At 36.5% G+C, this 144,179-nt stretch overlaps 1 protein-coding gene, 2 non-coding genes and 1 pseudogene across 6 annotated transcripts; all 4 read right to left on the bottom strand.

Moving 5' to 3' along the window:
- Nucleotides 1–638: 638 nt before the first annotated feature.
- On the bottom strand, nt 639–1,799 carry LOC105421698 (cytochrome P450 86B1 pseudogene; annotated as a pseudogene).
- A 26,854-nt stretch (nt 1,800–28,653) lies between these two features.
- Nucleotides 28,654–37,590, bottom strand: LOC18423827 (cytochrome P450 86B1). Its single transcript, XR_016053983.1, has 4 exons — nt 35,965–37,590; nt 35,187–35,859; nt 35,007–35,047; nt 28,654–29,744 (listed from the first exon to the last, which is right to left on the bottom strand). It is a non-coding gene; the product is annotated as a cytochrome P450 86B1 (transcript).
- Nucleotides 37,591–56,280: 18,690 nt separating this feature from the next.
- On the bottom strand, nt 56,281–57,771 carry LOC18423828 (cytochrome P450 86B1). Its single transcript, XR_016053981.1, has one exon. It is a non-coding gene; the product is annotated as a cytochrome P450 86B1 (transcript).
- Nucleotides 57,772–87,928: 30,157 nt separating this feature from the next.
- LOC18423830 (thioredoxin domain-containing protein 9 homolog) lies at nt 87,929–140,537 on the bottom strand. 4 transcript variants are annotated; one of them, XM_088865130.1, is made up of 5 exons: nt 140,323–140,537; nt 127,411–127,568; nt 127,050–127,325; nt 88,430–88,588; nt 87,929–88,340 (listed from the first exon to the last, which is right to left on the bottom strand). In XM_088865130.1, the coding sequence occupies exons 2-5, from the start codon at nt 127,438–127,440 to the stop codon at nt 88,158–88,160; spliced, it is 648 nt and encodes a 215-aa protein (XP_088721256.1). In that variant the 5' UTR covers nt 127,441–127,568; nt 140,323–140,537; the 3' UTR covers nt 87,929–88,157. The 4 variants fall into 4 exon arrangements, with proteins under 4 accessions (XP_088721256.1, XP_088721255.1, XP_006828490.1 ...); XM_088865129.1 differs by lacking the exon at nt 140,323–140,537 and adding an exon at nt 129,127–129,292; XM_006828427.4 differs by lacking the exon at nt 140,323–140,537 and adding an exon at nt 129,127–129,292 and having other exon boundaries at nt 127,411–127,471.
- Nucleotides 140,538–144,179: the final 3,642 nt, after the last annotated feature.

Raw genomic sequence — 144,179 nt, 5'->3', positions numbered from 1 at the left:
GGTTCTTTTCATGCCCAAATATCCTAAAATTCAAGATATATGAACATGGGAAAAAATATATTTTAAGTCTTGAAAATAGTGTAGATGAATTTTCAAGATTATCAAATGCTCATAGACCTATTAGATGTACTTTATTTTTGAAGCTTTAAATTTTATATTTAAAAATAAAAATAAATTTCCAGTCCATCACAATGATTTTTAATACTTAAATAAAGTCTTTGGACATTATTTCAAGGTGCGCCTTATTGGATTGTTGACACCTTAGTATTATAAATCATTGTGATGGAGGCAAGTTACTTTTACTCATGGAAGCAGGTTATTTTTACTCATGGGAGGGATATAGGAAAAGCTTACAAGAATGCTCAAAACCGCCATCCAGCAAACAAAATCTACTTTTAGATTTTCACACTCTGTCCAGAGTAATAATAGAAAAAGATGACAATATTTATTAATTTAGGATGAAAAAATCTTACAAATTTTTCCATGCGAGATGACAATATTTAAAAACTCACAATTTTTTCAATGGGAAGGTTTTATATTTTGACATCCATACTGGCCTAAGACATTTTTAGGAAGTCTTAAAGAAGACCCGACCCGGAATAATCGAGTATCCAGCTATACACATTACCCATTACACATTACACATTTATAATTTTCGCCGGAAAATGCAAATTTCCGGCCACCCTTTCCTTGACCCTCATTTTGAGCCCATTCTTCATCATCAAGATCACCGTCGGCTTCGGCAAAACCTCATGCCCTTCCACCACCTGCAACTCAAAGGAGGGTAGCACCGCCGCCGCCACACACTTCATCTGCACATACGCCACCTCCTTGCCCAAACAAGTCCTCGGCCCTCCATTAAAGGCCAGGTATCTGAAACCACTCTCCGGTATAAACTTTCCGTCTTGTCCGAGCCACCTCTCTGGCTTAAACTCAAGGCAGTCGTTGCCCCATATCCAGTGCATCCTCCCCATGGCATAGATGTTGTACAGGAGCATATTGCCTGGTTTCACTGTCGTGCCATCAGGCAATATGTCCTCCTTCACCACACCTTTGTGGTCTAATGGCACGGATGGGTACAGACGCAGGGTCTCCGATAAGGCGGCATGGAGATAGTGGAGCTCGCGTAGGTCCTCAGTGCCCTTCTCCTTGAGCTCCACCAAGATCTTGGCCTCGACCTCAGGGTGTGTACTGACGAGCCAGAAGAACCATGCAAGGGCCGCCCCCGTGGTGTCCCGTCCCGCTATCAGGAAGTTCACTGCTACGTCTCTCAAGTAGTTGTCGGTCTTGGCGGACACATCAGTCGTGTAAATTGACAGCAAGTCGCCACCGTTGCCGCCGCTGCGCTCGAGCCTCTTTTGGGCAACTTGGTTGGCCACAAATTCATCCAAGGTGTGTACGCCCCGTGCAAGCAGCGGCTCCATGCCGAGCCCCAGCCAGCGCATCACCTTCCACCATTTGTGTGGCAAGACATGCCTTGCCACGACCGCCTGCTGCGCTTCATCCATGGCCGTCACAAATGGAACTTGTGGGAGCTCCGGTGCCAGGCACCCCACTGCCTCCCCGAACACTGCTGCGCATGCTGCATCCATCGTGTAGCGCATTGTCAAGTCCTGCAGGTCGATCACCGCACCGTCTACCGCTGCTTTCCTGAGTATGGGAACCAAGCGATCGGATGAGAGCTGGTGACTGGTTTTATTGACAAAATCTCGAAAGGCCTTGGAGTGGACGTGAGCGTTGGCGGTGCGCCGCTGAGCCTGCCACTCGTCGCCATCGGTGTTGAAAATGCCGTCGCCCATAAGCTCGTGAAACATTTCATGGAAGTCGGGGCCCTTGGGGAAGTTGGAGAAGCGGGTCTTGAGGATGTACTCCACGTTGCAGGGGTCACAGGTGAGGACGACGCGCATGCCGGTGAAGATCGGGCCACGAAAGGCAATGGTGCCCCCGGCGGCACGGAGGATGGTGGTGCCCCATTCGTGGGTGCGGGGAAAGTTGATGATCATGGAGGGGAGCTCGCGGAGGAGGGGCCAGCTTATGAGGTGTTTGTGGCGGTGGCGAATGTAGTGGAGGAGGAGGAAAAAGAGGACGGCCACTAAGCCCTCGGCCCACCCCAGACCGAGCCTTGTGTTCCATTTGGTTTCTTCCATGGTTTTTCTGAGAGGTTTTGCTTGGTGAACAAGAAGCTTTTTTATATATAGGGAGGGAAAAGGGTAGCACAGTTGAGAAGGAAGAGGAGATGGTTAGAGTTTTGTTAAGATGGATTTAAATTAGAATGGATAATCTTTGAATAAGGATAAGAAATTGGAGATGTCCAAAAATAGAAGCTTATAGGACAGGATGATAAAACAGGATGAGATCTTTCCAAAAACAAAAATTAAGAAGGGAATATTCTTTATTTTTAAATTTTATTTTTTAACCAATCTTAAGTTTTAAAAAAATATCTTCCTATCGTCTTTTTTTTAAACCCAAGCCCTTCTCCCTCTTCATTTATATACTCCAAACTTCTCTTTTTTCTACTGCGTATTTTACTCTCTCTCTTATAGTTTTTATCCAAACACCTCACTCCCTCTCCTCTCGGTAACCTCTCACCACCAAGCATCTCTTTCATCCATTGTTTATCGAAACACCTCTATATCCTCCGATAACCTCTCACCAACCAACACCTCTCTCTCGATGTGTTTATCCAAACACCTCTCTTTATCTCTTTATACTTAGTATATTAGGAAGAGAGAGAGTGAGAAAAGAGATAGGAAAATGTGAAAAGAGAGAGAGAGGAGAGAGAGTGAGGGGTCAGAGATGGGAAAGATGGAGAGAGAGAAGAGGGTGGAGAGAGCGAAAGAGGGAATTTTGGAAGGATAACTTTTAGAAAAAACATGTATTTTTAGATTTATTTGGCCTAAAAAAAGTTTAAAATAGCTCAGAGGTTAGAAGAAATAAAATCTACAATTTTTATGTCCAAGATATCTTTTAAAACCTCGAGTCAATTGTAAAATATTGAGATATTTTATCAAAAAATAATTTAAAACTATGTTAGAAAAAATAGAGAGTTTGAAAAACCAAAGCAACTACAATAATTTCTTAGGAATTCTTTGAGAAAGCGTTAGCACCACTACGAGGGCCTCAGTAGGTCGGATAGAGATAGTCTCCGTTCCACACTTTGGGGGCTTAGGGGTCAATTGTTTTTTTTAAGAAGAGGGGCGGTGAAAAATGGAGCTCTCCCAAGAGCAAACCAAATGTTTAAATATATATTATATATTTAAGAGATGAGGTCTTCTTCTTTCTTTCTTTTTTATTTTTTTATTTTTAATGTTGACATGTGTCCTTTTCTTTTTCAAAATTACACTATAATTTCTTAATATTTCTTTATTTTGATTTTCTTTTTTTAAAATTTTTTTCCAACTCTCTTCTATTAATTACTATTAATAAATATCTCTCTTTCTCTCATTACTCTTAATATTGTTTGTCATTCTCCACTATTATTTACATACTTAACAGGAGAAAGTTTATATAAAGATGCAACCATATAATGTAGAACTACTGATACATGTATTAAGTTCTTATTAATACAATACATTTATTAAGTTCTTGAGATAACTACTTACCTTCATTGAAATTTATTTTCTTATATTATATAAATTTAATAATAATAAAATATCAAATAATATAATAAAGTATATAATTAAAAATATCTATCCAAAGTATAATTTTGCAATTATTAGAACTTCCTATTAAGTATTATAGTACTGTTCATCTAATGAATGATACTATTATAAGTAACATTTTATATTCTCTTAATTCTTATAATTTAACAGTTATAGTAGACATAAATATTATTAACAATATTAATAATGCAATTGTAATATTGTAACAAATACTTGAATCATTGATGAAAATTATGAATATGTGAAGTTATATACGTATAATTATGTAATTATATTTGAATCATTATTTTAATCATAGATATATCAATAGAATAAAATTTTGAAGAGAAAAAAGCAGTTGACTTGACCTATTTATTACGCGTATCAATTGAAGTATTTCGAACCAAAGAATTAGCGAATTTCTTATAAGGGAATTAAATACCATGATTCAATTTAATTATAACCACAATAATATTACTATGTTAAGTATTTACATGTTACTTCAAAACAATACCCAAATAATTTACTCATTTTGTAAAACAAATGAAAAAGAGGCAGTCGAATTTTCTCGGTCTCCGTTTTATTTCTCATAATAATATTCCAATAAATATCTTATTCTATGTGTAACATTTGAGACTTGCCAATATTTGAAAAATCGACGATTGGGATTGAGGTTGTTCGATTGGATTGGGAAACAATGGCAACCGAACATGTTCTTGGTTGGAACCAGGAATCGAACGAGTTTCCATGGAACCACCCACTTCTGTTAGGGATGCACGGTTCTGAGTCCACAGTTTCACATGTAGAAATGCTGACCGCGTAATAATTTATTTTTGAAATAGAATTTGGTCCTAATTTTTAGGGAATGTATAATCTTTAACATGTAGATTATTAACTCGTGACAATAAATAAATTTTAAAAACTAGAAATGATATTTTTTGGAAAAAATATTTCAAATATTGATTTTACTTATTTTTTTGGAGAACAATTATTTATGGGACCCGGTTTTGGTGGATGGTGTAGATCTCCAAGCACTCATAGTAACAACTGTGGTTTTGGACGCACCAAACAAATTTTCATTTTTTATTGTTGTTTTTTCTATTTTTATTTTGCAATTTTTTTTTTATTGATGGATTCTCTTATTGGAACATCACCCGAATCGCTAATCTAGACCAGTTTCCCAAATGGCCAATTCACCCAATGTTCGGGGTTTTAAAACAACGAGATTTGCAAAGCAGGTGTAAGAAACTCATTAGATCACCTTGTTTTGACATTTTATTATTACGAATTTTCTACTCTTTACTTTTTCAATTTTTTTTTTTTTTTTTAATGATTGATTCTCACCAGGTAGAATTAGTTTGAATCACCGATTTGAACCGGTCTTCTGGGTGGCCTATTCACTCGACCGATTCGGGTTTTAAAACAATGAGACTTGCAAAGCAGATGCATCTAACTAGTTAAAATAATGGTACAAGATAACATGAAAATAATACTCCACGATGATAATTAAGGATGGTCATAGATAGTGCGACCAACATGGATCAATGTCATGCTTGATGTGTTCCACGTTCACTCAATTATGGTCTATCATCTTAATGGTCCAAAGCCACAATAGGGATAAAAGTTTCTCATGATCCTTAGACCAAGTTTAATAGTTTCTCTCCCAATTTCTTTGAAACTTGAAACTAAGGTCCCAGAAGTTGCAAACCCTTGTTTGTAATTTATACGGTCCCACTTCAATTGAACTTCCTCCGGGGAGGTTTGCTCTTCCATTCTGTCTTGGATCATGGTCATTAGGTAAAGGCAATCCTTGGCATTTTGTTTATGAGGTTTTCGAGCCACAGGGTTTTGAGTGAACTCATGCTCATATGTATTTTTTCTATAAAGTAGATAATTTGGTCCCTTTGTGTCTTCATATTATCAATTTTTACTGGTATTGCTGGAATTGCTTCCTCCTTTTATGGGTTATGTGACCCTAAGTGGGCAACATCTCACCAAGACCTGGAAGATGAAGGTGGGTTTAGTCTTGTTTCTTTAGCCTCGCGTCAAACACCTTGACTATTGAGGATGTCTCGGGCCATGCAGACCTACTGGACCACACGGCTCGATTGAATTACAGATGAGTTCGCTATACTTAACTCTGAGTGTGGGATTATGGACCTACTAGAACTCGATCTCGACTAACCTAAAACAGGATAGGCCTATGGAACTAAGCCATAAGGTCTTGTAGGTCTAGTCATTCCTAGGAAGTCTAGATGATGCAGTAGACCTAGTATCTGAGTCACCACAAACTATGGACATAACTTACAAGACTATGCACAAAAATCCTACAAAAATCTTTTTTTGAATGCTATCCCTTTTTTTTGCTTTTATATATCTGTCTAAAAAGCAAGATAAAGATGCTTTAAAGGATAAATTTACTTTTTTTTGGAGCGAATAAAAGATGCTTAAAGATGATTTAGGCAAGAAAAATCTTAAGCTTATCCATATAAAGAAATTAAAAGAAGGGAGAAGATTTAAACATATAAGATCAAGTTCTAATTTAAACAGATAAAGTAAAGAATATACAAGAAGGGGATAAAAACAAAGAAAGCAAGAAATTAAAGCTTGATTATCTCGGATTAGAATAAGGCTAAATCAAGAGATAAAAAATTTAAACCTATTCTATTTTGAGATAAAGAGGAAATAAGAAAAGGAATTTTGAAATCCTAATCTACTTATCTTTTTATTTTTATTTCATTTGGAAAACAAAAGGGACTTAAAGGAAACTATATATATATATATATATATATATATATATATATATATATATATATATATATATATATATATATATATATATATATATATATATATATATATATATATATATATATATATATTTCTTTTTTTTTTTTTAGCAAAAACTATATATATTTTGAAACAAAGAGGTTTCTTGAAAAAAGGTCTTCTTTTTTTAGATAAATGAAATCAATTTTTATTTTTATTTATTTTCTGAAAATGAAAAGGCCTAATTTTTTTTTTCTTTTGTATTTTTTTTTTAAGGCGAGAAGACCTTAGGATATAATATTTTTCTTAAAGAAAAAGGCATTTTCTCTGGGAAAGAAAAATTGCCACTTTTTATTTCTTTGTTTTTTTTTTAAAAAAGGCAAGAAGGCCATAGAATGCAATTTATTTTTTTAGATAAAATAGATTTTTTTCAAGAAAAAATTCAGAAAATTCGAATTTTGGGATTGTACACCGTGGTTCCTCTCACAATTTTTCTGAAGGAAGGAAAACGGAAATAAAGATGATGAAGAGAAAGCAAGTGCAAAGAAATGGATTTTTTTTTTAAAAATAAAAAGGCCTTAAAATATCTCCTTTTCTGTTTTTTAAAGAAAGTTTGTTTTTTATTCATTATTTATTTATTTATTAAAGAAGATAAAAGATGCATTTTATAAAGAAGCAATTTTTTTTAAAAGATAATTTTTGAAAAAGAAAAGATGTTCCTAAAGAAAATAAAAGATGCTTGTAAAGAAGATAAAAAATGTTCTAAAAAAGATAAAGGATGTTCTAAAGAAGATAAATATGATTTTAAAAAATGTATAGAATTTTCTAAATAGGATAAAAATAATTCTAAAGAATGATTTGAAAGGCGATCTAAAAAATGATCTAAGAGATCTAAAAGATCATAAAGATTGAGAGAAAAAAGATCATAATTTTTTTATGGAGAAAAAAAAACTAAGATTTAAAAAAGAGAAGATAGAATCTAATAAGAGGAAATCTTTTCAAATCTACCATGCTTTTCTTCCTTCTATTTTGCTGAAAAATAAATATGAAGAAAAAAGAAGAAGCTTTTTTAAGTCTAAATTACGGGTCTGAAGCATAAGGACCCTACGGTGGATGTCAAACTATTTACGTTTCCGATATGTGTCGATCTTTGGGTGAGATTTGTTCAAATTTTTGCAAAACTGAGCTATTTTTTAAAAAGTAGATAATGTAGGGTCGCTTGAATAATAGGCTTAAAAAAATTTAGATCTATACAGATTCCTTCTTTTTCTAAGTCCACTGGTAGTGCCAGCTCCAAATTTGTATTTTGACATAAAAACACATATAAAACTAAATCTAATAATCATTTTAGAAATAAAATAAAACAAGTAATTTAAATAAAAAAAAATTAAATTAAGCACATAAATAAATACTTAGCTCTAGGAACCTGAAACTTGGAGTTTCCGCTTGGATCAGGCCGTTCTTTTGATTTATACCACCATCTCCTTTTTAGATGATTTATGCTTGCTGAAATAAGTAGATCTAATGTTCTTTGACCTAGAACTAGGGTTTCTAAGGATGGAAAAAACTTGAGAATTTTAGGTTGGGCGTACCTAAGCTTTTCTGGAATTTGGAGAAGTTTTCCTTAGATTTCTAAGGGTTTTAGGGTTTCCTAAGGTAAAATCCGAATTTTGGGATTTTTTTGGAATTTTCTTAGGGTTTTAGGACTTCCTAAGGTAAAATTTCAAATTTTGGGATAATCTGAAATTTTCTAAGGGTTTTATTACTTCCTAAGGTAAAATCCAAATTTTGGTATTTTTTGAAATTTTTTGGGATTTTTCCTAAATATTTTGGAATTTTCTAGGTCCTTTTCCTAATTTTGGGGTATTTTTCCTAATTTAGGATTTCTAAGGATTTTTGAATCTTTTTCTAATTTTTTCTCTTCTCTGAGAGGGGGTATTTATAAACTTCAAGTGGGGAATTTCTTAGTTCAATTATGATTAGGTTTGTTTGTTTGTTTGTTTTTTTTTTTCTCCAGATTTTTTGTATTTATTTTGGATTTATCTAAAAAGGCGTTTTTTGAGTCATCGGACCGCGTCCACGATTTGATACTTGTAGGGTCGCGTTGGGACCAAATTGTTCTTTTCTGGAACAATTACCCCTGGGCTTTAACTTTCGAATCGTAAGTCCGATTTTGTTGAATTGAGATATTTTTGTGTCGTGTATGAGGCTATGACTTTAGGGTATCGGTTTTAAGGTTTCTGAGTGTCTTATTAGTGTTTGGGTTAGTTTTCTAGGTTGACAAGACTTATCTCATGGGATAAACGTCTTCAATTGGATTTGGTGAGCCATTTCAGCTCACATCACCTAGGAGTTCTTTGACTTATAAGATGATTGATGAAAAAGCTGTATGAGGACCTTTGATGCGTCAATCACAGTGGAGGGCTTGCTCTGACTGCTCTGGGCCGATTTTGAAACTGACTTCACTCTCTTTTGAGGATCAGACCTTTTGACTTTCATTTTTCATTTTCTTTGCTGGGTTTCAGGACAGTTTTCTCCTACCCTTGTTTTTTTCTTGAGTCTTTTCTTCTTTTTCAATTTTTTTTCGTTTTTTTTCTTCCTTTTTATTTCAGTGAGTGTGAACCCACTAGCCGTCTTCTTTTTCTTCATTTTTCTGGGATTTGTTTGGAATTTTTTTTTTTAGGATCGTTAAACATACATGAGATCAATACATTTTTTTTTTGGAGTCTGAGTTGCCAAAGCCTTTGCTTGAGATCTTCAGGATGCAGAATCATCGAGTACTTTTGATATTTCAATCTTGGCTCTTTGTGATACAACTCAAGATAAAGTTTTTCTTAAAGTTTTTGAGCAAGCTAGTGTCTTGGATAATGTTGGATATTGACCCTGAGTGTACAAAATCCCATTGGACTTTCATTTTTGTTCCTCCATTACTTACCTTTTGAAGTTCAGATAATTGAGGTTCTTCAGATTTATTTGGACTGATGCCTTTACAGTACATTGCTTTCTGACACCATTCTGACTTGGGAGGAGAAGAATTTCTGGAGATTTTGGAGGAGAGAAGAAAAAGATCAAAAGTTCTTTTTTTATTAACGCCCCGGGGTCCCTTTCAAGTGTTTAGCCCGATTGCCTTTTTTCAACGCTCGAGGTTCTTTTCGTATTTTCGGCCCATTGGATTTTTTTTTTCTATTTTCTTTTTTTTGCTTTTCATTTTTTTTCTTTCGCCCCTAGGGTCTCTTTCGGGTGTTTAGCTCGGTGGTCTTTTTTCTAACGCTCGGGATTCTTTTTTTATTTTATTTATTTATTTATTTTATCTTGGCAGAATTCCTTTTCTTTTTTCTTTTTGCTTTTTGAAGAATATGAAGAGAGAGGAGGAGAAAAGGAAGAATCAGTGGTATTTTTTTCTTCCTTTTGGAAATTTGTCTTAGAAAACGGATAAGAATTCGATCATCTTTTCTTCTTCTAGGTAGCAAGGAGGTCCTTATCTTGGTTATTCTTAGATTTTCCTTGCCTTTGATTGGTATTCGATACTTCCTTGACGTTGGTTGTCGAATTCTTTCCTCGTTGAATCGCTTCACTCGAGCCTTACTCTTCATATTCAGATTCACTCTCAACTTCTTAGTCGTTCTCTTGGTTGGCTAAGATCATTTTTTCTTTTTCTCCTTCTCTCTCTCTCTCTTTATCTCTCTCTCTCTCTCTCTCTCTCTTTTTAATTTTTTGTCCCAACTCTTTCGGCTTTTTAATGTCATGGAGTAGGATGCCAAAGCAGAGAGAAGATGACCCACTTGGCTTATTTGAGAGAGAGGAGCAAGTGATCGCCCAACGCTTTTTTAATAACCTTTTTCATTTGCAAACTCATGTTGCTCTTGGGGAGTATATCACATCGAGGCATGTTGGGGGTCGTGGAATAAGGAGTGGGCCTCACCGATTACCCCTGCTCTATTCTCATTATTGGATGGAGGTGCCCCTACCAAGTGGTTTGATGGAGCTGCCGTTGTAGGGTCTTTTTCATTGGATGATATCTTGGATGGGATTACCTCTATAACATTTTCATCATATAGGATGATCCCTATTGAGCTGGTAGGCGGTATTGCCCATATTGGATCTTCTTTTTCTTGTTGAATGTGGGGTGCCTCGAGTAGTAGAGTCGTGTCCTTGCCCCTATCTTTTTCTTAAGGTTCTTCATCCCAGATAGGCGGGTTTTTTAGGAAATCTTGTAATAGCAGTCCGGGTGATCCACTTATGATTTCTAGGGGTTCTAACTCTCGCAGATGCGGAGTCTTCAAGAATGGATAAGTCAGAACTTTTTTCTTCTTTTGGATTATTGTTTGATCGACTTTAGAGGACAGTCAGATTGACTGCTTTAAGCTTAACTCTTTATCATAAATTGGTGGGTTTGCTAAGAAGTCAGGTGTAGGTGGGTAGGTGGGCCCCTTAGGATTTCTGGAAGTCTCATTTCTTTCATCTATTCTTGAGAGGATGAACCTTCTTTTGGTTCACCTTAGGGGATAGTTCAACTGAATCTTCTAGGATTGACTTTTTTGTTTCTTCTTGGATTGCACTTTACTTTCGAGATTGAGGCATTCTTCACTAATGTAGTCTTAGGAATCCCTAGCTTTAATATCTCGATTGAGCTCATAGATGACTTAAGCCTCATGCGCGTCACCCATTATACTTATTTGAAAGATGAGATTGATTAGGTCTTATTTTTTGTGGTGACATATATCACAGGGATGTCTTGAACTTTCTGTGAGCTCGTATCTTCAATTGAAATCAAGATTTTTTTTTGAATTTTCCTCAGTTTTTGAGTTTCAGAACTCTAATTATGGTTATTTTCCCCATTTGGATTATTTTCCCTTGCTCCGTAGTCTAGGACAAGGGTGTCATGAGTCTTTTGCAAGTTAGCTCCTTCCACTTCAATTGGAACTTCTTGTGGGGAAGTTTGCTCTTTCATTCTCTCTTGGATCATGGTCTTCGAGCTAAGGCAATATATGGAATTTTGTTTGTGAGATTCCCCAACCACATGGTTTTGAGTGAGCTCAGGCTCGTCTAATATTTTTTTCATAGGCTGGATAGTTTGGTCCCTTTGTATCTTCATATTCTCAACCTTTGTTAACTGGAGGGATGGTCAATGTCAGTCAAATTGATTTGAGATCCGGGAAAAGTTTTAGCCACTCATACAAACACCAAAGCAACCAAGACTCTTGAAATACCCAGGTACGCCACTAATGCCATACCTAAATCCTCCATCCAATCCACACCCCTCCTCAAATACCTTGGACCACCATTAGTTCCATACAAAAACTCGTCTTCGACTTTCCTTATAAACCCTCGATATTCTAAAGTCACACCAGCCCCGATTCTACCTCCACCTGTCCCGGCTGTGCAACGAAGCTAGCCGATACCCATTCCAACCAACCCATCTGACCAACCTACACTTACCCCGGCTGTGCAATCAAGCCACTCTATTCAACCCATCCCGACTATGTAATCTAGCCAGTCCACACCTGCTCAACCTACCCCGACTGTGCAATTAAGCCAACCCACACTCACAGACAATCCTCTTAAACCTGTTCCACAACCTCCCATACCATCAAAGCTAGTGGCGAACCCAGAAGTCCATGAACCAAATGATGACAAAATTAAGTATGATGTGGTTGGACACCTAGGGAGACTTCCTGCTCTATTGAGTGTCTATGACACTCTCATGCTGTCTGGTGGTTACCACATGGCTCTCATACAAGCTCTCTCATGTCCTAAAGTATACGAGATAGAAGTTGAGAGGATTGAAGTGGATCTAGCAATCATTAACAACTGAATGGTTGTCACTTTCTCTGACGACGACCTTCAGTTGGGAGGGAAGTTCCACAATCGACCCCTCTTCGTGACTAGTGAGTTGCATGCCCATCCTATTAGCCGAACAATGCTCGATGGAGGTTTTGCAGTAAACCTCATCCCAAAAAGAATTCTCACTCGCATAGGGTTGGGGCCTAGAGATCTCATGCCAACAAACATCACGGTCTAGGGGTTCAATTAGTCAAGGGAGAAGCCGACTGGCACTTTCCGTCTCCGTCTCAAAATTAGTGACTTGAATGACTATGCCCAATTCCATGTGATTGAGATGGATACCTCGTATAACATCTTGATTGGTCGTCCCTAGATGCATGATCAAGGGGTGGTTCCATCCACTCTGCACTAGTGCTTCAAGTACAGCCGGGAGGGAGACAATACATGGTCTATCCTTTCTAAAGACCTTTCCCCATTGCTAAAACTCATTATGCAGATGCAAAGTACTACTTTGCCAACCTAGAGTCACCTCAAGAGCCAGTGATGCCAACAGGAGCTGATCCCATGAAGAAGGTGGAGGGGTCTTCTCATGATGATGCAGAGGATGTTGGAAGGACGCTCCTCAGCATGCTCCAAGTCGAGGGGAGGAATGGCAAGATACTCCCTCTGATTTTGATTCATGCAAATGTTCCCTACTTTCCCTTGGAGGAGCCACCCGAATACCATGAGGGGCAAACCTCATCCCCCATTCTCCTGACTCCAGGGTCACACCTAGTGATGACTGAGCCGGATCCTGCTGCAAAGCATGAGGAAGTCATGGACATTGACACTTTGACACCCATGGTCACTTACACGTGGGATTACCAAAAAGTCCTGCATATCCCCATCCCCCTCCTAAAGGCAGAAGCATCAAAACAGACCATTGAGGCTAACCAAGCCGACCACATGGCCTTGCGCTTCCCAACCTCTTTAAGATGGGAGGACAGCGCTTACCTTACTCAAAGGTTAGGTTACATGCACAATTCACAAAAGGTCTTGCACATTCCGGACTACTTGCCAAAAAGGGATTTGATTTACCCTGTTACAATTGGGGCTCCCTCATCACCAGCTCAAGCTTCTAGTAACGTTCCTCTTCCTCAGCTCGTACATTTAGATCAAGCCACTATTGCTGATCTAAGTCAGCAAACTCAATAACTTCTTGGTCAATTGGAGATTAGAAAAGGGAAAACTAAGGTAGAAGAGGTCCCCTTGAAATTTATAGCTTCGAAACCATTGTTGAGGTTCGTTTCAGAAACCCAAAATCCTGAGGTGCTTGGGGCCACTAAAGGACTGTCCTACAAAGATGCTAAGGTGCTGCCAGAATGGGGTCTCTATAATCACCAAGCCCATCAAATCATGAAGAAGATGGATTATGAGCCCACGACCAATCAAGGACTAAAAGACAGCAAATGAATGATTGCTCCATTCAAAACCATTGAGGCAACTGCTGCTGAACACGACGTGAGAAAAGGGATCGGATATGCCAAAATCTCTCACCCTTCTTCCCAGCAGTATGAATTCTGTCATACAATTAGTATGGTGGCCCTTCCTGATGCATCACCTCCATCTTCTGAACCTTCACCCCCATCCCCTCACTTCATGAACCTCCCCCCTCTCAAGATGATCTTCACTAGGCTACCCAAGCTCCTCAAGACCCTTCCCCCTCATCTTCTAAACCTTTTCCCTTTGACCCAAGTCTTCATCGACCCATCCAAACTTCCCAAGATTCATCCCTCTTGTCTTCTGATCTCCCTCTTCTTGATACCAACCCTTCTCAGGTTATACGAGAAGTTGAGATAGATGCTATGTCTCGCATTACTGAGACTCCAATTGAAGTAGGAATGGCAAGGGAGTCAACAACTCTTCGCTAGGGGATGGAAGCATTCGAAGTTAAGGAAGGGCCCTCTCCCTCTGATAGTTGATGAAGTAGGGGTCGAAGAAGCCCCTGAAATATTGGAAGACGGCGGACAGGCCACAACTGATGAGTTAGAAGAGATAAATTTGGGTGATGACACCGACCCAAGGCCAACCCTCATTTCAGCCATCATGTCACTGGAAGAAAAAAAAGGAGTATGCCATCTTCTTGCGAGGGAGTCAAGACGTCTTCGCTTGGCACTATCATGAGATGCTCGATCTCGACCCTCAGCTTGCAGTTCATCGGTTTGGTATTGACTCATCCTTTAAGCCCGTGAATCAGAAATCCAAGAGGTTTTGATCTGACCTTGAAATTCAATTGATGCTGAGGTAAGCAGGCTCAAGGGAGCTGGCTTCATGCGAGAAGTCAAATACCCGAAGTGGTTGGCCAATAACATACCAGTCAAGAAGAAAAATGGGCGAATCCAGGTCTGCATCGAATTTTGCGACTTGAATGCTACATGCCCAAAAGATGACATTCCACTTCCCTTCACCGAGATGCTCATTGATTCCACGACTCATTGTCAAGTGTTTTCCTTCATGGATGGGTATTCGGGATACAATCAGATAAGGATGGCACCCAAAGATGAGGAGGCTACTGCTTTCTTGACTCCCAAAGGGGTTTTCTGTTACACAATGATGTCCTTCGGATTAAAGAATACAAGTGCCACATACCAGTGGGCCATGACTACAGTCTTGGATGATATGTTGCATAAAGAGGTAGAATGTTATGTTGACAACTTGATGGTGAAATTGGGAGAGAGGGGGGCCCACATTCAAGACCTTGAACAGGTGTTTAAGCAGCTTCGTCTTCATCAGCTCAAGATGAATCCCCTGAAGTGTGCCTTCGGTGTGCGATCGGGGAAGTTCCTAGGTTTCATTGTCAGGTATAGAGAGTTGGAGATTGAGCCCATTAAGATCAAAGCAATTCAAGAGATGCAACCACCAATTAATCTTCGAGAGCTTAGGTCTCTTCAAAGCAAACTTGCCTACATCTAGAGTTCATTGTTAATCTCTCAGGATGTTGTAGACCCTTTACACGCCTGTTGAGAAATGATGTACGCTTCGAGTGGGATGAGGCATGCCAATTAGCCTTGGAGGACATCAATACTTATTTTCTGACCCCCCCGATGCTCTCTACTCCTGTGCCTGGGAAGCCTCTCATATTATATGTGATCGCTCTCGACGAGTCACTTGGTGCACTCCTTGTGCATCATAATGAAGAAGGGAAGGAAACTGCTTTGTATTACCTCAGTCGCGGGATGCAAGGGGTTGAGAAGAATTACTCCCCGATCGAGAAGATGTGCCTAGCCTTAATCTTCGCGATCCAACAGCTCTATCATTATTTGCTTGCCCACGAAGTCCAACTCATTTCACGGGCTGATCCAATTAATTTACTTATGTCACGCCCTTGCTTATTAGGGTGCTTGGCGAAGTAGTCACTGCTATTGATGGAATTTGAAATCACCTATGTGCCAAAGAAAGCCATCAAAGGTTAAGCTTTGGCTGAATTTTTAGCTGTGCACCCCCTGCCGTCAGATTTCCCTGTTGTCAAGTGACCTCCATGATGAAAAGGTATTCTATGTAGAATAACCATATGATTGGGAGATGTACTTTGACGGAGCCTTTCAATCAAAACGAGGGGCGCTGTGTGGTGTTCTCTACCCCTCAAGATGGCATTATCCCCTTGTCCTTCTCCCTTACAAAGATCGGCTCGCATAATGAGGTGGAATACAAAACACTCATAATAGGCTTTGAGATTTCCATTGACCTGAACTTAAGGTGATTAGCCATTTTTGGCAATTTCGAGTTGGTGATACGGTAGCTTAAGGGAATCTATGATGTGAAAAAAGACAGTCTTAAGCCATGTCATGACACGGCTAAGACCTTGATGGCGCGACTCAATGATTTCTCTCTGGGGCACGTGCCTCCTAGATTTAATTCGCAAGTTGATGCCCTTTCCAAGCTCGATGCGACCATGTAGGTCCACTCGAGAGAACCTATGCCTATATGGGTGGCGGAATGGAGACATATTGAGTGTATTGAGGAAGTTGATGCTGATGATGAGAAGGTCCTCTTTTCGGAGTGCCTAACTTACCTGTTCGGAGCACTTCTCGCTGCTACAGATGCCATTAAAGCTAAGAAAGACATCGAGCAAGCCTCAGTCCCTGAGCCTAATGAACAAAAGGTGGAATTCTTTGACCCATTGTGCACAGAGGTTGAGCAGAATGAAGATTGGAGGGAGCCCATAATCAATTTCGTCAAGCATGGTCAGGTTCCAGACGATCGTATTAGGTGCAACAATATATGAAGAATGTCCACAAAGTAAACTCTACTCGAAGGCGATGTCCTCTTTCGATGCTCTTTTGAGGGCATCCTCCTTAGATGTATCGACATGAGAGAATCGGGGCAAGTGCTTGAGGAGGTGCACACTGGGATTTATGGACTCCATCAATCCAGTCCCTGTTGGGTTTATGTGGCCTTTAAAGGCCTTATGAGTGTGCATTGAAATACTTTTATTATAGTGAAACATAAACTCAGTGGGACTGTTGTCCCTTGAGGGCCATACTAAGTGAATGATGTTTGCTTATACCGGACTATGCTTATCGATCTAAGCCAGTCGGTTGGAAAACCCAAAGTACCTGGGCATAAAGAATTAACTAATGAGGGTTTTGGGTTAGCTCTTGATGAGGTCGGAGCTTATGCCTAGATGAGAGAGCTGAGGGTCTGTGAGACCTTTATGTGTGATGGTAGGCCTACTGAGACGGGGGCAAAAACCTCATCCATGTTCTATCACACGGTATGCATATTGATAGATCGTTCGGGAAAGCCAGATATCTACCTTTGGGTGAAGCGTATGCATGTGCGAGAGATACCTTGCATCAGGTCGTGGTGACCTTGACTCGTCTCTAGGGGAGAACCTGTAATCCACAGACTGAGATTGCGACCCCTTGATTCATCGACCTAACTTTGGTGACTCACTAATGAGCCCCCACTTGGACTGTGGGTCACGAAAAATACTAGGTTGGTTCGATAAAGCTAGTGTGGTCTGTAATCCACAGTTGAAGGTGGATTATCCCATTATTATATATTGAATTCCTAAAACCATATAGATCATTTTCCCATCATATTAATTTAATTATGTTCATTTTATTATTGAAGTAATTTTAGTTTTATTATTTGAATTTTTATGAATCTCTCAAAATTTTAATTATGATTTTTGGACTTACAAAAATACAGTTATTGATTTTACAAAGTTGTAAAAATTCAAATATATATTAATTCGTTTTATTTAATTTTAAAAAAAAATTTATAAAATTTTTAAGGGGGGCCCAAAGTGCACATGGGCCCACCATGTGGCATGTGGGTGGGGGCCCACATGTGTCACAAAGGGGTGGCACGCCCCACCCTTTTGGATTCTCTTTAATTGCTTTGTGTTCTAAGACTTTAGGTTAAGGTAAGTTTGATTTGTGGCAAGTGGTCAAATCTTGGAAGGGAAATATTTACCATGGCTTCATTTGTTTATAGCAAGTTTGCTTCAAAGGGATATGGTCAATTTGAATAGATAGTAAAATATTGACCTTATCTTATTTATATTTGGTAGTATTTATTTACTTGATAATATTTGACATATTCTTATAGAATATATGACATGGATCCTGCAATTTTATGGAATTCATGATATTTATTTTATTTAAATATATTGATAGGAAAATGGTTTAAGGAAAAGAGGATAATGGTTCAAGCACCTTCCATAATGTTGATGGCCCATCTATGGAATGGATGACTTAGATCCCTCACCCCACAAGTTACCTTAATCAACGATCTAGATTCAATCTCAAGAAAGAGGCAAAGTATGAGAAGATCCTAAGAAACGCTAAACCTAAATATCCACTATAAATAGGGGTGCTCTCCCCCCCAATCTCTACATACAACCTCTCTCTCTCTCTCCCATAACCTCACTCTCCCATAACATCTCTCTCACTTCTCTCTCTCCTAAAGGGACAAGCCCCACTCTCTCTCCTCCATATTTCTCTATAATTTTCTCTCTCCAAAACCTTAGGTAGTACTCTCTCTCCTCTTTAGACCTAAGTTAATTTTAAGGATTGGAAAAATTAGAGGGGGGCTTAAGTTAATTTTGGGGGTTAAGGTTTAGCAGAGATTTTAAGGGGTGGTTACCTAATTTGGCCGAAATCAGCTATCCCGGTTTGAGATTGAAGCTAAACCATAGATCCCGCTCCATTGGATGTGGTGACTCGGTGTGGGGTGTAAAAGGCACCTTTTCTTTTATTTGTTTGTTCTTTTATTTTATATTCTCAAGCACAATATTATGTTGTATGAATGATATCAAGAAGTTGAGATTTATTTTATTAATGTATTATTTATTTTTGGAATTTCTATTGTTTGTAATACGACCATCTGTGAGTGATCTTGTCGACAAAATTATAAGGGGTGATTATTATTAAAAAATAATAATTATATTTCCCCGACAGAAGATCACATAGGTTTTTCTTTCATTGGTATCGAAGAAAGTTTTACTTGATTGCCATTAGGAGTCTTTTCTTATTTTTGCTTGAGAATAGAAATATATGGCTGCTCGTACCTTCTTCTAAATAATCCTGAAAACCGAAAGGTTTGATGGGACAAACTTTGCTTCATGGAAAACAAAAATCAAATTAGTGCTCTATGAAGAAGACTTGCATGAGGTACTCTTTGAGGAATGACCTCGTCGTCCAACTAACGATTTATCTCAAATAATCAAAGATGAATACGCCAATTGGAAGAGAAGGAACTTGAGATACAAATACATTCTTTTATGTGCCCTGACTGACTCGTATGCTTCTGAGTATGAGTCAATCTATACTGCAAATGAGATTTTTGATAAACTTGAAATAGAGTATGTTGAACTCTCTTTCATGAAGCAAACTATAGCTATGAGAAGGTACAATGATTTAAAAATGGTAAAAGGTACCAAGTTTGCAGATCATGTGCACGTGTTTCGTGCACTAGTCAGAGATTTAGAAGATACAGGCATGACGCCTAATAAATCTATGCAAGTGATTCATTTAATGAATTCTCTTCCTAATTCATGGGAGACTTTCAGATCTTCTATCTTTGCTAGAAGAACGACACCAAAATTGGAGGAACTCATCACGACCATCAAATCTGAAGAAGAAATGAGGAGTTCAAGGCAAACCCCAAGGGATGCTGTACATATGGTAAAATCTCAACCATCTTTTAAATTTAAGAAAAGAAATGGAAGAAATACTTTTGAGAAGAAAAGATATTTCAAAATAAGAGATTTTAGAAATAAGGGCGCAAAGAGAGAGATTCGAACTTGTTTTATTTGCAAGAAGGTAGGCCACATAGTCAATAGTTGTCGGTTCAACAAATCTGGTGGAACTAACAAGGAATTGGCATATGTGGTTTTCGAATCCATGCTAGCTAACCCCAAGGGAGCTTCTTAGTGTCTTGACTTGGGGGCTATGACCCATGTTACAAATACTAAGGAATGTTACCGTTCTTTCACTCTCATGGGGCCAGGACAGCAACATATTTATATGGGAGGAAATCATAAGACTGATGTATTTGGAATTGGAGATTTTGAGCTAAAACTGAAGAGTGGGAGCACATTGATCCTAAAGCAAGCACTTTATGCTCCTGATATGATGAAGTGCTTGGTTTCAGTTCCTAAGATGTCTATAGCTAGATTCATAACCACTTTCATTAGGGAAAAAGTGGTGGTCAAGAAGGGAAAATATGTGATCATGATTGGACGATTTGTAAACGGGATATTTACTATTGAAATAAAAGAGAACGTTGCTTATGTCTCGTCCCGTAATGAATTAGACGTTACCATATGGCATATAAGGTTAGGACATATTAATATAAAACGAATGGAAAGATTAAAAAGGGTTGGGATTCTTCAAAATTATAAGGGAGATTTATCGAAAGTGTGCGAGTCTTGTGTGCAAGGAAAACTAATAAGGAAAAATACCACCAGGGAAAAAGGAGCTACTAGTATATTGGAAATTATTCATAGTGACATATGTGGACCTATGAATGTGACCACCAAAATAGAAAAAAGATATTTTATCTCTTTTATAGATGAACACTCACGATATGGCCATGTGTACCTTATTCATGCGAAATCAGAAGCCCTAAAAAAATTCAAAGAATATAAGGCCCAGGTAGAGAATAAAACCAACCTGAAAATTAAAGTTCTTAGAATCGATAGATGGGGGGATATTCATTTGAACTTTTCAAAGAATTGTGCATTGAAAATGAGATCATCCATCAGTACACCATGTCTTATACTCCTGAACAAAATGGTGTAACTGAGAGAAGGAATATGACCTTAGTAGAAATGGTAAGGAGTATGATGGGGCATACAAATCTCTTATTGGAGTTTTGGGGAGAAGCAGTATTAACGGCATGTTATATCCTTAACCGGACTCCCACAAAAGCTGCCCCACTTACTCCTCACGAAATTTTCACAGGTCGTACTCCCTCTCTTGAACACTAGAAAGTTTGGGGTTGCTCAGCCTATGTCAATATCCCACATCAAAATAGAACCAAATTGCAACCTAAAACTGTCAAATCTATTTTCATTGGTTACCCAGATCATGGTAAGGGGTATCAATTCTACAATCTTGAAACATGTACGGTTATTGAAAGCCACGATTCCCACTTCTTTGAGGAAGAGTTCCTTGAAACATGGGTGAGTAGAAAACAAGTCAACTTTTATGAAGAGGCCAAAAACAAGGATGTAGTTCGAGACCCTGAACCTGAAACTTCTAAACCAACCCAACCTGTTCCTGAACTCCCTAAAGAAAGTGAACATTTACCTGAACCACGACAAAGTAAACGAGTCAGTAGACCACCTCTTTACCTAGAACATTTTGTCTACCTTGGAGAACATTTTGATAAGGTTGAGATCCAGATTCCGAACCTAGAACTCACCATGAAGCCTTGACCTGTCCTGAAAAGGAATTCTGGGTAAAAGCCATGAAGGATGAGTGTGCTTCCATTAACCAAAACCATATATGGAAATTAGTACCTGTACCTCAAAAATGTAAGGCCATTGGTTGTAAGTGGATTTTCAAGAAAAAGTTGAACTCTGAAGGGAAAATAGAAAAATACAAAGCAAGGTTGGTTGCAAAGGGTTTCACCTTGAAAGAAGGGATAGATTATGAGAAAACTTTTTCCCCTATTGCCAAATTTCCATCCATCCAAATCCTTATAGCTATAGCAACCCATTTTGACTTTGAGGTTCATCAAATGGATGTCAAAACAACCTTTCTAAATGGTGATTTAGAAGAAAAAATTTAAATGACCCAACCTGAGAGATTTGAGGAGAAAGGGAAAAAGAACTTCGTATGCAAACTTAATAAATCCGGTTATGGCCTGAAACAAGCATCGCGACAGTGGTATATAAAATTCCAAGAGACCCTTGGTCTTGCAAGGTTCTCCACAAATAATGAGGATTATTGCATATATCAATGTGGAAGTGATGTGGTCTTTATTGTGGATGATATGCTAATTGTTAGTAGTTCAATTGCCCTAGTAGTAGAGATGCAAAATTTCCTTGCACAACACTTCGATATGAAGGATCTTAGGGAAGCTTCATATGTGTTGCGCATTAAGATAATAAGAAATAGGAGAGAGAAGACTATCCAACTTTCCCAGGCAACCTACTGTAAGAGGATTCTGAAAAAGTTTGACGTGAGTATATGTAAGCCCATGTCTACCCCAATTGATAAAAAGATGAAGCTTAATAATAAGATGTATCCTACCGAAGACATGGATATAAGAGCTATGGAGAGAGTGTCACACAGGATCACAGTTGGGTCCCTTATGTATGTCATAACGGGTACAAGGCCTGACTTATCCTTCGTCATGAGTCTGGTGAGCCGTTTCTAAAGTAATCCAAGAGATGAGCATTGGAAAGCTATAAAAAGAATTCTCAGATATTTAAAGGGGACCATGAACTATGCGCTCACATATAAGGGGGGAGCTGAAATAGCAATAGAGGGATATTCAGATACAAGCTATCTCACGGATCCAGATGATGAGAAGTCTACATCTGGGTATGTTTTTATGCTTGGAGGGGGTGCGGTTTCTTGGAACTCAAAGAAATAAGATATTGTTGAATTGTCTACCATGGAATCCGAGTATGTGACATGTTGTCTAATAGCCAAGGAGGCCGTGTGCATTAAGAAATTTCTTAATCCACTTAATTTTCACCCTGTATGTTGTGAGGCGGTATAAATTTTCTTCGATAACACTGCGACTATTTGTGTCTCTAAGGAGCCTCGGTTTCATAAGAACTCCAAGCATATTAAGCCTTATTTTTATCACTTGAGAAATAAGGTGAGATTCAAAGAGACCAAGATCAGCTATATATCTACAAATTTCATGATTGCAGACCCTCTGACTAAGGGAGGTGTCCCTAATGTTGTTGTAAGACATGTGAGAGAGTTAGGGATGAGAGAAAGTGAGGAAGAGAGAATGTATGGCCTTCAAAGGCCAAGTGGGAGATGTTGGGTTTATGTGACCTTTAAAGGCCTTATGAGTGTGTATTGAAATACTTTTATTATAGTGAAAGGTAAACTCAATGGGAGTCTAGTCCTTTGAGGACCATACTAAGCAAATGATATTTGCTTATACTGAACTGTGCTTATCAATCTAGGCTAGTCGGTAGAAAAACCAAAGGTACCTATGCATAAAGAATTAACCGAGGAGGGTTTTGAGTTAGCCCTTGATGAGGTCGGAGCTTATGCCTAGATGAGAGAGCCGAGAGATTATGTGCCCTTGTGTGTGATGGTAGGACTACGGAGACGGGCGCCAAAACCTCATCCATGTTCCATTACACGGTATGTATATTAATAGATCGTTCGGGAAAGCCAGATATCCACCTTTGGGTGAAGCGCATACATGTGCGAGAGATACCCCTATACGCCATACAGCTATGGTTGCATCAGGTCGTGGTGACCTTGACTCTTCTCTAAGGGAGAACTTGTAATCCATAGACTGAGATTGTGACCCCTTGATTCATCGACCTAACTTTGGTGACTCGCTAATGAGCCCTCGCTTGGACTGTGGGTCATGAGAAATACTAGGTCGGTTCGATAAAGCAAGTGTGGTCTGTAGTCCACAGTTGAAGGTGGAGTACCCCATTATTACAGATTGAATTTCTAAAACCATATGGATCATTTTCCCATCATATTAATTTAATTATGTTCATTTTATTATTGAAATGATTTTAGTTTTATTATTTGAATTTTTATGAATCTCTCAATATTTTGATTATGATTTTTGGACTTATAAAAATACAGTTATTGATTTTACAAAATTGTAAAAATTCAAATATGTATTAATTTGTTTCATTTAATTTTAAATTTCTTTTTATAAAAATTCTATGGGGGGCCACATGTGCCACAAAGGGGTGGCATGCCCCACCCTTTTGGATTCTCTTTAATTGCTTTGTGTTCTAAGACTTTAGATTAAGGTAAGTTTGATTTGTGGCATGTGGTCAAATCTTGGAAGGAAAATATTGACCATGGCTTTATTTGTTTTATAAAAAGTTTGCTTTAATGGGATATGGTCAATTTGAATAGATAGTAAAATATTGACCTTATCTTATTTATATTTGGTAGTATTTATTTATTTGACAATATTTGACATATCCTTATGGAATGTGACATGGATCCTGCAATTTTATGGAATGCATGATATTTATTTTATTTAAATATATTGATAGAAAAATAGTTTAAGAAAATGGGGATAATGGTTCAAGCACCTTCCAAAATGATGATGGCCCCATCTATGGAATGGATGGCTCAGATCTCTCACCCCACATGTCACCTTAATCAACGATCTAGATTCAATCTCATGAAAGAGGCAAAGTATAAGAAGATTCTAAAAAACCCTAAACCTAAATATCCACCATAAATAGGGGTGCTCTCCCCCTAATATCTACATACAACCTCTCTCTCTCTCTCTCTCCCATGACCTCTCTCTCACCTCTCTCTCTCCTAGAGGGGCACGCCCCACTCTTTCTCCTCCATATTTCTCAATAATTTTCTCTCTCCAAAACCTTAGGTAGTACTCTTTCTCCTCTCTAGACCTAAGTTAATATTAAGGATTGGGAAAATTAGAGGGGGGCCTAAGTTAATTTTGGGGGTAAGGTTAGTAGAGATTTTAAAGGGTGGTAACCTAGTTTGGCCGAAATTAGCTATCCCAATTCGAGATTGAAGCTAGACCACAGATCCCTCGCCATTGGATGTGGTGACTCTGTGTGGGGTATAAAAAGTCCGGTTGAGGTAACCTCCGATATCTTTTCTTTTATTTGTTTGTTCTTTTATTTTATATTGTCAAGCACAGTATTAGGTTGCATGAATGGCATCAAGTGGTTGTGATTTATTTTTTTGATGTGTTATTTATTTTTGGAATTTCTATTGTTTATAATAAGACCATCTGTGAGTGATCTTGTTGCCAAAATTATAAGGGGTGATTATTATTAAAAAAAAAAACAAAAAATTGCATTTCCACAGCAAAAGATCACATAGGTCTTTCTTTCATCCCCAAGCTCTATGAACGGGTCTGAAGGCTAGGGTATTACTGGCCATCCATCGTCGCGGATTCTCTGGCCAATGCCAAGAAATGCTAAGGTGTCAAATGCACGCAAACTTCATTTATCGAGCTCCAGAACCTCTTCACCCCACAATGGCGTCATGGCCCTTCTCACTAAGATATCAAATAAAAGCAAAGAAGGACGGTATCAAAGAAACAAAGATAAAAATGAGGATATTACCAAAAGGGAAATGGTAAGAATATCTGCCTTGACTAAGATTGGGAAGCGGTGTAATGGAATCACTTCGAAATTTGAAATTAATGTGTGGATTTGTGATGGCCGGTGAGCAAGAGAGAGAAACAGTAGGGCCAGTGGGAGGATGCTCTACCACAAAGTTGAGAAGGAAAAGGTGACCAAAACTAAAGGGTAGGGGCACAGCCAAGTTATGGCTGTAAAACCGACCAGGTTCATTGTATTCCTCCATTTTAGAAACGAAAGTATCTGATTCCAAACGTCCCTCTAAATTCAGCTGAGCAGCCCCTATAAATACATGTAACAGTAGTTGCCTCTCAGCAGCCTATCTGATATGCATTGGGAGACCCCTAGAGTTCCCTCAACCCCTTCAGCGATGTGCTCTCTTCTATACAAAAGAGAGAGAGAGAGAGAGAGAGAGAGAGAGAGAGAGAGAGTTTATGCTGGTGTTTTGGAGAGAGAGAAAGAGAGAGTTTACGCTGAAGTGTTTGGGGGAACTCCTGGAGCCACTCAATAGTCTTGGCATCGTGGTAAGTATTTCGTGGTTAGTTGTTTTGGGTTTGCTTTCCTAAACAAGTAGGGAAAATGGTTTGGCTTTCAGTTAGGGTTGGTCAACGTAGGTTCCATTGTTTATTAATACTTTACACCAGCGTTTTAAAAAACGCCGAGTCGAACCGGACTCGCCCGGTTCGACTCGGAAATAGTGAAAAAGGAACCGGATCGCCCCGAAAATCGGAAATCGTCCGGTTCTAGAGAGAACCGGACGATTCTGTACAGTGAATCGCCGATTCACTGTACGGAATGGGCGAGTCCGAACAGTGAATCGGCGATTCCGTACGGAATTTTTTTTTTTTTTTTTTTTTTTTTTTTTTTTTTTTGTGGTAATCCATGATAGATTTTTTTTGTAATCCATGATCAAATTTTTTGGTTTTTTGTAACCCATAATAGAATTTTTTGTAATCCATGATCGAAATGTTTGTTTTCTTTTCTTGTAATCCATGATCGATTTTTTTGTTTTTTTTTTTTTTTTTGTAACCCATGATAGAATTTTTTGTAATCCATGATCGAATGTTTTGTAATATATGATCGAAATGTTTGTTTTTTTTTTGTAATCCATGATTGAAATGTTTGTTTGTTTTTTTTTAATCCATGATTGAATTTTTTGTTTTTTGCTTTTTTTGTAACCCATGATAGAGTTTTTTGTAATCCATGATTGAATTTTTTGTAATCCATGATCGAACTATTTTTTTCTTTTTTTGTAATCCACGATTGAATTTTTTGTTTTTTTTGTTTGTTTTTTTTTGTAATCCATGATCGAATTTTATGTAATCCATGATCGAATTTTATGTAATCCATGATTGAATTTTTTGAAAATTTGTGATTTTTTTTGTTTAATCCATGATCGAATTTTTTTTTGTAATCCATGATAGAATTTTTTGAAAATTTGTGATTTTTTTTTTAATCCATGATAGATTTTTTTGAAAATTTGTTTTTTTTTTTTTTTAATCCATATTATTCAAAGAGAAAACGAGAGAGATGATGATTCCGAGGCCACCCTATCCCAACCATATTATTCACATATCGAGTCCCAACAGCAACAGTGTAGGGATGAGCACGAAATACTGTAAATTAAATGCTGAACGGGCGGTTCATGCAGGGAAAGAACATATCAATATTTGCATATTCATTCAAAAACATGAAAATTCTTAATGGAGTACCCTCATTTTTTATTGAATTCCTAAAAACCAATATTTATAATGAATTTTAATAATTTTTTCGGATTTTTTTGAAGCTTTATTCTGACCGATTCACCCGATTCCGATCCGGATCGCCGATTCACCGATCCGGATCGCCGATTCGCCGATCCGGATCGGTTTTTGAAAAGCCCGATCCGGGTCACCGATCCGGTTTTTAAACCATTGCTTTACACAAACTTGTTGATGGAGGAAATGAATATCCAGAAAAATCTACATTTGGACTGGAAAAAAGATGTGTATTAGATCATAGTCAGATTTTCTGTTGCGCGTAAGTGATGCTACGTCAGGTCTTTATGTTTCTAATTTTTTTTATTTCAATTTTATCACCAGGTTGAAAGTTTTCGACCAATATTTTAAAAAATTTGGATTTTGTTTATATAAATAATGTAAAGTTTGAACCCTCTTCATTTATACTGCCCTATTCTGGGTGGTCCGAAAGTCACACTTGAGAAGCGGGCCAGGGTACTCGAGCTGGAACGTTTGCTTAGCCCGAGTTGGGGGTGCAACGTGAGGATATTAAAAACATATAAAATATTCTAAAAACAATTATTTGAGATTTGTTTTTTTATATTTTCTATCATTTTAAAAGAAATGAAAATTGTTTTAACCGTAAATACTTATTTTTACAATACTCCATCTTTGTTGGATTATTTTAAAAGTACCCACACTCACAAGATGATTTTCTAAAATCCAGTTTTTTAACTACTTGTTTAACCTCATGTTGATGTGTTTTGCTTAATATTAATTTAAACATACATTTCTTTTCTTTTTCTATTTTTTTTGACATTTTTTTATTTTTTAACCATTTTTTTGTTGTGATAGTACTGTAAACTACTTGGGCTGAGTTACTCAAACTCGATCTGAGTGCTCGGATTGGGCATGCCCGAGTAGTAGTTTCCAACACTAGTTTGTATCAGATGTCCACCTGATAATAAAGTACACTTCTAAATTTTGGCGGAAGATGCAGTTGTAGTGTTAGAAATCTACAATAGCTTGTAAATTCATTTCAACCCTAATTACAAAATTTAAAATTCTAAAAAATTTACAAATCAAGAAAATTTATAAACATTTAAAAATCTTGAAAGTACACTATCTAGATAACTTGTTACAAGACACGCTACTTTTTAGACTTAAAATTTCTTCTTTTTTTTTTTTAACTTTATATTCATACGTCTCGATGCGAAGATCATGGGTTTTTCAAATTCGAAACGCTCCTTTGGATTTTTGAAGTGTAATAATAAAGTTGCAAGCTAACGTAAACTTTTTGCAAATGGAAAACTCGAAAAAAGTGGAAGGTTTTCAGCTAGTTGAAAAAAGGGAAAATATCTCTATAGACCCCATTTTCAACTTTCATTTCTCCATTGACCTAAGGTTGCGAAACTTATCTTACTACATAGAAATTCACTCTAATATATCTCCTAACCCCCTGAACATATTTTATTCATTTTTTACTAATTTTTTATGACCTAAACATATTTAAAAAAGACCTTTTTTTAAAACCCCTCTCTCTTGACATTATTCCGTTTTACTCTCCCCCGATCAACCTCCCAAATCCCTCTCTCTCTCTCTATCTCCCCCAACTCTTTAGACTCAGGAACCTAAAGTTGGGAGCTCGAGCAGGGCTTCCAAGAGCTCTTATTTGTGGGGACGAGCTCTTATTTATCATCATCTCCACTCCTCTCTTGAAACCCTCTCCCTGAGCTCGAAACTCTCTCCCCTCCTCTTTTGAAAGCTTCCCTCCAATATGACCGGAAATTTCACCCATCTCCGCTATCTCAACCTCTCTTTTAATGCACTGTCTGGAGAGATTCCTACCAGTCTAGCCCAGGCACCGGAGCTCACATCCCTCTTCCTCAACAACAACTTCTCTTGCAATTTACCTAATGGCTTTGGCTCCAATTCTTCCATAGCTACTTAGTTGTTGGATTTTTCTTAGAATTTGAATGGGACTTTTGCCTGAAGACCTGGGTGGCAATATACAGTACCTTAACCTTTCATGGAACCACTTTTCCAGTGAGATTTCAGCAAGTTTGGATCAAAATCCATAATCTTTTTTCGGAAATCCAGGCCTTTGCGGTAGGGCGCTGAAGAATCTTTGATATGCACCTGCAACTCTCTCCAATTCACCCCCCAATTCAACAACTTCACCACCTGCCATTGCAGCAATTCCTAACACTCTTGGGGCTTAGCTCCTATTGCAACCACTGTAACCAACAAAAATGGCTCAACAGTTGTGACTAGAAACCAGAGCAATAACAAAGGGTTGAAACCAGGGGCCATTGCCGCAATTGTGGTTTGAGCATTTGCAAGTCAAGGGCTTCTGGCAATAGTAATCCTTGACAACTACAAGGTCAAGAATCAAAAGGATGAAGTTAAAAATGGGATAAGTTGACTAGGGAGAGAGTTTCGAGAGAGAGGCGTGAAGACGATGACAGGGGAGTGGAGGTACTTTGTAGCAAACAAGCTTTCTTCTCAATAAAAGAGGTGGATTAGGGCTTAACAGTTGATGGCAGGTGGAGGAGAGAGACGGCGGGTGGAGGAGAGAGGATGATAGAGAGAGATAGCGGGTGGAGGAGAGAAAGAGAGAGGGTTATTAGAGAGAGAAAGAGAGATGGAGCTGTTGAACATGGACATTCTAGAGAGAGAAACACACGAGAAGAGAGATTGACAACGTGAGGACAGAGAGAGTTAGAAAAAAGATGTTTTTTTATTTTTTTAATTTTGTTGGGTTAAAAGTTGGAATAAAATAAATAACGTTATTTAGGGGGTTAGATGATAGGTTTTGAAATTTTGGGTTTCGGAAGAAATGAAATATGAAAATGGGGTCTCTCGAGATATTTCATCTGCACAAAGGCCACCTCCTTTTCAAGGCAGGTCCTCGGCCCTCCATTGAAGGGCAGAAATTTGAAACCGCTCTCTGATCTGAGCTTTCCATCTTCTCCAAGCCACCTCTCTGGCTTAAATCTGCAGTCTTCTCCCCATATCCACTTGTTGAAGGATTCACGATCAACCCTGCAATTTCCTAATTTATTGGGGTTGTTTTATTTGTTACTATTCTTTTGGGATGTTTGGGATCACAAGATCCCTATTAATTTGGGGAGTTTCCTTCGGACTCGTTCTTTAGTTTTTGTGTATAAATACATTGTAAAGTCTGCTGCAAAGATACAGTAAGAAAAGGGAGTAGAGAGTTGATACTTGTGGATAGGCAAGCTCTGACGAACCATGTTAAAATCTAAGTGCCTTCTTCTTCTTCCTTTCTCACATTTATTTTCAGGGTATCAGAGCAACGAGATCTTGACCTTGAACATCGATAGGACCTCCGATCCGTACAAACAGAGAGAGAGAGACCATGGCTGAAGTCACACCACCAGAAGTGAAGATATTCTCGCTTTCTTCTCACGGTGCACAAATCTCTTTCTTCTCTCTCAAATTTGTATTAGCATTTTCAGGACCTCGAGCCCTAAGCAACATGACATGTTTTGACCAAGGTTGTTTGCTTATCTGAAATTGGGGTTTTATTGATATATTTGTGGAAAGTCGAAAGTCTTGGGGTTTGCTCTGTGTCAGTGTTTGGTTGCTACTTCTTTTAAAAGTTAGAGATTAGTCTCGATCAAGGGTTTTGTTGTTTCGTTTGAAGTAGTAGGGTTTCTCATCGTTGTTCTGGTGGCTGGGTGCTTATGCTCATAATGAGCTTGGGTTCGAATCCTCTACCCTGATGACGCCTCTAAATGTGCAACCCTCTCTTTCTCTCTCTACAAAATCGCGATCTCTCTTTCCAAATATATGTGTTTTTTTCCCTTTCCATTTTTTTTTGGCGCTGTATTTTCCTTGCAGAACTGGTGGTTGTGTTCATCAGTTTTTTTAATCTGAAATTTAGATTTGGTGGGGGTGTTATTCTTTGTTATTTTGCTGGAATCTCTTTTTTTATCGTCACATTTATCATCTTCAGTCAGATCATTTTTTCTTATGGCTAATAAGGATAGTAACTCTAAATTTTCTACACATGATTTTGAGTCCAACACTAGTATTAAACTAACTACTACCCCGCTCAATGGACTCAATTATATTGCCTGGTCAATGGCTGTATCTCCGGCCTTGAGTGGAAAGTCTATGTTTGGGCATGTAACTAGAAAGATAAAGGAGCCTAAATCTGATGATCCTACATTTGAAGATTGGCAAGCCAAAGTTCAAATGGTTATGTCTTGGATTTTGAATTCCATGCAACTTGCAATTGTTGAAATATTCACCCACTCAGACACAGCTGAACAATTATGGGAATCTATTAGGTCTGTATATGGTAACCAAAATAATACATCTCGCATATATCAATTGAAGCAAGAAATATCCCAAGTTAAACAGGAAAAGTTAGTAACTGAGTTAGTTGCCAGTCTCAAACCAATGTGGGATGAGATGGCCACTTATACTACTGCCACTACTGGCTTGGCCGTCATCCAAAAACGTGTTGAACATGACCAAGTTTTTTAGTTTCTTGTTGCTTTAAAACCTGAATATGAGAGCTTTAGAAGTCAAATATTAATATCAACTGAACTCCCTAGTTTCACAAGGGTTTACTCTACTGTCTTAAGAGAGGAAACTAGGAAGAAGGTAATGAATCCTGAAAAAAATAATATTGAGGTGATTGAGAAATCTGCCTTTGTTGCAAATAATGAGAAGTTTGAAACAAGAAGTCTATTAATAATGAAACAAGAGGAGGAAGTAGTTTTCGTGGACGTGGTAGAGGGCGTCGAGATGGAGGAAGGAACACCTTTAAATGTGATCATTGCAAAGCTCTTGGTCATATAAAAGACCGATGTTGGCTTTTACATCCTCACTTGAGACCTTCAAAGGGTATAGGAGGTGAAAGAATTGGCTCCCAAGCATCCACAACTGATTCACAAATTACTCTGAAAAAATTGCTCAATTTTTCCAGCAGTATGGTAAGAGTGGCAATATCTCCTCACATGACTCTCCCCAAGAAACAAGCAATTCCTCACCTTACTCTCCCCAAGAAACAAGCAATTCCTCACCTTACTCTTTTCATTCCCATTCACATATCCATTCTTGGGTTATTGATTCAGGGGCTACTGATCATATGCCTAATAATCTCAAGTGCTTAACCAGTTACGAGAAATCTTCTAGTAAGCTTCCCGTATCAATAACCAATGGTTCAATTATTCTGGTTCACGACTTCGAAAAATCTAAAATTGTCTCTAACTTTCATGATTATGAAGTATTGTTTCTACCATCATTCCTTCAAATTTGTTATCTGCGAGCAAGATAACCAAAGATCTAAACTGCAATATTCTTTTCCCTCCTTACAATGTTGTCTTTCAGGATGGGGCCATAGGGAGGAAGATTGGTGAAGGGAGAATTTCAAATGGATTATATATCATTGATCAAGAAAATAAAGCTTTGATGTCTAAGTATTTCAGTAGCAAGTTGTGGCATGCTAAAGTTGGTCACCCTTCTGTTCATACTTTACGAATTTTGAGTCCTAATCTTAGTATTGATTTTCATGGGTGTGATACTCGTCAATTTTTTAAATAGACCAAACTTCCTTTTTAGAAGTCTAAGCATGATTGTGATGGGCCCTTTCAGTTAGTTCACTCAGGTGTTTGGGGACTTGCCCCTATTGATTCTTATTCTGAGCATAGATATTTCATTGATGATTGGTCACAAGCAACTTCGATATATCTTTTAAAATCAAAAGAAGAGGTCTTTCATACCTTTAAGGAATTTAATGATCTTGTGTCCAATCAGTATAATGCCAAGATTAAAAAATTTTGATCGGATAATGGCACTGAGTATGTTAATAAAAAATTTTCACTAGTCTTAGCATCATACATCAGACCTCATTTGTCGGGACCCCTCAGCAAAATGGGGTTGCTAAAAAGAAAAATAGGCACATTCTTGAGGTTGCTAGGTTCTTAATGTTTGAGAAAAATCTTCCAAAGAGATTTTGGTCTGAAGCTGTCTTGACTACCTGTTACCTTATTAATAGACTTCCTAGTAAGGTTCTCCATGATAAATCCCCTCTTAAAGTTTTAAATAAAAGGAAGATTAACATCTCTCACCGGCCTGTTTTTGGGTGTGTTTGTTTTTCTCATATTCTTGATCATAAGCGTGACAAACTTGATTCCCGAGCTAATAAGTGTATTTTTGTTGGATATTCCTCCACAAAAAAGGGTACAAATGTTATAGTCCAATACAAAAATAATTGTTTGTTTTCAGAAATGTTCAATTTTTTGAGGATGAATCCGATTTTCAACACAACTCTGAATTATCTTAAAATATGGCTCAGGGGGAGTATCCTCTTCAAGTTTCTGTTAGTCAAAACAATAGTTCTTATGAAAGAAATCTCGAAAATCAAGAAAATTGGGAGAATTGGAATATTGGCAATGACAATGAGAATGAAGCTGGCAACGACAGTGACACTCCAAGAGGTAATAACCCCATGGCCCATCCTCCCGATCCTTCCCTTCGTAAGTCATCTCGTGTTACTCACCCTTCTTCAAGATTGTAGGACTTTTTTACTTATCATGCTGCTTCTCATCCTACTCAAAATCAAATTTGCTACAAAATATTTCTTCAAAGTACTATGCTTTCTTGAGTTATATTTCGAATAATGTTGAACCCAATAATTTTAATGATGCTTACTCTCAACCTGTCTAGAGGAAGCCATGGAGGTTGAGCTATCGGCCCTTGATAAAACCATACTTGGGATATAGTTCGTTTACCTAAAGGAAAAAAGGCCGTTGGTTGTAAATGTGTTTTCAAAATTAAATACAATAGTGATGGTACCATTTAGAGATATAAGGCAAGACTTGTTGCCAAAGATTTATCCAAACATATGATGTGGATTATAAGGAAACCTTTGCCCATGTTGCGAAGATGGGTACTATTCAGGTTCTTCTTTCCATTGCTGTAAATTGTGGATGGTCTTTGTGGCAAAGGTATGTTAAAAATGCATTCCTTCATGGAGACCTTGAGGAAGAAGTGTACATGAACATTCCTCCAGGTCATTCTAAAGAAGGAAATCGTGAACATACCTGTAGACTTAAAAAGGCTTTATATGGACTCAAACAATCTCCGAGAGCGTGGTATGCAAAGCTGAGTACTACCCTATTAAGTATAGCATTTTAAAAGGGCTCTGCTGACTCTTCCTTATTCAGTAAGAATGGAAAAATGGAATTGTTTTTGTCCTTGTTTATGTTAATGATATTGTAATAACTGGTAACGACAACAAAGGAATCTCAAAGCTAAAAAGATATTTTCAAAGCAAATTTGATATTAAAGATTTAGGACAACTCAAGTACTTTCTTGGAATTGAGGTTGCATACTCCAAAAAAGGAATTTTTATATCTCAAAGAAAGTATGTTTTGGATCTCTTAAAAGATATTGGCAAACTTAAGGTCAAACCTCTTGATATTCCAGTCGACTTGAATAATAAACATACTTTTGATGAAGGGGAACCTCTTGAAAATATTGTTAGATTTCAAAGACTTGTTGGGAAACTAATCTATTTGACTGTTTCTAGGCCAGATATCACTTATGTTAGCCTAGTTAATCAATTTATGCATGCCCCAAAAACTAGTCATATGATTGCTATTAAAAGAATCCTTCAGTATCTAAAATCCAGCCCTGGAAGAGGAATGTGGCTAAAATGTAATAATCACATTGATATTGTTGGATATTCTGATGCTGATTGGGCTGGATGCCCAAATGATCGAAGGTCTACTACTGGGTTCTGTACAATGGTTGGTGGAAGCCTTGTCATTTGGAAAAGTAAGAAGCAAAGTGTGGACGCTAGATCAAGCGCAGAAGCCAAATATAGAGCCATGGCTGCAACTGCAAGTGAACTTGTTTGGTTTAAGTTTCTCCTTCAGGACCTTGGGTTTCAAGTGAAATTGCCAATGAAAATATTTTGTGAGAATCGAGCTGTCATTCATATTGCTTCACATCATGTATTTCATGAAAGGACTAAACACATTGAGGTAGACTGTCACTTTGTCCGTAATAAGGTTCAAGCTGAAATTATTAACACTTCATTTGTTTAAAGTAAAGACTAGTTAGCAAATATTTTTACCAATGCAATTTCAAAGACTAGTTTTTTACAAGCTTTGAGCAAGTTGGCCCAACTTGAGGGGGAGTGTTGAAGGATTCATGGTCAGCCCTGCAGTGTTCTAATTTATTGGGGTTGTATTATTTGTTCCTATTCTTTTGGGATGTTTGGGACCAAAAAATCCCTATTAATTCGGGGAGTTTCCTTCTGACTTGTTCTTTAGTATTTGTGTATAAATACATTGTAAAGTCTTCTGCAAAGATACAATAAGCAAAGGGAGTAAAGAATTAATACTCGTGGATGTAAGCAAGCTTTGTCGAGCCACGTTAAAATCTGAGTGCCTTCTTCTTCTTCTTCTCTTCTCACATTTATTTTAACCACTCCATCCTTACCATGGGGTAGATATTGTATACGATTATTGTCCCTGGTTCCACAGTGGTGTTGTCCTGTAAAACATCCTTTTCTCGAACTCCCTTGTGGTCTAATGGTAGCGAGGGGTAGAGATGTAGAGTCTTGGATTAGGCGGCGTGGAGGTAGTGGAGCTCGCTCAGGTCCTCGGTACCCTTCTCCTTAAGCTCATCTAAGAACTTGGCCTCAACCTCATGGTGCCTGCTCACGAGCCAAAAGAACCAGGTTAGGGCTGCCCCCGTTGTGTCCCCCTATGTTATCAAGAAGTTCACTGCAACGTCTCTCAGGTATTTGTTAACAGTCCCGAACACATCGCCCTTTGCAAAGATCAAAAGCAGGTCTCCGCAACCGCTACCTCTGCCTCGTGCACTCATCACCTGACGTGCCACAAACTCATCCATGGTGTGCACGCCCTGGGCTAGTCGAGATTCCATGCCAAGTACCAGTCGACGCATCAGCTTCCACCACATGTGCGGCAGGACGTGCCTCACCACAACCGCCTCCATGACCTCATCTGCAGCCTGGGCAAAGCGTACGAGTGGGAGCTCAGGCACAAGGCAGCCGATAGCCTCATTGAACAAGGCCGCACAGGTCGCGTCCACCATGTATCGCATCATGAGGTATTGCAAGTCGACTACCGCCCCCTCTTCAGCAGATCTGTGAAGTATAGGCACCAAGTTGATGAAGGTGAGCTCACGACTCTTTTTCTCAAAAATTGTTCAAAAGGATTTCGAGTGGACATGAGCATTTGCGGTGCGCCACTGAGCCTGCCACTCATCGGCATCGATGTTGAAGATGTCGTCGCCCATGAGCTCCCAGAAAATGTCTTGGAAGTCTGGGCCTTTGGAGAAGTTGGAGAAGCGGGTCTCGAGGATGTACTCCACGTTGCAGGGGTCGCAGGTGAGAACGAGACGCTTTCTGGTGAGGAGGGGACCACAAGCAGTGAAGGTGCCGCCGACGGCATTGTGGACCTCAGCCAACAGCATTGTGGACCTCAGCCAACGGCATTGTGGCGCTGCCTCATGTAGTGGAGCAGGAGGAAGCAGAGGCCGGCAAGTAAGACCTCCGCCCACCCCACGCCGCACAGAACCACCTTCGTCCATGGCTTTGGCAGAGCAACAAATGAGACCGCCTGTTTCTTTCAATGCTGTCGCATTGATTATGCCGGATTTTGTCTTCATTTCTTTCTGTTTCCGAGGAATGGAGTGGCATGAATGGTGACGTCAAGCAACACTGCATCTCAACATCACTTCCTATTACTGAATTGGGAAACAAACAACAAAGAAAAGGAAAATTGTTTCTAGAGGGCTTGATCGCATGTGTTCCATAAAAACAATGGAAACTAATGCTCCAAATGTTTTCTTCCTAAAATTACTATTTTAAATTTTAATTTTAATTTCATTTTATTTTTTCATGTTCATGATCTCCATGTTAGAGATTATGTGTCCTTAAAAATTAAGTTCAAAAATTTGTCTCAAAATTAAATTTATTAATATGCCCGTATGTTTACTATGCGAGCTTGGAACCCACATATGAGACACTAGAGTCTTGATAGTTTAGAGAGAGAACTAAATAAAATCGAGTAGAGAGAGAGTTTAGCCCACTGGTGAACCACTTTATATAGAGCCCCACAAGGTAGTTGTGCATATTTACTGTAGCAGTAGTTATATGCACCACCAACAACAACAAATTACATGTAGCCCCATAACTAACTCACTTGATGGTTGTGTAAAGTGCACCCACACGCACACCCGCTTACATGCACCTTCTATCTCCTTTGTATTAAGAGTATTTAACATGAGAATACGTGCTCTTAAATACAGCTCAAGAAACTCTCTCCTCTTCAATGTGGGACTCAAACCCACATCTTTCTTTCTCTACGGAACAAATTAGGAAAGAACAATATAACAATAGTCCAAGAAATTTAGGAAGAAAGAAATTTAGGAAAGAATAGTAAACCGTATTGTTGTTTTGAAGTACTCTTAAGCTTTTTTCAAACAAAAAATACTAACACTATTTATCTTTTTTTGATCACGAGGTCACAATCAGTATAGAAAAAATTGAACTGGAACAGTTAACTGGACATGGGCCCAACAGTTCAACTAGCCAACAGGTAAATCTAATCGGACAAGTCCCAATAGTAAAAAAAGTGTTAAAAAAATAAAAAATAAAAAATAAATCTAATAAAATATGAAAGGTATATTTAAAAAATGATTAAACAAAGCACATCCAAATGAAGTTCAAAATTAATGAAAAATGGATTTTAAAAAATCGATTTGTGCCCAAGTGTATTTTTAAAAAATTTCAGAAAAGGTGGGAAAATGTAAAAATAAGTATAAATGGCCAAAAAAATTTCAATCTTTTCCATAATGATAAAAAATATAAAAAAAAATATTACAAATAAAATCCCTTATTTTTTGGGATAGTTATATTTTTAAAAAATTATTTTTGTTTAAAAAAATGCCTGACCAGTCACCAAAACTGGCCAAAACTAGAACTAGCTAGTGACTGGTTTCGATCTAACCAGGTAGTTATCGGTTAGAACACCAAATTTTCTTTCAATGGTCACAATCACTCCTAGTCATTAGATGTCAAATTAGATCTTATAGCCACATTATATGATAAATGTTTTTTTTCTAAACTTTGAGTTTAGTCAATGACATGCTCACATCCATTCTATTTGAGATATAAAGGATAGGAGGGATTGTGACCTCTGTGTGCTACAAGTAAATAGTTTCTTTGTATACTTTTTCAATACAAAAATACCTTTTAGAAGATAAGCGTCTGGGAAAGAGCAAGGGTATTTTCATAAAAATCTATTAACACCTCATTTTAGCATTAAAATTATTTTTTTTTGTTTTCTGTGTGTTTTATTGTCATAAAATCGAATAACATTAAAAGTACAATAATGGAGATCAAAACTCATTTTTATAAATATTGAAATAGCTCACTTAAGTCCCGTATTTTTATAGTTATGTTGTATTTTAATTATATTATTGTTTCTATATATCCTATTATGCTTAAATTTTAGGCATCCATACATCCCACCATAACATAGTTACAAAAAATATGAAAATACAATTAAATGAAATAAAGATGAACAAAATACCCCACAAATTGTAAAATCTTAGGGGCATTTTGGTTATTTTATCTATTTTAAAATATTTTTTAGTACCTTTTTAGGAATTTAATAAGTATCAATTCCCCAAGTTTGAGCTCAATCTGATATGTAGAAGGGGAAATAAAACTAAAATACTATGTACACTCCTAAAATTTGGAGTTGAGTGTAAAATATAAAATATATTAGACTATTTTTAAATTTGATAAAAAATGAGATTTTTGTCAAAATTTTCCAGATATTTTGATAAATATCGACACCCTTATTTACAGTGCTCTATCTCACAAGTTTTCTATTTCACTCCCTTAGACTTCGGCTTACCTAGTGGAAGTAGTGTTTTTTAAAACTTGGATAGGTGGAGCAAATCATTCACCCTTTGATCCATGTTAGATCGTTGGATTGCCGATCCAAATCAGGTCTGGATCGATTCGAATTGGTGATTCAGAAAATATTTAAAAACAAATGAAATAAAACAAAAATTGAAATAAAGTTTATCGGGTGGGTATTTAGAGGGACCTAAGAAAATATTTAGGTAAACCGAGCTAGACCCATACGATCTTGGAATCAATTTGGTCTTGACCTATTCCTATCCAGTTCAGCGATCAAAATCAGAAATCAACGGATTTTAGAAAGTTGAGTGGGAGACACTAACTCGCACTTCGAAAGAAAAGTGGTGACTTATTAGAACACTAACTCGCACTTCGCTCCAAAAGTGGTGACTTGCAGCCATCTTTAACTACCCAAAAGAATGCGTTTTGATTTCACTTGGTTGGAAAAATATAGTATATTCCAACTTCCAAGCGACAACAATGGATGTGGTTTATCAACACAGTGGTGTGGGATGGAGAGCAATTCAATTAATCATGTATTTGTTCCCCTCCTTCACTTCTGAATCCACTATGTTAGTAAAAATTAATGGAGCACGGATGAAACCAAATTCGAGGTCAAAGAGGGGTGATGCCGTTAGGCTGGTGATCGCAGAGTCCGAATTTTAATTAAGAACTATCCAATAGAGAGAATGGTCATTTTCTAGAAGCTCTGTAATTTGCCGTGTATTTTATGTGTCTTCTTCTCTTTGGCTTCCCATATTTATAAGGAGAAAATGGGCCAACGTTCATCTTTCTCCAACGGGTATCTTAGAATCTCAGGGATACTCATCCAACTCATTCATATGAACATTGAAAAAGGGATTTATAAAATAAATAATTATTACACTTTTATGAATGGATAAGTATAATGAAACATGGGATTCCTCCCATAGAATTAATGAAGCCTATAATTGTAGGCAAGACCACGTGAGGCCTCATGACCATACGTGTCAACACCTCTGATTTGGCTATGACGGCTGAGCCTAATAATAAGTCACAGGCATACTCTCACTTTTGAGTATGACCTTTAAGGCAATATCTTTTCATGAGGTTTTTCTCACACTTTCACGGATATGTATCTCATAACAAATGTCCATCATGGGGATTTTCACTTAATGCAGATTTGTTACTCATTAAAACTGACTAACTTAATCATTTTTAAGTCCCATTAAGCTAATGTACCTTAGAATTTTTTTTACTGCTTTCCAATAAGTTATGCCTGAATTATTTTGATATCTACTAACAAGCCATACGACATGGCTCAAACTATGGTCATGTATATCTTACTGCATATACCAAGCTACCAATAGCTTGTGCATAGAGAACGTTAGATTTTTCTTGTTCTTCTACTAAACAATCCTTCCTAGATAACTTTGCTCCCTTTTCAACACGAGTAGAAAATGGTTTACAATTTTTCGTTTGAAATGTTTTGAAAACATAGTCAAGATATATCTCTTGGCTCAAGCACAACATTTTTTATTTTCTATCTCTAGTTATTTTTATCCCTGGGACATAAGATATTTATATCATATCTTTCATTTCAAACTGAGAAGAAAGCCATGACTTAGTTTTATCAATAATTTCTAAGTTATTTTTAGCTAATAAGATATCATCGACATATAATGAGAGCATTGTGAATTTAGTCTCACTCTTCAAGACATACACACCATGATCCAATCTATTTACGTCATATCCCATCTATAGGATGGCATCATGAAATGTCAAGTGTCGTTGTCTAGAATATTGTTTTAAACCATATAAAGACTTATTTAATTTATATAATTTATTTTTTTGGCCTTTAATTATGAAGCCCTCAGGTTGCTTCATGTTAATGGTTTCTTTTAGTTCACCATTCAAGAATGTAGTCTTGACCATTTGGTAAAGTTCTAAGTCATAATATGCAACAATTACCAAAATTATTCTAATGGATATAAACATTACAACTGGGGAATACGTGTCGACATAGTCGACTCCCTTTATTTGGGTAAAACCCTTGGCTACTAACGTAGTTTTAAATTTATCAATTGATCTATCAGATTTTAACTTCTTTTTAAGTACCCATTTATAACCGATAGGTTTTCTATCTGATGGTAAATTACATAGACCCCAAACTTTATTTTTCTCAATAGAATCTAATTCTTCTCTCATGGCATTAAGTCATTCTTGAGATTTTGTGAATTCATAACATCATTGAAGTCAAAGGGGTCATGGATTTCATCTAAGTCAATAAGGTTGTCTACCTCCTCACTCATATAGACATAGAAATCACCAAGGTATGATGGAGGAGCTCTAGACCTCTTTTGATCATTTAACATTGGTTGTGTGGGTACTTCAACATCATTATGTTGATCAAGGTTATTCATATCCAATGTAGGCAGTAGTTCTAAGTCATTTATGATATTAAGTGGACTATCATTATCCACTACATGGAGGTTTTCTTCAATAAAATCTTCAAGGAACTCACCATTTATGCTTTCAATGAGGCATTTATCTTTATGATAAAATCGATATCCCTTTGAACTTTCGATGTATCCTAGAAAATTACAAAGTAGAGTTTTGTTTTCTAAATTATTTTTATGCTGATATGGAATTAAGTCATGTGCAGTCAACCCCACTTATTTAAGTTGGTTAGATCAGGTTTCCTGCCTATCCATAATTCATAAAGGGTAGAATTTATTGCCTTAGTTGAAACCCTATTAAAAATATATATGGATGTGCTTATTTCTTCTCCCTAAAAGGTCTTGGGTACACTTGCATGAGTCATCATGGATCTAGTCATTTTTTAGAGGGTTCTATTACACATTTCAGCTATTCCATTTTGTTGTAGCATATAAGGCATAATGTTATGTCTTTTAATACCATATTCTTGGCAATAAATATTGAAAGCTTCAATTGTCCATTCACATTCCCTATCAGTTCTAAGAACTTTGATGTTCCTACTCAATTGGTTTTCTACTTATCTTTCATATATTTTAAATTTTTTTAAAGCCTCTGATTTATGGTTGATTAAATAAACATATCCAAATCTAGAAAACTCATTAATAAAAGTGATATAGTATGACATCCCTCAATGAGTTTTAACATTGAGAGGCTCACGACCACATTCAATAACTCATTAGCTCTTTCCCCTTTATTGAATAATTTCCTAGTCATTTTTTCTAACATGCAATGCTGACAGGTTGGAAATTCCACGTTATTTAGATTTGGAATAAAACCTTTCTTTATTAACCTATTTATTTTGTCTTTTCATATGTAGCCAAGCTAAAGATGCCAAGTATATGCATCAACAACCAATACACAATCAACATAACCAAAATAAGTTGATCAAAAAAAATTTATTATCATCTTTCTCATTTACATGTAGAATGAATAAGGTGTGGTTATCAACCAAGTGTCCCCAAACAGAAATTTGTTCACACTTTCCAATTGATAATTTCAATGATCGGAAGAGGACTTCAAAGCCTTTTTAATGAGCAAGGAGATAGATACAATATTTTGCTTCATACAAGGGATAAAATATGCATCGGTTAATACAAGTTCTATTGCCCTTACACACAATCTACAAGTTCCAACACCTACTACATTAGAATAGGTGTTGTTCCTCATGTACATGCATTTCTCTTCAGCTTCTATTTCTTTGAAGTCTTCAAAGAGGCTTTTTGAGCTTGCAATATGCAAATTAGCATCTGAGTCTACCCACCACCCTTTGATATTGTGGTTTGCTAGCAGGCATTCAAAAACCACACAAACAACTTCACGCCTCTTGCTTCCATTTCGGCTATTCTTTGGATTTTATGGGTAGCTGTTCTTTAAGTGACCTAGCTGACCACATAAGAAGCATTTTGGCGGTCATTGTTTAGTTTCGTGGTTGTAGGGCTTGGTTCCTCTATTTTTTAGCCTATTGTTCTTCGTATTAAACTTCTCTTGAAATATTTGGTTGTTAAGCTTGGATTGGCTAGATTTGGGAGGTCCTTAAGCAAACATGAGCTCACTCCTTTTATCTGTGTCATGTGTTATTGCTCTAAGGCTAATTGCATAGGTAGGTCCACTAATATAAGAGATTTGGTATTCAACCTAAGTGCAATTATTAACATCCTCCGTAAAAGTGGAATGCTATTTAAGATTGTGGAAACTTGCATGCGCTCGGAGACTTCACTCTCAGCAATGGCTAAGTCCTTAGCCATAACAAACATCTTGTTTGCATGTTCCACTACATTATCAACCTCCTTCATTTTAAATGAGTTGTATTGCTGTAATAGCAATTGGAGGTATGTTTCAGAGGTTGAATCATATTTTATTTTTATTGCATCCAGCATTTTCTTAGATTTTTCATGATGTTTGAAAACCTTAATAAAGTCATATCACATAAAAGTTAACATTGATATTTTTGCTATGATGAGGTCATCTTTTAAAAAAAATTCCATCTTTTCTTTTTCTTCTTCAGTTGGTTTATCACCAACTACTGATGGATCATCTTTTAGTACATATATGATTCTATCTTGGATGAGGAAATATTTTATCTTCCTCTTCCAAATGCCAAAATAGGTTCCATTCAATTTTTCAACTCTAGAAAATTCAGCCATTATAATTCTACTAGCCATTTGATAAGTTATGTGTGAGCAACCTAATACTTTCTAAGTTCTAAAGAAGCTAAACAAGTCACCAAAAACATTTATTATGTAGTCAATATATATATACAGAAAGATGCCTTAAAAAAATTAAGACATAGGCAATCTCCCAATAACACTATTCAAGAATGCCGATTTCACATCTATTTTTTAAAAAATCTATTTATTTTGGGTTGTAAGAGAAATAATTAATCTAATAGTTTTCAATCAGGTAACTAGAGCAAATACCTCTTCATACTCTATTCTGGGTCTTTGCTTGCACCCTTTAGCAACTAACCTTGCTTTATACCATTCAATATCCTCATTAGCATTTCTCTATCTTGTAAATCCATTTCACACCAATGGTTTTGTGCTTTAGGAAATGTTATAAGCTCCCATATGTCATTTCTCTCAATTGCTTCAATGTCTTCATCCATGGCCTTTTTCCACACTTTGCCTTTACATGCTTCATCAAAACAAATAGGATCCAAATTTGTATAAAGACAAAGCAATGTGAGATCTTCATTTTCAACATCAAGCCTACGAGTAATTGAATAAGCTTTTTGAAGGTTTTTTGTTTTCATGGGCCGATGAGATGAACTACTTGCTAAAGAAGTAGATTGGCCACTAGACGAGCAATCATGAATAGGACTCAAATAATCTTCTTGATGCTTAACTTCTCCCATATCTTCCACTACATCAACCTCAATAGTTTTCTTTTTTTTATTATTTTTCCAATCCTATACTCCATTTTCATCATTTATTACATCTCTACCCATGAATACATTTTAAAGTATGGGCTTGTATAACTTATAAACCTTTTTGTTTTCTCCATAGCTTATGAGTACACATTTTCTCTTTCGTCATCAACTTTTTCCCTTTTCTCTTTGGGAATTTTAGCGAAACACACACACCCAAATATTCTTAGGTGCTCTACAATTGGCTTGTAGGTGCTCCAAGCCTCTTCGCATGTCTTATACCACAAACCTTTTATGGAACACCTATTCAATGAATATACTGCACAAGCAACGGCCTCGGCCCAAAATTTCTTTGGTATTTCTTTTTCTTTTAACGTGCATCTTTCCATATTCAAAATGGTTCTATTTTTTCTTTCTGCTACACCATTTTGTTGTAGAGTGTGGGATGTGGTCATTTGGTTGCAAATTTCATATTCTGCAAAAATTTTTTGGAAAGCATTAGAATTGTATTCTCCACCTCTATCCAATCTTATCACTTTAATTTGAAAACCACTTTGTTTTTCAAAAAAAGCTTTGAATTCCTTAAATACTTCAAAAACTTCCGATTTTTCTTTAAGAAAATAAACCCATCTTTTGCTACTATAATCATCAATAAAGGTTAGAAAATAACGACTTTTCCCAAGTGAGATGGGTTCAAGTAGTCCACACACATCCATATGCATGAGTTCAAGAGGCTTTTATGTTTTTCTTGATTTTCCACTCTTGAAGTATTCTTGATGTTGTTTTCCTACAATGCACCCTTCACATACACCATCGGGTTGCCTTATCCTTGGCGAACCATTCACTATTTTTGCTTTTGACAACAATTTCAAGCCACTAAAATTAAGATGCCCAACGATAATGTTATAACATGAATTATCATTCAAAATAGATTTGAGGCATTTCACATTTTCACTTTTAATATTCATTGGAAACATTCTATTCTTAATCATAATCACTTTGGCAATCAAATTGTTTCTTTGGTCCCTCAAGTAAAGGTCACCATTTTTCATAAATATATTATAGCATTTTTTTCTAATAATTTCCCCACACTCAAAATGTTATTTTTCATGTCCGGCACATAATATATATCGAAATAAATTGATGACCACCATTTTTCATTTGAAATCAAAATTTTACCTTTGCCTTTTATCTCTCTCTTTCATAAGTCTCCAAATGTTACATGTCTATGACTTAATTCATTCATCTCCAAAAACAACTCATTTCTACCACACGTGGTTGCTTGCACCGGTTTCAAGATACCAAGTATCCATTTGATTCTCATTATAAGCTAATAATTAAGTTGGTTCTTCTTCATCATTTTTCTTTTCAACAAAAAATAGTTCTTTCAAATACATCATTTTGAGAACGGTATCTCCACTCGGAACTATATTAGCCATATTTTTTGTAATTATAGCATTGCATAGTATATTGTCCATACCTTAAATGATTATATGGCCTTGAAAAATTACCTCTTTCTCATCCTCTTTGAGCTTGTGGGTTTTGGTCTCTCTCCTCCATTGTTAAAGTTGTCTCTTCCACGTCCTCTCTTTCCATTGCCATGACCACTTTGGCATCTCCCTCCAGGAGATTCTTCATTCTCTTCTGTCATTGTAAGTTTTATTTGTAGTGTATGCTCCAAGGAGGTTTGAGTTTTTTTTTTTTTTTTGCAATCTTTGTTCATGGACTTGTAAGGATCCCATCAGTTGATCTATAGTCATAGCCTCTAAATCTTTTGTTTCCTCAATGGCTACAACAATGTGCTCATACTTACGATCTAGTGACCGTAGTATTTTCTCCATTACTCTAATATCATTTATATTTTTTCCATTTCTTCTCAATTGGTTTACAACAACCAAGACCCTTGAGAAATATTCCGAAATATTTTCAGATTCATTCATGTACAATGTCTCAAACTCGGTCCTAAGAGTTTGAAAGCATACTTTTTGACCTTTTCAACTCCTTTGAAAGAATTTTGAAGTATCTCCCATACCTTTTTTGAATTTGCAGCGGAAGAAACTTTCTCAAAAGTGCACTCATTAATTCCTTGATAATGAGGGCTTTCTTGTCCAACCTTCTCAACTCCTTTAGCACACTTTCTTGACTTTGATCCAAAGCAGCTTCTTCTTGAGGGTTGTCGATTCTACATACCCTTTTTCAACAAAATCTCAAGCATCTTGAGACCCCAATGATGATTTCATTTGAATACTCCAATTATCATAATTGTCTTTGGTGAGAAGGGGAATTTGTGGTTGGATCAAAGGTCATTCTTAAGCACTTTGGGCTCTGATACCACTTGTTAAGAGTAGGGAGGAAGATGACTTACTTTATGAATTTGTACATATGGACACAAAAAAAATCAAATCAACACAATTTCTTCACTCTTCTCATACAAAAACATAGTACATGGATATATAGATCACTTAGGACCTTTCTAGACTCTTTCTACACCATTATAGTGAAGTTTTCCCTCTCATAACATACACTCTATTTGCTTGGACAAAATTACAAAAATATATAAGAAAGTTCTAGATTTCACTCGCTCCAAATTCAAACTTGAATGCATTGCATGCTTTGGACTTCTCTCTCTCAATCTTGGAATTGTGACCTTGAAAATCTATACAATTCTTAGTACAATCATTTCAAAATTGTCCTTCAAATAAGTTTTTCAAAATGTCCCTTATATTTGAATGTAATGCCCAAAATACCCTTAACAAAAATCGAGCTTATGTCCAACTTTTCTTCAATCTAAATAAATGCCTTTAGAACTTAGATTCATGCCAATTCAAAATGATTTTCAGTATCAGTTATCATTTTTCTTTCGTGCAATAATGGAATTCGGATGATTAATTTTTGTACATCAAAATGAAAGATCTATTGGGTTTATGTGGCCTTTAAAGGCCTTAAGAGTGCTTGTAAAATGAAATGATATAGTGGAACCTGAACTTAGTGGAAGCGTGGTCCCTCGTGGCTCATAGTAAGGAAACAATGTTTGCAGATACCGGACTGTACTTGATGATCTAGGCCAGTCGGTTGGGAAAAACCCATGTTACTTAGGCATGAAGAACAAACTGATGAGGGTTTATGGGTTAGACCTTGATGACGTCGGAGAACATGCCCGGATGAGTGAGCCGAGGGACTGTGTGTGTGATGATAGCCTAATGAGACGGGGGCCAAAACCTCATCCATGTTCCATCACACGGCATGCATATTGATAGATCATTCAAGAAAGCCAGATATCCACCTTTAGGTGAAGCGTATGCATGTGTGAGAGATACCCCTATGCGCCATAGAGCTGTAGTTGCATCAGGTCGTGGTGACTTGACTCGTCTCTAGGGGAGGACCCGTAATCCACAAACTAAGATTGCGACCCATTGATTCATCGACCTAACTTTGCTAACCCGCTAGTGAGCCCCTGCTTGGACTGTGTGTCATGGGAAACACTGGGTCGGTTAGATAAAGCTAGTGTAGTTTGTAGTCCACAGTTGAAGGTGGAGTACCCCGTTAGTACATATTGGATTCCTAAAACCATATAGATCATTTTCCTATCATATTAATTTAATTGCCTTCATTTTATTATTGAAATGATTTTAGTTTTATTATTTGAATTTTTATGAATCTCTCAATATTTTATTTGTGATTTTTGGACTTATAAAAAATACAGTTATTGTTCTTACGAAGTTATAAAAATTCAAATATATATTTTAAATTATTTTATTCAATTTTAAAAATATTTTTTTTCCATGGGGGGCCATAGAGTACATGGACCCACCATGTGGCATGTGGGTGGGGGCCCACATGTGCCACAAAAGGGTGGCACACCTCACCCTCTTTGGATTCTCTTGTTTCTTATATCTTTTCTCTTTAATGAGTTTAGATGAAGCTTGGGAATAAGATATTAGAAATCTATTGACCTTTGTGGTCAAGAAATATACCCACGGTTAAGAATTATTGAAATATTTCTACAGCGAAAAGGCATTCTGCATAATGAGTATTCTAAGCTATTTTGGAGTAGTGATATGAAGAACATAATGACATATTTTCCTATTATATACTCAATGATATTTTGTGTTTTTAAGAGAATGATTTACCTGCAAAATTTCAGTAAGAGATCCTATAGGAATTGAGAGTTATAGAATCATCAATGAAGGGTATCAGTTTTAACCATGCAAAATCCAGGAACAGACCATTGAGCTTCATGATTTTTCCTACCAATCATATGATTTTATTTCTTGCTGAAATTTTATTACCACTCACAAAATTGAGTCTAATTTCAAGAAAAAAAACTTTTCATCAAGAAATTCCTTGTGGTTTGAAAGATATGATCAATTATTGAAGGGTGAGCAAGTGTTGTTTTCTACAACAAAAACTATTTCCATGACTTGAAAGCCATGATTTTATTTCTATACTTAACAGAATGTTTTATAGTCCACACTAAATTTTGAGGCTTCCATTCTGAGTCTATTTTCTAATAAAATTTATTTGAAAGAGAAATATCTATGGGAAGAGAGGAATAAAAATTTTGGATTGAAGAGAGGTCTTCCTGAATTTTCTGCAATTTGGTATGTTATTCATTGAAGACATGAGCATCTATATTTATCAAGCCTACTTAACAGAGTGATATAAGGCTTATGAAAATATATATGTTACTATTACGTGTGCAATTTCAACCAAAATTGGTTTGAAAGAGAAACCTCATGATGATAGAGAGAAAAAACAAATTTACTATATAGTGTTCATCCTTAAATTTTGCAGTATGATTTATTTTGTGACGTGAATGTCACTTATTTATTTCTCTGAAGGAAAGTATTACTTGGGACTCAAACTATGATGTTATGATTTGGTTTTGAGTCTAATTTTCAACACAAAATATTTCAAGAAGATATTATTTAATAATTGAGAGAAACAATTTTTTATTGAGAGGTGCTCAATCTGATTTCCTGCTGAGACAATTGCATTGTGACCTAAATGTCACTGAAACGAAGACTCACTATATGGTATGATTTAGGAATGGAACTGATCATTATTTTATATTTTTTAGTGTATTTCAATACTCAAAAGGATTCAGAGATAAACGTATTATGAGTTGACAGATATCATATTTTTATCATGGGATGCTCATGTTCCATGCTGCAGTAAATTAAAAGATGTGGCATGTTAAAGCACATCATTGAATTCCCAATTATAGAGACATTTAAGACTCATTTTGAAAGGCTTTATAGTGTGCTATGAGTATGGTTCATTATAATAAAACTTCAGAGAGAGGTAATACAGAGTTGATAAGATATGACACTCTATGTGAAGAGTATTCGATCTAAAAATAGCAGAAAGAAGAAGAAATACAATACCTATAAAAGTATCTTTGTTTCTTCGAAATCAGTGGGAGAATCGAAATTATGATATTCGAAATAATGGGATGAAGAAGATTTTTTTTCACGGTGTAAGACATAAGAATCCAAGTGCCGAAGAGATTGACACTTCATGACATGTGAAACCAAAGACCAATATATTCTCCATCAGTTGCGTGCACTTCCAAGATCACAAAAGCTTGTCAAACTAGTAAAAGCGATGAATCAAGAAAGCCCAGGTACCACACTACATGGTTTTGAGGTATGAAATATATCCAATAGTATATGCTAAGGTCATATAGGGAAAGATGATTCAATAACGTTATTTAATGTGTTTTGATTATATTTTAGCTAATTGTTTTATGAATATATATAAAGTGTATGAACATTAAATGATAAGTGCTAAAAATTTGAAAGTATCAGTTTTGAATACCTTGTGTTTTTGTGTCTCCTTGTATTTGAATATGAACTACTTAAGGTAGTGATACACATGGAGATGTGATTTGATCAAAGGCTTTAAGCCCTAAGGATGAAACACAAGAGATGGGTGTGGCTCATTCAAATATATAAGCACAAAGCGAGTGTTCTGATGGAACTTGGTCTTAGTGACCATCCTCTCAATAATTTTTATAATATGATGTGTTGCATGTGATGATGATCTCTTGATAAATTCTCCATAATTGCCAAAAAGGAAGTATTTTGTCAAAGCTTTAATAGACATTATTTAGTCGTGCTTTATTTTGGATAAAATTATAAGATGATATGTATAATTTGTTTTTGTGGCCATGAACTTGACTTGGTAGGAAATTAAAGGTGAATGCGGTAAAATGATTATGAAGGCTAAGCATGTATTTTAAAATTAAATTGGATAATTTAAAAAAAGCCTAAGTCTATGAATATGGTTTTGAGAAAACCACATAGTCTTGCAAGGTCCATTAAGTCTTTATGAAAGTCATTTTAAACTGTCATACTAATATATAACTATTGCTTGTGGATGCATATATATATATATATATACCAAGTCAATTTTTTTTTATTAAAAAGAAAAACATTGTGTCTTGAAGGTATTTATAAAAGTGGGAGAAAAAACTATCATGTTTTCTAGTTATTTAGAATCCTCGATTACCTAAGACTTTGAACTATAGGGAATGTTGTAGGAATGCCATCATGCTGAGCTTCCCTGACACATATTGTGTTGATTAGATAACTTAGTTTGTATGAATTTACTACCAAAGATGTCTGGTGTGGTTGAACCTTTGTGGTTCATGAAGGTTTTTACATATTGTGAAACCAATGGGTATTGAATTATATATTGCATGAGACTTGATATGCGACCTCATGATATATGCATAAGAATGTTGAGAATGTACATGTTGTATGTGTAATAATTGAGTGGGAGCTGCTATAGTCCCACGTTTTTTTTTAGCTGCTTGGATTTTTAGATATACAGGTATAAGCTATCTCACAGATCCAGATGATGCGAAGTCTACATCTGGATATGTGTTCATGCTTGGAGGGGGTGCAGTTTCTTGGAAATCAAAGAAATAGAATGTGACAAAATTGTCCACCATGAAGGCAGAGTACGTGGCGTGCTGTTTGGTGATCGATGAGGCTGTATAGATTAAGAAATTTCTTAATCGACTTGACTTTCACCTCGTGCGTTGTGAGGCAATAAGAATTTTCTGCAACAGCACGGTGACGATATGCGTGTCAAAGGAGTCACGATTCCATAAGAACTCTAAGCATATAAAACCATGTTTTTATCACCTGAGGAATGAGGTAAGATTGAGAAAGATCAAGATCCAAATAAACTAAATATTCTAGTGGGAGCACCTGCTAGTATTTGGCATGCCAAATGGAACAACCGACTATAAGGTTGTTCACCTATGGAACCCAAATGTTTGGTGTTAGTTGTATAACTACAAAAGGAAACAACTTATTTGAAGAACTCTTTTGAGCCCATGAACATACGACCCCATGCGATGAGGGTACGTGTTGGTCTTTTGCGACAACAGGTCCATGATTTCGCGATGCGATGTGAAAAATGAGCTACGGCCATTTTTGGGATGAGATCCGAGCAGCAAAGAGAAAAATGTGTTGCCTCTATAAATCTTTTTGTGAAAGGATTGATGGTGAAAGCCATGATTAATGTATTGAGAGAATAAGTAAAAATTCTTGAGAGAGATTGTAATTAGGAGATAGAGATAAGAATGAGAGAAAGTGAGAAAGAGAGAATGTAAAGCCTTCAAAGGCCAAGTGGAAGATGTTGAGTTTATGTAGCCTTTGAAAGCCTTATGAGTGCTTGTAAAATGAAATGATATAGTGGAACATGAACTCAGTGAAAGTGTGGTCCCTTGTAGGCCATACTAAGCAAACGATGTTTGCAGATACCGGACTGTGCTTGACGATCTAAGCCAGTCGGTTGGGAAAAACCCATGTTACCTAGGCATGAAGAACAAACCGATGAGGGTTTATGGGTTAGCCCTTGATGACGTCAGACAATATGCCCGAATGAGTAAGCCGAGGGACTGTGTGACCCTTGTGTGTGATGATAGCCTACTGAGACGGGGGCCAAAACCTCATTCATGTTCCATCACACGGCATGCATATTGATAGATCATTCAAGAAAGCCAGATATCCACCTTTAGGTGAAGCGTATGCATGTACGAGAGATACCCCTATGCGTCAAAGAGTTGTGGTCACATCAGGTCGTGGTGACCTTGACTCGTCTTTAGGGGAGGACCTGTAATCCACAGACTGGGATTGCGACCCCTTGATTCATCGATCTGACTTTGCTGACCCGCTAATGAGCCCCTGCTTGGACTGTGGGTCATGGGAAATACTGGGTCTGTTCGATAAAGCTAGTGTGGTATGTAGTCCACAGTTGAAGATGGAGTATCCCGTTATTACATATTAGATTCCTAAAACTATATGGATCATTTTCCCATCATATTAATTTAATTGCATTCATTTTATTATTGAAATGGTTTTAGTTTTATTATTTGAATTTTATGAAGCTCTCAATATTTTATTTATGATTTTTGGACTTATAAAAATACAGTTATTGTTCTTACAAAGTTATAAAAATTCAAATATATATATTTTAAATTCTTTTATTCAATTTTTAAAATAAAGTTTTTTTTTCATGGGGGGCCATAGTACACATGGGCCCACCATGTGGCATGTGGGTGGGGGCCCACATGTGCCACAAAAGGGTGACATGCCCCACCCTCTTTGGATTCTCTTGTTTGCTTTTAAGAGAAAATTAGATTGATTTGTGGTATGTGGTCAATTTTGGAAGGGATATATTGACCATGGCTATATCTATTTTGTATTAAGTTTGTTTTAAAGAGATCTGGTCAATTTGAATTGATATGGATCTTATCTTATTTATATTTTGTAGTATTTATCTACTTGATATTATTTGACATATCCTTATGGAATATGTGACATGGATCGTGCAATTTTATAAGAATCCATAATATTTATTTTCTTTAAATATATTGATGGGAAAACGGTTTAAGAAAGGGGATAATGGGTCATGCACCTTTCATAATATTGATGGCCCATCTATGGAATGGATGGCTCAGATCTCTCACCCCACAAGTCACCCTTGATCGACGGTTTATGTTCAATCTCACAAGAAAAGGCAAGTCAAAGAAAACCCTAAGAAACCCTAATCTTATTCAAAGCCTATAAAAAAAGATTGTCTCTACCAAAAAAAACCTCTATACCTTATCTCTTGAACTTAATTCCCATCTTTCTCTCTCATATCCCAAAAAAGGGTTACGCACCACTCTCTCTAATGTATGATCTCTTTCTCACACATTGTGAAAGAGCCTAAGGGTTGTGGTTATGGAGTTCTTCTCTTCTATCTCTCAAATATGGATTTATGACTAAGAGTTTTAGGGTTTAACAAAAAGAGAATCCATCTTTCTCAAACTAAGTTGATAAGAGAATTCATCTAGGGTTTGAGTTTGTGATCAAAGGGGTTCATGTTCCATTGATGTGGCTTGGCCGACATTTGCTTTCTCGGTTCGAGATTGAAGCTAGACCGTTGATCTCGCGTCATCAGATGGGGGTGACTCGGTGTGGGGTGTAATAAGCCCAGTTGAGACCACCTGTAAGTGATCTTTTGCCAAAAGAAAGGGGTGGAAAAAAAATAAAAAATAAAAAATGTATTTCACAGTAAAAATCACATAGGTCTTTCTTTCAAGATCATGATGTTGATTAAGGAAAATTAGTTATACATTTTCTCAAATAAAAGCAAGAAGAAAAAGAAGGAAGGATATCAAACAAACAAAGAGAAAAAGTGAGGATATTACCAAAAGAGAAATGGTAAGAATATCTGCCTGCACTAAGATTGGGAAGTGGTGTAATGGAATCACTTCGAAATTTGAATGTAATATATGGAAATGTGATCGCCGGTGAGCAAGGGAGAGAAACAGTAGGGCCAGTGGGAGGATGCTCTACCACAAAGTTGAGAACGAAAAGGTGATCAAAACTAAAGGGTAGGGGCACAGCCGTAACTTGGCTGGAAAACCGACCAGGTTCATTGTATTCCTCCATTTTAGCAACGAAAGTATCTGATTCCAAACGACCATCTAAATTCAGCTGAGCAGCCCTATAAATACATGTAACAGTAGTTGCCTCTCAGCAGCCTATCTGATATGCATTGGGAGACCCCTAGAGTTCCCTCAACCCCTTCAGCGATGTGCTCTCTCCTATACAAGAGAGAGAGAGAGTTTATGCTGGTGTTTTGGAGAGAGAGTTTACGCTGAAGTGTTTGGGGGAACTCCTGGAGTCACTCAATAGTCTTGGCATCGTGGTAAGTTTTTGTTGGTAAGTTGTTTTTGGTTTGTTTTCCTAAACAGGTAGGAAAATGAGTCGGCTTTCGGTTTATGGTTGGTCAAACGTAGGTTCCATTGTTTATTAATACTTTACCCAAACTGGTTGATGGTTGATGGAGGAAATGAATATCCGAAAGAAAATATATATATATATATATATATATATTGAGGCTCGGGTGACGGTGGTAGCATCCCACACCCAGTTACCACATCTATTCTTACAGTTAATATCCCCAATTTAACACCTTCAGAATGTAACTCTTCAGTCTATTGAAACTCTGCGGTCTATTGAAAAACTCGGTAGGGGCCAGTCTTTCTCACTAAATTACCAAAAAAAAAAATTTCTAAAAAAATCTACTTTTGGAATGGAACTGCATAGTCATATTTTGTGTTGTGCATAAGTGATGCTACGTCAGGCCTTTTATTTCTAAGTTTTTATTTTAATTTTGTCACCAGGTCAAAGATATTGGTCGAAAATTTTCAAAATTTTGGATTTTGTTTATATAAATAATGTTAAGTTTGAACCCTCTCCGGTTATACTACCCTATTCTGGGTGATCCGAAAGTCACACTTGAGAAGTGGGCCAAGTCACTCGATCTGGAGCCCTTTCTTAGCTCGAGGGTGTGCAACTTGATGATATTAAAACATATAAAATACTTTTAAAAAATTTATTTGAGTTATGTTTAGTTATGTTTTCTATCGTTTCAAAAAAAATGAAAATTGTTTTGACCATAAATACTTATTTTTACAATATTCCATCTCTTTTGAATTATTTTGAAAATATCCATACTCACAACTTGATTTTCTAAAATCTAGTTTTTTAACTACTTGTTCAACCTCATTTTGATTTGTTTTGCTTAATCTTACTTTAAACACACATTTTTTTTCTTCTTTTTTCTTTTTTTTGTTTAACTATTTTTTTGTTGCTTTAGTACTCGACACTACTTGGGCAGAGTTACTCAAACACGATATGAGAACTCAGATTGGGCATGCCCAAGTAGTAGTTTCCAACACTAGTTTGTATAAGATGTCCACCTTATACTAAAATATGGGTGTGGTTCTCTAAAATTACAACCTTAAACAATTCAATTAAGGTGGATCTCCAAAGTTGATCATAACATATAATTTTGGTGTAAGAAATTATTAGTATTATTTGAAAATCTATTTTCATATCTAATTATAAAATTTATCTAATTATAAAATTTTAAACTCCAAAAATGGTTAAAATCAAGTAGATATATAAACATATGAAAATCTTGAAAATAGACGGTCTAAATAATGTGTTATAAGATGCACTATTTTCAGGACTCAAAAATCTTCTTTTTTTTGTCACATTCATACATCTCTATGTCAAGATGATCAACTGGAGGGTTTTTCAATATTAAAACAACCTTATGGATTTCTAAGGTACATCTGTAATTCTACATTTTAAGGTTGCAACCTTATATGAACTTTTTCCCTAAAATATACTTCTAAATTTTGGCGGAAGATGCAGTTTTAGTGTTAGAAATCTTATAATGGCTTGTAAATTCATTTCAACTCTAATTATGAAATTTAAAATTCTAAAATATTTATAAATCAAGTAAATTTATAAACATTTAAAAATCTTGAAAGTAAACTATCTAGATAACTGATTACGAGACACTATTTTTTAGACTTAAATTATTATTTTTTACTTTATTTATTTATTTTTAACTTTATATCTACGCTCGAGGCCAAGATGGGTTTTTCAAAATCCAAACTCTCCTTTGGATTTTTGAAGTGTAATAATAAAGCTGCAGGCTTACATAAACTTTCTCAAAATGGAAAACACGGAGAGAGTGGAAGGTTTTCAGCCAGTTGAAAAAACCAAAAAAAAAGAAAAAAAAGACAAGAACTTAGGTTGGACCACTGAGAATATAGCACGCGGGACTGGAGACACCCGACTCTTTTCCAGAAAAACACTAAAAACAGGAAACAACAATCACCAAACATCCCTTAGCCATAACATTTGCATCACGTGGACAGGAGGAGGAAATCATTTCTCTCTACATTCACCGCCGGAATCAGCCTAAACTCGCCGGAAAATAGGTTTTCCTGCAACTCCCGGCAGCCTTTCCCTGACTCTCATTTTGAGGCCATCTTTCATGACCAGTATCACTGAAGGCTTCATCGAGACCCTGTGGCCTGCCACCACCTCCAGTCGAAACGAGCTTAGCACCGCGGCCGCAGCGCACTTCATCTGCACAAAGGCCACCTCCTTTCCCAGGCAGGTCCTCGGGCCTCCATTGAAGGCCAGAAATTTGAAACCGCTCTCTGCTCTGAGCTTTCCGTCTTCTCCAACCCACCTCTCTGGCTTAAATCTGAGGCAGTCTTCTCCCCATATCCACTCCATCCTTCCCATGGCGTAGATACTGTACACGATCACTGTCCCTGGTTCCACAGTGGTGCCGTCCGGTAAAACATCCTTTTCTCGAACTCCCTTGTGGTCTAATGGCAGCGAGGGGTAGAGACGTAGAGTCTCGGATAAGGCGGCGTGGAGGTAGTGGAGCTCGCTCAGGTCCTTGGTGCCCTTCTCCTTGAGCTCGGCTAAGATCTTGGCCTCGACCTCAGGGTGCCTGCTCACGAGCCAGAAGAACCAAGCCAGGGCTGCTCCCGTTGTGTCCCTCCCTGCTATCAAGAAGTTCACTGCGACGTCTCTCAAGTATTTGTTATCAGTCCCAGACACATCGCCCGTCGCAAAGATCGACAGCAGGTCTCCACCACCACTACCTCTGCCTCTTGCACTCACCACCTGACGTGCCACAAACTCATCCATGGTGCGCACGCCCTTGGCTAGTCGGGATTCCATGCCGAGGCCCAGCAGGCGCATCAGCTTCCACCACATGTGCGGCAGGACGTGCCTCACCACAACCGCCTCCATGACCTCATCCGCAGCCTGGGCAAAGGGCACGAGTGGGAGCTCAGGCGCAAGGTAGCCGATAGCCTCACCGAACAGGGCCGCACAGGTCGCGTCCACCGTGTATCTCATGATGAGGTCCTGCAAGTCGATTGCCGCCCCCTCTTCAGCTGCTCTGCCTAGTATAGGCACCAAGTTGATGAAGGCGAGCTCACGACTCTTTTTCTCAAAGAATGTTCGAAAGGCTTTCGAGCGGACATGAGCATTTGCGGTGCGCCGCTGAGCCTGCCACTCGTCGCCATCGGTGTTGAAGATGCCGTCACCCATGAGCTCCCGGAAAATGTCTTGAAAGTCCGGGCCTTTGGGGAAGTTGGAGAAGCGGGTCTTGAGGATGTACTCCACGTTGCAGGGGTCGCAGGTGAGAACGAGACGCATTCCGGTGAGGATGGGACCGCGGGCGGTGAAGGTGCCGCCGACGGCACCGTGGACATCAGCAGTCCAGTCCTGGATGCGGGGGAGGTTGATAAGGAGGGCGGGGAGGTCGCGGAGGAGGGGCCAAGTGATGAAAGGCTTGTAGTGGAGCACGAGGAAACAGAGGACGGCAAGTAAGACCTCCGCCCACCCCACGCCGCACAGAACCACCAGCCTTCCACCGTGGTCCATCGCTTTGGCGGAGCAGCGAGCAAGTGAGACCTCCTGCTTCTTTTAATGCCGTTGCATTGATAATGCCCATTTTTGTCCTCATTTTTTTCTGTTTACGAGGAATGGGGTGGCACGACTGGTGACGTCAAGCAACATTGCATCTCAACATCACTTCCTATTACTGAATTGCAAAACAAACAATAAAGACAAGGAAAATTGTTTCATGGGGGCTTGACCTCATGTGTTCCATTTGAAAACAATGGAAACTAATGCTCCAAATGTTTTTTTACTAAAATTTTTATTATTTTTATTATTTTTTCATGTTCATGATTTCCCCTGTTAGAGATTACGTGTTTTTAAAAATCAAGTTTAGAACGTCATCTCAAAAATAAATTTATTAATGAGCCCACATTTATGCATATGTAAAGTTGGCCACAGAAACTGAGTCTTAAAGAAAAAACAAAAAAAATGAGAAACCTTTTTTTTTTTCTCCTATTTCTAAGAAGGCTAAATGGCTGACTTTACCCTTCGACCAATAAATTCAGTAATTTTACCATAAGGTCTGAATCAGTGTAGGAAAAATCGAACCGGAGTGGTGAACTGACATGGAGTCAAAAGCAGTTCGCCTGGCCTAACTAGTGAACTTGCCAGTTCAACCTACCTAATAAGTCCCAAACGGTCAAAAAATGTTAAAAGAATAAAAAATATATAAAAAAAAAAAAATAGAATATGAAAAATATATTTAAAGCATCTTTAAACAAAGCACATCCAAATGAAGTTGAAAATTAATGAAAAAATAGATTTTAAAGAATCAATTATAACTAGAGATATTTTTGAAATTTTCTAAAAAAAAATGAAAAAATGTAAAAATATGTAATAATAGCCAAAACAATTTCCAATATTTTCCAAAATGATGAAAAACATTAAAAAATGTATTACAAACAAAATCTCTTTTTGTTTTGAGATTTTTAATAAGATTGTTTGAATTTTTTTTAAAATACCAACCGATTCACCAAAACTGGCCACCAACCGGGGGGCAGTTATGAATTGAACTGCTTGATTTTTCCTATAATGGTCTATGCATCCTCTATCGGAATTAGGGCAAGCCCTAACATCGCCCTGGTCTTGTAGGTCTGCGTCAAAAGGGTTGGATAGGGCTAGCTTGGGTGGCCCTCGGGACCACATTTCGTGGCCCACAACGTAGCTTTTTAATATCTAGGTTGCCTAGCCCATTATCAACATTAGTTTATGTTAGAAACTATATTTCTATGTATTTGGGCCTTAAGCCCCCATCGAAGATTAGACATCCTAATCCTATCAAGAGATATATACCCATACATATGCATATTCATACTGATATGAATCAGTACGATCCATATCCATACGTTAACACCCTCCCTCAAACTCAAGATGCTTTGACACAAAGCATCTAGAGTTTGAACAATAAGTTGTATAAACGAATGAGTTGGATCTTCAGGTCTTCAGGTTAGTTACATAAACGAACGAGTTGGATCTTTAGGTCTTCAGGTCTTCAGCTCATCGCGTGACCGATTAAAACAGTGGTCACCATGTTCAAATTGCTTGAACAACGGCAAACCTCAAGAGCATAGGGCCTCAAGAACATCCTGGATCAAGTAACAAAAGTTCAATCAACAGCAGACAAACCGGCATTCGAAACATACTAGATCGAGTAACTGAAAACTCAATCATCAAACGAGATCCAATAACGAAAAACTCAATCATCAGATGGGATCAAGTAACGAAAAATTCTATCATTAGACAGGATCGAGTAACAAAAAACCTGATCATCAGACAGGATCGAGTAAACTCGATCATCACACATGATGGAGTAACAGAAAACTTCATCATCTAATGGGATTGAGTAATGAAAAACTCAATCATTAAACATAATCAAGTAAGGAAAAAGTTTATTATCAACTAGGATCTAGAACTTCGATCATCAAATTTGAGACACTTGAAAGAGCCAATAGAAATAAGCAGATCAACAAGCACAGTTGGACCTTAAATTCGAAGTTAAGAACAGTAAGATCCAAAATAGATATGACATCATAGGGTAGCATGTCACTAATGGTTTATCTTTTTGATGCCAGATGAACATAGAGGTGCAATCAGATTCAACTGTCACATGTACTTATATTTGCACTTACTCCAAAGGTCTGTCATGTAAATATTGGTGCACCGTCACTTTTGCAAAGAGGGTAATAAAAAGTTCTTCCAACAAAATCATTTCAAAGTGCGTGACTTTTACGAGTAGTATTCAACCACTAAAAAAGGCAAGGGAAGGGAACCTATAGACTATTCAAGAGATATTGCACTGATTAGAAAGAAAAGCAAGGGAATGAGTAAAGAACAATTTTTAGAGAGAAAAATAGAGAAGGAATGTCCAAGAACGGGGTGAGGTGCTACACTCAGATGCTTCACTCTCGCTCCCCAAAATACCCGGGCAGCATCCTCCGAATCACAACATAGCACCCGAACTCTCCACCAAATCTGGTTGCGCCCGCTCACACCACCGCCTTCTGCCGGGAAAAGCCTCTCGACCACTAGTTGCTGCTCCATCAACCACCCCTGCCACCCCACCATACACGACCTCTGCAGCATAGGCTGAACCATACACGACTTGTGTATCATAGAGTGGGCCTGTATACCGAGAACAGGGGATGTGTGTCCAAAAACTGAGCCTCGAAGAGCGTGTCCCAAAATTGGGCCTCAAAGAGCGTTCTCTCTTTGCTTGTTTCGGCATAAAAGAAGGAAACTCATCTTCGTGTTTTCTCTTCTCAAGATATATGTATCCATACGTATCCATACTAGTATGCATCAGTACGATACGTATCCATATCCATATGTTAACAGTTTAGTATGAATGACTCGCGTGATTTTGTCATTAACCTTGCATTAAAATTTTATGATGTCCATTTTATCTTTATGTTTAATTTACGTTAATTCTTTTTCATTCTTGACACAGCTTTTTAATTTTCTTTTTTTCAATATATGAAAGCTTTTGAATAATGAAAAATCCTACAAATAAAAAGCCATTTGGTAAAAAACGAAATGGAGAATAAAACCCCCTTTCTTGTGCTTCTCATTTTGCAATTCATTGGGGGTATAATTGATATTTTACAAAAGATGATTATAGATATGTTTTTCTTTTAAAGTCTGTTTGGTACTTTGGATTCAGATTTAAAGGAGTCACTATTCCTGAAACGTGTTTGGTTCGCTTAGAATTGACATTTTCATTGGAATTGGAATTTTTGTGATATTCCGGAATGCTCAATTCTACCAAAATTGATGGAATTGAAAGATTCATGGAAATGACCCATTTTGCCGCTGAAGAACAAAAAAAATATTTAAATATTAGAGAGAGAAACTATATTAAATTTTGGAGAGAGAAAATATATTAAAATATTAGAGAGAGAAACTGCATCAAATTTTAGAGAGAAAGCATACAAAATATTTAAGAGAGAAAATATACAAACGTTTTTAGAGAGAAAATATATAATTTTTTTTAGAAAGATAAATTATCTTAAATTTTTAGAAAGATAAACTATCTCAAATTTAAAATTTTAAATAAACCAAATTAAAATTTTAGGGAGAGAAACTATCTCAAATATTAAGTTTTAGAGAGCAAATATATTAAAATTTTAGATAGAGAAACTACATTAAATTTTAGAGAGATGAACTACTTACAACATTTTAGAGAGAAGTACCTCAAAACATTTATAAAGAGAAATTATCTCAAATTTTAAGTTTAATAGAGAGAGCATACTAAAATTTTAGATATTAGAAATTATATCAAATTTTAGATAGAGAAACTACCTGAAAATTTGTAGAGAGAAAAACTATCTCAAGGTCTAACTTTTTAAGAGAGAAAATATCTTAAGATTATAGAGAGATAAACTCTATCAAATTTTAGATAGAGAAAGTACAAATTTTTTTTAGAAAGATAAACTATTTAAAACTTTTAAGATAGAGAAACTATCTAAAATTTTAAGTTTTAGAAAGAGAGAGAGAGAGAGAGAGGAGAGAGAGAGAGAGAGAGAGAGAGAGTTTATTCAAATTTTACAAAAAAAAACTACTTGAAAATTTTAGAGAGGGAAAATTTCTCAAATTTTTAGTTTTAGAGACAATATCTTAAAACTTTAAAGAGAGAAATTATATCAGATTTTAGATAGAGAAAGTACCTAAAATTTTTAAAGAGAAAAACTATTTAAAAAAATTTATATAGATAAAGTATCTCAAATTTTAAATTTTAGAGAGAAAAACTATCATAAAATTTAGGTTTTAGAGAGAGAATGCACCTTAAAATTTTAGAGAAACTATATCAAATTTTAGAGTGAGAAAGTACCTATTTTTTTTAGAGAGAGAAACTATCTTAAAATTTTTAGAAATAAACTATCTCAAATTTTAAGTTTTAGAGAGGGAAAGTGCTTTAAAATTTTAGAGAGAGAAACTATATTATATTTTAGAGAGAGAAATTACTTGAAATTTTTTAGAGAGAGAAACTATTTAAAAAAATTATTGTGAGAAACTATCCTAAATTTTAGAGAGAGAAAGTATCTCAAAATTTTACAAAGTACAACTTTATCAAATTTTAGAGAGAGAAAATATATATAATTTTATAGAGAGAAACTATCTCAAAATTTTTAGAGAGATAGACTATTTCAAATTTTATGGTTTTGAAAGAGAGTGTATTAAAATTTTAGAAAAAAAATTGGAGAGAGAAATTATCTCAAAAATTTTAGAGAGAGAAAAAAAGGATTTGCATATCCAAAAAAAATAATATTTCATGCAATCCAAACAAGGAATTTACATGTATTTGATTTCTACCGGATGTTCTCCAAACGATATACGTCAGATTCCAGAAAATATCAATTTCAGTAAATCTCAATTCGAGGATCGACTTTTCTCCGATTAAAAAAATCCAGGGATCCCTTTAAGAGTGTTAAAGTCGACTCTTTGCATTTATCAAGTACGTTGGATCTCATTTCAAATAATTTATGCTTTAGCGAGAGTATTAGAATTTTTTTTTTGTTGATAATGGCAAAAGTATCGGTTCTAATAATAGCTAAAAGAGAGACGGCTAAAAGAGAGACGGGACTATATACTATGAGACTATTCGTTGGAAGGGAGTTAGGTGCGTAAAATGAGGCGGAAAAAGGTATGATTTCAAAAATTTAGATCTCAACCTTCTTGTTTTTACACACGCACGAGCGCTATCTCAGGACGATATTTGCCCTCCTTCGATGTGCATAAGAAGGACAATTCGTCTTCAAGATACAGGAAAATAGATAGATTTTTTACAATACTTCTAAGCTATATGCACCTGAGCTTGGAACCCACACATGAGACATTGGAGTCTTGATAGTTTAAAGAGTTGAAAGAGGTAAAATCGAGTAGAGAGAGAATTTAGCCCACTGGTTTGCTCATTAGAAGTGCAGAGAATGATCTATTAAGAGAGATGCAACTATTGAGAGAGATGCAAGGATCGTAAAAAGTGGTCTATTGAGAGAAATGCAAGGATTATAAAAAGTCTTTATCTCTTATGGCGAAAAAACCACTTTATATAGAGCCACAAGGCAGCTATATATTTACTGAAGCGTATTTACTATAGTGGTGGTAACATGCACCACCAACAGTTACAAGTTACATACAACCTCTTAACTCACTTGATGGGTATGTAAAGTGCGACATCAAATGCCCACACTTTCTCACAATATGTGCGTCCATGTCTCACGCTTCACATGCTCCGCACATGCACCTTCTATCTCCTTTATATTAAGAGTATATAGCATGGGAATACATGCTCTTAAATACAACTCAAGAAACTCTCTTCTTCAATGTGAGACTCAAACCCACATCTTGCTTTCTCCTCATAACAACTTAAGAAAGAACATTTAAACTATAGTCAAAGCAAATTAGGAAAGAATAATAAACCATATTATTGTTTTGAAATACATTTAAGCACTTTTCAAACCAAAAATACTAACACTACTTATCTTTTTCTTTTTTTTAATCATGAGGTCACAATGTAGAAAAAATCGAACTGGAACAGTTAACTGGACATGGGCCCGGCGGTTCAACTAGCCAACCGGTAAATCTAATCGAACAAGCCCCGACAATCAAAAAAGTGTTAAGAAAATAAAAAATATATAAAATAAATCTAATAAAATATGAAAGGTATATTTAAAAAATGATTAAACAAAGCACATCCAAATGAAGTTGAAAATTAATGAAAAATGGATTTTAAAAAATTGATTTGTGACCAGGTATATTTTTAAAATTTTCTAAAAAGGTGAAAAAATGTAAAAATAAATATTAATGGCCAAAAAATTTCCAATCTTTTCCATAATGATAAAAAATATAAAAAATACATTACAAATAAAATCCCTTATTTTTTGGGATATTTATATTTTTAAAAAAATTATTAATTTTTTTAAAAAATACCTTGCCAGTCACAAAAACTGGCCAAAACTAGAACTAATTAGTGGCTGCTTTCGATCTAACCAGGTAGTTACCGGTTAGAATGCCCAATTTTTCCTCCAATGGTCACAATCACTCCTAGTTATTAGTTGTCAAATTAGTAGCTATAATATACGATAAATGTTTTTTTTTTTTTTATCTTTGAGTTTATTGAATGACATGCTCACAACCTTTCTATTTGAGATATAAAAGATAAGAGTTATCGTGACTTCTGTGTGCTAAACGTAAATAGTCCTTTTATATACTTTTTCCGTACAAAAATACACTTTAGGAGGTAAGACGTATGGGAAAGACCAAAGGTATTTTGGTAAAAATCTATTAATTTTTTGTTTTTTAGGTGTTTTATTGTCATAACATCGAATAACATTAAAAGTACAATAATGGAGATCAAAACTCATTTTTATAAATATTGTAATATTGAAAGTGACCTATTAAAGTTGTCCAATGAGGACTCTAGAACGGACTAGAGATAAATATTTTTATTTAAAACTATAAATTTAGAAAAAAAAATAAAAACTATTACGTCAGCAGCAAGAGACCAAGTAGCCGGTACCAAAAATGAAGCGGTCAACGATCATTACGGGATTGAACCTTTATGGTGCAATGTGGTTTGTGGCAGTTACTGCAGTCGCCTAAGTTAAGTCAATCATGCACTTGCCTTAATCCCATATTGTTCCATCTTTGGGATAGATTTTACATCTAGAATTGGACGCATTGCTAACTTTGACCATACAAGAGAAAATGGCGCTTAAAGCGTAAAAACAGATTATTTATTTTATAAAATAGTTAAATGATGAGTGAAAAAAAAGGTAAAAAATCAAATTTATTTTTGATAATTAATTTTTATATAGTGAAATTTAAGAAAAGGCCCATTTTATTATCAAAATTAAAAATCGTCCTATAGATTTTATATTTCATGCTCAAATCCCACTTTTGGAAGTGGATATTGTATTTTAATATTTTTTCTCTTCTAGGGACATGATACTTGTCGCCACCTCACATTTATAAAAAAATAACAAATAATATATTAAAATAAATATAATAATCAAAGTATCCCTAAAATTTTGAAATTTGTAGGTGCACTTTGGTCCTTATTATTTAATTTAATTATATTATTTTTAAATTTTTAAAATAGTCTTATGTATATGTTACACTTAAGTCCCATATTTTTATAGTTATATTGTATTTTAATTCTATTATTGTTTCTATATATCCTATTATGCTTAAATTTTGGGCATCCATACATCCGACCATAACTTGTTACAAAAAATAAGAAAAATATAATTAAATTAAATAAAGATGAACAAAATACCCTACAAATTATAAAATCTTAGGGGCATTTTGGTTATTTTATCTATTTTAAAATATTTTTTAATACCTTTTATGAATTTTCTGTGGTAATAAATATCAATTCCCCAAGTTTGAGCTCAATCTGATACGTAAAAAGGAAAATAAAACTAAAATATTATGTACACTCTTAAAAGATAGAGTTGAGTGTAAAATAGAAAGTATATTAAATTATTTTTAAATTTGATAAAAAATGAGATTTTTTTCAAAATTTTCCCTATATTTTGATAAATATCGACACCCTTATTAACGGTGCTCTATCTCAGAAGTTTTCTATTTCACTCCATTAGACTTTGGCTTACTTAGTGGGAGTAGTGTTTTTTAAAACCTAGATCGGTAGAGCAAATCATTCAACCTTTGATCCCTATTAGATCGCTGGATTGGCGATCCAAATCGGGTTTGGATCGGTTCTAATTGGTGATTCAAAAAATATTTTAAAACAAATGAAATAAAACAAAATCTGAAAAATAAAGCAAAATTTGAAATAAAGTTTATTGAGTGGGGATTTAGAGGGGACCAAAGAAAATATTGGGGAAACCAAGCTGGACCCATACTATCCTGGAATTACTTTGGTCTTGACCTATTCCTATCCAATTCAGCGATCCAAATAAAAAACCAAACGGATTTTAGAACCTTGAGTGGGAGACACTAACTCGAAAGAAAAGTGGTGACTTATTAAAACACCAAGTCGCACTTCATTCGAAAAGTGTGACTTACACCTTTTTTTAAGGGGAAAGGTTTCTATACTTCCCCTACAGCATAGAAGATCTATGATTTCCCTACCATCCAGCCATCCAATTTTGATCAAGAGAGCCACTCTCCGTTTGATCTTAGATCCGATGTCTCAAAGTATTTTATTTTTATTTATTTTTATACAAATTGTATGGATATAAAATTTGGTGTGTGCCATATTCTCATTGAGGCGCACCTATAAAAAATATTAAAAATAAATTATTGATAAAATATAATGACCAAAATACCCCTTGAAATTTTCAAAGGTATTTTGGTTATTTTATTTTATTGGAAATAATGTTTTTATATTTTTCGCTAGTGCAAGTTTAATAAAGGATCGGACGTCCAAAATTTGGTGTCAAAATAGTTTATAGAAAAAAAATTAAACATAAAATAATGTAGAGACGTGACATAGTGATTGTGGCAATCTTAGCCCTCCATTCAGAATGGACGGTTGGATAAGGGGAAGTACATAAGGTTTATGCTGTAAGGGAAGCACAAAAAGCTTGCCTGAAATGAATGCATTTTGATTTCACTTGGTTAGGAATATAGTATATTCCAACTTCCAAGTGACAATAAGGACTGTGGTTTATCAACGCAGTGGTGTGGGAGGGAGAGTAATTAATCATGTATCTACTCCCCTCCTTCACTTCTGAATCCACGATATTAGTAAAAATTCATAGAACGCAGATGAAATCAAACTCGAGATCAGAGAGGGGAGCCTATAATTGTAGGTAAGACCACGTGAGGTCTCATAGCCATACATGTCAACATCTTCCAATTGGCTATGACGGTTGAGCATAATAATAAGTTACATCCATACTCCCACTTTGAGTATGACCTTTAAGACAATATATGAGGGCCCACACTTTTCGGCATTAAGTAGGGATGTTGTCGTGTGTGTAAGCCGACGTGCATCTAAGCCACCATGCGTGTAGTGATACCGCCGTGTGTGCAAGAGATTTCACCGTGCGTATAAGCCGTCATGCTTGCAAGTGATACCGTCGTGTGTGCAAGGGATGTCGCCTTGCATGTAAGCCGTCGTGTGCATAAGTGATACCGCCATGTGTGCAGGGGATGTTGTCGTACGTGCAAGTGATACCACCGTGTGTATATACGTGACGAGGATACCGTCATGCGCATACCGCCATGGGTGTCACAGCCATGCACAAGACCATTGTGTGCGTCACCACCGTGTGTGTCACAGCCGTGCACGTCACTACTGTGCGTAACACCGCCACATGCGTCACTACTATGCGTGACACTGTTGTGCGTGTCACTGTCGTGCGCAACACCACCGTGCACATCACTACCATGCGCGACACCGCCATGCGCATTACTGCCTTAGGCGACACTGCCGTGCGCGTTGCTGCCGAGAGTGAATGTATAGGGCCATCCAGGGAACTTCTATGGGTGTCATGTGGCACATGTTCATCACTTGTATGCCACTGTAAGCCACCTGGATGCCACTAGATGCCACGTTGTACCCCTTGCATGCCACATGCATGCTGCCTCCCCCTCTTTGCTTATATAACCCCCTTCACACCCCTCTCAAGAGTTTTTGCTCTCTCTCTCACGACCTTCCTTTCAAAAACTTAGAATCTTAGGCTTGGCCATCCTTAGAAGATTGGCATTTAAGGGGAGCCTGTGTGGGGAACTCGGAGTTCTTTTGGATACAAGTAAGTAGATCTACCATCCATGATTTGTTTAATTGCTTAGTATGAAATCTAAGTATGCATGTGAGTGTAATTGTAAATATGGGGTGGATGTATGTTACTGAAATTATGCTAGATTGTGCCCTATTTTTCCAGAACTGTGACTCTTAATGGTGTGATAGTTTGAATCTTGAAGACACCTATGTTGGTTATAAAATTTAGTGGGAAGATACCCCTGTGAATCTATTTTAAGATGGAAAAGACTTTGTATTAATGCCTATTTTGGTTGGGAAGTTATCAGTCATTCTTTGCAGTATGCCAAAACTTTGAACTGAATTTCTAACAAACCTTGCATGTTTTTAATTGGAACTGTTCACTAACCAATATGTCTCTGATTGAGACCAAAACACTTTTAAATAAAATGCAAATGAGTCTATTTTCAAAATAGTTTTTGAACTATGACCAAATTCTCTATGGATTAGAAGTTATGCCCAATTTTCTAAGAGACTATCACATTGAAATTCCTGCTATTTTCTAGGACTATTATATGATTTTATGTGGAATTGTTTACTAAATAATATATCTCTGATTGAGGCCAAACTACTTTTAAATGAAATATGAGTGAATCTATTTTCAAAAGGGTTTCAGAACTATAACCAAATTCTTCGTGGATTGGAAGTTATGCCCAATTCTTTAAGAGACAGTCATACTGAAATTCCTGCTATTTTCTAAGACTGTTATATGCTTTTATGTGGAACTGTTCACTGATCAATATGTCTCTGATTGGGGCGAAACCCCTTTTAAATGGAATATGAGTGATCTACTTTCAAAATGGTTTTGGAATCATGACCAAAGTATTTGTGGATTGGAAGTTATACCTAGATCTCTAAGAGACTGTCACACTGAAATTCTTGCTATTTTTCAGGACTGTTATATGATTTTATGTGGAACTGTTCACTAATCAATATGTCATTGATTGAGGCTAAACCACTTTTAAATGAAAGATGAGTGAGTCTATTTTCAAAAAAAATTTGGAACGATGATGAAATTTCTTATGGATTGGTAGCTATGCCCATTTGTCTAAGGGACTATCATACTGAAGTTTCTGCTCTCTTGTGAATTATTGTACTAAGACATGCTTATGAATTATTGACTATGCATGGTTGAAATAAGACATGCCCATGAAATAGTTAATGCTTATCAAATGGTGAATATTTATGAGATATTGAATATGTATGGTTGTAATAAGACATGCTTATGAAATGATGAATATGCATGGTTGTAGTTAGACATGATTATGAAATGGTGAATGTTTATGAATTGAATATGCAAGGTTGTAGTAAGACATGCTAATGAAATGGTGAATGTTTATGAAATGTTGAATATGCATGGTTGTAATAAGGCATACTTATGAAATGGTGAATGTTTATGAAATGTTCAATATGCATGGTTGTAATAAGACATGCTTATGAAATGGTGGATGTTCATGAAATGGTGAATGCCTATGTGATAGTGAATGTGCAAGGTTGTCATCAGACATGCCTCATATGTGATATGAAGCACTATGCAATGGGTCATCTATTAGTAGTACGATATGGTATAATAAGAATGTGATATAAGGCACTACGTAATGGGTCATCTGTTGGTAGTGTAGTGTAATGTAATGTGATATGATAAGAAAGTTGTGCTTATAGTTGAGATCTTTCCTTGACTACCCATGATAAGATGAGACTTAGAATGTGAATGTAAATATTTGGGTGGGTCGCGCCCCCCAAATCTATATGGCCACTACGCATTGGTTCACCCAATGGTAGAGTAATGCTTTCTCGACATAAGGGCATAAGGAGATGATCATGTCTTGCAAAGCCTCTGCCTGTCAAAAGCTCCAAAGCGTGCTAGGGACTATGTGTGTGTGTGAAGACATTACAAAATGGGTCATCCATTTTTCATTGTATTCCCTCCTGAAAAATGGTAAAAGTCTTAAGCAATGGAATTGGCTTGGCCTGATTGACAGGGCTTCTACTTCGGGAGTATGCGACATTAGGATTGCATATAGTTCATACATGTTTGTCTAAATTTAATGATCTATTATTTTAATGGAAAAGATTTGATAGACTGTTAGCTCATGGGATATCTAATATCTGATTTGTGCTTACTTCACCATTAAAGAAATCACTCACGACACACTGCTAATGAAATTGAGATACATGATTCCATGTTGAAACCTGCATGAATCTTGGAGACGATTGTAAATAACAGTGTACAGACAGGAATGCATGGCACTTTGATCTACTTACTGGGCTTCATAGCTCATTCTTTTGACTTTCTTGAATGTAGAGTGATAGGTCGCGGATCGAAGACCGACAGTTGGGTGATCGCGACTGGTGGTTGAAGACCCGCACTTGACGAAGAACTTCCTTTTGATTTTAAATGTTAGATGGAAGTTGGCCATATAGCGGTTTTGTTGTGAAGCTATGTATTTTTGTTGTTGGGCCTTTGGCGCCTTGGACAATTTGTAATACTCTGGAAATTGTATATTTTGGTTTTTGTTTCTCCAACTGTGTATGGTTGAGTTTGGAATTTGGCTTTCTTTCGTGGTTTTCTTTGATTTCGTCTTAAAAAACAAAATAGGGGCGGGGCTATGACACTATATCTTGTCATGAGGTTTTTCTCACGCTTTCACGAATATGCCTCCCATAACAAATGTCCAACATGTGGATTTTCACACTAATGCGGATTTGTCACTCATGAAAACTGACTAACTTAAAAAAATTTAAGTCTCATTAAGCTAATGTACCTTAGAATTCTTTTTACTGCTTTCCAATGAGCTATGTCGGAATTATTTTAATATCTACTAATAAGTCCTACGGCATAGCTCAAACTATGGTCTTGTATATCTTGCTGCATATACCAAGCTATCAATAGCTTATGCATAGGGAATGTTAGGCTTTTCTTGTTCTTATGCTGGACAATCCTTCTTAGACAACTTTGCTCCCTTTCAATAGGAGTAGACAATGGTTTACAATTTTTCATTTTAAATCTTTTAAGAACGGAGTCAAGATATCTCTCTTGACTCAAGCACAACATTTTTTATTTTCTATCTTTAGTTATTTTATGCCTGGGACATAAGATTCTTCTCTCATATCTTTCATCTCAAACCGAAAAGAAAGCCATGACTTAGTCTTATCAATCATTTATAAGTCATTTCCAACTAATAAGCTATCATCTACATATAATGAAAGTATTGTGAATTTACTCCCACTCTTCAAGACATACACACAGTCCAATCTATTTACTTCACATCCCGTCTGTAGGATGGTATCATGAAATGTTAAGTACCATTATCTTGAAGATTGTTATAAACCATATAACGACTTATTTAATTTATATACTTTATTTTCTTGGCCTTTAATTATGAAGCCCTCAGGTTGCTTCATGGAGATATTGTTTTTAGTTCACCATTCAAGAATGCAAGCTTATATCCATATGGTAAAGTTCTACGTTATAATATGAAACGAATGCCAAATTTATTCTAATAGATATAAACGTTACAACAGGGGAATAAGTGTCGACATAGTCGACTCCCTTTCTTTGGGTAAAACCATTGGCTACTAACGTAGCTTTAAATTTATCAATATATCTATCAGACTTTAACTCCTTTTTAAGTACCCATTTAGAACTTATGAGTTTTCTATCTAAAGGTAAATCACATAGATCTCAAACTTTATTTTTTTCAATAGAATCTAATTCTTCTCTCATGGCATTAAGTCATTCTTGAGATTTTGTGACTTCATAGCATTATTGAAGTCAAAATGGTAATGGATTTCATCTAAGTCAATAAGGTTGTCTACCTTCTCACTCATATAGACATAAAAATCATCAATGTATGATAGAGGAGCTCTGGACCTCTTTTGACCATTGAACATTTGGTGTGTGGGTACTTCAACATCATTATGTTGATCAAGGTTATTCGTATCCAATATAGGTAATGGTTATAAGTCATCTATGATATTAAGTGGATTATCATTATCCACTACATAGAGGTTTTTCTTCAATAAAATCTTCTAAGAACTCAGCATCTCTGTTTTTAACGAGTCCTTTATCTTTATGATAAAATCGATATCTGTTTGAACCTTCGAGGTATCTTATAAAATTACAAATTAGATTTTTGTTTTCTAACTTATTTCTATGCTGATATGGAATTAGGACATGTGCAGTCGACCCCACTTATTTAAGTTGGTTAGATTAGATTTTCTACGTGTCCATAATTCATAAGGGGTAAAATCTATTGCTTTAGTTGGAACCCTATTAAAAATATACATGGATGTGCTTATTCCTTTTCCCTGAAAGGTCTTAGGTAGACTAGCATGAGTCATCATGGATCTAGTCATTTCTAAGAGGGTTCTATTATGCCTTTCAGTTATTCCATTTTTTTGTGGCATAGTGGTATGCCTTTTAATACCATATTCTTAACAATAAGTATGAAAATATTTTGATGTGTATTCACCTCCCCTATCAGTTCTAAGAACGTTGATGTTCTTACTCAATTGGTTTTCTACTTCCTTTTTATATATTTTAAAAAAATTTAAAGCTTCTGATTTATGGTGGATTAGATAAACATATCCAAATCTAAAAAAATCATCAATAAAAGTGATGAAGTATGACATCCCTCTATGAGTTTTAACAATGAGGGGTCCACAAATGTCTAAGTAGACCACATTCAATAATTCATTAGCTCTCTCCCCTTTATTGAATAATTTCATAATCATTTTTCTTTACAAGCAGTACTGACAAATTGGAAATTCCACGTTATTTAGATTTAAAATAAGACATTTCTTCATTGACCTATTTATTTTGTCTTTTCCTAAGTGACCAAGCCTAAGATACCAAGTATATGCATCAACAACCATTACACAATCCATATAACCAAAATAAGTTGAAACTTTATTATCATCTTTCTCATTTATATGAAGAATGAATAAGTTGTGGTCATCAACCAAGTGTTTCCAAACAAAATTTGTTTATGCTTTTCGATTGATACTTTCAATGATCGGAAGTGGACTTCAAAGTCCTTTCTAATGAGCAGGAGATAGATACAATATTTCGCTACAAAAAAGGGACAAAATATATATAAGTTAATATAAGGTCTATTGCCCTTACATACAACCTACAAGTTCCTACACCTAATATATTAGAATATGTGTTGTTCCCTATGTAGATGCGTTTATCCCCAACTTTTATTTCCTTGAAGTCCTCGAAGATGCCTTTTGAGCTTGCAATATGCCGATTAGCGCCTGCATCTACCAATCATCCTTTGATGTCGTGGTTTGCTAGCAAGCACTCAGAAACCACACAAACAACTTCACACCTCTTGCTTCTATTTCTACTACTATTTGGATTTTGCGGGTATATATTACGTGGGCAGCGGTTCTTAAAGTGACCTGGCTAACCACATAAAAAGTATTTTGGCAGCCCTTGTTTAGTTTCTTGGTTATAGGACTTGGCTCCTCTATTTTTTTAACATAGTGGTCCTCTTATTAAACTTCTCTTGAAATTTCTGGTTGTTAAGCTTGAGTTGGCTAGATTTAGGAGGTCCTTAAGAAAACATGAGCTCACTTATTTTATCGTTATTCATGTGTTATTGCCCTAAGCCTAGTTGTATATTAGCCTAGTTGTATAGGTAGGTCCACTAATGTAAGCGATTTGGCATTCAACCTAAGTGCAATTGCTATCATCTTCCATGAAGGTGGAAGGCTATTTAAGACTGGAAACTTGCATGCGCTCAGGGACTTTATTCCCAGCAATGGCTAAGTCCTTAGTCATAATAAGCTTCTTGTTTACATGTTCCACTACATTGTCAACCTCCTTTATTTTAAATGAGTTATATTGCTTTAATAGCAATTGGATGTGTGTTTCAGAGGTTGAATCATATTTTATTTTTATTGCATCCAGCATTTTTTTAAATTTTTCATGATGTTCAAAAACCTTAATAAGGTCATCTTACATAAAAGTTAACATTGATGATTGTGCTATGAGGTCATCTTCTAAAAAAAATTCTACCTTTTTTTTTTCTTCTTTAATTGGTTTATCACTAACTACTGGTGGACCATCTTTTAGTACATATATGATTCTATCTTGGATTAGTAGATATTTCATCTTCCTCTTCCACATGCCAAAATCGGTTCCATTCATTTTTTCAACTCTAGAAAGTTCAGTCATTACAATTATATTAGCCATTTGCTAAATTATGTGTGAGAAACCTAATACTTTCTAAGTGCTAAAGAACCTAAACAAGCCACTAAAAATATTTATTATGTGGTCAATATATATACAGATAGAACTGCAATTATTTCATAAACAATATCAGTTATTACGTGGTGCCTTAAAAAAATTATGAAATAGGCAATCTCCCAATCAATAAGTAAGCATTACAATTATCAAAGATAATATAAATTCCCCTTTACTTTATTTTATTTGGGGTGCATGAGCAATATCAAGTTTATGTGAGCAAAATCAGCAATATTATCAAACAAATATATTCCAATGGCACAGGGAGTGTGAGCTTCTATATTTAAAAGAGAAGAATAATCCACTTGATATTGGGCTTCCAAGTAAATTTGGAAGAAAAATTAATAATAGAAATTTAAAATGATTGCTTTCAAAATATGAGTGGTTAAAAAAAATTATAGCACGTTAAAATAAGAAAGCACTATAGCGTCGCTAAAGACAATTAGGATTGAGTGAGAGAACAACTTTGATCCTTTTCTCTTATTCATAATCAGGAAACCTATTGGATTTCTTCTGACGGCAAGATTTTTTTTAGAGAGAGAGAAATAAAAAAAAGACAGAGAGGAAACCCTCGGTGAAAATGACACTTAAACTTAAGAGAGATAAATACTTTGACATATCGGTAATGAGATAAATCCTCACAAAGGTATTATGCCTATTATTTGGCCTACTTTGCAACCCTTGATGGGTTTAATGATAAAGATAAAAGTAACGGGGGAATTACAGAGACTTGCTTTGTGGCTTTAATAAGATAAACATTAACTTTATAAGAAAAGAAAACTAATTATGTCCACAAAGAAAAGGAATAGAGAAACCACCCCTTGGTTGTACGTGTGGACACGTACGGTGGTACTTTTGAGAGTAAAAATAACAAAAGGAAATCAAAAATTTAAAAAAAAATTAGAGATCCTACGTGATCCTTCCACAGCAACAAAGAATAGCAAACAGGCAGCGCCAATGGTATATAGAGTGCAGAAGGGACAAAGAAATCCGATATATATATATATATATATATATATATATATATATATATATATATATATATATATATATATATATATATATATATATATATATATATATATATATATATATATATATATTAAATGGACTTTGACCTTGCCCCAAGATGAATATTATTAGGGCTTCAAAAGAATTTTGTAGAAAAGTGTAGGATACGATATACACTTAGTGAATATCAAAAATCTAAATCACAATAATGGATGGCAGCCAACTATATTGGAGAAGAAAATATCATGCGTAGATCATGACAAACACGATAGTGAGATGAAAAATCCTAGAAGTTCCACCATTAAAAGAATATAATCCAAAACAAAAAGGAAAATAGAGCCTGGATGGCTTTGATACCAATGTTAGTAAAAATTGAAGGAGCACGGATGAAACCAAATCCAGGATCAAAGAGGGGGAATGTCGTGAGGCTAGTGATCGTAGAGCCCGAATTTTAATTAAGAGCAACCCAATAGAGAGAACGGTCACTTTCTAGAAGCCATGTAATTTGCCGTCTATTTTTTGTATCTCCTTCTCTCTGGCTTTCCATATTTATAAGGACAAGACGGGCCGCCATTCATCTTTCTCCAAAGGGTCTCTGAGAAAAATGAAAGAAATACCAATGTAATATTGTCGGGGTATGTATATTTTTATTTTCTTATTTTTCTACCCTTTTTATTTTTACAAATATCACTTACAAGTAGTCTTATTACAATAACTCATGCTTCAAAGAAAATAAAACCAAGATCTTAAAACCTTGATGCCACTAAACCAATTTTCTCATTTCTTTAAACAAAGAAAACAACCTTTGCTTCATATGATTGGGAATATAAAGACAATATAATTAAATATGCAAGAAACAAAAGATATGCAGGAGATTAACTCAACCGCTCTTATTACACCCCACGCCAAGTCACCACCATCCGATGGAACTGGATCAACGATAAACATTCAATCTCAACCGGGTAAACAAGTTTAAGCCAAACTCTTCAATGAAACTATAAACTCCTTATGATCATGAGACTTTAGACTTTAGGTTCAAACCCTCAAGACCTAGTCTAGGGTATCATCTTCTTAATACTACCCATGTGTGTGTGTGTGTATGAGAGAGAGAGAGAGAGAGAGAGAGAGTGAGAAGAGAAATTTTGGTGTAGAGATTTCATAGGTAGAGGTCATCTATTTATAAAGTAAGAATAGGATTAGCGTTTCTTATAGTTTTCCATGACTTGCTTATTTTTATGAGATTGAACATAAACCATTGATCTTAGGTGACTTGTGGGGTGCGAGATTTGAACCATCAATTTCATAGATGAGCCATCAATATTATGGAATGTGCTAGAACTTTTATCCGCATTTCCTAAACTATTTTCCCATCAATAAAAATTATATAAAATATTGTGCATTCCAAAATAATATACAAACCTTCTCATGCTTCCAAAAAAAACCATTCAAAGCTTCCACAAGCCAATTCCTTTTCAAAACACATAATACTTTGACTATAAGTCAAAGTATCTTATTCATCAAAAAGGAAAGCCCCCTAAATGGGTGGGGCGTGCCACCCATGAGAGTCTTTCATGAGCCCCACCATCTAGGCCATGGTGGGCCCATGTACACAATGGGGGGCCCATACAATTTTGACTATTTAAAATTCAATAAAAGAATTTTTAGATTTTATTTGAATATTTAAATCAATGTAAAATTAATATCTCTACTTTTATAAATCTAAATTAATAAATAAAATATTCAGAGATTTATAAAAATTCAAATAATAATTTTAAAATAATGTGTACCATAAAATAAACATAATTAAATTCATTAGATGGGTAAAGGATCCATATGGTCTAAGAATTAAATCAATAAAGATTAGGGTACTCCACCTTCAACTATAGAGTACAGACCATACTTGCTTTAAATAGATAAATAAAAGAATAGGGAAAATAAAAAAAATGAGAAATATATAAAAAAATATTATAAGGACATATTTGTACACTCTGCACTACGACAGTGCACTAATCGGCCAATTTTTAGAACAAACCGCTTATTAGTGTATTAATCAGCTGATTAGTGAACTAAAGGGTTAATTAATACTGATTTGCCCAATTAGTCGGCCGATTAGTGCATTAAAATAAAATTTCGACATACATGACCGCTGAAATCAGGCCAGATCAGTAATCGATCCCGAGTTAGGTTGGACTTTGTAGGTGAAAAAAGAGAATAGAGACATTAGGACTTCAGCCAGTCTTTGTCTTTTAATGGAAAGTAAAAGCAAGAATACACGTAACGCGCCTCAAAAGTCTGGTTACTTCTCGATCGAGAGAGAGATTTCACGAATGATTTGTTAGGACTTTAAAGACGCATGTCAAAGATATAATGCTTATGTCATGGGTCATGCAGAGACCTCATTGAGTGATTTCATGATCTCTGAGAGAACGAGAGGAGTTTAGCAACAATCCATGGAGAGAGAATTGAGAGAGAGAGAGAGTGTGTACTTTAGCCCAATGAGTAAAAAAACTTTTAGCATGAACCCATAGAGAGAGAAAATGTTTAGCACCAACCATTGAGATAGAAGTTTTAAGAGAGAGATTGACTTAGGATGAACTTCATAGTGTGTGTGAGAGAGAGAAAGAGTGTGTGTGAAAGAGAGAGACAGATTAGTTGAGCTAAAGCCCATAGAGATGGATTAGTTAGCAAAAACCAGAGAGAGAGATTAATAAATGGGCATGAACCCCATTGCGTGTGTGTAAATATTGGCATGTTCCATAACAACAAACCGCGTGAGCAATCATCTCCCAAAGCGTGTGCCCCATGGGCCATCTCACCTCTTTTTTACCTTTTTTCCATCATACAACTCACACAAATCACCTCTCGAACCAAAAACACAAAGAAAAAGACTTTTAACAAGAAGAAAAATCAATACAATCAAAATGTGAGAGAAATAGAAAAGCAAATGATAAAGTTGACCAGCATGGAAGCTTCTCTCACAAAACTCCTCATCCCCTTCTTCCCCATCACCACCTCTCTCTCTCTCTCTCTCTCTCTCTCTCTCTAGGTTGGCCAAGAAAAAAGGTGCATTGGCTACTAGAACTTGGAATATGATACGTTTAGCCTTGTTGAGGGCTAAGAAAGGTGGCATCTTCAAGAGGGGATTTATGGGGAACCTCAAGTTCTTAACCAGAGGCCCGCACCACTCGGAAATCACTGCTTACCGCCAGTTCTCGTTCCGCGACAGCCCGGCTGTCCATTGAAAGCTTCCGAGATCCATCGTCAAGTTTCCATGCATCAACCCACCCGTCACATTTGACAATGGGTACAATGATGACTACGATAACGACATCGACAGTGATGGTGTTGATAATCGCTATGGTGCTGGTTATGATTATGACCATGGTGATGATCATAGCCATCAGGGTTCATATTATAATGGTGATGGTGATGGTGATGATGATTGTGATTGTGATTGTGATCCTGGTGAATCAAAGTGTGATGCGTTGATTGATTCAAGGGCAGATGAGTTTATTGAGAGGTTTTATCAACAAATGAGATTGCAGCGCCAAGTCTCATTTTTTAAAATATAATGAGATGCTTCGTAGAGGGGTTTCTTGACGAAATTTTCTCAATTTTTTTCGTTAAGAATTTTGTCAATTATATTGTGCATTGGGAAATTTTTGGCGAATGTTAATTGTTCTGTGATTATATTCTCTGTTGGTAGCTCAGTGAATAATAAGATCTTTTGAGTAATTCTTATTGCTCTTTTATTTTTGGGTGCAGTTGGCATACGGATGCATCCGTAGCCGTAGTGGTAAGGTGCGCCTTCAAAATTTATCATGGTATATAATTTTGATGTAAAATGTTCTTAAGATTATCTCAAAATCTATTTTTATATCTAATTATAAAATTTTAAATTTCAAAAATGATTAAAATCAAGTAGATCTATAAACATATGAAAATCTTAAACATGGACGGTGTAGATAATATGTTGTAAAATGCATTATTTTTTAGACTTAAAATATTTTTATTTTTCATGGTCATATATCTCGATGTCGAGATGATCAATCAAAGGGTTTTTCAACATTAAAACTACCTTTTCCGATGGATTTTTGAGGTGCATCCATAGCTCTACATTATAAGTTTGCAACCTTATATAAACTTTTTCCTTTATTTATTGCTTCATATCTTCTTACTCTCATTTCCTGTCGTTTATTTGGCATGTATGCATATACATAGTTCACTTTAGGAGACTATCACGTTTGGTACGCTTGAAAACGTTTTCTAGAAAGCATTTTCACATGAAAAAATTCTCTAATGCGGTCATGGAAATATCTTTACATCAATTAGTTGCCAATTGATGTAATAATATGCACTAAGACCAATTGATGTAAAAATATCCCGTACTTGACCGCATGAGAGAATTTTTTCATGTAAAAAATATTTTCACGCCAACCAAACAAGGGATTGTATACTATAAGATCATTTACATTTAGTACAAGGAGGTCACAATCACCTGTATACATGTTTGAAAGGTCGGCAAGTCGACCCGGACTCGCCTGGTTCGACTCGAGAATCGAAAATCCCATGCCGGTTCCAGTAAAATGCACAAAACCGCTCTTGTCTAGAGAGAACCGAGCGGTTTTAAATAGTAAATAGCCCGATGACATCAACAACCGGCAGTTCTGATATCACCACTTCGATTCTGCACGTAAGAACCTCACACGTGCAGCATCACGTGGGACTAAATCACATGTGGCACATATTCCCAAACATCATTAAATGAAGATGAAATTTAAATATATACTATTAATAGGTAGTATAACATCACATGTAACGAGGAGGCGTGATGGTTATGACCTCAGCTTTCTTCCTTGATGTCCAAGGTCGAATCCCTTTGGGCATTGTTAATTGGGAGAATTACTAAAAACACCCCAAATTGTACTTTCTAAACACTTCACAACCCCCCCCCCAATCTCAAAAAATAATTTTTCCTCACCAAAATTTCTCAAAATTTAACTTTTATGACTAATACCCCCCCAATCTCAAAAAAATTGAAAAAAAGACAAGTTTGCCCTTCCCTTTTTAACCTACCAATTTTACACTCCAGCACGTATAGAATGCACTCCGGAGAATAGTTCAATGTTAAATAGGCAGTTTGGCACCTGTAAAATGCGCTCCGGCATCTTTAGAATTTACTCCGATAATTGATGAACTCACTCCGGCGAATAGCTCCGGCACTTGTAAAACGCACTCCGACACCATTAGAATACAATCTTGCATTTAGTGAACTCGCTCCGGCAGGTAGTTCACTCTAAAATAACAACTCTGGCCCTTGTGAAGAACGCTCCAACATGTGAAGAACATCGAACCGGCAATTTCCTCCTTAGAAATTTTGCAATTCGGTGATTCAGCGCATCACCCCGGCGATATGCTTCCTGGAAACATATGCACTCCGGCGAATACACTGAAGTAGTCCGACATAGTTGAATATGGCTGCGTCAAATAGTCCGGAGTTTTGGAGCTTCAATTTGGCAATTATGTTCTTGGCAGGTCAGTCCAGTCATGTCTCTGAGCGATATGGCGATTTGTTTAATGTGCAGACCGGTGATTTGTAATTTAACTCCGGTAATGTTACTACTGGAGTGGGTTCAATCCGGTGTTTTAGATATTCGATCCGGCATATTGTTGTCTCATAAGTACTCCAGTAATTTACGAACTCAGTCCGATGAAGGTTTATTAGGGCCCATCCGAAGGATTTGGTCGTATGTTCAAAGTACAAAAGGGGTATTTTTGTCAAACAAAATATACCTTTCTCAGTTGGGGGGTTATTAGTTAGAAAAGATGGTTTTTACCAAAAAGAAATGAGTAAAGATTGGGGTGGGGGTAAAGTGTTTAGAAAGTACAATTTGGGTTGTTTTTAGTAATTTTTCCTTATTAATTTTTGTTGTATATAGCGGTGGTTAATTTTTGTTGTATTTAGCGGTTAAATTATTTTTGTTGTATATAGCGGTATAATTATTTTTGTTGTAAATAATATAAAAGGCATAAAAAAATGAAAAATAAAAAGTTTATTCTATTTGAAATCTCTATCGTTCTACTAACAATCATTTCACTAAATTTATTCTAAAAACCTAAAAAATTAAATTTTTGAAAAATTAAAGTGTTATTTTGAAAATATGTACGCATTTTATTAATTTCTACATTGATAACCAAATCTTTTATTTTATTTATTAATTTTTACATTATAAATCATGTAATGTACTATTTTTCTTACAGCTGTCAACAATACATTTTAAATTAGATAATATTATAAAATATTTTGAATTTGTTATTATTTGTATAATAAAATAATTATAAAATGTAAGCTAACAATTTTAATTTCTGTATATAATATTATAATTAGTTAGGTTGTAACAATTTTGGATTATAGTTAGTTAGGTTGTAATAATTTGGACTTTTTTGGCGGATTAGGGTTTTTTGCCGATTCGAGATTTTAGTGGCTACCCTTTCATTGATTTAGTCTACTCTTTATTATAGTCCATATATAATTATATATTTTATCCATGATAATTTTATGTTTTTTCTTTTATGTAATGAAAATTTAATGATTAACATAAGTTTATACGGGGAAAGAGCATCTCAATATTCACAAATTGATAAAAAAAAATGAAAGTTAATAATGTAGTACCCTCAATTATTATTGGATTCCTAAAAGAGAACATTTATAAAGAATTTTAATAATTTTTTTGGACTTTTTTTAAAGCTTAATCAGACCGATTCGGCCGATTCTCGATCCGGATCGACGATTTACCGATCCAGATGGGTTTTTGGAGTTCCGATCCTGGGCACCGATCAGTTTTTTAAACCACTGCCTGTATGTGAAATCTGACAGCCTGGGTTGTGATACAAAGTTCAAAAAATTTCCATTTTGAACTTGGAGTCTTATTTTTTATTTGGACTTTTAGCCTAGTTAATTGGACACCTTCTGAGATCATCCGACTTCACATATAATGGCCACATTATAACTTCGTTACTAAATGTAAAAAAATAATTTTATTGTATGCCTTTCCATCAATTAGTTGCAAGGTGGAAGTGTTGGATACGTGTGGCCATTAAAGGACTTATAAGTGCATGTAATTGAACTTATTGATAACAGAACATGAACTCAGTGTGAGTTGTTCCTGTTGGACTATACTAAGCAAATGATGTTTGCTGATACGAGATTGATCTTGACGAGCTAAGTCGGTCAGTTGAAAAAAACTCATGTTACCTGAACATAGAGATTAAAATAGATTTTTAGATAATCTTAAGAATATTTTACATCAAAATTATATGTTATCATGAAGGTGTCTTAAATGGATTGTTTAAGGTTGCAACCTTATGGAAACCACACCCATATATATATATATATATATATATATATATATATATATATATATATATATATATATATATATATATATATATATATATATATAAGCAATGATTTCATGCAACGATTGCATCATACTATAATTCAATGACACTTCTAAAAAACCATGTTTATGTTATTTGTATGACCCAAAATTTGGCACACACTCTCTTCATCTCAATTATCAATCCCAAAACAAAACAAAGTTCAATTTGAACTCTAGATATGGTCAAAATAAGTCCCTTCCAAAAACGAATCTAAACCATTCATTTGGTGAATTTCAAGATCTTAGTTTTTATACACTCAAAATCATTTTTTTCTTTTTTAACATTGTTCAACTAATGATAATAAAGTCATCCAAAAAGATTAGAATCAAAAAATCCTTCTAAGGCCTAGATCTAAGCATCTCATCAAAATGAACGGCCTATGTTAATTGGGCTAAAAAAGTACTTTCTAAGTTGTGTTTTCAATTTTTTTTATTTTTTGGTGATTGTTTATTAGAATGAAAAGAGTGTATATTTCAAATTTTGGATCAAACAAATGGCCATAACATGGTTTTTGAAGGTTGTTGCATTTTATTATGATGCAACCATTGTATGAAATCATTGATATATATATATATATATATATATATATATATATATATATATATATATATATATATATATATATATATATATATATATATATATATATATATATATAATAATGATCCTATGAAACACTCCCACACCCATATGTGTAGGACCCCAAAGGATCACCTATAAATTTGGCACAGATCTCTAGAAAAGTCAAGTCCCACACCCATGTGTGTAGGGCCCCAAAGGATCACCATTAAATTTGGCACGGATCTATAGAAAAGTCAAGTCCTACACCCAAATGATAAATTTTCTAGAGATCCGTACCAACTTTAATGGTGATCCTTTGGGGTTCTACACACATGGATGGGGGAGGGTCCTATAGGATCATTACTCAATATATATATATATATATATATATATAAGGCTTCTGTGAGCCATGGGCTCACAAGAAAACAAGAGCCCAATGGCTTAGATTGAATATGGGCCGATCTAACGATCAAATATGCGTGATAGTATTTGAATTTTAAGTTTTTTTTTTTATAAATCTAAATCATTTAAAATTTTAGACATCTGTTGATAAAAATAGGTGAATATTCGAAAAATATTAAAAAAATATTTTACATGAAAACAAATGACCAAAATACCCCTGTAAATTTTTAGGGGTATTTTGGTCATTTTTAATTTTGCAGATTAGTTTTTTTACATTTTTATTAGGTGCGGCTTGATGAGAAGAACATTCATCTAAAATTTCAAGTGATTTGATTTGTAGAAAAAAAAAATTAAAATTCAAACACTCTCGACTGTCATGTCGGCCCAAATTCAATCTAGACCATTGAACTTATACTATTCAGTGAAGCAGTGGGCTCACCCTAGCATCTTCCTATATATATAAGCATCATGTGAAATCTAAGCAGTATTGAAGACTGAAGACAAAGCAAAGGCAGCAAAAAGAAGAGTTTGTTCTTATGCCCTTTCTGGTTCTAAATAGAAAAGGAAGTGATGACGAAGAAAGGGGAGAAGTCTTTTTATAGGCATCGATGGATGAGTTCCAGCTCATAAACACTATATTAACACTCCATGCATATCAAACAACTGTGTTCTACATACAATTGTCAAAAATACTCAAAATGCTATCACAATTTATGGAAAAGTTAAAGTCCTGAGGACGAAATTTAGCCTCATGTATAACAAATGTGTCACAATTACTATAAATAAAACATAAATATAATCAATAAGAATATTTAGCTTTTTTGAATAAATTCATCCAAAGATTTTTCCTTTTTCAAGATGCAACATATCAAAGAGCAATTTGATGAATTTCCATTTGTTGTCAAGGGTTCCCTCTCATATATTCTATATTACGATTGCATGTATATCAGACTATGTTTTACATATAATTGTCAAAAATACTATGGACATTTTCACTATTTTTGGAAAACTTAATAATCACTCCCAACAATTTGATGAATTGTAGCTCTATACAAATTAAATGCGACCGAGGTAATTTATGTCAAATTTACCTACAGTGAAATGACCCTGCCACAAATAGTGGCCTGAGACCCCATAGAATCGCCGTCAGTCACAATTTAAATCTCGAGTTAAACACCAGTCCCCGTACCATCTATCTCTCTCCCTCATGCCCTCTCTCTCTCCCCCCATCAAAATGTCCTCTCTGTCCCTCTCTGTAAAGAAATTGCCCCAAAAGCCCCATTCAAGCAAGGGAAAAGTTTATATAGAGCCGAGGCTCTAAACAATAAAATTTGAGCTTACCTTGAAAAGTTTACTAGAATAGGTTGTTTTGATGCCCAAATATCTTCAAATTGATCATCTCGAGATCAAGATGCATGGACATGAGAAAAAAATGGATTTCAAGTTTTGGATATGGTGTATTTTGTAACATATTTTTAGACCGTCAATTTCCAATATTTTCAAGTTTTCATAGATATGTCGATCTACACTATTTTTGAAACTATGAACTTTATAAATAAATATGAAAATATATTTTAAGGCTATCACAAAGATTTTCAGTAATAAAACCACATTTCTCGACAATTTAAAGGTAGGCTCTTATTTGATTGTTTAGAGCCTAGGCTCTATACAAACCGCACCCTTCAAGCAAACATTGAGTAAATCTAGGCCGTATTAGTCCTTTTTTAGTGTATTCATTATGACTTCTCAAAATTTGCTCCTTGGACATCCTTTCATGTTAAAACGAGCAAACATTGAGAAAATGTAGACCGTATTAGCCACTTACCCACATAGGATTCACATTTGCATGTCCAATCTCATAGTAGTAAGCCTTCAGTTCTAGCCAAGATGGAATGTTTGCTTCTTTCTCTTTCTACTGATAATGCTTATTATTTACAGGGAGAATCCTCGAAAGATAAATCCTGCTGTTCCTCCCCACCATTAACTCCTTTATTGTCATTCGACAACAAGAGAGAGAGAGAGAGGTGCAGGGGAGCTGCTAATTAGGGGTTTCAACTGAGCCTTCTAATTAGGGGTTTCAACTGAGCCTTTAAGACCATTTTTTTAGAGAGAGAAAGAAATGTCATTTTATCCTACCATTTTATCCTACCATAAATCAAGAACTCGTGATCTGAACTGTCCATTTTATTATTCATGCCATGTATAGGGTATTTTAGAAAAGGGAAAATATCCTATTATTCTCTATTTTTAACTTCTAAATCTCATCAGACCCAAGAATTAAAAATATTATTTATAAGCAAAAAAGACTCCATCTTTTCTATCTTCCAACTCCCTAAACCCTTTTGATCATGTATTATTGACTTCAACAACTTATGAAATGACTCTTTCTCTCTAAAACTCCATTTCTCTCTAAAACCCAAACTCCGTCTCTCTCTCTCACATCATCGTCTCTCTCTCTTTCAAAACTCCATCTCCCTCTCTAAAACTCAAACTCCATCTCTTTCTCTATCTAAACCTCCATCACTCTTTAAAACCCAAACTCCTTCTCTCTCTCTCTAAAACTCCATCTCTCTTACACACATAAAAAGTTGTGCTCGTATTCGAGCTCAAGCTAAACCCTTTGGCTGCTAAACTCATCGAGAAATGAAGAGAGAGAGAGAGAGGGAGTTTTAGAGAGAAAGAGCTGAAGTTTGAATAGAGTGTCATTTTAACTTTGTTTGGATCAAAAATTTATGGTCAAAAGAATCCAGGAAGTTGTAAGATAAAAAAGATGGAGACCTTTTGCTTAAGAGTAATATTTTCAATTCTTGAATTTCATGAGATATAGAAATTAAAAATAAAAGATAATGAGATACTTTCCCTTTAGAAAACGCTCTTCATTGGACATGCATCAATATATAATCGACTAATTTCCAAATGAACGGTTTAAAACAAAGTTTCCCAAACAAGTCGTCGTCGAACAAAAGAAAGTGAATCGATAGGAATCCCTGACATATTACCAAACATAGGAAATTAAAAATCTGTGAAAGTTCTTTCCATGAAACTTAAATTCATGGGAAATAGATTTCCCATAAAAAATAATTTTTCTCTAAGCGAGCCCTACTGGAAATCATAGATTCCCAAAATGGTGTGGAGATAGTATATTGATACATGACGTGCACATAATTAGAGAAAACAGAAGAATTAGTGATGAATGCACCATGTAAACCAAACAACGAAATAGAAGTGGACTACCCTTTCTTAAGTTTCCCAATCTAAGCTCCAATTTTGACAGACCATTTAAACACGAAATATTATTATTATTATGCATGAAGTTTGCATAAGGTTATGGCTTAAGGCCCACCTTCAGGCTTTGTCATAAGATATAATTTTGGTGTACAAATTTTTACGATAGCCCAAGAATCTTTCATATTTAATTACAAAATTTTAAACTCCAAAAATTGTTCATATTTAGTTATAAAATTTTAAACCCCAAAAATTATTCAAAGAATCTTTCATATTTAATTACAAAATTTTAAACTCCAAAAATTGTTCATATCTAGTTATAAAATTTTAAACCCCAAAAATTATTCAAAACAAATCCAAAAATTATTCAAAACAAACCGTTCTTTATTATAGAACAAAAAAACCTTAAAAATAGATGGCCCAGATAATATGTTGCAAGATGTAATTTCCGGACTTGAAATCTTTTTTTTTTTGTTCATATCTGTATACCTCATTGTGATGAACAATTCAATGGTTTTCCAATGTTAATATAGATTTTTTGACTTTTGAGATGCACTCTAATACGACAAGGTGCGAAACTTGTATAAACTTTTTCCCATTATCCTTGCTCTCTCCATAAGAAAATAGATTTTAAGCACCGATTGGTCATGTCCAGCTATTCACTAGTAAAGGCCCGTTTCTTACCCCCCCATATTTGAAATATGCCGCAAAAGAAAAAGCTCCCCCACCTGCTAGAAAACACATATATTGGCCTTATTTCCAAATATACCTACTCAGGAACCAATCTACGAGTGTCCAAACTGTGCCTCCCAGATTTCATGAAACGGCTTATATTTAGACCCATTCCTAAAATATAATCAATAGATGCTGACGAAATTTCAATAATCACTGGAATCACATGTAAAGCTTAGGGATGGCATATAATTTATTAATTTATTTAAGCTATAACTCTTATACTTTCCTTAAATTTAAGATGGGTCAAAAAATGATGCAAATTTCAATTACTTTTAGAATTTAAACAAATATGCATACTTCATTAGAATATATCAAGGGGAATTAAGAATCCAGGCACTTCTCATAATCCTCCTTGGGTAAGGGATAAGAAACAGTCCTGGAATAGTATCAGAAAACAGGTAGTACAACCCATTTTAATAACTCCCATTCTTGTGTAAGATGGTCAAAACAATATGCCTTGACATCTTCTACTGAAATGGGAAAACGATACAATAATAAAATCTCTATCTAATCTGAGTCAGAAGAGTCTGCATTTGCAGTCTGACGAACACTTCTTTTGGTTGTTGCACTGGAACCGGCATGACTTACCAATGATTCACCCTCAAAAATAATAACTTGAGATTTAGCAAGCCTCTCCTCAAGCTCTTCTGTACTGAACTCATCAGTCCCACCAAGCTCATCAAATCCAACCTGATATCCAATAACAAAAGTCATCTATATTGGTGATTTATGACAAAAATAGATTCATGTGAACAACTGATGTATTTTCTTTCACATACCACATAATCTTCGACTTTGGCATGCTTTATAAGGGCCAGGGTTGGAAGCACCACTATTTTAAGCTTTTCTGCTAAGAATGGACTTTTCTCCGCATTGATTTTCACAAAACGCGTCTCTATATGTCGCTTTGCCAATAAACCTAGATGCTTGTCCATCACCTACAGAAAAATATAATGTTAGGTCATTTGTTCATGCATGAGAGACTCTTATTATTTATGGCTGCTAACCCGTTTCTTCTTTCTTTTTTTTTAACGAACAAACTTGTTTCTTTCTCCAACCTCATTTGCTAACCAGCTTCAGGCATGCAAAAAGTTATACATTCCCACAATTTATAGTTCCTTGGGAAATGTCCATATACTTGTTGGTTAAGTGTGCATCATTGTTCTGTTAAGGGTAATTTATACTATAGAAAATAACAAACATCTTAGTGATACGAATGTCAGAATTCAACTACAGTCCATCAGATATTCACCAGAAACATCATTGCAGTGCTACTGTGCTGAGGGAAACCATTCTAGCATCCAGATAAATGACTGGAGAATGAAATGGATATTTTTATCGGTGCACAGGAATGCGAGGAGTGAATCTTGATAAAATCTATGCAACATCTCAAGCTCACGGAAGTAAAGAAACAAAAGCAAATAAAGGTGTTTGATAAACAACATAAAATGCTTTCATGCACATCACGCATTTTTGCACACGCATGCATGCACAGGTGTGCCCACACACTGATGTACATGTTTTATTGTAAAAACATAGTAGTATAAAAGTGGAAACCCAACACAAATGAATACTAGTATGGGTACAGGAGTCAACTGCAATAAGTACGACATGTTATTTCCAGTAAGTAAAATATGCACCACATTCTGATCTAGCAGAAAAGCTACTCATCCTGGATGTCAATGACATCTCAACCACTTACACTTCACAATAAAAATATTAACTTATGGTTTAAAAAGATACATTGTTTATGAGCCCACAAATTTAGAAATAGCCCGCTAGAAAATATTGAGTACTTTTGTCGGTGTACGAGTCATGCAGACACAGCTCTGATTCCTCCTGACAACAAAGGCAGGAACTCGGAAGGACAAGTCAGTTGGAGAACATACACACACACAAAAATGTCCAGTGGCTGGCAGAGTGAGAGGGAAGGAGGCATGATGCCAATAAAATTATATTTCAGGAATTATAAGTAATTAGTTAAACCATAAATAACCAATTTCGTCTCTTCATAAAACTAATGGTCACCAAGCTAGTAGCGGACATAGTTAGAATATTACCACTTCTAATCATTTTTACCTACTGTGCACATGAATACAAAAAACTCAAAACTTTTTGTTGGTCCATCATAATAAAATTTCTCTTTTAAGAACTGATATTTCGCTCTTTTTTATGAGTAAAGTGATACTTTGCAATTTGAGATATAGTAATTCAAGACCTATATAATCTGAATTCTGGGCACCTTTGAAGGATTTGGTTCGCACTCAATTAAATATGGGAGGTTGATATGAGTATGGAGCAATCATCCATGGCCTGGCACAGGATCAAGAGAGTCGGCTGAGAGTTCCATAGAGGCCTATCAATTTGTAATGGCTGCAATCAAATTTGGACATGACATGTAATGAAGTAATTGCTTCCTAAGAACCACCTTTCCCATCATCATGAGCTATGGTGCACGGATACGGGTACGCGTGTCGGTGTAGGACACAGGTACAGGGTTTTGGATTCTTTGAGCGGTAAAAAGTAGGATCGACACAGCTAAAATATAACATATATATATATATATATATATATGATGGACACATAGACTAGCAAAAAATTCACAATATTCAATTCATGATATCACAAATCCATCATTGGTTTGGAAAAAGAAAAACTCTAAACTCCTTTGTAACCATTATTTGCCAGGGACCACATGTTTGCAACTCTTTTTAATGGATATTCTTGTCTTATTTTGGAGAGTTGGGTTTTTTCTAGAGAGAGAGAGAAAGAGGAGGTTCATGTTCCACACATACCATGGAAATTCTCAACAGCAAAAAGGTTTCAAAACTTTTGTTGTTCAAATATTCCAGCAAGAATCCAACGTATCAGCAGAAGGATCTAGCAAAGTTTGGGGAACATTCCAGTGAAAAAATTGGGAGGTATTAGGGTTGGATGCTTTGTGTAAAGGATACATACCTCCTTAGGGTTTAAAAAAGGAGCTTAACATTAAAATAATATAAAGTCATTTCTAATATATTCTAATGTGGGATTCTTCAAAGAGAAGAATCTGATACGCTATGATAAGAATCCATGTGTTGGATACAGCATGTCTACATTAACAAGGAATGTAGTTTTCAAGATTCTTGAACTGGAAGAATGCAAGCAAATCCAGAAAAATCCACAGCCGTATCCATGTCCATAAGTCTCCGACATAGGTACGGGACCCTTGACGAAGAATCCATGTAACATAGAAATGAATTTGATCATGGGAGAGCAGTGGGAGAGATCTTTCTATAGAATTGTGGTGGCCATACCTAAGGCCTCATCACGTCATCAAGTGTGGTCTATACCGACCCTGGAGAGTCTCAATGAAATATTGACAATGGGTCACTTACAATGGCGGAGGCTCTTACTTCCAAACCGGTCTATCATGTTTTGGAAGGAAGTTGAATCAGTTGACTACCTCTTAGTTATTGCAGGCTAGCCAGGTCAAATTCAGTCCTTTATCCACCAGTTATTTCAATGCTGAAGAATGTTGCAGCTCTTTTGGTGTACTGGCCTAAAGTGCCTATTTAGAAAATATCTTATACAAAATAGTCTATGACCACATCACAAAGAGGCTCACAGAAGTCATCATAGTAGGAACCTAGTCAGACCAGCTCTCATTGGCATCTAGGTTGTGGATTTCTTACAAGCAGGAAGATGGTTTGTAAATTCTACTTTTATAATCTGCACCTAGGGGATTTTTGAAAGTCAGAGATTGATTGTTGCTCAAGGGGAAATCCAGGGCTAATAGCTGTCTGATGCAGCCTTCTTGACATAAAGGGGTAGTGACCAAAGTTTTCAAGACCACTAGGGCAATATGATTCTACAAAGGCCAAATATAGAGCACATTTTACAGGTCCAAACTTGCCCACGTAAAGTTACAAGTCAAAGAGGCGGTCCGCTTTTTGAAACAATGCTATTAAGTAGACCTCGAATGAGATAAGTCGTTCACGGCTGGCAACATCAATCTTCGGATAAGAGCATGACTTTGTTCTGTAATATGGCACTGGGAAGGCAGATGCCTTCGCCAAAGGAGTTTTTGAGAGACATTTTGTCAACATCACATTGACATTCAGGAAATGTCTAATATGCATTCTTGTTTGCCTTTTGATTGATGCTGATGGTTTCTGATGTCTAGAAAGTTGAAAATAAGGTGCAGCAAGGCCATTATATACAGTCAGAAACTTTGTAGTTCAAAATGCATAAGAAGGTAACTGGATTGAATAAAGAACTCAAAAACAAGATCATATATTTGCAATTCTTAGAAACAATATACGAGTATTTGAAAACTTGAACTTGGTCCTAAAATCAAACAAAGCCAAATTGAGTCAACTCACAAACACAAGAAAACTCAGTGAGTTTTTCAAATTTTAGAGTGAAAAATTTGTAAAATCAAAATCATCCACATTGGGATTCCATCCCAACCCATCATACAAGTAATCCAATATGCCATACCATCTGAAAGAACAACATTTCAGTCAATTTTTCATGGAGAAATATATAAAAAGGAAAAACTTGCTCACATCCTGAGCTTCCAGCATTGGCTACATCTTGAAACTTTTGTTTAGTTTTTTTCATATCCTAAGGCTTTCATTATAATGCTCGCTGACGGGACAAATTGAGTTGACGTATTGACGTAACCTAAGACCAACCACTCGCTACCCTTCAATTAGAATACTCTAATCACGTTTGGAGACTACTTTAAATTAAAGTAAGGCTAATCTGTTTACGCTCCGATCTGCGTCAATCACTGCGATGAGATCTGCTCAAATCTTAGCAAAAACTGAATTACTCTTGAAAAGGTAGAGAGAATGGGGTCGCTTGAATTATGGGCTCAGAAAAATCCCAGATCTCTACAGATCCGGTCTTTTTCCGAATCCACTGGCAGCGCCAGCTCCAAATCCATATTTTGATCTAAAAACGCTTCTAAATTTAATCAAATCTAATAATAATTTAATTTTCAGAATAAAATAAAATAAAACATGGAATTAAACGGAGAAAATAAATTGAGCAAAAAAATGATACTTACCTCTAGGGACCCAAAACCTGAAGTTTCAAGCTTGGATCAGGCTGCTCTTCCGATTTGCGCCACCATCTCCTTTTTTGGATGCCCTTGCATGCTCGAATTGGTAGATCTAAGGTTCTTTGACCTAGATCTAAGGTTCCTAAGGAAAAGCTGGGAGTTTTAGGTAGGGTCTACCTAGGCTTTTCTTGGGATTGACGGAGAATTGCCTTAGTTTTCTAAGGGTTTTAGGATCTCCAGAGGTTGAATATGAATTTTGGGATTTTTTCTGATTTTTTGGGATTTTTTCGGTGGGAATTTTCTATAGATTTTTCCTATTTCTGGGTATTTTTGGGCAATTTTTCTAATTTCGGGATTTCTTTCTTTTTTTGGTCTCTTTTTCATCCTCCTTTTGGGTTAGGGAGAGGGGGTATTTACAAGATTCCTTAGTTGATTTTTCTATAATTTTTGGAATTTTTTCGGAATTTTTTTTATTTATCTTGAAGTTTTAGCCTTATCTAATTCAAGAAAATGCCTTTACTGCATCATAAAATGCGTTGATTGCGTTATCAGGCCGTGTCTGCATCATCAAGCCGCATATGGGCCTTCGGACCGCGTTACAACCCGGCCCACTGCTCAACACTTGGGTCTCACAGGGACTAAATTGTCATTTGTTATATCTCTTTATCCATAAGTCTTATTCAGGCAATTCTTGGATCGTTAGAAAAATCTCGGGCTCTACTTCAAGTTGGGATAGAATTTTGGTAGTTTTGAAGCAGTTAAATTGGGTTTAGGTTGCCTATGGTCTACTAAGGTTTGTGTGGTCCTTTAGGTTCAGAATCAAGGTTTTTAGGAGTTCCCTTAACCAGAATTTGAGAGGGATGTCCACCGTTGCCCCTCTTTGGCATTCACCTGGGGCACCAGGTGAATGACAAAGAAGTAGAAACTTGAGACACAGTGAGAGGAAAAACATTTTTCAAGGGATCATTCTTTTGAACGACCAGTACCCTTTGGGTAGGCAGTACGCCGATGGATGCTTTTGATCCGTAAGCCATTGAATTGGCTATCTTTGCGTTAGTGCGGTTGAGAGGTCTCTGACAATCGGAATCCGAAAGTGACAGTAAATAGGAACCGTGTTATCTTTGACAGTAAATAGGAATCCGAAGTGAAGGTAAATAAGAACCGTACCAGTCCAGTCATCTTCGGCTTTAGACCTGTTTCTTAGGGTTTGATTCTCCAATCGAATGGGATTTTGATTTAGAAGAAATGATGGGATGATGAATTTATGGCCAATTGAGCTTCCTGTTCGCCTTCAATTCTGATTCTTGGGGTCCACAGGTTCAGGCTTTTGGTATAGGAACCTAAGGGAAGGTCTCTGTTTTCCTAAGGGTTTGCAAGCATGGCAATCCAGGATTTGGTGGCGGCAAATGTATCATATCCAAGCCTCCATGAAACAACTTCGTTTTTTAAAAACATTTTAGAAGGTTTTGAAGATAGATTGAATTTTGAAACAAAAACAGAGTTTCGGGCTACGTTTTAACCAAAGAAATTAAGGTTTTTAAAACCTCACAAGACACATAAGGAAAATTTTGAAGAAGGATGAGAAATTTTGAAAAACAAGTTTTGGTAAGCAGTTTAGGCTGATGCTATCATAGAGCACTCTTTTTGTTTTTCCTTTTTTTTTTTTTTTTTCATGAGCTTGTCGAGCCTTTACTTCGGACTTTCAGGACGAGGAATCACTAAGTACTTCATCATCTTCCAATCTTGGCTCTTATGTCACAATTCAAGTAAGACTTTTTCTTGTTTTTCGAGCAAACGGTTGTTTTGGATAATATGGGATATGCCTCAAAGTGCTCAGAATATCCTTGGACTTTCCAATTTTGTTCTTCCACTACCACTCTTTTGAAGTTCAGACAGTCGTGCCTCTTTAGGTTTTACTTGAACTGATGCCTTCCTTCGCTTTCAGACGTCATTCTAACTTGAGAAGAGAAGAATTTCTGGAGATTTTGGCAAAGAGTCGAAAAGATAAGAAGTTCTATTTTTCTATCTCCTTGGGGTCCCTTTCGGGTGTTCAACCCTGTAGGTTTTTTTCAACGCTCGAGGTTCCTTTCAGATTTTCAGCCCGACGGATTTCTCTTTTTTTTTTTTTTTTTCTCTGTGCTAGGTTCCCTTTCGAGTGTTCAGCCCAGTGGCTTTTTTTTCCAATGCTCGAGATTCTTTTTATTTTCATCTCGGCAGATTTTCTTTTCTGAAGAAGAAGAACAAGAACACATGGAAACAGAGGAGGAGAATAGTTGGTATCCGATACTTTCTTGACAAAGTTCGTCAAATCTTTATAAAATATTTCCTCCTTGGACTGCTTCACTCGAGCTTTGATTTTCAGACTCAGAGTCACCCTGAGCTTCATAATCCTTCAATCTCTTGTTGGGTTGGCTCTTTTTCCCTTTTTTTATTTTTATTTATTTTTTTACTTTTCAACTCCTTAGTAGAATGTCTAAGCAGAGCATGGATGCCCCACTTGGCTTATTGGAAAGGGAGGAGTAAGTGATCACCCCACACCTTTTCGGTAATCCTTTTCAGTTGCAACGTCATGTCGTTCTTGAGGAGTGTATCGCCTCAAGACATATTGGGAGTCGTCAGATACGGTGTGGGCCTCATTGGTGACCCCTGCTTTATTTTCAACATCAAGTGAGGGTGCCCATAGGTCTTCTCCATTTGATGAGACAATCAGTATCTTGGATGAGATCGCCCCTCTATAGTATTTCATCAGATGGGGCGATCCCTATCAAACTGGTGGATAGGACTGCCCCTATTGGATCTTCTTCTTTTCTTTGAATGTGGAGTGCCCCAAGTAGTGGAATCATGCCTCTGCCCCGATCATTTTCTTTGGATCCTGTCTCTTCAAGGAACAGTATGATTTTATCTTTAATGTCTAGTTCTTCATCCTATATAGGCAGGTTATTCAGAAAATCCTGTGAAAGTGGCCTAGGTGGTCCCCTTAGAATTTCTAGGGGTTTGATTTCTTTTCACTCTCGCAGAGGTGTTGGATTGAGTGGCATGGAAGGAGCATGTATGTGATCCCCATAAACTTGACATTTGGGGCATCTCTTCACATATTTCCAACAGTCTTCGACCATAGTAGTCCAATAATATCCTTGTCTTCTGATTTTCTGAGCTAGGAGTGCTGCCCCTGCGTGTCCTCCTTCGTTGTGTAGTTCTTTGAGCACCGTGTCGACCTCTGGTTGGTCAATACACCTTAGGAGGATTCCTTCAAAAGACTTCTTGTAGAGGATATCATCTTTGATCAAGAAGTTGATTGAGAATCTTCTTAAGGCGTCCATGTCTCTCTTTGAGGCTCCTTCGGGATACGTTCCATATTTCAATAAGACTGATACATCATGATACCAGGGCTTAGCTTTGACTATCTGGTTGGCCCCGAGGGTGAACACTTCTTCTTCCCTCTCTGATTCTTGATCTTCCTCTTCCGACTCCATCTTGGGAGGAGAAGGATCATTCTTGTGCCTAATGTAGAATGGTTAGACACTCATTTGGGGAGGAATGTCCACCATTGATGCGAGAGTGGCCAAGGTATCGACGAACCGGTTGCTTTCTCGAATCACATGTTGAAAGGTTACTTTTTTGAAGCATTTTGACAACTTTTCAATTGAGCCCTGGTAGAGCTGGAGCTTTTTGTCTCTAACCTTCCATTCTCCGTTGATTTGATTTATTACAAGCAAAAACTCACCCATGACCCATAATTGTTCAATTGAGAGTTCACGGGCATTCTCGAGACTGGCTATTAAGGCTTCATATTCTGCAGCGTTGCTTGTGTAGGGAAAATTGAGCCTTATAGCAGTTGGAAACATTATTTTCTCTGGAGAGCGTAGGATCACTCTGACAGCAGTGCCGTATTCATTCCTAGCCCCGTCAAAGTATAACTCCCAAGTGGGATCATCAATGACAAAGAGGTCCTTATTAGGGAGATCCGTTTTGATGGGGACACAGTCAGGTAAGGCATGTTCAGCTAAATAATCGGCAATTGCTTGCCCTGACTGATTTCTGAGTAACATAATGGATGTCAAATTCACTTAAGAGCATTCTCCATTTGGCTAATTGTCCATTTAGAACATGTCTTTCTAACAGGTACTTGAGTGGATCCATCCTGGATATCAGCTTGATGATATGAGACAACACATAATGCCTCAACTTTGAGTTGCCCACACTAAGGTTAGACAATGTTTTTCCACATCCAAGTATCGTATTTCATAGTCGACCATTGTCTTACTGATGTAGTAGATGGTCTTCTCTTTTCCTTGGTCATTATATTGCCCTAACATCGCCCCCATTGTCTTATCTGTCACAGCAAGGTAAAGGAGTAGAGGTTTGTTGGGATCAGGTGGACTCCTGATTGGTGGGTTAGAAAGGTACTCCGTTATACGGTCAAAAGCTTTTTGACATGTCTCATCCTAGATAAACGGAGTGTCCTTCTTTAGCAGACGATTGAATGGACCACAGTTCTCAGTTAATTGAGATATAAATCTCTGGATAGCCTGTATTCTACCTTGCAACCCACAAATTTCTCGAATATTCTTTGGAGGTGGCATTTCTGAGATAGCCTTAATTTTCATTGGGTCCACTTCTATTCTTCTTTGGTTCACAATGAAGCCAAGTAGCTTGCTAGACTCAACACCGAAGGCACACTTCTGAGGATTCAACTTTAATTGGTGCTCTCGAAGTCGGTCAAATACTCTTTTCAAATTGGGAAAGGGGGCATCCCGATTTTTGGATTTGACAAGGATGTCATCTACATAGGCTTCCATAATATGTCAATGTATTCTTTTAAGAGGGAGATCATATTCCCTTGTGCATCTAGTGATAGAGAGCTTCCAATTCTTGTGATCTTCGAATCTTTCTCAGTTCCTAGATTAATGTCTAAGGTCCTCGACAGTCACAGTAGGACTACCGTCGAATCTTGTCTTAAACTGCTCAGCTTGGAACATGAGTTCCTCAATGGGAGGTTCTTCATCTGCCTCGAAATTTTCATCAACAGATGAGTCCTCATTTGTTTCATTTTCATTTTCTTCATTGACTTCGTTTAAGTTCTCACTGGGTTTGTCAAGGGTCTTGACTGCATTTTCTACAATTGAAAAGGTATGGTGTCAAAGAGGCTTCACATAGGATGCCTGTTTAGGGATCCTGCACAAACCCGTTTGTTTGGCATAGGGACTTGAAAGTGTCGTATCACCTGGATGGATTCAATAGATAGGGGAGTAATGCTCCAATTTTATGTAATTACCCTAGTTTACTTAGGAGCCGAGGAGGTGGTCGCCACAATATGGGCTCCAAGTGTAAGCCGGGAAAATTGTCGTTCTAACAGCTCTTCTTCTAGAGGAATTTCAATTATGATCTTCGGTTTTGGAAGAGATTTGGTCTTTTGGTGGTCAAGAACTTGAATTCCTCCAAGAATAAAACCTGGATGCCGAGAAGATTTGAGTTTGCATTGAAGCTTCGAAAGTGTGCAACCCAACCCTCAGCAACACCTCGCCCATTTTTTCCAAGGCTAGAGTCGGGGCAGTACCCCTAAGCCAATAGCATATTCCATGTCGTGCACGAACCGAAATCATAATGACTACAACAATTTTTCAATTTCTCAAACACTTCTTGCGTTTCATGGATCATGGCGCAATTTTCCTGATATGTTAAAAGTGGGTATCTCTTGGATTTTCAAATTTTAAGAGAGTTTCTCTTTTTCCGCTCTGACTGCATCTGAACGTACGTGAGCCACCCCTCCAGTAGTTGGGAACTTCAGGCATTGGTGCAAAGTGGAGGCCACAACAAGATTTTCATGTAGCCACGGCCTGCCAATGAGTAGATGGAAGGAAGGTTCAATGTCAAGGACATAAAACCTCACTATTTGGATCACCGGCCCAATCTTAAAGAGTGCCAGAGATGACCCCTAAGGTTTCTCTTTGAGCCCCATCATAGGCTGCAATTGAGACCTCAAGGTCTGCTCGTGATAACCCTACTCTTAGAATAGTTTTTAAGGGACAGATGTCCAGAGATGCCCCATTGTCAACCATCACTCTCCTGATTTCATAACCGCTCATGAAAACAGTGATGTAAAGTGGATGGGTGTGAAAACGATCGAACCCTGGAGGTATGTCATCATCAGTAAATGTAATGGCAGTCGGTGCCATCAAAAGATTGACCATGTTTCTTAGCTCTTCGGGTCTAGTATGGGCAGGGACATGAGTCCTTCCAAGTACTTCCTCAATTTGGGCCTGATGAATGGGCGAGTTCTTCATTAGATCCATGATAGAAATGGATGCTGGAATTTTACTGAGAAGAGCTGGCAAGTTGTACTGTGTGATAGGCTCAGCAATGTCTGTTTCTTGTTCCTTTGTTGTTTCATTGGGCATGCTAGGATTTTGATCAACTTTGGAAAGATTCCCGAGCCTTTACTCTAGAGTGTTGGCCATCAATCGAGGTGGCTTGAAGTGGCTTCCTCTCCTCGTGAGGTGGTCAACCTCTTGAGGGTTTTTACTGGCCACGACGATAACACCTGGTCTAGATTCTCTTGGATTTTCAGCTTTCTCATCCTGCGATGGAGTGTAGTCCTGATTAATTGAAATCATGTTTATACATGGATCTCTGTTGATTACAGCTTCTTTGCTTTTGAAGATGGCACGATCCCAAGGGGAAACTGGGAGATTTTCTTGGGTATCCTTATGGTTTTGCACTTTAAGGTCTCCCCTGAGTAACTTATCTTCAATCATTATAATGACAACTGAACTGGCCTTCTTGGGGGATTCAATTTCAACTTTCTTGCCATTATTCGAGAGTGGATTGGCAAATATTCCCATCTTTTGATTAGAGGCCTCCACCGGTGCATCGGTGGAAGTGTAGTTGATAGCACCTTTATCTAGTTCCCGGATGATGTGCTTTAAGTTATAACAGTCTTGAGTGCTATGGGTGTGATTTCTATGGTATCCACACCATCTGGATTTATCTTTAACCTCATGATTTGGTTGAACAGGGTCAGAAAGAACAATGAGCCTCGCTTGCAGGATCTTAGTTAATATCGCAAAGAGAGGTTCCTGCAGTGGTGGAAGGTTAACTTCTAGAAAGGGCCTCTTGTATCCAGTGTTTGTGTTATTACTGAAGTTGAAGTTATTGGTCCTACCGGTGCCCCTGGGCTGATTATTTATCTTTTGAGCTTGGGGTGGAACTGGTGCAACGACAATCTGGTCTACCTGGGCAGTAGTATTATTCTTTTTGTGTTTGTTGTTATAATTGCCCCTTGTTTTAGTCTGTGATGGTACGACCACTGTCGAGTTCTCAAACTTTGCACTGCAAGCGGCGACCTTTGACCTTTCATAGAAAGCAACTTGATCTATCATCTGTTGAAATGAGAAAGGTCACAACCCATGACTGAAGAAATTCATGTACTCTGGTAAGGAATTCTCTAAGCACATGCTCATCTGACATTTAGACAACAAAGAGTGAACAAAGACATTTAAGAGTGACATTTAGATAACAAAGAGTGAACAAAGACATTTAGATAACAGAGAGTGAACAGAGTATAAAATACCTGGAATGGAGGAATTTACAAAGAGGTTATAATACAATAGCACACAAAGCAGATAAGAAAAGCACACCATTACAGACTAGGCTGAGAAGCTCCGAGAAGCTCCTGCCTTAAAACACATCCTGAGAGGCCTTATATAGGCAACGGATCTCAAATCCGGACTTCAAAGTTAAAAAAAAAAAAGGACACCTGGCAGACATGGTCACGTGGATCCATGTGGGAACAGTAAAAAAAATACAGTGCTAGACAGCTGGTGGATAGAGTGTAAAAGTGGGAACAGTGTAAAGTGGGTACAGTGCTCGACAGCTGGTAGTGGGAATAGTGACAGCTTCTGGTACAGTGACATCTTTTGAAAAAGTAGATAGCTTTATGAAAAAACAGGTCGTTTGACAGGTGGAAAGCTTTGAGAAGACATCATCCTTATCCTTCAGTCTGTGTCATAGGCTAGTGGTAGTCCATCAGAGTCGTAGCTTGGTGAGAAATGACTTGAGGGACTGTGAGAGTGTCCAATGTAAGAGTCGTCACTAGAGCTAGTGTCCATTTGTCCTTCAGGAGGAGGATGGTCAGCTAACCAGAGGTATAGTTCGTGGAGAAGGGCAGCACCAAGAGGAGTTTCATCGTTCCATACTGTGGTTCCTGCAAAGATATCCAAGGGAATCCATTCTGGCTGGACTCTGTTAATGTAGCACATAAGAATTTTTAATTCTTTCCATTGTTCTGTTTGGAACATCCATAATTTATAAGATTATAATCATACCATCCAATGGATTGGATAGGGGGATATTGGATAATGAAGGCATGTTCTGGAAAACATTGAGGTTGCAGATCTAGATGGAAGGCTATGATGAGATATGGTTTGTGATAATAATCAAAAGACTGTGTCCATTGATCATAATGGTAATGTTTTAAAAGGAATTTATGAAAGTTGAAGGCTCTTGGGTTTGGATGTATATAGTTCTTCCATTGCAAGAAATGACAATGCCTTAGATAAGACAGTAATTTCCTAACATGAAAATTGAAGCAGATATGGTGGTTGTGGGTAACGTACCAAAGGAAACAAAGGGCTTCTTTAGGCATCTTATAGTAATGTCTGGCATGGAATAAAGATAAAAACAGGTATTCTTGATGCCATCGAATTTCTTGAAAACATTCTCCATGATTCCTGATCAGAATTTCATGCACTTTTTGTTGCATGAATTCATTATGTGCTTTCATTGTTTTGCTGAGAATGATTTCATAAATTTTTTCAGGAACTTCTCTTCGTTCTTTTTCTTCAATTCTGAATATGGATCCCAAAAATGGGACAATTTGGAAAGAGTTTTCTTCAGGTTTTTTTCTTGAGAACATGTCAGCTAAAACATTGTTTTTCCAAAGATATGTTTGACTTCAAAGTTCCATTGAAAAAACCAATTTGCCCATCTGAGTAACTGAGGGTTGGGAAGAATATTGTTTTTGAATTTTAACATATTCGGAAAACTTGACATATCCATCTCTACCAAAAACGAATGGCCTATAAGATGAAACTGGAATTTTTCAATTCCTCTTTTTACGTCCAGGATTTCTTGAAATGTAGAGTGATAATGTAGTTCAGATTCTTTGAACTTTCCACTTTTGTATCCACAAATCATTCTTGTTTTCTCTTTTTCTTCAAGCAAAATGCATGCACGAAATTCATCTGAATCATCAGTTTGTAAAATCCTTTTTCCATCAGAAGGAATTTTTAAGGGGGGAAGATTTTGAGATAAATCTTTGAGCTTAAGAACACACTCAGTCTGTTTGTCTGTCCATGGTGGTGCCTTTTTCTTTAGAAGAAGGGCTGGTAAAGAGAGAAAGCTTATAAAAAAAAGGGGACATGTAATTAACAATGCCTAAAAACCGCAAAATTTGTTTTACAGTGGGAAGAACATTGGGAAACCCTAACAAATGCTTTCCTACATGAGGCTGTAATTTGCACATTCCGTTCTGAAAATGCATACCAAGAAATCAATATCTGTAGTAGCAAAGACACATTTTTTTTCAGAGAGCACGATTCCATATTCACAACAAATGGAATAGAACTTTTCTAATAATATGATGACTCTGGAGGTCTAAGGAGAAGAGGAGTATATCATCTATGTATATCAGAGCTTGTTTGGATATTGGTTCAAATATGTGGGTTAAAACTTTTTGAAAATGGATTGGAGCATTTTTCAAACCATAAGGCATGACTGTCCATTGAAAGTGATAATTTGGTAGACAAAAAGCTGTTTTGGGACGGTCATCTGGGTGAATTCCTATTTGCCAAAATCTTAATTTTAAATCAAATTTAGAAAATGTGTGCATTTGAAATTTGAGAAAACATTGCTGTTTGGTTTGAAAGAGGAAATTTGTCATCAGCAAGAAAATCATTCACGGGTTGATAATTGATGACCAATCTGAGTTTTCCTCGAATTTGTTCTGCTCTTTTATTTACATAAAAGGCTTCACAAGCCCAACGTGAACTTGTAGGTTCAATTAATTGTTCCTTTATCAAATCATGGATTTCCAGTTTAGCTTGTTCCAAAAGGTCTGGATTTAAACCTCTATGTGAAGCTTTTATAGGGTTTATATCCTCTTTCTTCTTAAATGGTAATTTGACATAAACGTTCCGGGTTCTCCAAAGAGGATTTGTACATTTTTTGAGAAACTCAGAATGGGAATTAGCACAACAATCTGTCAAAATTTTATGTCTAACAGTTTCAAGGCATGGTGACTGGTCTATGGATGTAATCCAAGATAGAGTCAACGATTTATAGTGTAGTCCCTTGTAGGTCCATTGAAGTTTTACTTGGTGAAGAACATCAAATCCAAGCAAAAGTTCTTTGTTGGGTAAATAGGATCCTAACAATTTGTGTTGGATTACAAGTTTGGGGAAAAGTTTAATCAAAATGGGTTTGCTGATCTGGTTTACGGTAAATTTTTCTCCATCAGCAGCTATAAAAGTCGGGTGGCATGGTTCCCAAAATTGCTTTGGCAATAAATCTAGTTTTAAAATACTAGCAGATGCACCTGTATCAAAAAAGGCAGTGATTGGTTTAGCATAATGTTCTGGTAGAATTTGAACCATGGCTATTGGTGAGGGCTGCAAGGGTAAGATGGCTATATCTGTCTCATTTTCCGGTGGTAGCAAGATCTCTAAGGAGCCTGTTTTGCATATTTCATTGACTTCATTTTCTTCTGAATAATATGCAATGGACAATACTGTTTCTGGCGACTGCTCATCATCTAAAGAAAAAACTGATTCTTAATCATCTTCGATTTCTTCATTCATTACCTGTGAAAGGAGATGAATGATCTTTTTCTTTTTCTTCTGATTAGGACAATTTTTTGCAAAATATCCTTTTTGGCCCCAAACAAAACATCTATTTCCTTTCTTGTGCCTGGAATCTCGAAATCTTGATCTTCTAAGAAACTTAAATTTCTTAAATTTCTTTTTGTGCCTTCTTTGTTTAAAGGACCACTCCTCTTTCTGAGGTTTTGGACATTGACAAAGCTTTTCTAAATTACATTTGATTTTGAGATAAGGTTTCTCACAAGATTTCCTAATAAATGTTTGTTCTTTTCCATTTCTTTGACAAAGTCAACTTGATTGCAAAGCCTTTCCAGAGCATGAAGAACATATTGATATAACTCACCAAAAGTGGTGTTTTGACTTGTAAGCCTTTGATTTTCCATAGTTTTCGTGGCCTCTTCGCCTAGAGTTGGAGGTATGGATTAAAGATAAAATTGCTTTAGATTGACATCATCATTCCCACCAATCTTATGAAATCTTTTGTTCATTACGGCAAAATGTTTCTCAAGGTCTTGTCTTTTGTAAGAGCAACATTTCAATTGAAAAGATTCTTCTCTTGCCACAATTTGCTCATGCTTTACAGGACCAGAAAACTCAGAAACCATGTAGTTAAGAAAATCGAGTACTGACTCACTATTTCTCAACTGGATTTGTCTATACTCACCAACGCTTAAGTTCCAGTCAAAAAGATGCCCTCAGTCCGACAATAACTTTCAGGATTGTTTGGGATAACGTGTTTGTTGGATTAAGCATTTCAGCAAACATCCATCCTTGGATTTCTCTTAATCGATCATTCCACTTAGATGGTGGAATATCATCTATTGTAAAGCCTTTGGAGGTATCATCATAGGAGGGGTTTGGTTGCAGTTCTTGATAATTTGGAGGTCTAACATCTTTAGGCTGTTCTATATTTGGGTTAGGTTCAGGTTGTGGTTCTGGAGGATTCATCATCAGTAATGATTCAGAATCAATGGGGGTAGAGGAGAATTCTTCAGAGGATACTTCAGATTCATCTGTAAAACCAACCTCATCTTGGAGATTGACTTCTGTTGGGTTTGTTAAGTTCTTTAGGAAAGAACTCATACGATTGGAATCATCAGAAGGGATGGTCATAGGAATTGGGATAGAAGAGGCTGTAACATCTGAAACAATGACATCAAATTCTGTATCTGAATTCTGAATCATCTGGGTTTCATTTTTTTGTTGAGGGGATGTCTTGGGAATCTGTGTAACCACTGGTGTTGAGGGTGGTTGAGAACTTGGTATTGGATATGAAAATGAAGATGGGACATTTGGGCTGTCTCTTTTTTAACTGTAGAAATACCAAATGCTCAGGGAATTGACTTTCAACAGATTCAAATGTTCTCAAGGGTCTAAAATTGTAGTTTCTTGGGGGAATTAAACCAGTTGGAGGGTAAACAGTTCTGGTTGGAGAAAATGGGTCTGGGTTTCTTAAAGATGGGGTATGTTTGAGAAGTTAAAATGGGTAACAGAGGGTGGTAGCCAGAGCGTTGAGAAAAGGTTTGATATTGTGTCCGAAATTGGTGTTGGGACTTCCAAAGGTCTTTTTCTAAACTTTGCAGTTGTTTTTCCAAATTAGCTTTTTTGTGCCATTTTTGTACCAATAAATAAGATTGTTCATTGATGTCCTTAACTGTGTACAAAATATTCATTAACTCTTCAAATAAGAGTTGAATTCTTTCTTTCAACTGGTGAATCAAGCTGGCTAATCCCTGTACTTGAGTAGACGTTGCATTCTGTTTTTCTTTAATTCTGAGCAAGGCTAAATTCTGAGATTTGGCATTCTCAGCTTGCCAATTCAGACTAGCTTCTGCAGGTGAAATGGATTTTTGCATTCCATTTGAGTCTCTCATAGTGGGATTTTTAATTTTCCAAACATGTTTCTCATTTTCTTGTGGTCTTTCGAAATCATGTAAAGGGGGAAAGTTTGTCGTATAGCTTGAACTCTGTGGGTCAAAAGCCAAACAACTTGGGATGTTGTTTTTGTCTGGATCATCCCATCCCGAAGGGATGATTTCTGAAATATGAGGTTTGGGTTCATCTTTGGGATTACCATATAAAACATAGTAATTCCATTTTTCTGCACATTCACCAAGTAATCCGACATAAGGGTCATCATCTATATATCTCTCATGCAATTTCTGCTGTGATGATTTTTTTTCATTTCTTTCCTCTCTTTCTTTCTTTTTTCATATGGGAAATCATTCTAATCTTTAAGGCATGAATCACAGTTGCAAACATCAAACCAATGATGTCCATCAACTGTTTTTGGTTCATAAATTGGATTTCCTTTTTTGTCAAAAGCTACAATAGGAACCTTTTCCAATAATCCATGAAACTTGGTTGGAAATATTTCTATGTTTTCCTCGGTTGTCTGCTGAGTTTGAAAATCTATTCTAACTGTTCCATCTAGATTTCTAGTAATTCTATAATCAGTTTGTTGAAGAGGTCTTCCTTGATTTTGCAGATTCTCATAATTTGTCACCCAGATTGATGGAATCAATTCCAACAGTCTTTCTCCAGAGATTTGTCTAGGAATATAATGACAGATAGGTTGGGAATTGTTATATACTTTTATAAACAAAACTTTGTTTTCTTGTTCTGGGGAAAGGGGAGTAACCATATCAAAGGCATGATTCTGTAATCTATACAATATTTGGTAATGGAGTGTAGCTACAGTGGCTGTCTCAATTTGTCTGGTGCCTGTGATTTGCAATTGAACTTTAAAGGCAGAACTTAGGTGAGGGTCTGTGATGGGGATATTGAAATTTGGAAAGAAGGTAACAAAAATAGTTCCAACATTTAGGGTTGTTTGCACAGTTCCAATACATGTATGCTGGTAATCTAGAAACGTAGAATCTAACAAAGCAATTCGGGAAACTGCTTTCATTCCTTTTTTTCCATGGAAAGTTAAAGCAAGCATAATGGCCCCAAAGTGAACATGTGTATAACCTTCCTTGATCTATAGGAGAAATAGGTAGTTGGGTAGGGTTATGGTAATATATTGTTCAGTTTGGGTGGCTGGTATTTGGTGTTGGTCAAAAGAAGAAGCTTGGATAAATTCTTTTATAGCTTCAGAGGTTTTTTTTCCACACAATTTCTTGATCCTTTTAGTCCAATTCAAACTGAATTTCTCATAGACATGATAAGGATTTATCAGTTGAGATTTTGTTTCTGAAATTTTTTGGGAGTAAATGTAATTTCAAAAAGATGGTCTTGTTTTGAAAATATAGGATTGAAATCAAGACTAGTAGAAGGACCACTATTTAGAGAAGTTTCAGTAATAGCATCCTCTGCCATTAAAATGTTGTTATTATTTTGACTGTGATTTTAAAAGATAGAAGGTAAGGCCAGTTTTCTTTTTGTTAACAACGTATGATCCCTAAAGGCTGTCAAGCCAATAACAGGGTTCCTGTTATGCTAACCATAGAAAACATTGACAGTGGAATAATCAAACACTCTTGAAATTAACCTTAAGTACATACCATGTTTTTTGATGCGAGAGATCCTAGACCAACTAGGCAGACGCAGAGCATACTAATCTCAGTATGGACAGAATGTTAACCCAGTCAAAATAGTAACATTAAGATCAAACTTGAAATAACTTAGCTGTGATACCATTCTGATACCATTTAGAGCGACATTTAGATAACAAAGAGTGAACAAAGACATTTTAGAGTGACATTCAGATAACAAAGAGTGAACAAAGACATTTAGATAACAAAGAGTGAACAAAGTATAAAATACCTGGAATGGAGGAATTTACAAAGAGGTTGATAGTACAATAGCACACCAAAGCAGATAAGAAAAGCACACCATTACAGACTAGGTTGAGAGGCTCCGAGAAGCTCCTGCCTTAAAACACATCGTGAGAGGCCTTATATAGACAACGGATCTCAAATACGGACTTCAAAGTTAAAAAATAAAAAGGACACCTGACAGACATGGTCACGTGGATCCATGTGGGTACAGTAAAAAGTAATACAGTGCTCGACAGCTGGTGGATACAGTGGGTACAGTGCTCGACAGCTGATAGTGGGATAGTGACAACATCAGGGACAGTGACATCTTTTGAAAAAGTAGAAACAGCTTTATGAAAAGACAAGTCTTTTGACAGGTTGAAAGCTTTGAAAAGAAATCATCCTTATCATTCAGTCTGTGCCATAGGCTAGTGGTAGTCCATCAGAGTCGTAGCTTGGTGAGGAATGACTTGAAAGGCCGTGAGAAGGTCCAATTTAAGAGTCGTCACTAGAGCTAGTGTCCATTCGTCCTTTAGAAGGAGGATGGTCAGCAAACCAAAGGTATAGTTGGGGGAGAAGGGTAGCGCCAAGAGGAGTTTCATCGTTCCATAATGTGGGTCCTGCAAAGATAGCCAAAGGAATCCATTCTGGCTGGACTCTGTTAATGTAGCACATAAGAATTTTTATTTCTTTCCATTGTTCTGTTTGGAACATCCAATAATTTCGAAGATTAGAATCATCCATCCAATGGTTTGGATATGGGGATATTGGATAATGAAGGCATGTTCTGGAAAACATTGAGGTTGCAAATCTAGATGGAAGGCTATGATGAGATATGGTTTGTGATAATAATCAAAAGACTGTCTCCATTGATCATAATGGTAATGTTTTAAAAGGAATTTATAAAAGTTGAAGGCTGTTGGGTTTGGATGTATATAGTTATTCCATTGCAAGAAATGACAATGCCTTAGATAAGACCGTAATTTCCTACCACGAAAATTGAAGCAGATATGCTGGTTTTGGGTAAGGTACCAAAAGAAACAAAGGGCTTCTTTACGCATGTTATAATAATGTCTGGTTTGGAATAAAGATAAAAACGGGTATTTTTTACGGCATCGAATTCCTTCAAAACATTCTCCATAATTTCTGATCAGAATTTCATGCATTTTTTGTTGCATGAATTCATTACGTGCTTTCATTGTTTTGCTGAGAATGACATCATAAATTTCTTCAGGAACTTCTCTTGATTCTTTTTCTTCAATTCTGATTATGGATCCCAAAAATCGGATAATTTGGAAAGAGTTTTCTTGTTTTTTTCCTGAGAACATGTCAGCTAAAACATTGTTTTTCCAAGAACATGTTTGACTTCAAAGTTCCATTGAGAAAACCAATTTGCCCATCTGAGTAACCGAGGGTTGGGAAGAATCTTGTTTTTCAATTTTAACATATTCGAAAAACTTGACATATCCATCTCTACCGAAAAAGAATGGCCTATAAGATGAAACTGGAATTTTTCAATTCCTCTATTTACGTCCAGGATTTTTTTAAATGTAGAGTGATAATGTAGGTCAGATTCTTTGAACTTTCCACTTTTGTATCCACAAATCATTCTTGTTTTCTCGTTTTCTTCAAGCAAAATGCATGCCCAAAATTCACCTGAAGCATCAGTTTGTAAAATCCTTTTTCCATCAAAAGGAATTTTTAAGGGGGGAAGATTTTGGGATAAATCTTTGAGCTTAAGAAGACACTCAGTATGTTTGTCTGTCCATGGTGGTGCCTTTTTCTTTAGAAGAAGATAAAGAGGGCTGGTAAAGAGAGAAAGCTTATGAATAAAAGGGGACATGTAATTTACAATGCCTAAAACCCGCTGGATTTGTTTTACAGTGGGATGAACATTGGGAAACTCTAACAAATGTTTTGCTACATGAGGCTGTAATTTGTACATTCCGTTCTGGAAATGCATACCAAGAAAATCAATATCTGTAGTAGCAAAGACACATTTTTTTTCAGAGAGCATGATTCCATATTCACAACAAATGGAATAGAACATTTCTAATACTATGATATGACTCCGGAGGTCTAAGAAGAAGAGGAGTATACCATCTATGTATATCAGAGCTTGTTTTGATATTGGTTCAAATATGTGGGTTAAAACTTTTTGAAACTATGTTGGAGCATTTTTCAAACCATAAGGTATGACTGTCCATTGAAAGTGATAATTTGGTAGACAAAAAGCTGTTTTGGGACGGTCATCTGGGTGAATTCCTATTTGCCAAAATCTTGATTTTAAATCAAATTTTGAAAATATGTGTGCATTTGAAATTTGAGAAAACATTGTTGTTTGGTTTGGCAGAGGAAATTTGTCATCAGCAAGAAAATCATTCAAGGGTTGATAATTGATGACCAATCTGAGTTTTCCTCGAATTTGTTCTGCACTGTTATTTACATAAAAGGCTTCACAAGCCCAAGGTGAAACTGTAGGTTCCATTAATTGTTCCTTTATCAAATCATGGATTTCCAATTTAGCTTGTTCCAAAAGGCCTGGATTTAAACCTCTATGTGAAGCTTTTGTGGGGTTTATATCCTCATTCTTCTTAAAAGGCAATTTGACATAAAAGTTCTGGTTTCTCCAAAGAGGATTTGTACATTTTTTGAGAAACTCAATATGAGAATTAGAGCAACAATCATTCCAAATTTTTTGTTTAACAGTTTCAAGGCTTCGTGTCTGGTCGATGCAATCCAGGGTAGAGTCAAGGATTTATAGTGTAGTCCCTTGTAGGTCCATTGAAGTTTTACTTGGTGAAGAACATCAAATCCAAGCAAAAGTTCTTTGTTGGGTAAATAGGATCCTAACAATTTGTGCTGGATTACAAGTTTGGGGAAAAGGTTAATCAAAATGGGTTTGCTGATCTAGTTTATGGTAAATTTTTCTCCATTAGCAGCTCTAAAGGTCTGGTGGCATGGTTCCCAAAATTGCTTTGGCAGAAATCTGGTTTTAAAATACTAGCAGATGCACCTGTATCAAAAAAGGTAGTGATTGACATTGGTTTAGCATAATGTTCTGGTAGTATTTGAACCATGGCTATTGGTGAGGGCTGCAAGGGTAAGATGGCTATATCTGTCTCATTTTCCTGTGGTAGCAAGATCTCTGAGGAGCCTGTTTTGCATATTTCATTGACTTCATTTTCTTCTGAATAATATGCAATGGACAATAATGTTTCTAGGGACTGCTCATCATCTAAAGAAAAAACCGATTCTTAATCATCTTCGATTTCTTCATTCATTACCTGTGAAAGGAGATGAATGATCTTTTTCTTTTTCTTCTGATTAGGACAATTTTTTGCAAAATATCCTTTTTGGCCGCAAACAAAACATCTACTTCCTTTCTTGTGCCTGGAGTCTCGAAATCTTGATCTTCTAAGAAACTTAAATTTCTTAAATTTCGGGAAGTGTGCAATCAATGACCTTTGATGCAGATTCCCGGAATGGAATAGCAAAGTCAGGGAATGACTCGTTAATGTTTTGTTTGGTCGCAACCAACTCCCTGAGTGTCATTGGTTGTTGCTTGGTCCCCTGATATTGTTCAATAAATCGCCAAAACAATTCGCAAGAGTCTGCTCAAGGTACTTGGATATTATTTCTCGGAACCACCTTAGAGGTAGTTTGGAGAGAGTGTATTGAAACATGGCCTTCAAATGGCGCAGTTTGTCTTCTAAGGCTGGAACAGTCAATAAGTAAGCGGTGACGTGATTATCAAAGTCATCCTTCCCACTGAACTTGTTTTCAAACTTTGGGAACACGAAACCCGGAGGAAAGGGTTCGACAACCCCGAGAACATCCTTGACATAAGATCGTGGAGGGAGTATATTTGGAACTTCGATCTTAGCAAGGGTCTCTTTAAACGTGGCTAATTCACCTTTCAGCTGAGCTTAGCCCGATCCTAAAAGCTGAGCTTAGTCCGAAGTTTCGGGCTTGGATCAGGCCGCTCTTCTGATGTGCACTGCCATCTCCTTTTTTTGGATGCCTTTTGCTTGTTTCAATTGTAGATCTAAAGTTCTTTGACCTAGATCAAGGGTTCCTACGGCATAGGGAAAGGCTGTGAATTTTAGATAGGTCTACCTAAGCTTTTTTTGTGATTGACAGATAATTTCCTTGTTTTCTAAGAGTTTTGGATCTCCTAAGGTTGAATATGAATTTTGGGATTTCCTCTGATTTTTTGGGATTTTTGGGTGGGAATTTTTTATAGGTTTTTCCTATTTTTGGGTATTTTTGGTCAATCTTTCTAATTTCGAGAATTTCTAAGGGATTTCTTCTTTTTTTTATCTCTTTTTTGTCCTCCTTTTGGGTTAGGGAGAGAGGGTATTTATAAGATTCAATTGGTGATTTTTCTTGATTTTTTTGGAATTTTTTCCAAAATTTTTTTATTTATCTTGAAGTTTTAGCGTTATCTAATTCAAGAAAACGCCTTTACTGCATCATAAAATGCGTTGACCGCGTCATTAGACCGCGCCTGCATCATCAAGCCACGTATGGGCCTTCCAGGCCCCGTTACAGCCCGGCATGCATCATCAAGCCGGGTATAGGCTTCCGAGCCCCATTACAACCCAGCCTGCGGCCCGACACTTGGGTCTCACAGAGATTAAATTGTCATTTGTTACATCTTTTTATCCGTAAGTCCGATTCAGGCGATTCTTGGACCGTTGTAAGAATCTCGGGCTCTACTTCAAGTTGGGATAGGATTTGGGTAGTTTTGGAGCAATTAAATTGGGTCTAAGTTGCCTATGGGCTACTAAGGTTTGTGTGGTCCTTTAGGTTCAGAATCGAGGTCTTTAAGAGTTCCCTTAGCCAGAATTTCGAAGGGGGTATCTACATTATCTATGAATTCACCCACAAAATTGAGTAAACAAACTTGCAAAACTCAACATGCAATTTTAGAAATTTATTTTAATGTCAAGTTGATGGCAGTTTGAATCCAGAATGGAAGAAAATATATCCTTAAATAAAGCCAGCCAAATAAAGAAGCTGATCATGATCGAATTTAAAACTAGTCCACAGTTTGAGAAGTGAATATAGAATCATTTTTATTTGATTCTGGAAGTTTTCTACAACTAATTTTAGGGTTCTTGAAATTAATGGGGTTTGGAAAGAAGGGCAAGAACAAACGAAAGGAACATAATGTACCAATGGGAAACCTCTCACACCTCATATGTACCATGACAAAGTCCCCTATAGAAAATGATTTCTTGCATCGATGCTCATCTGCAACCTCCTTATACTTAGAATAATTGGCTCTCAGCTCAGCTTGTTAAGGACTTCCTCCTATACTTCTTTGATATGTTGGGTATAGTCGTCGGCTTCAGCACTCATCCTCCCCATATAAGGCAATGGAACATGGTCTAACACATGTGGAATGGAGTTACCATACACTATCTCAAAAGGAGACTTCCTGGTCGATCAGTTAACCGAGCTATTATAAGCATATTCTGCCTGAGGAAGGATTCAGATTCCAATGGCTTGGCCTCTCACCTACAAGACATCTCAACAAATTTCCCAAACTACAGTCGAACACCTCAATCTGCCTCATCAGTTTGAGAACGATATGCATTGTTGAATTGTAGAGTTGTACCTAACTTTGACCAAGTGTTCTCCAAAATGACTCAGAAATCTAGTATCTCAATCAAAGTTGATCGAATTAGGTACACCATGAAGACGAACAACTTCTCTAAAGAAAAGATTTGTGACATGTGACGCATTAGAGATTTTTTGACAAGGAAATGGACCATTTTCAAAAGACAGACCACCACTACAAACATGGAATTCTACCACCTTGCATTCTAAGTAAGCCTAACACAAAGTGCATGTTCATGTCTTCGTAACAAGCATCTAGGATGGGAAGTGTAGAGGTCTGCATCATGAGACTAACATTTAAAAACCTGACAAACTCCACAACGCTCCACATACCGCTTCCCACCACGTCTCGATAGTCTCAGATTGACCAAAATGTACAACAAGACTCCCACTATGCAGCTCAACTCAAGAATGTGTTCACAAAGAGATCTCTCTGGTATGCACAGCTCAGTTCGATGAAACAGAAATCCATCATGGAGAACAAGCCTAAAAGTAGGATTGGTACCCTTAAACTGACAAAAACCCCCATATAGGACCGAAATATGGATCAGTAGTGTAGTTATTCTTAAGGGACTCAAAACAAACCACTATATAAGACAATGTTCCAATAAGGTAGGACCAACGACACAAGGCTCCCGGCACTTTATTGTGAAATAAGGATTTATGCTTAAGGGTAAACATGTATTCATGTAAGAATGTGATCCATTTGGGGTGACGATTATTCAGGGTAAGCTAAGAGTTAAGACATCGCATTCCTCATGGTCTGAATACAACACGAACTCCCATTGAATCAAATGATGCCTCCAGTGTCGAAGAGCTTGAACAATGGCATAAAATTTAATATCATATGTTGAGTAACGGGAATGAGCTTCGTTCAAATTTTCACTAAAGAATGCCACAAGATGTTCCTTCTGGCTCAACAGCTCCTATCCCAACATGGAGCATCACAATCCATTAAGCCTAGGTATGGAAAACCTATACCTGATGGTAATCTTATTTATCACACAACTTTCAACACGCATTCTCCAAGTATCATCGTTTTTTAAAGTTAAGAGTGCGAGGGCTGCACATGGACTCAAACTTTCTCATATAAGTCATTTTCTTAACAACTTCGTGACCTGCATATGCAACTCTCTGGAGTCATCCAATAATGGCCTAAGTGGGAGAATGGCTATAGGAATTAGACATATATAGCGTTGTATATCTCTCATAGGAGGAAGACCATCAAGAAGCTCTCCTAGACTGAGCATGCTAACCTCCTCATCGCATTCCTCATAGTCTGAATACAACACAAACTCCCATTGTATAGATGCCTCCAGTGTCGAAGAGCTTGAACAATGGCATAAAATTTAATAGCATATGTTGAGTAACGGGAATGAGCATCGTTCAAATTTTCACTAAAGAATGCCACAAGATGTTCCTTCTGGCTCAACAGCTCCTATCCCAACATGGAGCGCATCACAATCCACCTTAAAGACCTTCTCAAAGTAGGGAGTACTGACATTGGTGCACTTGTCATCTTGGCCTTTACAAGTTGGAAGATCTCGAGTCCATTTAAATATATGCATATTTAGTGATTAGGTCAATCACAGTGCTAAAAAAATATTAAATCTTTTGTAGAATGGAACAAGACCATCAAAACTACACACATCATCAATGGAACTTGGGGTCAGCCAACTCTTGATTGCTTCCACATTAGCTGGATCAACCTTAATCCCTTCTGCCAAAACAATATAGCCCAGAAAAATCAAATTTTCGATCAAGAAGGTGGACTTCTTACAGTTGACAAACAGCTTCTTCTCCCTAAGGATCTCTAGTACTCGCCATAAGTGTATTACATAATCATCTCAGCCAATGCTATCACCAGAAATTTTCCAAAGAATGGTCGTAAAACTTGGTTCATTGTACGCATAAATGTGCCCGACATGTTGGACAAACCAAAGGTCATTACTAACCACCCATAAAGACCCTCACGAGTCTCAAAGGCTGTCTTCCATTTATCTTCTTGTCGAATACATATTTGATGGTATCCAGTCCTGAGGTCAATTTGGAGAAGGGCCACTCAAAATATTCAACAACCCATTAAGCCTAGGTATGGAAAACCCATACCTGATGGTAAGCTTATTTATTGCACAACTATCAACACGCATTCTCCAAGTACCATCATTTTTTAGAATTAAGAGTGCAAGGGCTGCACATGGACTCAAACTTTCTCATATAAGTCATTTTCTTAACAACTTCGTGACCTGCATATGCAACTCTCTGGACTCATCCAATAATGGCCTAAGTGGGAGATTGGCTATAGGAATTAGACATATATAGCGTTGTATATCTCTCATAGGAGGAAGACCATCAAGAAGCTCTTCTAGACTGAGCATGCTAAATTCCTCCAAGAGGGAGAGAACCCCTCATGTAATTGGTGAACTCTCTACCTCTTCCTTTGCCACAAAAGCGCATACTATCTGTGTCTCCTTACTTTCCACCTCAAATTGCACTCTATTCAAAAAGATTGGTGCCTTCCTCCCTCCTCTAGAAGACCTAGAGAATTCAGTACTCCTTTCCTAGGTTGTAATACATCATTCTGTGAAGGGATATTATCTTTTTATTATCCTTAGTGAAGGAGTAACATTTCTTCTCACCGTCACAGTGTGTTTTCCTATAAATTGTCACAAGCAGGCCAACAAAATGTGAAACACCTCAAAACGGGCTGCATCACACCACACAGTATAGGTTGTCCCAATTGAGAAACTCACAAGACACCTGCATCTAATAGGAATCACATTCCCTCCTTTACACCATGATATCGTACAACCTTTCTAACTTCTCAGTCTTCAAGCAAACCTTGTCGACCATTTCTTTTCTTTTTTTTGAAATGTACCTTGTCGACCATTTCTAGAGAAACTAGATTCTCAGTACTTCCACTATCAATAACAATTATGCACAACTTCCTTCCTGCTACACAATTAGTATGGAGAATACCATGTTGCTACCACCTATCAACTTCAATGACCTTCAAAGATATCACAACCCTATGATGACACGTGTCTCCCCTATGGTATCTCTAGCAACAATTGAATCAGGATCATCGTCATGTCCCTCGTCTCTATCCACCAAGTTATTTTGAGCGTTGTATGATCCACAAAAGCATTTATTTGATCTATGGACAACTTCTCCACACTCGAAGCATTTAAATTGTTCTTTTGTGCATAGTTCCAAAATTTCTCACCCTAGGTGGCGATTCTGCTTCAGAATTCCGATTATGGATTCTATCAAGGAATCTTCATGAAACCTATTTCCTTGAAGTCAGTAATCTCGATTCCACTTTTTTCAAATCTTGATTCCAACACTTATTGAATCTCAACTCCATACTTCCATATTACTCTCTTCTAATGTTAAAATCTCGGTCACCCTCTTTTGTGTGCTTTTGATGTTTAGACTTCTAGCACTTATTCCACAAACACTACAACAAAATGTGAATGTAAACAAATGAAATTTTATATTCTCTCATTAAATGTACTCACCTTATTTCATCGCTTCGAGTAAATGGTATATTTTGAAAATAAGTTTAGCGATTATTACACGATTCCTTTTCCAATAGTGCTAGATTTTGGTGGCTGTTTTTAAAGATAATTGGGAAAGAGACGAGTTTAATTCAGATCAAATTGTATTTCTAATAGTTCAAGAACTGGTCTTCTAAAGATAATTTGGAAAGAGATTTGGTTCAATTTGGATTACAACACAAAGCAACACAATGGCACAAACAAATACCCATTTCCAACTATAAATGTAAACCAATATCTCAATTTCAAGCATACATAAGATAATTTTTGTATGTTTTGTAAACACCATCACAAATTGCCTATTGGACTATGGGTGTCTGTTAATTCTACTTATTACTGTGATTGAGGAGGCTCAACACATTGATGTCAATACCTAGAGAACCCTTGTTCAGGTCTCTATTACCTCTGAGAATCTCGATTCCAATACCAGGGGAAACATGGCTAAGCATTACTTAATACATCGATCCTAGTACAAAGGGATTCTTGCATATTATTACTTTAGAACCTTGATCCTTTTGCCTTGTGAAACAAATTTCCTAATGAATTTTCTGATGCGGTTTCAAGTTGTTGGGCATGCGATGTCGTAGATGTAGGAATCTTGATTCCAATTGGGTTGAAATTTGATTCTATGGAAGTAGGAATCTCGATTCCACATGGGTTGAAACTGGATTCCAAACTAGTACGAATATTGATTCCGATTGGTCAGAAACATTCTAAAGATATAGGACTCTCGATTCCATTTGAGTTAGAACTTGATTCCAAAGAGGTAGGAATCTCAAATCCATTTGCATCGAAACTCGATCCCAATAAAGTAGAAATCTCGTTTCCAGCAATTCCCCATGTACTGACAGCAATTACGACAATAGGGATCTTCCAACCACCAACGATTCGACGATTCCAATTCCTAAATCAATTCAAAATCTTAGGTGTTTCCAACAACTATGATTTTGCAGCTTGGGGCCAACAATGCCTATCTTGTCCTGGAACCTGCCGCTGGGGTCCTGAACGATGGTGCTACAGAGGGTGCGCTAGCTTTAGCATGTCAAGCTGCTTAAACCTTTCCAGAGGAACTCAATGCCCCTCAATCAGGACTCTCCTTTCTATTCATAGGACATTAGAGATGCTTCTCAACTTTCAAAGCAAGCCCATAGGCATCATCAACACTTGATAAGATATGGACAAAAACCTAATCGTGGATTTGATAATGCAACTGGACTACATATTAAGCCATAAGATATGGACAGAAACCTAATCGTGGATTTGATAATGCAATTGGCCTACATATCGAGCCATGACTTGCTCAACATCCTCTTGGAGACCATTACATGCATATGAACTCTTATATGTATTCCCTTCAAATTTGGTGCCTTGCTTCAAAGCGAGTAGCTTTCGATAAAGGGTCATCTAATAATTGGATAGCGGGCCCAAGCGTTAACCTCCTCCTTCCCATGCCCAACTCTACTCTCTTGAAGTTGCTTCCACTAGATAAGCGTAGAACCTTTAAGTTTCGCAGTAGCAAACTTCACCTTTCTATCCTCATGAAGATCTTTCCATTCAAAGAAGTGATCGGCACTCTATAACCACTCGAGGATTTCATCAAGATCCAACTGTCCACGATAGTCCTCTAAATCGACCTTAATCTCATACTCACTAGATCTTCTAGAAGTTCTAACACCCTATCCAATCTATCAGCTATCCGCTTTCCTCTACGGTATTGCCCAGGTTCCTCATAAGAGTCATCATCATCCGCTCATCTCTTTCTCATCTAGTGTTTGGCTCCTCTTAGAACCAATGACACTAGCATCTTCATGAGGCTCCGGTGGATGGGTAGTGGAAAGTGCTGCCCTAGCACCTACAACCTGCACAATCTAGGCCAACTACTCCCTAATCTGTTGTAGGTAGTAATGTTGATGAATCCTTCGTTGTCTAGTTTGTTGCCAAGCACCCCTAACTTGGCCACATCCAAGACCTTGGCCACGACCACGACCTTGGCTCACATTGCCTTGATTAGCCATGGAATGCGAACCTAACCCTACTATGAAACTTTCCAAGCCCTAAGGGGGACAATTCCTATGCTCTAGACAACCACTTGAACAAAGTTCTTGACTTGCATACTCTAGAACAGCAACACAAAAACCTCACAAACTCTCTATTTAACATTAAGACAGCACCTAAAACAATAATGAACGCTATACCAAAAGTAGCACCGCAACTAAAGGGAAAAACAGCGAAGGTGCAGCACCGTAAGACCTTAATAGACACATTATAACTCTAGGGCAGATCCTAAACAATTTAAAACTAGACTTCTAACTGAGGGACAACTTGCTTTGAAGCTAAAACTAATATGACTTACAACTAACCACACGTTAATCTTCAACTAGAATACCGTAAACACGTTCGGATACACTTTAAAATAATTATCTACGAATTCAGTACGTATTCATCCACAAAAATCAGTAAACAAACATGCAGAAATTTATCCTAATGTCTAGTTGATGAGATTTCCAATTCAGAACAGCTTGAAATCTATCTCTAAAGAAAATCAGTCAAATAAAAAGCTGATCCCAGTCCAATTTAAAACTAGCCCACAGCCTAGAGAGTAGAAGTGGGTGTAGAATAATTTTGAAATGATTCCAAAAGGGGTATCTAGAGAGCAAATTCTAGTGTTTTGAAAATTAATGGGGTATGAAAACATTACGTTTTTTATCTTTATTCATTTTCGTGTACCGCGGGGGGCATTGAGTGATGAAGATAATGACATAATACCTAGACGTGTTTTTGATTTGAAGGATGAGATTCTCGATTTTGACACATATTGTATCAAAATCAACTCGTTATAGATTGAGATTCACCAGTAAACTTCGATACATACTCTGATGAACAACAAGATCATTTAGGGGATGTGATCTATAAGGATCAAGATGATGATAAAGATATTTTGGAAGAGGGTGAAGAATATGGAGAAGGTCGCACGAGGATTGATCCAAATCGTGGCTTTTGAAGATCTCATTAATATCGAAGTTTTAGAGCATTCAAGAAATTTAGGATATTGGAATCAGAGTAGCACAGATAAAATGTGGTTAACTCATAAACCATAAATTATGGATATATAAAAAAAAGAAAGAAAGGATAGAATAAATAAGAAAAGAAAGAATAGAAGAAGTACCCTACGGTTAATTTAGAAGGGAGGGACCTGGGAGGTGCAACTAAGCCTTCCTATGGCCTTCAATCAAGATTTCAAGAAGCCAGCCCAACTTTCATGATCAATATATGAATAGGTAAATTTCTTTTTTGAGAGTTGTTAACATTGTATTACTAAAGAGGGTCAAAGATTACAAAATGTGTTGGATTGAAAGCACCCTCACTGGGTGGCAATCAGTAAAAAATACATCAGTTGATTACATGCAGATGGGCATATAAGATTCGCCCTAAAGACAAGATTTACAGTGTGAAAAAGAAAAATAAGAAACTGAGCAGTGTCTTGGCGCGTTTGAAGGCGGGCTATCTAGAACGACTGTGGTTCTGAACAAAAAAGGAGTTGGACCTGGCCTGAATATCTATATGTAAGCCAACTCCCTCTTTTGCCAGTAGGTCCGCGAGATCGTTGGACGTCCTCCAAGTATGCTGCCATAAGACGCTCGTACCCCCACAAAGGTGGGTAACTTCACCAAAAATTGACAGTTGGCAAGGTGGGGGGGACAAGCCTCTTGCCCAAGAGATGGTGTTCAAAAGCGTCTCCTTCCACAATCAGACAAGTGCCCCAGGATGGGTTGCAAAATCTCAAGCCCAAAAGAAGGGCCGAAGCATCAGCGTATTGGGAATCAAAGGTCCCAAGGTGCACAGAGAAGTTGAAGAGGACATTTCGCTGGCAATCTCTGAAAACCCCCCCAACGCCTGAAGGACCTGAATTAACAAGAGAGCAGCCATCAAAGTTTAACTTGATGCTGCCATCTGGTGGTGGCTGCCAATTGCACGCTCTTGAGGGTTTTGAGGACATGTGGATAAGGGCATTTTTCCATTGAGAGAGAAGGGTGTTCCTAGATAGGCCTGAGAAAGTCTTGTGGTTAGAAGCCCAAAAGGTAGTCAACGAGACAACCTTGTGGAAGAGAGCTGGTGGTGTAAGGAGGGCACCGTTGAAAATTCTGTTGTTCCTTTCAAGCCATAAGGTCCAAATGGTAGCAGCCACAGCGGCCTTCCATAAGGGTTTTCCAGCTAGAAGCCACTAGGATTCAAAGTTGTAGGAGATCAAGGCTCCGACCATGGGTAGCGAGACCCAATGGATACCAAAAAGTTGAAGCATAAGGGAGAAAAGATTATGGGAAAATTCACAACGAATGAAAAGATGTGGGTTGGATTCCTCCTCACAAAGACAGAGAGCACATCTATTGGGTGTAGAATGACCTCGTTTTTGAAGTTGGTCGATAGTGAGGGCTCTCTAAGAGCAGGCAATCCAATTAAAGAACTGAATTTTAGGCGGGGCAATGGTGGACCACACTTTTGACAAGATAGAAGTGGGGTTAAGGGGAAATGTTAGGGGTTGGGTAAGTCTCTTGTAGAAAGAGGTAACAGTGAAATTACCAGAGGGAGAGAGCTCCAGACGATAGTATCACTCCCAGAAAGTGGGAGGAAGTGAGAGGAAAGGGCACCCAAGAGTTGTTGGAACAACATGCTTTCTTCATCCGAGAGGTTTCTATAGAAGGAGGGAGTCCAAGTTCTCCGTCCACCAGAGAGAGGTATGTCATTGGCAATGATAGAGTTAATATTAGAGGAGAGAGAGAAAAGGGTAGGGAAAGTCTTGCACAGAGGGGAACTACCGAGCCAGAGGTCAGTCCAAAACTTGACCCTGTGGCCTTCTCGAGCATGGAATCTAAGCTGCCTTCTGAACTGAGGCAGTGAAGACGATAAAGGCAGGCACACCCCTGATGCTCTGTGTTTCTGTATCCTCTTTGGCACCCACGTACCATCCTGTATATAGTATTTGCTGCGTAGCACCTGAGCCCAGAGGGAGTCTAGTTGAGTGGCTAAGCGCCACCACCATTTGCCTAGAAGGGCAGTGTTTTGCTTTCTAAGGGTCCGAATGCCTAGACCCCCTTGCTTTGTAGGTAGGCAAATAGTGTCCCAGGCTACGAGGTGGAACTTGATCTTCTCTGCCTGTCCCGACCAGAGAAAGTTTTGCATAAGTTGTTCTATGCGGTGAGCCACCTGTACTGGCATCTGAAACAAGGTCATGAAGTAAACTGGGATGTTTGCCAAAGTCGCTTTGATGAGAATAACAATTCCTGTAGGGGAGAGGTATCTACCTTTCCAAGTTGCCAGGCGTCTCTCTACCTTGTCTAAAACTTGAGACCAGAGTCTCTTTCTAAGTTTCCCCAGGCCTAGAGGTAGGCCCAGGTAAGTGGAAGGGAGGTCTTCCACTTTACATTCCCAGTCAGGGATGAGCGCGGCAACTTTTGCTTTTGACAAGGCAACTCCCATCATTTTGGATTTCATCATGTTAACCTTGAACCCTGTAGCTTTTTGAAAGCACAAGAGGAAGAGTTTGAGCGTGTTGGTTTCTTCTCGAGAGGCGTCAAGGAAGACGTGGGTGTCATCTGCATATTGCAAGTGTGACACCGTGGAGCCCTGAGAAGTGGTAGAGAAGCCCTGAGAGGAGGCAAGACTGGTAAAGGCGGGAGAGGGATCTAGATAATACTTCCGCGGCAATGGCGGAAAGGAAGGGGGAGAGGTGATCCCCTTGGCGGAGTCCCCTGTGAGCAGGGAAGTATCCTTTCGATGACCCATTGATGAGGATGAATAAATGGGAGTGAGAGTCACAACATCTCATCTAATTCCTCCATCGATTCCTGAAACCCATTCTCCCCATGGTTTCATCCAAGATGGACCAGTCAACGTGGTCATAAGCTTTCTCCCAGTCTATTTTGAAAATTAATTCTTCGCTAGGTGTCTCGAGTGGAGGCACTCATGGGCTACGAGGACCCCATCCAGAATCTGTCTATTTTGAATGAAGGCGGATTGGGAGGGAGAGAGAACAGTGGGGAGTATAAAGTGGATTCTAGAGGCTAGGACCTTTGCAAGAATTTTGTAGGTTGAGTTCAAGAGGCTGATAGGGTGAAAGTCCTTGATTTCATCTGCCCCTTGTACTTTAGGTACAAGGGAAATGAAGGTGGCATTTAGAGCTTTATGGATGATTCCTCTGTGGAAGAATTCATCGAAGAAATTCAGGAAGTCAATTCTGAAAGTGCTCCAGAAAGTTTTGAAGGGTGCAATCAGAAATCCGTCAGCACCTGGGGCTTTATCAATGGCGAGGGCTTTAATAGCTTGTAAGATTTCAACCTCAGAGAAAGGTTGCTTCAACGAGGCAGCTAAGTCTTCTGAGAGAGGCAAAAAATCTAGGTCAACCATTTCCGAGGCAATGTATAGGGTTTGGAAGAACTATAAAATGGCCTACTCAATTTGTGCGAGTTGGCCAGAAGGTTGTTGTTAATTTTGAGTGTCGAGATGGTGTTGTCCCTTCTGCGACAATTGGCAATGCGGTGGAAGAAGGCAATGCTGAAGTCTCTGACTTTTAACCACTTTATACGAGATCTCTGGTACCAGAAGATCTCTTCTTTTTTTAGCGTAGCCAGATAGTCTAGTTTGGTTAGAGTTTTGAGGTTAAGTTCCCAAGTGTCCAAGGCTCTAGTTTCTTCGAGGTGGTTAAGGCGTTGGATAGAGTCCAAGAGAAGTGATTTGGTTTTGTTGTAATTGCCGGGGAGGGTTTTGTTCCAGGTTTTGTGGGAGATTTTACGGAGCTGAATTTTAGTCTGAAGTCTGTACCCTACTCTACCTCGTAACCTGAGGTGAAAAAAAGGCCCACCAGGTAGGTATTAAAGAAGCAAGGGACGTCTCTTGTAACCAACCTAGTTCAAACCAGAAGGGTTTGGGCCCTCTTTGCACAATGTTTGTATCCAAGAGGATGGGGCAATGGTCTGACACTGGTTTGGGTAAGGCGAAAGCAATGGATCCTGGGAAAAGTTCCTCCTAGCTGGTGGAAAAGCGGAAACGATCAAGTTTTGAGAGGGTGGGATTGGGAGAGTGATTGGATGAATTGGCTGCCCTAAAGAGAGATATCGATGAGTTCATTATTGGTGATGAAATCAGTGAAATCCCTCATGTCCTGGGAGATGGAGGTTGAGGAATTTCGCTCATAGGACCATTATGTGACAATGAAGTCTCCTCCCAAACACCACAGGGGGTGTGGCAGAGCAGCAACGTGGTCCAATTCAGACCAGAGCCTGGGTCTAAGCGAGGTGATGCAAGGCCCATAGGCGACCGTGAATTTCCAAAGAGAGACGGCAAGGATACTAGAGAGGAGAATGGTTACCGAGAAATCCCCTAAGTGAGAGAAAATGAGGGTGTGTTCCAGTGGGTTCCAAACCACCCAGATGCCTCCTGAAGCTCCATTCGCCGATAAAGCTACCCACTGGGTAGGTTTTTTCCCCCAAATTTGGTGGATGAGCTGCAAAGTGGGCTCTGGTTGTTTGGTTTCCACAAGTGCCAGAACAGGTAAATTTCCGCAATACATATGCTTAAATCACCAATAACATGCTTGTCTTTGATAAGACAAGATCCCATCAATAATCAAAATATGTCGGCCTCATAGGTCCGGACCTGCCCAACCCAAGTCGTGTACGAGCCCAAAGAGAGTTCAAAATTGCAAAATAAAATACAAAAGAGTTGTTTAAAAAATAGTAAAAAGTATAAAAAAAAATTATAAACAGCAATTAAAGTCTATAAAAGGTGGACAAAAGCGTGTACCAAAATGAATATGGAAAAGCTTGATTATAGCTTGAAACAATTCAGCAAAATCCAGAAAAAGTGAAAAATAGAAAAATAGAGCATAATAATAAGAAAAGGGAATGTATACAATGAGACCATTTTCTTTTGATACAAGGAGGTCACAATAATCATTAGACTTGAAATCGAGTGGTTGAGGATATGTCATTGTTTGCGCACAAAGTCCTAAACCAAAATTTCTCGAATGTCATGTATTAGATTTCACATGCAATGGTCAAAAGTGATTGTGACCTCCTTAAACAAAAAATAAATGGTCTCATAATATACAATCCCTTAAGAAAATTTACGAATCACCATAAAAAACATAAAAACTATATAGAAACATAGTTTTTACATTATTAATTATTGTGTTAATAACAAAATATATAGTTTTATCAGGTTTTTATACAACCCGAGTTTGCACATTATACTTGCCTAAGCAAGCTAAGGCTGAGTGACTCGGCATAGTCCAAGTCCGCTTGGCGGAATTTTCGAATACTTCCCAAAAAGACGGACAATGGTAGATATCTTAACAAGAGAGGATGCAACAGGAAATGGTTTGCATCTTTGATATTCTTTCTTTCTTGATAAAGGATCATTAGAATCTAATGTTAATCATCATCATCATCCAAGTCTTATCCCAATTAATATTTGGGGTTGGCTACATGAATCTTGTTCATTCTTCTCTATCAAAGGTCCTACCCTCAGTCGAACTAAAAGTCACATATCTTTTCTCACTACTTCTATCCATGTCTTTTAGGGCCTTCCCCTTGCCTTTTTAGAACCTTCCACTTGAACCAAGTCACACCTCTCAACGAGTGTTATATTAGGTCTATGTTATATATGGCCAATACACCTAAGTCTACTTTCCCTTATCTTATTGTCTATTGAAACCATACCTAAATTCTCTCATTTGCATTCATTTCAAATTCTATCATTTATAATCTTGCCACTCATCCATCTCAACATCCTCATCTCAACTAAGGTCATCCTATGGATAGATTATTTCTTGACCACCAAACATTCTATCCCAAAAGCATGGCTGGTCTTCCAGCCGCCCTATAGAACTTCCCCTTCAGTCTAAATGGTATGCGGCGATCATATAAAACTCTAGATGCACCTCTCCACTTTGCCCATCCAGCTGTAATTCCATGTGCGACATCTTCTTAAATCTCTCTATTCTCTTGAATTATCGACCTAGATATCGAAAACAATCTCTGTTAGGTATTTCTTGACCGTCAATCTTAATTACGTCCCCATCTCTACTCCTATGAGCGACATCTTCCTCATTTTACGTTGGCCTACCAAATGCAACCCATCTCCTTTACCGAGCTTAGGACGGGTTAAGGGAAAGTTTAAGTCCTCACCCTTATCAGATCAGATCATTAGAGTCTAATGCGGCCTAATTTTCCTTTTTATCTCCTAGTCTAATGCTTCATAAATTTTGGTTCCCTTTCATCAAAAGCACAAATCAATCAACAAAAAAAGAATAATAAAAATGTTGCTTCTTGGGTTCTATCATATAGTATGGTGCTCTAAAGTCCATATCATCTTCAACAATACAACTCTCATACTACCTAAAGAAAAGAACTATTTTTACATGTAGATGGACTGATTGAGATGACATTGAACCACAACATGGGCCAACAAATTAATGCAGGTTGCAATGTTCAACACTTGGTATAAGTATTGGGCATAAGGGATACGACAATCAACAGTAAGAATGGGGCTCCTATTCCTAAACCGCGACCTAACAATAGAGAGACAATACAATAAGCCATACCTCGATAAAGTTATGGCACCTGATCAGAACTTGTCAAAACCTCACTACGGAAAAACCGCATGACCAAAAAAAGAGAATTAAATGTTATCATAAAAGCAAGCAAGATTCATTCCATTTATCATAGGAAAGAAAGAATGCATACATTGGATATTTCTGTATAGAACAAAATATCGATGTTTAAAGATCAACACGTGTTGATATATAAAAACTAAAGAGTGAGGGTGGCACCCCAAGCAGGAAATGTCAGACACTGATTAAATTCTCAACAGAAATCAGATACCTGAAACATACCTTTTTTAAATAACACATCATTCCGAGTTCCAGTACAACATGCAGAAAAGACTAAAATCCAATACACTCTACAAAATCCAAACACTCTAAAATGCAGGCAGCAAGTCTGACAGAGAGCATCCATTAGAATGGGTGTCTACAACATATGTGGTTTGATGACACTGTAATGCAAAATTTACCAACAACACTTGCATATTTATAGACCTTTGTTCCTCGACAAAATAAAAATATAAGCTAACAAGCATTGAGACAATTATCAACCATGTCCACGAGATCAAACAACGGGAAAAGACCATGCAAATTCCCAAGTATAAACTTTTCATACAAACAATGGGAACCCTTCGTGAAAACTAATGAACTGAAGCAACTTTCTTGTCGATTCTAATCCCTTAAAACTAGAAAATTGATGATCCCATGAAATCCTAAATCGCAGTAAGTTTCAGTATAAAAGCAAAAAGAATATAACATTAACTAATAGATGAAGAAAAGAAGAACCAGCATTTTATCATTTCTAATTTCTCGTGCAAGAAACATCACAATCCATGGAATTTCTATACCACAAATATTATTTCAGAGAAAATGTTAAAAATAGGATTGGGAACCAAGAAATAGGCAAACAAAGAGATGGGTTCACCTTGCAAGGCCAATTCTCTCTGTAAAAATGGCAGATAACGCAATCACTGGCCTTAACAGCTGCAAAAAAGTCCTTCTCACTTGGAATTTCCTGATATTCACCATGTCCCAGAGAGATCCATCGACTCTTCCTCTCAGCCATCTTCTTCAATTGCTGCAACCTTCTCTCTCTAAGAGCCTCTATATCATCCAAATCAAGCCGATCTAAAGCTGCAATCTCATCATCGATCTTGTCCTCAAAGGCCTTGGCGACAGTTAGGACTTGCTTCTCCACAATCTAGAACCACATAGAATGAAATGAAAACCCCAAAAGAATGAGGGGAAGATTATTCATAACAATACTTGATGGAATAGAGAGAGACCTGTTGTATTGTTGTTGGAGGGGCTTCCATTTTTCTGACAAGGATTTGGATGCCACAGAGACTGAGAAGTTGTCACGAAGAGAATGGTTGAGTGTCAGTGTGGAGAGCATGGACTCTCTCTCTTCAATGTCAGTGTGGAAAACACGGGCTCTCTCTCTCTAAAAGAAACAAACATAAGGGCGTGCTCAATTTGCTGGGCAAAAATCGAGCAGGATGCTTCCTACAGTTTCCCAATAATGTCTTTCGGCGTCTCATGCTAAAATACGAATCACTCAAAAAATCTCTATTTTTTTAATATGCTAACAATTTTGAGTTTTTTAAAAGATCTTTCACAAAAAGGTAGAATTATCAATATATCTCTTAGGGTGTGTTTGTTTGTTCGAAGATAATTGTTCCCTAGAAAAAATAAGTTCTTCTTTCCTAAGAAGTGGACTTATTTGTTCAGGAAGGTTAAAATAAAATATGGGTACTATATTTGATAACCTGCTGAAATGTTAAGGAAGTTCTGGGTACCTGTGTTTGATTACATGCTGAAATGTTGAAAAAGTTATGGGTTCCTGTGTTTGATTCACCCTAGAACTTTTGAACTGCAGACATGTCAACCCAGTTTGAACCGTTTGTTCATTTTTTAGTTACATGGGGAAAATATAGCATGTATGAAGGGCATAATTGTGACATTCCTAATCTCTAATTGCATCCCAAAGTTGATATTATTTTTATTATCAACTTGACACTCCATTTCTTGTGTAGCATCCTTTTATCACTTTCATCATTCATTGAGCTCTAATGCTTTCTGGGTTGTATCACCTTTCCTTTGAGGCATCATTAAATTTTTTTCTAGAAGTAAATAAAAGGAAAATAATCTATTCAGCAACCATTTAATGAAAGGATATCTTGCACATTGATTGCAAAATAACAGCTAAGGGAGCTAATGATCATTGACGAGCCCACTACTCCTAAGGCATTGAATTACATCGCATATACAGCTAAATTAAACAAATTGACCCACTCAAGGTATTGTAACTTAAATGGCACTTCTCCATCAAAAATTCAAAGACGCACGAACTACACTTACAATTCATGCCACAACACTCATCAAGAGAATGAACAAACAACTCATGTAATTATGCAAACTGCCCTTTGAAGTTCAGTGCAACACTATTTTGTGTGAACACTGTGTCCAACTGCCCTTGTAAATGTTAAACAAATAATAGCATCTTAACCTATTATATACAATTATCATAGCTTCTTACTTTAAGAAACATGTGATTATGCAAAGATCTTAACTCATTAACTAATGAAAAAAGAGAAAGGAAGAAGATGGATCTTGAATGCATTGTGAAGAGAGAAAATTGAGGGAAAGAAGATTTTAAACCCCCATTTCACAAGGCGGGTATTAGCAAGCATATTTTAAACCCCCACAAAGGAAGAAGATTTTAGAAAGAGAAAGAGGGAGAAGGATAGCCACAAGGCGGTTGTTGTACAAGCAAGCTGAACAGGTGTGAGAGAGGCCTGAAACCCCCATTTCACGCACCTACAAACCTCCATTTCAAAACCCTAATAAGAACATTAATGTAAAAACCGTGACATTTCGATTCAATATAACCTAAACACATAATCAGGACCCATATCAGAGGAGAGAAATCAGAGGGAGACAAGGATGAGAGAGAAGATGAAGGAGAGGGGAGGAAAGAGAAGATGAGAGAAGAATCTTACCTGATTGCAAAAGCGAGAGAGAAGAAGGTCTTGCTAGGGCTTGCGAGCTCTGAAATGGGAGCTAGGAGGCAGGGGCGAGATGGCTAGAGCTGAGAGCTGCAAGTTGGAGGCAGCGGCGAGACACTAGGGTGGCATTTGATAACTTTCCCTGCAGTCTCCCTGTTTCCTGAATTTTGGAAATCCAACACACAAAAAGAAGAAAAAAAATCTTTATAGAGGGACAGCAGCAAGAGATGAAAGTTCCATACTGTAAACCAGTGATTTAAAAGTCGGCGAGTCGACCCGGACTCACCCGGGTCGACATGGGAATCGGCTACCCCGTACCGATTCATGTGCAATATCGAAAATCGGGCGAGTCTAGAGAGGAATCGCCGGTTCTCGATGATTTGCAACAGTAAATCGGTCTAAACCATAGTTAGTAAATCGCTGTTTAATCAGCGATCTTTTAAAAAAATCGACGTTTTTATGGAAACTGTTTTAAACGGCGACCTTTTGAAAAGGTCGTGAAAAAATGGCGTACTTTTCATAAAAACGTTTACAACGCGATTTTTCATAATTCGATTTAAATCAGGTCAAAAAATCGTATCTTTTTTTACCTATATTTTTTTTTTCCCTGTCTTGTATATTGCAGCCATTGCTACTTTCATGCTTTTAGAAATTTGTATCCCCATAGTGCTCTTCAAAGCCACAGTGGCACATTGAAACTATGAATTTTTTCCCTTTCTTAAAAAATTTAAACAAAGTTGTTATTATGGAAAATCATTGTGTAAATAAATTAATACCGTTTATAGCAAATCATTTCGTAAAGTAAATCATTGTGTAAAGAAAATCATATACATGCAGGTTTCTGTTATTATTTGTGATAATTGTTTTTATGAAAATAATATTTATGGCACAAATTAGAGCTCAAAACATAGTCTTTTACTGATGAATGACAAGCAGAGTGTAAGTACAGGTTTTTGATTATGTGCTAACAAAGATAAACAATATAGCGCAAACTGTAAACTTACAGGAGCAAGCAATCTCCCAAACTTGTTGTTTTCCAAACAAAATGAAAAACCCTCTTCCTTTTCTCTGTGCAAAAATCAGGGCCTCTTCACAAATCAAAAAATCAGTAAGGGCCTCTTCACAAATCAGTATAACTAGGGCTTTCTCTCAAACAAGAACTCAGTATAATTAGGGCTTTCTCTCAAACAAGAACTCAGTATAATTAAGGCTTTCTCTCAAACAACAACAACTCAAATCAGAGAGAAAAATCCTCTTCAAACTACTCAAATCAGCATCCCACCTTCCTTTCCTTTTCTCTCTCTAAAAAACAGTTAGGGCCTCTTCCATTAGGGTTTGTGAAGCCGATGAACTCTTCCTTCTTCCTTCTCTCTCTCTAAACCAAAGCCGATGAACTTTTTCCTACTTCCTTCGTCTCTCTCTATAAACCCTTGTGGCTATGAGCCTCTTCCTTCATCCTTCTTCTCTCTCTAAACCGTAAACACAGAGATATGAAACCCAAATCTCTAAGAGCCTATTTTCAATTAAAGAAATTTATAAAACTTTAACCATAGTTTGCAGTGACCACAGTCACCATACTATAGTTCAATTATTATAATGAGAAAAAAAAATCGTGAAATTTTTTTTGGTACCAGCCAAGTAGATGTGATGTTTTAAGTATTTAATAAATTTATGTAGAAGATTTATCATCATATTATAGTAAAAGTAATTAATGAATAAATTTATCTAGTATATTTGTTTTTGGTTTTTTTCTTCTGGGAAATCATTATAATCTTCAAGGCATGAATCACAGTTGCAAATATCAAACCAATGATGTCCATCAACTGTTTTTTGTTCATAAATTGGACTTCCTTTTTTCTCAAAAGCTACAATAGGAACCTTTTCCAATAATCCATGAAACTTGGTTGGACATATTTCTCTATTTTCCTCAGTTGTCTGCTGAGTTTGAAAATCTATTCTAACTGTTCCATCTGGATTTCTAGTTATTCTGAAATCAGTTTGCTGAAGAGGTCTTCCTTGATTTTGCAGATTTTCATAATTTGTCACCCAGATAGATGGAATCAATTCCAACAGTCTTTCTCTCGAGATTTGTCTCGGAATATAATGACAGATAGGTTGGGCATTATTATCTACTTTTATAAACAAGGCTTTGTTTTCTTGTTCTAGGGAAAGAGGAGTAATCATGTCAAAGGCATGATTCTGTAATCTATACACCATTTGGTAATGGAGTGTAGCTACAGTGGCTGTTTCAATTTGTCTAGTGCCTGTGATTTGCAATTGAACTTTAAAGGCTGAGCTTAGGTGAGGATCTGTGATGGGGATATTGAAATTTGGGAAGAAGGTAACAAAAATAATTCCGGCATTTAGCGTTGTTTGCACAGTTCCAATACATGCATGCTGGTATTCTAGAAACCTAGAATCTAACAAAGCAATTCGGGAAACTGGTTCCATTCCTTTTCTTCCATGGAAAGTTAAAGCAAGCTTAATGGCTCCAAAGTGAACATGTGTATAACCTTCCTTGATCCATTGGGGAAATAGGTTGTTAGGTAGGGTTATGGTAATATATTGTTCAATTTGGGTGGCTGATATTTGGTGTTGGTCAAAAGAAGAAGCTTGGATAAATTCTTTTATAGCTTCAAGGGTTTTTTTCCACACAATTTCTTGATCCTTTTAGTCCAATTCAAACTGGATTTATCATAGACATGATAAGGATTTATCAGTTGAGATTTGTTTCTGAAAATTTTTCGGGAGTATATTTAATTTCAAAAAGATAGTCTTGTTTGGAAAATATAGGATTGAAATCAAGACTAGTAGAAGGACCACTATTAATAGAAGTTTCAGTAATAGCATCCTCTGCCATTAAACTGTTGTTATTATTTTGACTGTGATTTTAAAAGATAGAAGGTAAGGCAAGTTTTCTTTTTGTTAACAACGTATGATCCCTAAAGGCATTCAGGCCTATAACAAGGTTCCTGTTATGTTAACCTTAGAAAATATTGACAGTGGAATAATCAAACACTCTTGAAATTAACCTTAAGTACATACCATGTTTTCTGATGCGAGAGAACAAAGAGTGAACAAAGACATTTAGATAACAAAGAGTGACATAGTATAAAATGCCTGGAATGGAGGAATTTACAAAGAGGTTGATAGTACAATAGCACACCAAAGCAGATAAGAAAAGCACACCATTACTGACTAGGTTGAGAGGCTCCGAGAAGCTCCTGCCTTAAACCACATCCTAAGAGGCCTTATATAGGCAACGGATCTCAAATCCGGAGTTCAACGTTAAAAAATAAAAAGGACACCTGGCAGTCATGGTCATGTGGAATTTATAAAAGTTGAAGGCTCTTGGGTTTTACTGTGTCCATTGATCATAATGATAATAATCGAAAGACTGTGTCCATTGATCATTACTGTCAAAGAAATTTTGGGAATTTATAAATGGTATCAGAGCCAAGTTATTTCAAGTTTGATATTAAATGTTACTATTTTGACTGGATTAACATTCTGTCCATACTGAGATTAGTATGCTCTGCGTCTGCCTAGCCGGTCTAGGATCTCTCGTATCAGAAAACATGGTATGTACTTAAGGTTAATTTCAGGAGTGTTTGATTATTCCACTGTCAATGTTTTCTAAGGTTAACATAACAGGAACCCTTTTATAGGCTGGAATGCCTTTACGGATCATACGTTGTTAACAAAAAGAAAACTGGCCTTACCTTCTATCTTTTAAAATCACAGTCAAAATAATAACAACAGTTTAATGGCAGAGGATACTATTACTGAAACTTCTATAAATAGTGGTCCTTCTACTAGTCTTGATTTCAATCCTATATTTTCAAAACAAGACCATCTTTTTGAAATTACATATACTCCCGAAAAAATTTCAGAAACAAAATCTCAACTGATAAATCCTTATCATGTCTATAATAAATCCAGATTGAATTGGACTAAAAGGATCAAGAAATTGTGTGGAAAAAAAACCTCTGAAGCTATAAAAGAATTTATCCAAGCTTCTTCTTTTGACCAACACCAAATACCAGCCACCCAAACTGAACAATATATTACCATAACCCTACCTAACAACCTATTTCCCCAATGGATCAAGGAAGGTTATACACATGTTCACTTTGGAGCCATTAAGCTTGCTTTAACTTTCCATGGAAGAAAAGGAATGGAATCAGTTTCCCGAATTGCTTTGTTACGTTCTAGGTTTCTAGAATACCAGCATGCATGTATTGGAACTGTGCAAACAACCCTAAATGTCGGAACTATTTTTGTTACCTTCTTCCCAAATTTCAATATCCCCATCACAGACCCTCACCTAAGCTCAGCCTTTAAAGTTCAATTGCAAATCACAGGCACTAGACAAATTGAAACAGCCACTGTAGCTACACTCCATTACCAAATGGTGTATAGATTACAGAATCATGCCTTTGACATGGTTACTCCTCTTTCCCCAAAACAAGAAAACAAAGCCTTGTTTATAAAAGTAGATAACAATTCCCAACCTATCTGTCATTATATTCCGAGACAAATCTCTAGAGAAAGACTGTTGGAATTGATTCCATCTACCTGGTGACAAATTATGAAAATCTGCAAAATCAAGGAAGACCTCTTCAGCAAACTGATTCCAGAATGACTAGAACTCCAGATGGAACAGCTAGAATAGATTTTCAAACTCAACAGACAACTGAGGAAAACAGAGAAATATTTCCAACCAAGTTTCATGGATTATTGGAAAAGGTTCCTATTGTAGCTTTTGACAAAAAAGGAAATCCAATTTATGAACAAAAACAGCTGATGGACATCATTGGTTTTATGTTTGCAATTGTGATTCATGCCTTGAAGAAAACAGAATGCAATGTCTACTCAAGTACAAGGATTAGCCAGCTTGATTCACCAGTTGAAAGAAAGAATTCAACTCTTACATGAAGATTTAATGAACATTTTGTACACAGTTAAGGACATCAATGAACAGTCTTATTTACTGGTACAAAAAGGGCAAGAAAAAGCTAATTTGGAAAAACAACTGCAAAGTTTAGAAAAAGGCCTTTGGAAGTCCCAACACCAATCTTAGACACAATATCAGACCTTTTCTCAACCCACTGGCTACCACCCTCTATTACCCATTTCAACTTCTCAAAGATACCCATCTTTAAGAAACCTATACCCATTTCCTCCAACCAGAACTGTTTACCCTCCAACTGGTTTAATTCCCCCAAGAAACTCCAACTCTAGACCCTTGAGAACATTTGAAGCTAAAAGACAAGTCCCTAAACATTTGATATTTCCACAATTAAAAAAGAGACAAAGCCCAAATGTCACATCTTCATCTTCATATCCTATACCAAGTTCTCAACCACCCTCAACACCAGTGATTACACAAATTCCCAAGACATCTCCACAACCAAAAAATGAAACCCAGATGATTCAAAATTCAGATACAGAATCTGATGTCATTGTTTCAGATGTTACAGCCTCTTCTGTCCCAATTCAGATGACCATCCCTTCCGATGAGGTTGGTTTTACAGATGAATCTGAAGAATCCTCTGATGAATTCTCCTCTACCTCCATTGATTCTAAATCATTATTAATAATGAATCCTCCGAAACCACAACCTGAACCTGACCCAAATATAGAACAGCTTGAAGATGTTAGACCTCCAAATTACCAAGAACCGCAACCAAACCCCTCCTATGGTGATACCTCCAAAGGCTTTACAATAGATGATATTCCACCATCTACACCATCTAAGCGAAATGATCGATTCAGAGAAATCCAACGAAATTCAGAGACCGATTCAGAGAAATCCATGGATGAATGTTTGCTGAAATGCCAAATCCAGCAAACACGTTATCCCAAACAATCCTAAAAGTTATTATCAGACTGAGAGGGCGTCTTTTTGGCTGGTACTTAAGCCTTGGTGAGTATAGACAAATCCAGTTGAGAAACAGTGAGTCAGTACTCAATTTTCTTAACTACATGGTTTCTGAGTTTTCTGGTCCAGTAAAGCATGAACAAATTGTGGCAAGAGAAGAATTTTTTCAATTGAAATGTTGCTCTTTCAAAAGACAAGACCTTGAGAAACATTTTGCCGAAATGAACAAAAGATTTCATAAGATTGGTGGGATTGATGATGTCAATCTAAAGCAATTTTATCTTGAATCCATACCCCCAACTCTAGGCAAAGAGGCCACGAAAACTATGGAAAATCAAGGGCTTACAATTCAAAACGCCACTTTTTGTGAGTTATATTAATATGTTCTTCATGCTCTGGAAATACTTTGCAATCAAGTCGACTTTGTCAAAGAAATGGAAAAGAACAAACATTTATTAGGAAAATCTTGTGTAAAACCTTATCTCAAAATCAAATGTAATTCAGAAAAGCTTTGTCAATGTCCAAAACCTCAGAAAGAGCAATGGTCCTTTAAACAAAGGAGGCACAAAAAGAAATTTAAGTTTCTTAGAAGATCAAGATTTCGAGATTCCAGGCACAAGAAAGGAAATAGATGTTTTGTTCGAGGACAAAAAGGACATTTTGCAAAAAATTGTCCTAATCAGAAGAAAAAGAAAAAGATCATTCATCTCCTTTCACAGGTAATGAATAAAGAAATCGAAGATGATTTAGAATCAATTTTTTCTTTAGATGATGAGCAATCCCCGGAAACATTATTGTCCATTGCATATTATTCAGAAGAAAATGAAGTCAATGAAATATGCAAAACAGGCTCCTCAGAGATCTTGCTACCACATGAAAATGAGACAGATATAGCCATCTTACCCTTGCAGCCCTCACCAATAGCCATGGTTCAAATACTACCAGAACATTATGCTAAACCAATGTCAATCACTGCCTTTTTTGATACAGGTGCATCTGCTAGTATTTTAAAACTAGATTTATTGCCAAAGCAATTTTGGGAACCATGCCACCCGACTTTTATAGCTGCTGATGGAGAAAAATTTACCATAAACCAGATCAGCAAACCCATTTTGATTAAACTTTTTCCCAAACTTGTAATCCAACACAAACTGTTAGGATCCTATTTACCCAACAAAGAACTTTTGCTTGGATTTGATGTTCTTCACCAAGTAAAACTTCAATGGACCTACAAGGGACTACACTATAAATCCTTGACGCTACCCTGGATTACATCCATAGACCAGTCACCATGCCTTGAAACTGTTAGACATAAAATGTTGACAGATTGTTGTGCTAATTCACATACTGAGTTTCTCAAAAAATGTACAAATCCTCTTTGGAGAACCCAGAACGTTTATGTCAACTTACCATTTAAGAAGAAAGAGGATATAAACCCTATAAAAGCTTCACATAGAGGTTTAAATCCAGACCTTTTGGAACAAGCTAAACTGGAAATCCATGATTTGATAAAGGAACAATTAATTGAACCTACAAGTTCACCTTGGGCTTGTGAAGCCTTTTATGTAAATAAAAAAGCAGAACAAATTCGAGGAAAACTCAGATTGGTCATCAATTATCAACCCGTGAATGATTTTCTTGCTGATGACAAATTTCCTCTGTCAAACCAAACAGCAATGTTTTCTCAAATTTCAAATGCACACATCTTTTCTAAATTTGATTTAAAATCAGGATTTTGGCAAATAGGAATTCACCCAGATGACCATCCCAAAACAACATTTTGTCTACCAAATTATCACTTTCAATGGACAGTCATGCCTTTTGGTTTGAAAAATGCTCCAACATATTTTCAAAAAGTTTGAAGCCACATCTTTGAACCAATTTCAAAACAAGCTCTGATATACATAGATGACATACTCCTCTTCTCCTTAGACCTCCAGAGTCATATCATATTATTAGAAAAGTTCTATTCCATTTGTTGTAAATATGGAATCATGCTCTCTAAAAAAAAATAGGTGGGATGTTTCTTAAAATATTTCATGGGTAGATTTATATGGTACATTTTTTTGGTATATATTAGTTAATTATGTATTTCATATTAGATGATTGGATGAGAGTCACGACATCTAAATTAATTGACTTAATTATATTAGCCTAGTAGAGTTTTTATCGATGATTTAGCTATGGGAAAAGTTTATATAAGGATGCAACCTTATAATGTAGAACAACGGATGCACTTAAAAAATCTATTAGGAAAAGGTAGTTTCAATGTTGAAAAACCCTTTGATTGATCATCTCGACATCGAGATGTATGACTATGAAAAAAAAATATTTTAAGTCTCATAAATAGTGCATTTCACAACATATTATCTACACCGTCCATTTTCAAGACTTTCATATGTTTATAGATCTACTTGATTTTAACCATTTTTTATTAAAATTTTATAATTAGATATAAAAATAGATTTTGAGATAATCCTAATAACATTTTACATCAAAATTATATACCATGATAAATTTGAAGGTGCACCTTACGTCTACTCCTACAGATGCATCTGTATGCAAACTGTAGCCATTAGTTATTGATAGCTTGGACATAATTTTTACTTTTTAGAATTTTAAAATTTCTTATTTTATAAATTTATCCGATTTTTTTACTCCTATTTTTTGAGCCTAATCCGATATATTAGCGCTATCTTTATATGAAGTATTTTTGCTGATCCGTATTTATTACCCGATTTTTTCATCCGACTTTTTAAAATAAAAATGACTTATTTCTGATTTTATGGTGAGCCGATTTATTGATAGTCCCCGACTTGCTAACTATGGTCAAAACTCACCGGTTCTCGGCGATTTTATGGTGAGCCGATTTATTGATAGTCCCCGACTTGCTAACTATGGTCTAAACTCACCGGTTCTATTTGCAACAGTAAATCGGGCAAGTGGACACGTGGCAGTCCCGAGGAGCAACACATAGCACGAGGGACGGCGGCTTACACGTGGCAAAACCTCACGCTTACCGAAATGCAACTTCGTGTGGCACCTCGCCCCCGTGCCTTCACGTGAACACAATTGATTCTATTCCACAACTATTGATAGAGCAACATATTACACTCGTCCTTCAATGTGGGACTAATATAAGAGATGAGGATGTAATATAAGTATACATTTATTATGGAAGGAAAAGTATCATGCAATGATGTGGTGCAGTTGGTTAGCTCTCTTGATTTCAGCGTACGTATCTCAAGTTCGAAACCCACCGTGTGCCATTTAGAGCTTTATTTTTATTTTAAATAAAAAAATAAAAGGAAAAAATAGTCTTGTAAAACAAATAAAAGGAAAAAAAATAAAAAATAAAAGGTAATACAACAAGCATTTCTTGTAAAAAAAAAAAAAAAAGTAATACAACATATTTTTGTTTTTCTTATCAAAAAAATATAAAAAGTAATATAACAAGTATTTCTTGTCAAAAATAAAATAAAAGGTAATACAAAATTTTAAAAAATGCAGTACAACATCTTCTTCTTTTTTTTGTCAAAAAATAAATAAAAAGTAACACAACAAGTATCATATTTTTCTTGTAAAAAAAAAAGGTAATACAGCAAATATTTCTTGTCAAAAAAAATAAAAGGTATTTATTAATACAACAAGTATTTCTTAATACAACCTAGGAATAAAAGATGTAATTATATTTTTTATTTTTATAACATGGTGATCTTTAACATAAATTTAGGAATATTAATTTAAAGATAGGGTTCATAAAATGAGGCCATTTGAAATCTCTCTCTCCCTACTAACAATCTCTTCCACTAAATTTATTCTAAAAACCTCAAAAATTAAATTTTAAAAAAATTAAAGTGTTATTTCGAAAATTGGCTCGCATTCTAGTAATTTCTACATTGATTAACCAAATATTTTATTTTATTTATTAATTTATTTGCATTATAAATCATGCAATGTACTATTTTTCTTACCGTTGTCAATAATATATTTTAAATTAGATGATATTACAAGATATTTTGGATTTGTTATTAGTTGTATAATAAAATAATTATAAAATGGAAACCAACAATTTCAATTTCAGTATATAATATTATAGTTAGCTAAGTTGTAATAATTTTGGACTATAGTTAGTTAGGTTGTAATAATTTGGGTTTTTTTTAGCGGATTAAGGTTTTCCACCAATTCGAGATTTTAGTGGCCACTTTTTCATCGATTTAATCCATTCTCTATTGTAGTCCATGTATAATTATATACTTCATCCATGATAATTCTATGATTTTTCTTTTATGTGATGCAAATTTAATGATCAACATAAGTTCGCACGGGAAAGAACATCTCAATATTCGTAAATTGATGGAAAAAAATGAAAGTTAATAATATAGTACCCACATTTCTTATTGGATTCCTAAATAAAAACATTTATAATGAATTTTAATAATTTTTTTGGATTTTTTTTAAGACTTAATTCGACCAATTCAGCCGATTCTCGATCCGGATCGCCGATTCATCGATCTGGATGGGTTTTTGAGGTGCCCGATCCGATCCGTGTTTTAAACCACTGATGTAAACTGAAAAAATTCAGTGGTTCTCACTTCAAACCACGAAATAAAGAACTAATGTAGCTCTCTAGAATTAGTAAACGAAAACCACCAATACATAAATATATGAATCAAGGTTGTTGATTTTTTACATGCATTTGGGGCATCAAATATTATGAATCAAAAACATAAATCAGATCATACAGGAACATTCTCAGCTTTGTTATGTACAGAACATCACAAAACCAACAAATAAACAGAGGAAATCCAAACCACAATAAGAAAAAAAAAAAATCTTTATGGAAGGCCAATAGCAAGTGATGGAAGTTCCATACTGTAGACTGAAGTATCATAGCTCTCATTTCAAGCCACGAAGTAAAGAACTAATGTAGCTCTCTAGAATCAGCACACTAGAATCACCGATACAAAAATATATGAATCAAAGTCGCTGATTTTTTACATGCATTTGGGGCATCGAATATTATGAATTAATGAAATAAATCAGATTATCTTGTTCACTTGTGGATGAAAAGAAATGGAGCAAGAAACCAGAAAACAGAATAAAATCCAGGAGATTTACAACAGAAAAAAATTGGGAAAGCCCTAAACTTTTTTAAGGCAGATTTACAACAGAGAAAAATAAGGAAAGCCCTAAATTGTTTTACAGGGTTTCCCAAAAAAGACCCTGAGAGGATCCGAAAACCTAAATCAGTAAGAATAAAAAAACAAAACAAAAAAAAAGTAGAAAATACGCATATAACTCACTGATTGAGAGGTTGCTGCTCTTGATCGCTAGGGGCTGATCTTGATCGCTAGGGGTTGCTCTTGCTCGCACAGGTTCCTCTAGCTCTTGCTCGCTGAGGGTGAGAGAGAGAACAGAGGGAAGGGAGGTTCGAAGAAGAGGGAGAGCACACCCCACCCCATGGGCAGACAGTTCTTTGAACAGTGAAAAGGGTGAAATGGATGTTTCCAAAGGGGTGAAATGGGTGAAAGTCCCCGCTACCCAGTTATATGCCAGGGCTGGGATGGGTGATGAAAGGGAAAGTATCGGGCCTTGGGTTAAAACAGCTGCGGAAATTATAAGAAATATGCTTTAATTTTTGTTTAATTGAAAAAAAAATTTAATTTCATAAACCTCCTCGTCTACATATTTTATTTTATTTTTTTTATATTGTTTTTAGGAAAATATTTTTGATGATAGTCATATTACAGTGAAACATAATCATTAGGATAATACGATTACCATATAATCTATTTTGGCAAAAGGAAATCAAATTTGAAAAAAAAAGGTACGGACTCTATGAAATTTTAAAATTTTTTTTTAATTAGATAAAAATTAAAGTATATTTCTTGTAAATTTTCAAAAAACTTTGAAAAAAAAAATTCCTACCTCGGCCATGAAAAAACTTTTAAATTGAATTTAAATTGGGTTAAAAAATTTAAATGAACTTTTAAAAGTACATGGATATTTTATTTCGTCAAAATTGAATTCTAAATAAATGTAAAATTCAAGTATTTAATTATTCAAAAATAAAATAAAAATATTAATTAATTTTTAAATATCATCTTATGAATTTTAAAATTATTAAAATATATACAAGTCCATGGATCCCACCATTGTAGGCCTCGATGGCATCGGGCCCACAAGGGCTCATGGAGTGGGATGCCCCACTTTCACTCATATTCATTGTGTTGGCTTGTGTAATAAGCCACCCAATTAATTGAAAAATGATAAGAAAGTTTTTTTAACAGTAGACTTTTGAAAAGAAGCATTTGCAGACGACCTTATCCAGCGTGCTTACTCTTATTTATTGGAGCGAGCAACAAAGTAAGCTACATGCCACATATAATCTCATGAGGACTAGGACTAATTTGTTCAAATTTTAATGTGTCGCTGCCACCTTTTTTATATGACTAACAATGGGATACTTTGGGTCTTATGTGAAGTGGAGTTGAATAGTATTTGTAAGTTAATCTTGAAGTTTATATTTCCTACATTCTTGATTACAATAATTTCTTAACATATCTTCAACTTAATTAGCATTCACTAATACATGTAGATTCCACAGTTTATTTTCATTTCGCTAAAATCCATAAAATCTCCAAATCATGATAAGTATAAAGATTATTATTAGAATGTAGGTATTGACCAATTCATTTCATTGTCAAGAAAAGCTCAGTTTTGCATTATCAAGGCTTTCTTTGCGATGTTACATAATCTATATGCTAATGATCATAGGGAAGGATAGCAATATTGTCGATACTATCCCAAATATTAGATTAGACCGTATCTAAAAGATACCCAGATGAGAGAGAGACTTCTACCATTAGAGAGAGATTGGTATGGAAATGCATGATACAATACAAAATTTAAAAAAAATTAAAAGTTTTAAGGAACCGTATATGAGAATATTGTGATGGAAAGAGAATAGCGTAAATATCAATCTACGCTATGGCACAAATATCAAAGTAGACCATATCCAAGAGATACCCACATGAGAGGGAGAGAGAGACTTCTACCCTTAGAGAGAGATTGGCATGGAAATACATAATACAATACAAAATTAAAATAAAATTAAAAGTTTTAAGGAAATGTACCTAGGAATTTTTGTGATGGAAAGAGAATAGAGTATCAGTCCACACTATTGCACAAATATGAAATTAGACCCTATCAAAGAGATACCCACATGAGAGAGAGACTTCTACTATTATAGAGAGATTGGTATGGAAATGCATGCTACAACACAAAATTTAAAAAAAATTAAAACTTTTAAGGAATCGTACCTAGGAATATTCTTGATGGAAAGATAATAGAGCAAATATCAGTCCCCACTATGGCACAAATATGAAATCAAACCATATCCAAGAGATACCCACATGAGAGAGAAAGACTTCTACCATTAGAGAGAGATTGGAATGGAAATGTATAATACAATAAAAAATTAAAAAAAAATTAAAAATTTTACGGAAATGTACATTTGAATATTCATGATAGACAGATAATAGAGAAAAAGCTATGGTCTATTTATATTATGTGATGTCCTTGATGATTCTCTCGCACATCTCTCTCTTATTTATTTGTTATTTTCCGCTCTCACAAACTAATACCACGTTTCTTAAATAAGTTAATTCTAAAATTCTACTTTCTATTTATCTCTCTCTATAGTACAACCCAAAATATTGAATCGCAGAAGCTTTTCTATTTATTTCACATACCAATTTTAGGAACATTTCTATTTAAGATATCAGCTTCCAAAAATTTTAAAATTGCTAAATCATAGAGCAATTAAAATAGAAATTTTCATTTATTTTACGCACAAATTTTAGGAACATTTTCATTTAAGATAGCAACTTCCAAAACTTAAAAAAAAAAGACTAAATAATAAAGAAGTTAAGATATAAATTTAAAATGATTCTCTCTCTTGCACGCACTAATTTTAGGAGCCATTATGTCTCTCTCTAGGCTCCAAAATTTAAGAAAAACTAAATAATAGAGAACTTAAAATAGAAATTTAAAATCATCTCTCTTTCCTGCACACATCAATTTTAGGAACCTCCATTTATTTTTTTCTCTTTCTCTCAACACTCAAGTGATAAGAACTTCAAAAAATTAGAAAGGCTAAATAATTTTTGGAAATGGAGAGTATTAGGAAAGAATTTTCAAAATGATATACATATAACATTTTTTTTAAAGAAGAGAGAATTAGAAACAAAATTATGAAAGAGAGAGAGAAGGCACGTGAGGGTATGGGGCAAGAGAGAGAAGACAAATAAATATGAAGTAAAAGATCATAAAATATTTTCAAAATGACATATATATATATATATATATACGCACCAAGTTTTTAGGAGAAGAGAGTATTAGGAAAGAAGTTATGAAAGCTAAAAAGAAAGAGAAGAGGTGCATGAAGGTATGGGGGAAGAGAGAGAACAAAGAGAAATGTAAAGTAGAAGGGAAAAATAAGGCCCAACTAAGAATTAATAGGACAAAATTAAAAGAAAATGACATGTGGTGCAAAAATAACGAGGGTATTCCTCTCGCTTAATATATGAAAGTGAAAAAGAAAGAGAAGAGGTGCATGAAGGTATGGGGGAAGCGAGAGAACGAAGAGAAATGTGAAGTAGAAGGGAAAAATAAAGCCCAACTAAGAATTAATAGGATAAAATTAAAAAAAAATGACATGTGGCGCAAAAATAACGAGGGTATTCCTCTCGCTTAATATATACTAGTGTGATGCACGTGCGTTACACGTGATATGATATATGTATAATTGAATAAAGTTTCATTATTGAAATAATATATTTAAAAGGAATCATTCAATTAATGAGGGTGAGAGAATGAATATGATGAATTGAAATCTATGTAATTTTTTCTTTCGATACAACAAATATATTCAAACTTAAATAAATCTTGTCCATATTCCAAAACGTTATAATCGATTACAATTAAGTAAAAATGAGTTAAATTAAAAATGTATGAAAATAAATTCATCAGCACTCTAATGAAAGAATCATTTTTTAGATTCAATCCTAAAGTATGAAAAAGATAAAATATATACTAATTGCCTAAGTTGAGCTTCTTAGGAATAACATGGGATGGGTCTTGTAAAGATTGCAAAACC

The sequence above is a fragment of the Amborella trichopoda genome, chromosome 4 (assembly GCF_054954075.1).
Source record: "Amborella trichopoda isolate Santa Cruz 75 chromosome 4, AtrichopodaSantaCruz75HAP2 v2.0, whole genome shotgun sequence".
NCBI classification, from domain to species: Eukaryota; Viridiplantae; Streptophyta; class Magnoliopsida; order Amborellales; family Amborellaceae; genus Amborella; species Amborella trichopoda.
This window is presented reverse-complemented; position numbering and strand designations above follow the sequence as displayed.

What these genes read in the sequence shown, in the direction of transcription:
- LOC18423830 (XM_088865130.1), bottom strand. Translation starts at nt 127,440, where the DNA reads ATGGAAGCCCCTCCAACAACAATACAACAG. An exon ending in CTCCAACAACAATACAACAG is followed by an intron (nt 127,326 to 127,410) that starts GTCTCTCTCTAT and finishes ATGTGGTTCTAG; the next exon opens with ATTGTGGAGAAGCAAGTCCT. An exon ending in CCAAAGTCGAAGATTATGTG is followed by an intron (nt 88,341 to 88,429) that starts GTATGTGAAAGA and finishes ATTGGATATCAG; the next exon opens with GTTGGATTTGATGAGCTTGG.